Source organism: Syzygium oleosum, unplaced genomic scaffold (assembly GCF_021117445.2).
Source record: "Syzygium oleosum isolate NSW1041296 unplaced genomic scaffold, Sole_v2.1 Sole_v2.05, whole genome shotgun sequence".
Classification (NCBI taxonomy): domain Eukaryota; kingdom Viridiplantae; phylum Streptophyta; class Magnoliopsida; order Myrtales; family Myrtaceae; genus Syzygium; species Syzygium oleosum.
In genome coordinates this window covers 12,634,759-12,739,118 of record NW_026607489.1, presented here as the reverse complement: position 1 = coordinate 12,739,118, position 104,360 = coordinate 12,634,759, and the positions used below count along the sequence as shown (strand labels likewise).

At 41.4% G+C, this 104,360-nt stretch overlaps 17 protein-coding genes and 1 long non-coding RNA gene across 37 annotated transcripts; 8 read left to right on the top strand and 10 right to left on the bottom strand.

Moving 5' to 3' along the window:
• Positions 1 to 1,550: 1,550 nt before the first annotated feature.
• LOC115665969 (ubiquitin carboxyl-terminal hydrolase 7-like) lies at positions 1,551 to 10,355 on the bottom strand. Its single transcript, XM_056311460.1, has 18 exons — positions 10,220 to 10,355; positions 8,972 to 9,117; positions 8,824 to 8,859; positions 7,856 to 7,963; positions 7,199 to 7,299; positions 6,962 to 7,088; positions 6,267 to 6,326; positions 6,114 to 6,181; positions 4,867 to 4,917; positions 4,427 to 4,535; positions 3,528 to 3,616; positions 3,339 to 3,408; positions 3,109 to 3,189; positions 2,925 to 3,020; positions 2,791 to 2,839; positions 2,219 to 2,335; positions 2,037 to 2,111; positions 1,551 to 1,837 (listed from the first exon to the last, which is right to left on the bottom strand). The coding sequence occupies exons 1-18, from the start codon at positions 10,227 to 10,229 to the stop codon at positions 1,782 to 1,784; spliced, it is 1,449 nt and encodes a 482-aa protein (XP_056167435.1). The 5' UTR covers positions 10,230 to 10,355; the 3' UTR covers positions 1,551 to 1,781.
• Positions 10,356 to 11,945: 1,590 nt separating this feature from the next.
• Positions 11,946 to 18,755, bottom strand: LOC115678321 (uncharacterized). Its single transcript, XM_030601678.2, has 11 exons — positions 18,606 to 18,755; positions 17,832 to 17,897; positions 17,661 to 17,728; positions 17,111 to 17,144; positions 16,909 to 16,978; positions 15,619 to 15,676; positions 14,867 to 14,992; positions 14,118 to 14,209; positions 13,132 to 13,210; positions 12,464 to 12,542; positions 11,946 to 12,359 (listed from the first exon to the last, which is right to left on the bottom strand). The coding sequence occupies exons 1-11, from the start codon at positions 18,610 to 18,612 to the stop codon at positions 12,280 to 12,282; spliced, it is 759 nt and encodes a 252-aa protein (XP_030457538.1). The 5' UTR covers positions 18,613 to 18,755; the 3' UTR covers positions 11,946 to 12,279.
• A 1,636-nt stretch (positions 18,756 to 20,391) lies between these two features.
• On the top strand, positions 20,392 to 26,178 carry LOC115678316 (uncharacterized protein At1g51745). Of its 3 annotated transcripts, none has more exons than XM_056311447.1 (4): positions 20,392 to 20,787; positions 20,978 to 21,345; positions 22,570 to 23,606; positions 24,685 to 26,178. In XM_056311447.1, exons 2-4 carry the CDS (start codon positions 21,152 to 21,154, stop codon positions 25,782 to 25,784), a joined length of 2,331 nt encoding a protein of 776 aa, XP_056167422.1. In that variant the 5' UTR covers positions 20,392 to 20,787; positions 20,978 to 21,151; the 3' UTR covers positions 25,785 to 26,178. The 3 variants fall into 3 exon arrangements, with proteins under 3 accessions (XP_056167422.1, XP_056167423.1, XP_030457529.1); XM_056311448.1 differs by having other exon boundaries at positions 20,392 to 20,815; XM_030601669.2 differs by having other exon boundaries at positions 20,396 to 20,787; positions 24,697 to 26,178.
• Positions 26,179 to 27,145: 967 nt separating this feature from the next.
• On the top strand, positions 27,146 to 29,111 carry LOC115678320 (60S ribosomal protein L28-2-like). 2 transcript variants are annotated; one of them, XM_030601677.2, is made up of 4 exons: positions 27,146 to 27,289; positions 27,420 to 27,584; positions 28,162 to 28,325; positions 28,749 to 29,111. In XM_030601677.2, the coding sequence occupies exons 2-4, from the start codon at positions 27,437 to 27,439 to the stop codon at positions 28,887 to 28,889; spliced, it is 453 nt and encodes a 150-aa protein (XP_030457537.1). In that variant the 5' UTR covers positions 27,146 to 27,289; positions 27,420 to 27,436; the 3' UTR covers positions 28,890 to 29,111. The 2 variants fall into 2 exon arrangements, with proteins under 2 accessions (XP_030457537.1, XP_056167437.1); XM_056311462.1 differs by having other exon boundaries at positions 27,152 to 27,289; positions 27,415 to 27,584.
• Positions 29,112 to 29,539: 428 nt separating this feature from the next.
• Positions 29,540 to 35,519, bottom strand: LOC115678318 (anoctamin-like protein At1g73020). Of its 7 annotated transcripts, none has more exons than XM_056311453.1 (18): positions 35,224 to 35,518; positions 34,880 to 35,155; positions 34,601 to 34,777; positions 33,988 to 34,057; positions 33,786 to 33,901; positions 33,261 to 33,387; positions 33,088 to 33,188; positions 32,912 to 33,003; positions 32,707 to 32,811; positions 32,293 to 32,631; positions 31,336 to 31,468; positions 31,127 to 31,240; positions 30,979 to 31,046; positions 30,744 to 30,874; positions 30,330 to 30,412; positions 30,139 to 30,246; positions 29,879 to 30,037; positions 29,540 to 29,791 (listed from the first exon to the last, which is right to left on the bottom strand). In XM_056311453.1, exons 3-18 carry the CDS (start codon positions 34,772 to 34,774, stop codon positions 29,663 to 29,665), a joined length of 2,049 nt encoding a protein of 682 aa, XP_056167428.1. In that variant the 5' UTR covers positions 34,775 to 34,777; positions 34,880 to 35,155; positions 35,224 to 35,518; the 3' UTR covers positions 29,540 to 29,662. The 7 variants fall into 7 exon arrangements, with proteins under 7 accessions (XP_056167428.1, XP_056167427.1, XP_056167429.1 ...); XM_056311452.1 differs by having other exon boundaries at positions 35,254 to 35,518; XM_056311454.1 differs by having other exon boundaries at positions 35,274 to 35,518.
• Positions 35,520 to 36,264: 745 nt separating this feature from the next.
• LOC115678323 (ESCRT-related protein CHMP1B-like) lies at positions 36,265 to 37,863 on the top strand. Its single transcript, XM_030601679.2, has 2 exons — positions 36,265 to 36,648; positions 37,348 to 37,863. Exons 1-2 carry the CDS (start codon positions 36,324 to 36,326, stop codon positions 37,632 to 37,634), a joined length of 612 nt encoding a protein of 203 aa, XP_030457539.1. The 5' UTR covers positions 36,265 to 36,323; the 3' UTR covers positions 37,635 to 37,863.
• Positions 37,864 to 38,427: 564 nt separating this feature from the next.
• Positions 38,428 to 40,114, bottom strand: LOC115678319 (jacalin-related lectin 19). Its single transcript, XM_030601676.2, has 3 exons — positions 39,726 to 40,114; positions 38,960 to 39,187; positions 38,428 to 38,862 (listed from the first exon to the last, which is right to left on the bottom strand). The coding sequence occupies exons 1-3, from the start codon at positions 39,834 to 39,836 to the stop codon at positions 38,521 to 38,523; spliced, it is 681 nt and encodes a 226-aa protein (XP_030457536.2). The 5' UTR covers positions 39,837 to 40,114; the 3' UTR covers positions 38,428 to 38,520.
• Positions 40,115 to 40,259: 145 nt separating this feature from the next.
• On the bottom strand, positions 40,260 to 43,698 carry LOC115678317 (uncharacterized). 3 transcript variants are annotated; one of them, XM_030601670.2, is made up of 4 exons: positions 43,484 to 43,698; positions 41,304 to 42,883; positions 41,012 to 41,185; positions 40,260 to 40,756 (listed from the first exon to the last, which is right to left on the bottom strand). In XM_030601670.2, exons 2-4 carry the CDS (start codon positions 42,873 to 42,875, stop codon positions 40,493 to 40,495), a joined length of 2,010 nt encoding a protein of 669 aa, XP_030457530.1. In that variant the 5' UTR covers positions 42,876 to 42,883; positions 43,484 to 43,698; the 3' UTR covers positions 40,260 to 40,492. The 3 variants fall into 3 exon arrangements, with proteins under 3 accessions (XP_030457530.1, XP_030457532.1, XP_056167433.1); XM_030601672.2 differs by having other exon boundaries at positions 41,304 to 42,859; positions 43,484 to 43,697; XM_056311458.1 differs by lacking the exon at positions 43,484 to 43,698 and adding an exon at positions 43,267 to 43,472 and having other exon boundaries at positions 41,304 to 42,859.
• Positions 43,699 to 45,742: 2,044 nt separating this feature from the next.
• LOC115678284 (IAA-amino acid hydrolase ILR1-like 4) lies at positions 45,743 to 48,488 on the top strand. Its single transcript, XM_030601630.2, has 5 exons — positions 45,743 to 46,215; positions 46,598 to 46,723; positions 47,214 to 47,528; positions 47,724 to 47,852; positions 48,031 to 48,488. The coding sequence occupies exons 1-5, from the start codon at positions 45,856 to 45,858 to the stop codon at positions 48,436 to 48,438; spliced, it is 1,338 nt and encodes a 445-aa protein (XP_030457490.1). The 5' UTR covers positions 45,743 to 45,855; the 3' UTR covers positions 48,439 to 48,488.
• A 358-nt stretch (positions 48,489 to 48,846) lies between these two features.
• On the bottom strand, positions 48,847 to 52,905 carry LOC115678285 (glycosyltransferase BC10-like). 2 transcript variants are annotated; one of them, XM_056311461.1, is made up of 3 exons: positions 52,666 to 52,905; positions 51,764 to 52,421; positions 48,847 to 49,736 (listed from the first exon to the last, which is right to left on the bottom strand). In XM_056311461.1, the coding sequence occupies exons 2-3, from the start codon at positions 52,292 to 52,294 to the stop codon at positions 49,095 to 49,097; spliced, it is 1,173 nt and encodes a 390-aa protein (XP_056167436.1). In that variant the 5' UTR covers positions 52,295 to 52,421; positions 52,666 to 52,905; the 3' UTR covers positions 48,847 to 49,094. The 2 variants fall into 2 exon arrangements, with proteins under 2 accessions (XP_056167436.1, XP_030457491.1); XM_030601631.2 differs by lacking the exon at positions 52,666 to 52,905 and having other exon boundaries at positions 51,764 to 52,633.
• Positions 52,906 to 54,347: 1,442 nt separating this feature from the next.
• Positions 54,348 to 59,383, bottom strand: LOC115678283 (protein HEADING DATE 3B-like). 3 transcript variants are annotated; one of them, XM_030601629.2, is made up of 4 exons: positions 57,931 to 59,383; positions 56,792 to 57,699; positions 55,692 to 55,743; positions 54,348 to 55,571 (listed from the first exon to the last, which is right to left on the bottom strand). In XM_030601629.2, the coding sequence occupies exons 1-4, from the start codon at positions 58,114 to 58,116 to the stop codon at positions 54,582 to 54,584; spliced, it is 2,136 nt and encodes a 711-aa protein (XP_030457489.1). In that variant the 5' UTR covers positions 58,117 to 59,383; the 3' UTR covers positions 54,348 to 54,581. The 3 variants fall into 3 exon arrangements, with proteins under 3 accessions (XP_030457489.1, XP_056167425.1, XP_056167424.1); XM_056311450.1 differs by having other exon boundaries at positions 56,792 to 57,653; positions 57,931 to 59,381; XM_056311449.1 differs by having other exon boundaries at positions 56,792 to 57,739; positions 57,931 to 59,380.
• Positions 59,384 to 67,353: 7,970 nt separating this feature from the next.
• LOC115678273 (transcription factor bHLH87) lies at positions 67,354 to 69,782 on the top strand. The gene is made up of 3 exons (XM_030601620.2): positions 67,354 to 67,464; positions 67,654 to 67,816; positions 67,932 to 69,782. The coding sequence occupies exon 3, from the start codon at positions 68,016 to 68,018 to the stop codon at positions 69,330 to 69,332; it is 1,317 nt and encodes a 438-aa protein (XP_030457480.1). The 5' UTR covers positions 67,354 to 67,464; positions 67,654 to 67,816; positions 67,932 to 68,015; the 3' UTR covers positions 69,333 to 69,782.
• A 7,015-nt stretch (positions 69,783 to 76,797) lies between these two features.
• LOC115678312 (inositol oxygenase 1-like) lies at positions 76,798 to 80,094 on the top strand. Its single transcript, XM_030601667.2, has 11 exons — positions 76,798 to 77,011; positions 77,272 to 77,374; positions 78,096 to 78,177; positions 78,302 to 78,506; positions 78,708 to 78,767; positions 78,877 to 78,929; positions 79,031 to 79,153; positions 79,281 to 79,350; positions 79,462 to 79,540; positions 79,690 to 79,771; positions 79,870 to 80,094. Exons 1-11 carry the CDS (start codon positions 76,981 to 76,983, stop codon positions 79,894 to 79,896), a joined length of 915 nt encoding a protein of 304 aa, XP_030457527.1. The 5' UTR covers positions 76,798 to 76,980; the 3' UTR covers positions 79,897 to 80,094.
• A 349-nt stretch (positions 80,095 to 80,443) lies between these two features.
• On the top strand, positions 80,444 to 81,134 carry LOC115678314 (uncharacterized). Its single transcript, XR_004005369.2, has 2 exons — positions 80,444 to 80,687; positions 80,804 to 81,134. It is a non-coding gene; the product is annotated as an uncharacterized LOC115678314 (long non-coding RNA).
• A 1,814-nt stretch (positions 81,135 to 82,948) lies between these two features.
• On the top strand, positions 82,949 to 84,598 carry LOC115678311 (GDSL esterase/lipase APG). The gene is made up of 5 exons (XM_030601666.2): positions 82,949 to 83,260; positions 83,393 to 83,523; positions 83,612 to 83,845; positions 83,945 to 84,200; positions 84,299 to 84,598. Exons 1-5 carry the CDS (start codon positions 83,005 to 83,007, stop codon positions 84,490 to 84,492), a joined length of 1,071 nt encoding a protein of 356 aa, XP_030457526.1. The 5' UTR covers positions 82,949 to 83,004; the 3' UTR covers positions 84,493 to 84,598.
• A 127-nt stretch (positions 84,599 to 84,725) lies between these two features.
• LOC115678310 (polyadenylate-binding protein 6-like) lies at positions 84,726 to 88,984 on the bottom strand. Of its 2 annotated transcripts, none has more exons than XM_030601665.2 (8): positions 88,536 to 88,984; positions 87,220 to 87,529; positions 86,498 to 86,757; positions 86,133 to 86,426; positions 85,779 to 86,059; positions 85,592 to 85,657; positions 85,206 to 85,421; positions 84,726 to 85,014 (listed from the first exon to the last, which is right to left on the bottom strand). In XM_030601665.2, the coding sequence occupies exons 1-8, from the start codon at positions 88,783 to 88,785 to the stop codon at positions 84,916 to 84,918; spliced, it is 1,776 nt and encodes a 591-aa protein (XP_030457525.1). In that variant the 5' UTR covers positions 88,786 to 88,984; the 3' UTR covers positions 84,726 to 84,915. The 2 variants fall into 2 exon arrangements, with proteins under 2 accessions (XP_030457525.1, XP_030457524.1); XM_030601664.2 differs by having other exon boundaries at positions 84,726 to 85,110; positions 88,536 to 88,979.
• A 723-nt stretch (positions 88,985 to 89,707) lies between these two features.
• On the bottom strand, positions 89,708 to 93,416 carry LOC115678309 (protein CHUP1, chloroplastic). Of its 4 annotated transcripts, none has more exons than XM_056311614.1 (5): positions 93,226 to 93,416; positions 92,363 to 92,614; positions 92,152 to 92,267; positions 90,970 to 91,749; positions 89,708 to 90,887 (listed from the first exon to the last, which is right to left on the bottom strand). In XM_056311614.1, the coding sequence occupies exons 2-5, from the start codon at positions 92,505 to 92,507 to the stop codon at positions 89,991 to 89,993; spliced, it is 1,938 nt and encodes a 645-aa protein (XP_056167589.1). In that variant the 5' UTR covers positions 92,508 to 92,614; positions 93,226 to 93,416; the 3' UTR covers positions 89,708 to 89,990. The 4 variants fall into 4 exon arrangements, with proteins under 4 accessions (XP_056167589.1, XP_030457523.1, XP_030457521.1 ...); XM_030601663.2 differs by lacking the exon at positions 93,226 to 93,416 and adding an exon at positions 93,000 to 93,156 and having other exon boundaries at positions 92,375 to 92,614; XM_030601661.2 differs by lacking the exon at positions 93,226 to 93,416 and adding an exon at positions 93,000 to 93,155.
• Positions 93,417 to 96,548: 3,132 nt separating this feature from the next.
• LOC115678264 (ATP-dependent 6-phosphofructokinase 3-like) lies at positions 96,549 to 101,167 on the bottom strand. Of its 2 annotated transcripts, XR_008816717.1 has the most exons (14): positions 100,811 to 101,167; positions 100,262 to 100,308; positions 100,111 to 100,150; positions 99,931 to 99,993; positions 99,712 to 99,849; positions 99,445 to 99,603; positions 99,275 to 99,328; positions 99,018 to 99,086; positions 98,804 to 98,933; positions 98,201 to 98,466; positions 97,834 to 97,882; positions 97,566 to 97,720; positions 96,758 to 96,994; positions 96,549 to 96,695 (listed from the first exon to the last, which is right to left on the bottom strand). XR_008816717.1 is itself a non-coding variant. In XM_030601609.2 (13 exons), exons 1-13 carry the CDS (start codon positions 101,102 to 101,104, stop codon positions 96,809 to 96,811), a joined length of 1,650 nt encoding a protein of 549 aa, XP_030457469.1. In that variant the 5' UTR covers positions 101,105 to 101,167; the 3' UTR covers positions 96,549 to 96,808. The 2 variants fall into 2 exon arrangements, 1 of the variants encoding a protein (XP_030457469.1); XM_030601609.2 differs by having other exon boundaries at positions 96,549 to 96,994.
• Between the last annotated feature and the right edge of the window lie 3,193 nt (positions 101,168 to 104,360).

The following is a 104,360-nucleotide window of genomic DNA, read 5'->3' as shown; positions in this document are numbered from 1 at the left end:
TAGGAAAATAAACTTTCTATGAACTTACACCGGATGATTTTTTTTTGTGAAATATTACAAACCATAATAATCACAGAATTACGACAGCAAAAGAGAAATTATGACCCGTAAAAGAAAATTACGAAAGCGATATGTAACCGATAAATCACTATAGCAAACGTCAAAGGAGAGTTGGGATCAATTTGGTGGGATTTGGTCCCGTTTTTCCTCTTGCGGGGCTGTAGAAGGGCCATTTTTTCTTTTATCTTGTCAATTTTTTGCATCTCGTGTGGGGTCGATTGGAATCGCCTCTTGGTTATGATACTTGTTTTGGTATCTCTTATATGCATCAACTTGGAAATTTGAATAATGGGCATGCCATTTCAGTTAACTATCAAATCAATGCTCGATGAGAGGCAGAAAATAGTTTGGACCGAACGATTTTTTCTTCACCTAGAACTAGAGGGCGGTTCAATCGGTCGGTCGTGCATTGCATTGGACCTGCACGTTCGGTCTTCATCGATGTGCTAGTTTTCAGCTAGAGGGGACGAACTTGATCCCCCCTCTCTCTCTCAATAGTTTGTGAATTGGACCACTTCAAAAGTCTCGTCATCAACTGCCAAACTGACAAGTTTGGGGGATTTGTCTATGTAGAACGAGGGAACGACAGATTTGGAGGGGCTAAGAAGTTGAATGGCTGACCGTGACCGGCGATGTTGAAGATTTGCTCCGTTCGTTTTTAAAGCGCGAGGATGCCCACCGATGTTGGAAGATCGAGTCAAGTCAGCAGGCTCCTGGCAATAGAATATAACGAGGGCGAAAACTTGTTTCCATGGATAATCTACTGAAGATTGGGGCAGGAAATAGGGTTGGACTTTGATCTCGATTTGATTCCTGACTAAGTTATTACCATATCGGGTTATGTGTTGGTCTACAGTGAGGCTTAAATGCGTCTGAAAGTGAGAATCATGTCTATAGTTCTTTAAATCAAAGCCCCACTGCTCTTCCACGGAGGGATTGTTGACTTTCGACTCTGCTGCAGCACACCCATTTGTGCTCTTCTTGAAGGAAGGTACTCGGAAACTGGAAGGCGAACAACCACACCAGACTTGCTTCCTCCAATAATTGAGGCCTACTAGTACTAGTGGAACAAGACCACTTGCATACATGTGATGTTTGAGTACGTTTTACCTCGCTAGCAATGAGAACATGCCATTTCATCTTAACCTCTGCTTGGACTTATGGACAAACAAGTAACCAGACCATTGCAGGTGTCGGCAGATTGTAGTAGTAGCATGAGAGATTCTCAATTGCTGGAGCTTATCTAGTTTGGTGGTAATTTTGTGAATCAAGTTGCGTGGGAGTGAGACTTGTTCTTCGATCGTCTTTCCATTGTCTTGCAAGAGTAAGCAGCCCTCCCTCGTTTTTCTATGGTTCTGCTAAGCGAGGAAAAGCAAAGTGGCAGCCTGACTGCTCTATTGCGTTTGACAAGCATTGCTGAAGTCCCTATCATAGTTCCGATATTCAATGTCAGAACCATCCAAACACATTCAAGATTTGAAACATCTGGATGAGTTTGGAGTCCGATATTTCCAACATTCCCCTCTCTGAGAAGTGTGAAATGCTACATGGCCAAACAGAGCCACACTTCGCAAGGTACAAACAGACAGAGACTGTCAAAGACTTTTTACAGCTATTTTCACAGTTCTCAACAGCTGCCACAAAAGTTTTTCTAGACAATAATTTATGAATCCAAAGATGCTCAGTATCAAGCATTAGACGGCAGAAAATAAATGAAAGAATCACATGGGAACAACTCGAGCCTTGTACATGCATATGTACGCCATATGCCAGTCACCTGAAAAGGAAGAAAAAAACACCAATGAAAAGAACATTTCTTTGCGTGAGACAACAGAGGAAAATAACTTGGAAAAGAGAATAAGAGCACAAGCACCCCGGTTCTCTTTGCAGTTGCGCACACACGGCATACAAATTTGATAACCATGGATCAGGTCCTTAGTAAGATGGAAATTCATAACAAATCTGGATGACCTTACCTCCTCCAGACAGTTTTGTAATGTCCTCTTCCCGCTGAGGAATAGGATTGTCATCATCAAACAAAATCCATTTACCTACAACCGACATCAACTCTTAATTCAAAATTACATCGAACAGAACGAATAGCAGAATGTAACAGCAGATTTTTCCTGGCTGGAAAGTAGATTAGCAGATAACTAACCACTTTCTTGCTTGACCCAAGCAACATAATGTCCTGAATCAGCACTCCGGCCCTTGTGGGTCAATACAGCAACCAAATCATAAATTCCAGTCAACTGTTTCTCCTCAACTGGGGCACCTAAAGGTAAGAATGAGAATTGAGAGGGTCATCACCAACCAGAACTAGTACCATGGACACACAGAGAGCACGCGTATGCACTTTACATGGATGATCACATATTTTCTTAGTATTATGAGGCAATTTCCTCTTACAAAAGTTTTTTGGCTCAACAAATTATAACCACAACAGTCTTTACTAGGGGAAAACCACCGTCTTGTACCATTACAAACAGATTGAGGAAAGCCTAATATCAACATATTGCAAAATACACTCAGAACTAAGAGCTACCACCATCACTTTTAAGGAACAAAATTCCCTTAAGAAGCACAGAAGTATCTAGGCAATCAGCATTAGCATAATTTCATCCCAAAAATACAAACAGCGATTGCATGTACTAAACGAGGAGACCAGTATCAAGACTGGCTTAGGTACTAACAGCTCAAACAGATATTTGATGTGTTGGCAAGACTTACCATCCTGGGAAGTAGTTAAAGACAATCCCCCAGCTACCTTTGACGAACCCTGTCCAGCAGTTGATACATCAGACATCCAAAAGTAAACCCCCATTTATATCCATTCATTTGCATGAGTATCATCATTCACTCACCTCGGCATCAGACATCTTCACGTCATTGTCTTTTGAAGTAGAGCTCTTCTCTGCTGCTTTCAGACCAAGCTTTTTTCCTTCTTCATCCCTAAGGCGCTGGTGCTCAAGTAACAAATGAACAATCAGCATAAGAAAGAATAGAACACATACAGGGATTATAGCTGAGACCAGTAACATAAAAAACCTGGCGAGGAGCTTCCAACTTTTTCCGTAAATCATCTGAACAAAAATCATAAACATCCAACTCCAACGGATAATCTACTTTCTGAGAGCAGGTAAACTTTAGTTAGTTGCCTTGCGTAAGAGATCTGATACACCCATCAATAAAGGGAAAGGTTCCGACAGTAATGAATCTCTGATGACACAGAAGAAAATAAGCGAATCCTCTAAAAGCAAGTCTGCAGAACATCCTACCCGCAATATCTTGGCCTTCTGATTCGACTCCCTTTTCCAGAAAAAACGAACAAATTGAATGGTCAAGTATCTGAAAGAATGACGTTCTATTAGACTGTAGATATCTCAAAGGGCAAGTTACAGCATAATACATAGTTAAAAACCAGAAATCCATTCCAATCATTATATAAGAAAATCATGCCAAGCTACCTTGGTAAGCCATTGATACGAGACTCTTTCAAATAAATTGCACTCCGCCCCAGGGATGGGGAAGCCTTCTCCAATTCTGATTTCAACCCCTACGTGAATTAAAATGATTGTTAAAAGATGGTCGGTATCTACTGTCTCACTTCTGGTAAAGAGAGCACGGTTACTCATTTAACATGTTAAAGAAACCACAGGCAACAATTCATCATGAGCATTTAACAGAATATCAAGGTCAGTCTCTAATTTGGTTAGAACTGCAAACTGTAGCTACTCCATACAAGCTCAGGCCATTTAATTAGAACTGTAAACTGTAGCTACTCCGTACAAACTCAGGCCATCAACCAAATTCTCTTTATCTTTCAAAACATTTCAATGGAGGTATTCAAAAGATAGAGAAAGAAACTGAAGTTCTTCTGAACAATTACGTAGAATTTCCAGCTAAATTTCTTTAAAACATCGTTCTCACAGAGTAGGCAACTAACTCCCTAATCTATTTGTTTTCGCTTGGATGGAGTAATACCTAGGTTGGTATAACCAACATTACAACGCATAAGAAGTCAAAGCATTAAAAGAAACTACGAATTTTTATCCTAGCTGAGTTACAAAAACGATGGGTGCAGTTATTCTCGAATGAAGCCAACTGTGGATAGTAACATGAAGGGAGGAACAAGAGACCCACGCCCAGGAACATGCCTAATAACAGACTGGGCCAGCCTTGGTGTCAATGCCATACAATAATTGGAAGTGTCTACTAATAACCAATTAACAACAATTGCAAAAGAATATTCTATACATACAGTAAACTTACAGTAAATAAACAAAATCGTCGAAAGAGTCGCATCTAGGGATCTACAAGAACAATTCCGTCTCGTACTCCAGAAAGGAGGGGGGAGACCACTTACATGTCTTAGCCCTTCATGCAAATGGTTCACATCATGTGATATATGGCATTTAAGTGAATAAACTGTCTCCGATTCTGAACTTTCTTCACCACTTTCTTGGCAATGCGTCCTAGATATCCAACAATATAGATACATATTTATGTTCACAATTTAGGCTTCAAAAAGTGTAACAGAGGAAGAGTTGCCAAGCACTAAACAATAGCCATTTGGAATAGAGTATTAAATATGCGAATAACATGATCCGTGCAGGGGATTTCCTGAATCAAATTCAAATAAAGGCACAAGCTAAAGCGAAATGTGAAAAGTCCATAAATAGAATATTGCTCGCAATGGCATACTCAATGAATATGCTAATCAGGGAGCAACTCCGCAAAAAATGGGGGAGCCAAAAATTTTAAGCACAAAATATGCACTTAGCTTTAAGAAAGTTCATTGCATACCTGCTAACAAGTTCAACTCCAAAAAGTTCCTTCATGGTATCTGGATTCTCACTGCAATCGACAGTTTAACTTATCATAACTACCACGAGGTGGAACTAAAAGAATTATTAATAAACAGCTAAACCAGCATATGCTGGTCAACAAGAAATAGTGAGAGTGATAAATCATCTGAGTACACATGCTCGTAAGAAGCAACCTAGAAGTTGTCAATGATGGGTTTAAGAAAGCAACTGCCGTATTTTTCCTTTGCATGTTCCAACACTACTGATATATAATATTTTTTAGATAGTATTGAAACATTAATACTGGGCTCTCTAGAGTGACTCCTAGTTTTTACTTTTTTTACACTTTCTTTGTTCAAATCTTACAGCTCTCATAATTTGACTTTAATCTAACACAAAACATTTGAAACCTTATGAAATATACAAATATCGACATGCGTGAATTTTTCCCATATATTTCAAAAACTCGATCACATTTTTTTTTCTTTTCTCAAACTGTTGGAGGGCAAGTAGAATGTAGGAAAAATTACAAGCATAGATGAACAGTAATGTCAACGATTCAGTAGCTCTACTTCCAAATGACATTGACATGAATTGAATAGACTGTTATTGTCAGTTAAGTGATCACGATTTGACTGAACAATATCTTTCCAATGCTTTCTTTATATCATCATTTCTCTCTAAGAATATCATATGATCAAACTCCGTCAACTCAAAAGCCAAAAGAAACCTCACACCTCAAAGCCTACAATAATAAATTTCAGTAATGCGAATCAGAAGCTAGAATCTTCAGATAGAGAAGGAGAATTCTCGAAAGAAGCTAATAGGTTTACTTCAAAACGTTCTAAAAAGTGTATTTAATTTTTTGGGAAAAAAAGAGTCGGTGGGTTTATAAAGGAAGATGCCTTCGTAATCACCATCAGAATGGTGTACTGTAATTTTAACTTTCGTATTCAAGAAACGTGCAAATACGAGTAAAATTAAACTTTTGATTCAGCATATTAATTAAAGTTAGAAATGTGCAAAAGTAAAATTATTTTGCCTTTGTACAATTTAAATTCACAGTCAATCAAATGTAGATCCTATGATAGAAAACAACTTCAAGTTGTTTTTTTTTTCAATCTCAATAACAGGTAATAAGAACAAATTATCAGGAAATACTTCTAATAACCACTAAAAAGAACAAGTTTTTTTTTTTTCAATCTTATGGCCATGTAAGATTACAAACCGAAACAAGCTACCTACTTGGCACCTGGTGATCTAAGGGACTGAGAAAGGGTGTATAGTAGTTGAGTCCAGCATTCTTCAGCATCCTGTTAGGTAGAATAAAACACGATTTAATAATCAATTATAGATTTCCACAATGAGACATATACCAAATTCTTGTTGCAAGAAAACCTGCTGCATGAAGACACCATTATGTAGCTGGCCAAATTGAGGATACTTTTTCCGCAACAACTGCAAATATTGACAAAGAGAAGAAGATGATGCCTGTTTTCTTATCTTAAGCACTGTGAAGATGTACCAGCTAAGTAGCAGCAACAGAATTTGCAACCTTCATACAAAATTAACTTTGTCTATCCAACAGCATACCGAAAAGGTACAACAAATTTGTGATAATCTATTATAAGAATGCAATCTCCATTCAACCCTATAAGTTTTTGGCTGTAGTTAGATCAAAACAGAGATCCCAAGAAACCTCTACCAGCATTAGAATCACTTGTTCCAGCTCTTTTCAACTCATGAAGAATAGCATGCTTTATGGGATAAACTCAACCTTGTCGATAAAACCACAAACTCAAAAAAGTAAGAACACTTTGTCATGGTATTATACAAAAGTCTATCACAGACGGTGTATGCTTCTTTCAGTTCCCTACACTTGCCTACAACCTACAAAACATCACGAAGCAATTTCTTTCCTGAAGAAACAGATCAACTTATAGCTCACCATACATTGCTGTTTCGTTTTTCTAAAAGTATGGCCACCTATTGCAAACACGACAGACGGCGATACTCAACAGAATCAGTCAAGAAAAAGGGCCAGAGAAGGATGAAATGAAAATAAACCACAGTTAAAGGATCGAAGCCCAAACCATCCAAAATTGCATCGGTGCAACTGGTTTGGCAGTTTTATCAAGCTCACTGAACAGATCACGGGTTGCAACAGTCAACATGTGAGAAGGTTGATCCAAATCATTCCTTCTTCCAGATTGGGTATACCTAGTCAAGATTTACACCATGAAGAACAAAATATCAGTCATGCTCTGCTGTGAAAACGCCAACACAAAAATGAAGACAAGAACGAAAAGTCAGAAGAGTCGATGGCTAACTGAAGCAAAGCAGACTTCAATTCTGGAACTGAATGCAGGCATTGAACGGTAGAGTTCATGTAGCAGGTGTTTCCTAAGTTGAATAAACCTGCACTATGACCCTAAAGAAAAAGTATCGGGCAACCACGGAATAAGGCAAAAAAGTCCATGCTTATACCAGAGAGCATAAAAAGCACGCACTAATATCACTATATTTACCACAGAAACAGCAACATGCAAATTCTAGCTTAAAAAAGGAGCAAGCAGAATGATGCAAGTCCAATTCGAACTTTTCGTATGTGATAACCAATGAGAAAAGGTTGATATTCATCGACTGCCAACTCCATGATGGGAAGATTTAACCATTCCCCCCAAAAAAAATAAAAAATAAAAAGGAAGAACAAACAAAACAAAACCAAAAAACACCAAGAAGAAGAAGAAGAAGAAAAGGAAGGAGAGATAGACTGTGAAGGAGGATATAAATGTAAACGAGGAGAATTACACAACCATGACACACTTTTAATCCAGAAAAAAATAGTAACAGTTCCTCAAGGTCACAATGGATGCATTATAACTTACAAGCACATGGGATGTCACTTAAAAAATTTGAAAGTACACTAATGATTATCATTTTGCTTAAATGCAACTAGAAGTATGCCACCGAGCTAAAAAAATTACCACTGCAATAGCTTGTTCTTCCTCTGGAAGATCTTCCATGAATACAGGACCCTTTTCTGGGGCCTTCACTATCTCATCTGCAGTTCCCATCATCATCAATTTTTGGCCCTATACAAGTTTACTCTGATGAATCAATATCCAGAAAACTAATTACACAACACAGGATATTGTAAAGTTCCTTGACATGAGCTTGGGTCTTCAAACAAAGAAATTGAAACTTACATGCGAAGACAAAATAGCAGAAGATGTTGACAGTTTAAGACAAAATAAGAGAGGTGCTAAATACATATTCAAAGGAAAGAACTTGCAAACTTCAGTACACCAGCTATATCTCAAAGGATTCATTCATACAAACGTGACCATAATGCAGCCTTTTTTTCCTGTTGAAATGATGTTGACAGTTTATTTTTCAATTTCACATCTTATTTTGGCTCATCCGCTCCATGTCTAAACTTCTTCCCACCAAATTCATAAACAAACCAATAACAAGAAAAAGTATACTCGGTTAAATTAAGCTATTCTACCCAAATTGATAGACCTGGAAAATAAGTTTCCATCTCCGAAACAGTAAAACGACATTGACAAGGTACGATTGCTTACTTCTACTAAAATTAAAGTAGGTAAACAGTCGATCTAGATCAAAAGCTATATATCACAACAGAGTATATAATGCGCCTTAAAGTAGAGAGAGTAATATGCCTCGTATCCCCATATGAGGAAACCTAATGCTTTCACCTAGATGTATGACGATTGACGAAAGATAGTTGTATATTCTAGAACTTTTCATGAGTGAAAAACGGAGTCCTCTTTCACCTTTTGATCATGTTTTCACCAATTCCTTCCATCTAAACAAGCAAAGCAACTGGGCAGCGCGAGTTATCCACCAAACACGAAGAATAAACTAACATTTATTCGACTCCCTCGTTTGAAAAACAAACCCAGAAGGAAATCGCAATTAAGCTTATTACCTGCTTGACTCCTAATGTACTCCAGTCGGCATCATCCTGCGTAGCAGAGTATTTTACTTTTAACCATATGTTGTACAGGGAAGAAAAGGACAATGTGCACGAATAAAGAGCGGATCTACTAAAATTGTATGCAAGAAAACCTAAATACCTTTAACAAACCACCCTTAACCATGATCTTCTGCCTCTCAGGTGGGACTCCCGTTAGATCATATAACTGGACCTTGAAAAGATAAGGTGGCTGGCTGGTGTCGATTTCGACATCTGGGAAGACCTCCTTTTGCCATTTAACGCTCACTAGAGATGACAGAAAATTGCAATTGTCAGAACAGCAAGATGCATTATTTAGATTGAAAACATGGTAAAGGAGCTATTTAGGCGCCGACAATTATTAGCAGATAGGTGACAAAGAAGAGAACCGTTAACAGGAAAGCTTCTCGAATAAAGACAAATCGGAAACCGTGATCATCTGAAAACAATCCACCCAATCCGGCTTGATACAATTAGTTAGCTTGTTCTTCTCATAGATACTAGACAAAGGTTATTACTTAAACACAGAGCCCAAGCATACACCTGCTTATGACGAACTGCTTCGCTAATGAGACATTTCAGCTTCTTCTAGAATCGTACCCGAACCATATTCCTCTTAAATCTTGAACCGAAGGATGGAGAATGCGCTTAACACAACTAGAAGTTCTAACGAAAATCATTTCTGCGCCTTATTTGATTTACCAGAGCCTCTCAACAATTTTACTCGATGATGTTGAAACGAAGTTATCGCATTGACTCGTTATGTAAAAGTACAGTAGGCGGCAGCCGTATCGCCGTTCCAAGAGGTATCAAACGGCCACAATCAACTGAGATGCACTATATACATTGAAAGGAGAACCTATGAAGCGAATCGAAGCCCAGATTCTCCCTAAGAATATATATATATATATATAACATCTCGCAGGTTCAGACAAGCATTTGAGGAACATCACCAAAGCAGAAAGATTCATCCGCCCGCCCGCAATTTTAGCAACTACAAATCCTACGGGAAGCGCATAGCTCCAGGATTTTCCGCGCACTCAAAACCACAGCACAAGGATCCGCGACACACGCCGAGGGAGGAACCAAAAAAGAAGGAAAGAAAAAAAAAGGAACGAACGAACCGCGCGAATCCGCCGCTCGGGACAAACACAACAACGAGCTCGCCCCTAGCTCCGATCGCGGAGCAACTGAGGATTGCCCAAAGTCGGTCAGCGAAGAGACAAGACACATCGAGGTCGGCGGTCGGCGGCGGTCGCGTCAAAGCGTCTCGACGAACGAGGCCGCCTCGTAATCGCGCACGGCAAATCAGGCAGAAGGAGGAGGAGGAGGAGATTCGTACGAGAAGGAGCGATGAGAGTTAGCTGACCTTTAAGCATGGTCGAAGATGAAGCAGCCGATGATGAAGAGGAGGAGGAGGAGCTCCGAGCTACGGTCGATTGATCGAAGAAAGCGCAGCGAGGGGTAAAAGAGAGATCGAAGGGGAAATGAAATGGGAAGGGGCGCGGACGGTTGTTGCTTGGCGATATAAGGAGCTTCGGCGGGGGGGGGTTTTGGCTTGAAGAGAGGGCAAAGCTCTTCTTCCTTCGGGCTTGGTCCTCCGTGCCAGCCCAATGTCGCTTTCGGAAGAAAAGAAAAATCTTACTTCCGATTCTCTTTCCACATGTCCTTTTTTTTCCGTGGAAACAAAAAAGTGGGAGGTGCCAAAAAAAAAAAAATTTGCGATTCGGCTTTTAAAAACTTCCCACAAAAAAATCCGTACAATCAAGTTTCGAAACTCATTAAATTGATATAATCGAGTCTTTAGTTAATCCTGTCAAATTTGACTAATCGAAACTACTAGTTTCTCTCTCTTGCGTAGGATGGACATTTCTAAAGCGTGAAGCATAAGACCAAAACGACGTCGTTTTGGTCTTATGCCTAATTGTTTAGCTTAAATCTTGATTAAGCTAGATTAACAAAATAAAAGAGAGTAAAAGTAAAAATTACAAAAAAAAAAAAACCCAGTCCCTTGGCTTGTGGGCTGACGCCCGATTCTTTGTTGGAGAGGGCTGGCAGGGTGTCGGCGATGGCTGGTGCCTTGGCTAGATCTCGTGAACACGTCGGATTTTCTCTAGCCAATGGGGTTCCTTTTTTTCTTTTCTTTTTAGATAAAAACCTTAGCCTTTTTTTATTTTTTAATCTGATTTCACTAAGCGACCAAAAAAAAATCTAATTTAACTAAAATTTAGTTAAAAAATCAAAATTTGAACCAAACGACATCGTTTTAATCTTATGTTTTATACTCTAAAAATGTTAATGCCACATAGGAGAGAAAATAATAAAAAGAGCCACGTCAACATTTTCCTTTAGTTAAATTTGACAGAGTTAACAAAATGACTCGATTGCATAAATTTGATAAATTTATTGCACTTTTTAAGATGTTTAGCACTTAATCCCACTTCTCTTGATAAGTTTTAGGATTTTTATTGCGCTTATCCCAAAAAAATCAAGCATTAGGAATGCATATTTCGCCCCAAACCATCTTTTCGTTTTTTTTCCGGTACCTATCGTTGTTGAAGAACTAGAACAACATAGAAATTTTCCATGTTTGAATGTCCTTTCGATTCGCTCGGCAGAAAAGTGTGGTTTTTAAGTCGTCCTGACTTTTGCAGACCGGCTCGATCTTTCTTCACGCTGATAATGAATAACAACTTCGGTGAAAAATCACGAGAAACGGAAGTTGAGAGTCAAAGTTCTCCAATAGGGCCGCTTCCACTTTGGAAAGACAGATGCGTCTTCGGTTCAATATCAAAAGTAGCGGCAGACCTCATGAAAATTTAAAGTGCATTCGAATCTAGAGAACAGAGGAAGAGGGTTGGTGAAAGGAGCTTAATATCAATCTATCTCATGCAATGACATGCCTATGAACAACAACCATGTAACCTAGAGATATCGCGACAGATATCACGATTTTTTTACTCTACAAAAGTCTGCCGCGCAGTTTAAATTGTAGTCCCCGTCATGACTCACATTACCAACCGATTCCGGCGCGAATTCGCCTTGAAGAAACTTTTAAGTGAAGAATGACCATCGACCCACTACACTTCGCACAATTCCAAGGAATAATCTCGAGGCCGGATGCAACAAGCTTCCATTTACCAATCTCCCCGGGTACAATGAAAAGGTTAACGGTTCCCCGCCACAACACAAAATGCTCTGGCCACGTAATTCTTACCAGTTTGCAGACGAAAAATGAAAAGGGAACCCATCATCTGCCTAATCTCGCCCTATCTGCTACCAGATTTCTTCTCATGTCATAACCTAATGCCGAGCAGCGAAATTGTGGGGCTAGCCTCAAGAAATAACTAGTGTTGAATGAGCAAGTACAAGGCCGTGCAAAAAGGTACTTCTGTTCAGATAATTCATGACTCCCCAGCAACTTTAGGTTTAGCTCATTCTCCTAGACGAATGAGCGGATGAATCTGATTTCTCGGCCAGATAGTGCTCCAGCATGTCGTCTTCATCATCTGGCATTATAATTGAGAGAGAATCACAACCATGACCATCCAAATAATATTCCATCCACAGCAACAAAATAGCTGGCCCAGGAAAAAAGACAAATACAGATTACCTTCAAAATCATCGTCATCAAAGTCAATATCTTCCTCATCCTCCTCATCAGATTCCTCGGCAGCCGCGGCTGCACCTTTCTGTTAAAAGCGGAGATTAACTGTACTTTTAAGCCTTTTTTTCAAACAGAAATGGAATTTATGCAAGATGACGGCCAACATCTTATTTAAACGCGATTTTACCGTTCTCGGCAGATAAGCACATTAACACTAGCAAACTAAATGTATCACGGGCTAATCCACAAGTTCTATCTTTTCAAATTTTAGTAATGGCATGCAGCGAGATTCAAGAGTGACTGATGCTGTTTGCAGTTTTTCTTCCCGTGACCCCACTGGTCCACTGTGGACTGCCCACTGGTCAGTCCAGTACCTCTTTTCTCTCAGAGAACAGGAAGCTCCAATTTTATACTTTCTTTCCTCCCTCTTTCACATAAATATCTCTGATAAGGAAAAACTTTATGAGTATTTGAAGAAACATCACTCCATCCTCAGAATTTACTACCTCATAGGCTATTTTTGTTGGACTACATGAACCGACTCCAGGAATCATTTTAGGCAGCCTATGCATTTTTCACACCATCTGTGGGCCATTATTACAGTTTCAATAATAAAGATGAAAATCAGGCACAAAATAGAGCTATATATGAAAACCATGAAGAAGTCAAGTTACCGCTCTTCCACTTTCAAACCACTGTCTTCCAGAGAGCCTTTTTTCCTTGGTTGCCGTGAGTGCAGACTCAGGCATTAGCCTGAAATACATGTTGCCATTATCTGTCAAGAAAACTAGGACAAGGGAATGAACAGAAAAGCATGGGCTCATAACTGCGAGAAATGATGACCCAGAAACTACTTCAGGTTCTATGTGAATACATTGCTTTCATTCTAGCTAACAGGTCCATCGTGACAATATACAGAGGTATTGAGAAATTAACCTTTGATAACAAGTAAGAGAGTCTTTCCCAGGATGGAATAGATTTCTCTCTGATAACCAAGGCAATGCAGCCATTGCCATCATTAATTGAACATAAAACATTTGCCCCCACAGGGAACCTCCGTATCAATAGGCTTGGAAGTTCCCACTTTTTACAGATCCTCCATTACCATGTCCTCATATCATCACACAAAATTGGTTTCACTAGCGGGTGAAACAAATATCTAAAATTGTTCTAATGATTTGCTTGCTCACAACTAGAAAATCCTATAATAGCAAATCAGTCACAAATAGGAAAACTATTTTAAGATAATGGACAGCACTGGAGTAGAATGGAATCTTATTCTTCTCTTCAGGAAACCCAAGAGAAAATGAAGGCACCGATAATAGAGAGAACTTTCTATTGGCCCCTCAATCCACCCAAAATACCAACAAGCTCCTAAGCCCTATAACCCAAACTTTCCATTGGGCTCCTCCATTGGCAGCTGAAGGACGTCATAGTCAGTTTACTTCCAAATTTTCCCTTTAATCAATTTCCATATTCTCCCAAACAAAAGTAAACGAAACGCGATTAAGAGCAGCTCAAATCAGCTCTTTCTGCACAACAGTAATTCATCACCTACGACTACAATTCACAAAAGAATATGATACAAGATACAATCTGTCCCCAGATAATGCAAAGCTGACAGTAGGACAAGCAGAGGAAATATTTTATTGAGGCTTACTTTGCTCGCTCTAGTGCCAACTCTGCTTCAAACCTTTCTCTCCATGCAAGAAACGTATCCACAGTGACTGGTTCTCCATGGGGCACAACTATCTAAGAGGTAACAAAAAGTAAGAAAAACTCTGCCACCATCTACTGAATGACAATTTCAAATATTTGATGGAGATGTCCATTCACTTAGCCAAAACCGAAAATATCAGCAGTATAAAAACTGCAGTGTCTTTAACTTTCGAGGTTTTGTGATGCATGGATTGAATAAGACGAGACAAGAATGTGATCCTCTCACAAACTCCTGAAGAAGTTTTTGCTATCATCTTTCGATACATTCTCAAGCTAGACAGTTTGCAAACAATGGGTCCACGTTCCCTCTGAACTGTTGACAAAATTAAGGCTCTTTCTCAGAAGTTACGACAGAAAGATTTTATATACACAATAAGCAGTCAATGCTTTCTTCATCAATATATAATAATATAACGTGGGAAACAGAAGTCAAATATCTAATCTGATGCAAGATTCAGCAAGCCCATTTTCCAGCTTTAATGCCAATACCAATGGTCTATATCTACAGCCACGCTTTTCTCTGCACAAGCATGATTCACACAATAGCTGCAGCAATCCAGAGAGACTCGATTTCCAAGACAAGGGAAGGTTCAAAATAACAGTTGAGCTTTCACTTATTTCCCACACATATGGTCCAACTGTAGCATATTAGCAAATAGCTGTGGATTCTGAAAGCTGGAATATAGTTACCTCATCCTTTGCTGCCTCTTCTTTGAGGTCCTCAGTGCTGTCCTTTTGACCAAATCTTTCCGACAACCACTCTTTTGCAGATGTAACAAGAGTGTATACCATAGCCATTCCAAGGTTTTCAGCTGCCTGAACAAACAAAAGCATTTTGATCGAATCATACAAAGTCATGTTGACACTGGTCATTGAGTTACACCGAAGCAAGTTGATTAACAGTTCTAACCAAATAAATGAGATAAACTATAATTTCCAAATTCCAAAAGAAAGGTAAATTTTACTCTTTATAGGGCTTTATAGCAATTAGGTAAAACGTAATGCATACTTTGCTCCTATCTTGCAAGGTATAACACACACGGTATTTGCCCAAAAGTGTTACCGTTTGCATTTAAGCTACATTGTCTAAATTAAGACCTTATTTATTCAGCCATTGCACACCTATTTGACATGTTCATGGAAATAGATCTCTTGGAAACAGACTGATTCAGAGGAAAAAGGTGCAGAACTGCAGAAAATCTCAAACATGTGGATAAATCCCCAAGCAGGCAAGCATCAAAAGATTTGAGAAAGATACATAATATGATTACAGTTTCTTGAAGCAATAAGATGGGCTTAAGAGGACGGGTATTAGGTCCTATCACGGATGGATTCATAGTGCTCTCCTTATCACACTCTCTCATAAAGTAGTGACATGACCAAAGCTGATTACACGTATCAATGTCCAAGCAATGTAGCCATACATAAGGAAAATTCTTTACCTCTTGTTGGAGCATTTCTTTCAATGTCCTAAGATCTTCACTTGGTATTCCACGTAAACTGCAGGATTCAAATAATGCTTCTAATTGTAAAATGAATTATTGGGCAATAATGTCACAGGCGATAGTGCTGTTACTTATGATGATCTACCAAAATAAGAATGGAGCAGCATAAAAATATTGACCAAGTAAATCAATGTCATTTCAATGTCAGAGATATCCAAGAAAGAACCTACATTAGCAAGGAACATTTTTAACAATCAAACTCAGTTTTGCTATATCAAATGAACAGCGATGAAAAGCAAAGTTATATTATCAGCAGATATGACATAATAAAATAGAATTCTCGATGAATTTCATGAACCTATGACAACATCCATCATAGTCTCCTGCACAATATAAAGGCTAAAAAGCTCTTTACATGTAGGCTCGATACTACAAGTAAGCAGACAAATGAGCTACATCACATCAACCATTTGCAAGACAGAACCAATAAGCCAAACAGAAGCTGATACTGAGGTTGTTTGAAATTTTGCAAAGTAACCATTCAAACTAAACAACAGAAACTTCATGGAAACGCATGCGAAATTAGAATAATATACTGGATCAAACAGTATTTCAGCTTATACTCTTCAATTTTGACACAAGTATTAAGCCAAGAATTTCTAAAAGTGAAAAACTCATAGAACTAGTGAATAAAAGGCAAAACGTGGGATAATTCAATTGTTGTAAATGATCAACGAGTAAACTACTCAAAAGTCTATTTTCCAACACTGATTCACTTTCACAAGATATAAGTATCTAGTTTGCATCAGAATCTGAGATTTTGTCTACATCCAACTGCAATGACAGGTAAAGCATTATGCAAACTCTGCAAAAAATTAAAATAATTAGAGGAAAAACCAAACAGAGAACTGCTATGAAACAGACCACACAAGTAGAACATATGACACTTGATAGAAGATTAAGCTTGGAAGCAATTTCCAATTCGAAGTTGACTAAGAAGTTGCACAGCACGGGACAGGAGTATTACTCAGAAAGGTCCACATTTAATGCCATCCAGCAAACCAAAAACAAGGGGGAAAAAAGAATCACCATTGAGGACTTAATATCACTGTTCCCTACTATTGCAACCGCCCAAATTAAAGAAGCATTCTTTTAAGTACAGTGAAAAATTACAAGTCAAGGACAAAGCTAGCTGCACTAAAAAAAATGTGAGAACATTTTTATCAACAGTATATGGATAAACAAGAAAAGGAAAGCAACTCTTCTTTCCATGGAAGTATCATTAACCTTTTGGTACTTAGCAGTGGAGGTTCATCTGGATATCTTTCTGTGTGGCAGAATATCAAGGCCAGCTGAACTGCATATGATGTCAGAGAAACATATTAGCTCCACGCGAACTAGACTCTAAGCTCAAAGAAAGCTCATCACCTCAGCTTCAAACATCAAATCAACCAAACTGGAAACGAAAATTCTATGGAAGATCAATAACCTGGTGTAGTTGTTGGCTCGTCTAAATCGTCTTCCTGCCAAATAAAATATTATAAACAAGTTAGCGATATAATGATGAAAAAGAAGGGCAAAAAGGAAAGTGCCTGTAAAAGACAAATAGTATGTAGCTGCAAAATGAGATGTCACAGCAAAGTCTTCTTATGACAAAAGCAAAATCTGAAAATCCCTTCCTTTTTGCCACAGGATTGCAAAAGGCTTAAAACTAAGAGGAGACAAATTGGGATTATATTGTTGTATGATTTTTCACAGTAACTGATAGAACCTCAGCTTCTTTTTAGCTAATGCACATATCCTCGCTAGTCTTGCATTCACCTAAAACCCTGAAAATCAAGCATCATTGTATAGCTATCTGGACCCCCCATAAAACCATGTCTTAGCTATTAAATGCCATGGCTCTCTGAGCATATCAAATCTGGAAAATAAGACAAGGTTTAACACCAAATGTAAACCATTTATAACTTCGTAAGAATTCTCTAGCTGATAATCACAACATATGGTACGAGATGTATGATGGGGAGAACAGCGGATACCTGTGGAGATATACTGATTTGAAAGCATTTATTGGATGTATTTAACCCACTTTCGCTGGGATGAATCTCTGGAATTAAAAAGAAAACAGCAAATAGCATCCCTCACAGGTCGAAACGAGGAAAAAATAAAATTAATGAATTATAATGGAAATGAATGTCGTAAATATATACCTTTAAACTCATCCATAAGTATAGCTTCCAATGCTTCAATTTCCATCGACTGCTCCAGCTCATAGTCTACATCCACAATTCAAGATTGCCATAAATACAAAAGGTGGCTTCGGATAAACAAAAGGCCAAAATCCATCCATATGCCAGCCGATGGCCCTTCACATTACATCATGTAATCTTCTTTGGTTAGTTTTTTCATCTCTGGATTCGATTTCCACGAAAGCATAAGCTTTGTTACGTGACCCATCCATCATAGGAATGAGAAAGAAAAAAAATCAGAACTTTCACATAGCACCGGCATTGAATTGTCAGAAATTGAATACTATTAGCAATCCGCATTCAGTATACTTCCTAATTGACATGAATTCAAAAAAAGAGCATAATTTTTGCGGCTTCCACGCCCAGCAATTTCCTCTCGCTTCGAGCTTTAACCGTGCACGGCGTGCGGTGATCATAATACTACGCATCTAGATTCTTTGACACACTTCATAACCGGTACAAACTATTCAAGAAAAAAGTACCCATGATTCTAAATTCCCGTGATCTTCACACGAGCCAAACCCGTATCAAATCGCGATGAAAGGAGGCAAATACTTCTACCCATGAAATCGGAGAAGATGAACGGACAGCAGCCGAAATCAAGTGGAAGCAACAGCAACAGCAACGACAACAACCAACGGAAAACAGCGGATGATCATGCAATCGCGATTGTGAAGTAACTTTCTAACACCCAATGAGGAAAAGAAAAAAGGGCTTTCCAAGTCGACGGATTACCGGTCATTGTCGCGGTTTGCCGGCTCGATTTCTTCGGTTCTCGCCGCAGCGGAGACGCCGGTGAGGGAGCACGAATCGAGCTCGAGCTGCGCAAACGCCTAACACTGTGAGACACATAGAGAGACCTGCGACAGATAAAAGGACCCTCGAGCGACGTCGTATCCGGGAAACATGATATTTTCTCTTTGAGTATTTGCATCATTTACATGATTTGCATTTCCTTTTAGTAAGCATGATTCGAGAGGAATTTAATATCGTAACTATATAAATTATGCCAGTAATTTTATAGGTATGATTTACCGAGCCGACTCGGGCCACGTGGCTTAAAGGGTTCTTTTGGGCAAACTTGTTCAACAAATTAGGTCTAACTTATCGTCGAACCAATTGATCTATTTCTAATTATAAAAAAGAACGACAGCTTCAATTACGATGGATAGGGATTATGATTTGGAAATTGTTACCAAAGCGAAATTTGTATAATTAAAAAACCGCATGCAACTGGGAAGCATGTTTAAATTTCTATAAATTTATCATCCTATATTTTAGTTACTTTAAACAGGTATTTTTTAAATGAATTCTCTATGAGAAAAATAACAGCGTCCTTGTATGCCCCATCGCCGCGTCTACGGTTGGCAATGCCTCCGGCCCATGACAAGTAATGGCTATGATTTTAGCGCTTTGTGCTCGGTCGGTTCGCACCCTGCGAAAATTGCCATAAATGCTCCTTGACTAGGGTCGGTATTCACGAGATATAGAGAGTATACAAGTCTCGTACTCATCCTTATTCGATACGTGACGTATGACGTTCGTCGAATATCACTCTCTTCCATTGAAACATAAGTATATGTAAAAATATTTAGGATGGAAAAACAAGTTTCAATGCGATTGCATTTATGAGGGAGTGCTTATCATATTCACTTGGTGAATATTAGTTAAAGTGGGGTGGTTAGGCTACTTCCAGTGCTACTCAAATTCCAATTTAAATGATATTTTAAAAGATGGTTGAAAATTTTCCGAGGACCAACGACTATGTTTAATGTCAATCTGTTTATTTTCAAACTAGAAAAAGCAAAATAAGAAATTTCTTTTTGTTTTTTTGGAAAGAAAAAATCATTATCCACATTTTCACTTCGTACTAAGTGACCAAATAACAAAATGTTTATCGTGGACTTCACATTCACATGTTTTTTTGTTTTGGTATGTCATATTCTAACTCTCAACTCATTTTCAGACTTTTGCTCAGTCTCTTTACAGAGCACGAGAGTCAAAATCCACATCTAAAATTAAATGTCTTCGCCTCTAACATCCGAGAAGGTAGAGAGCTCACCTCAAACCCCGGTGCTCACATTCACACGTTGAAATCACCAAAAAGAAAAAACAGGAAAGAAAAAGGCAAGATGGTAATTATGGAGGACAGAACGCGACTTTAGAAAAGAAGAAAATACAAGGAGTTAAATTGTCAACAAAATATATGGACGTGCGAATGCCGCTATTCTTTTGTTTTTTTGGAGGGGGGGGGGGGGGGAAATGGAAATTGGAATCCACGACCGCATCAGATGGACTGTCCGAACCGCATAAATTACATGTAATGATTCTTTTTTCGGGGTCGTAATTTACATGTAATAATTTTAGATGCTCGTTTATTTATTTATTTATTCATATACATCTCTTGCTAAATAGAAGAAACTTTATTTTACTTTACTTTACTTTATTTTATTTTATTTTATTTATTCAGGAAACGTACGTCCGATCGAAGAAACAAACGTAACAAACCTATTTTTCCACTTTTCTCCGACTGACTTCACCACCATCTCTCTCTCTCTCTCTCTCTCTCTCTCTCTTCCTTCCTTCTTCCTTCCTCCTCTTCCTCTACCTCACACTGCGAGCTACGCACGCACGCACGCAGGGTTCTCCAAACCTCCCTCCCTCCCTGCCTCCCTCGCCAACGCATTCCGCAGGAGAACGAGAAAACAGCGAGGGAAGAAGACGACCCACGTGACGTCGCGCCCCTGAATCTGCAGAAAGGAGCAAGAACAGAGAAACCGGAGGCTCCGACAGCCGTTTCCGAAGCGACGCCGGGTAGGAAAAAAACAAAGAAAAGCGGGAGAGAAAGCGGAGGGCTTTCCCGGCGGGCCGTTTCCCCGCGGTCTTCCCGATCCTTCCGCGAGGCTCTCCAATCTAGGTTTCTTGGTCTTTCTGCAGTTCCCCTGGTTTTTTTTCCCCCCCTGATTTTTGATGTTTTCTTGGCGATTTTTAATCTGCGCGCTTCGAGTTTTTTTTCTTTACGCGCCAGATTGTGGTTTTGTTCATCTGGGTTTTTTATTTTGGTCGAATCTTGATTCTTTATTTTTTCCCTCCGGATTTTTGGGCAGGTCTTGGGGGATTTCGCGGTTTTGGCGTGAAGCGCATGTGCGTTGCGCCCGCTCAGAATTGCTTGGGCTGATTGTTTTCGGAGCTTGGGAGGTTCGGTGATGAATGGTTGAGACGGATTTGGATCGGAACCTCGTTGTTGTTGTTGTCGGCGGCGGCGGTGGAGATTTGGTGGCATGAGCAGCTCTACTGGCGAGCCCTGCAACAAGGGCATTGATGGGAGTGTAGGAGGGTTGGTTTGGGTTAGGCGGCGGAACGGTTCTTGGTGGCCTGGTCGGATTATGGGCCACGACGAGCTGCCCGAGAGCTGCCTGGTCTCGCCGAGATCGGGTACTCCAGTGAAGCTCCTTGGTCGCAAGGATGCTAGCATGTGAGTCCCTTAGCTTGCCCTGATTATGTGCAGTCTATGTGTTGTTTTTCCTTCTCATCAGTTGGCGATTTGTTTTAACTCTTATTTAACCGAAACACTTCTGTTTCCATAATCGCATCAAGATGAAAACCTGTGGAGATGCTGTTGGTTTTTTGTCGCGGTTGATGGATAGATGTACTTGGGATAGCTTGATTAACTTTCACTCCCTTAGGCTTCTTCAAACTGTTGCTCGACCACCTCTGTTTATCAACAGCAGTAAAGATGAGTTTTGATGTTGATGTTATTTAATGTGTGAAACATGATTGTTGGAGCATTTGACATGGTGAAACACTTCACTAAACTTGAAAGCCCTATCCATTAGTCAAACACTTGCATTTCTGTTTTTCAGCGATGACCTGATTCTGCCTGTCACAACATCTGCCTGCTTCTGCTTGGTTGTAGTGTTTGATTATGTCTCATTACTTCTTGGCTGTAAAATGTGACTTCTACTTCATGGCTGTAGAATGCGACTTCAGAATACTGGGCCTTATCTTGCATTTTGTAATTCATGCAAAACTGGAGAGGTTTGATCCAGTCCATGTTTTTTCAAAATATCCTGACTGAATGTGCACTCCGAAATTGTTTACATTTTTCTCATAGACATAAATCAGAACTTAGCTTGCTGTTTGCAGCTGCTTTTGAGCTGATTTTGTCGTTTATGTTCTACATGATTAAGGAAAAGAGCTAACATCATCTTTTACTTCGGGTATGTGGATCAGAAATCATGTTGCATTTTAACCAAGAGATTCTTGAGAGCAGTTTACTTCTTGTGAAATTATCTTAAACTGGTCTATTCTGCCTTATGTTGCTGCAGAATACAGTATCATATTGATTGTATCTGTTCATGCAATCTGCATGGCATGTTTTTATGAAATTTGCATAAGAATTACCTAACCATAGTTATCTGATTGTGATATTTATGGGCGACCCGATAAATCCTGATTTGTGATTCGTGGAAGGAAGACGTGCCAAAGTCTTGTTTGTAATTGCTCCTGTTTGCATGTAATGACTGACTCTTTTGCTCCTTGAGATTCTTTATTGTCTGATAGCTTGCTCAGAACGCAACTTGCTTCGGAATATTTTCCTTGACAATATTGCAAGAATGAAAGGACCATGCAGCTGATGTTTAAAACATTCTCTCTCTTATCAAGTATATTCTCATTTTCTTGACCAAATGTGATGCAGAGACTGGTATAACCTCGAAAAATCCAAGAGAGTGAAGGCGTTTCGTTGTGGGGAGTACGACGATTGCATTGAAAAGGCAAAGGCAGCTGCAGCCACTTTAAGTAAGAAAGTGGTGAAATATGCAAGGAGAGAGGATGCAATCTTGCATGCTCTTGAGCTTGAGAGTTCTCGATTGGGGAAGGACCATCCAGATTTTTATTGTAGAAATTATTCATCGGTGAGAGATGGTGCTTTGGCTACGGAGTCTCCTACAATCTCAGATTCTGGTAGAGGAAGTGATGAAGTTTCTGGAGATCAGAGTGACGGTGATACCGATTCACATTCTGGGCTTGAGTTATCTCGGTCTGGCATATCTTTTGAAGAACCAAATCATGTCTGTTCTTCTAAGCTGCAATCTGCCCAGGGAAGGAGGAAAACCCCGAATGATTCGGAAGATGATGGAACCGAAGGAACCAAGCGCATGAGAGGGCTTGAGGATCTAGGCATGGGTGTGGTGTCTAACAAGACAGTTCAGGTTGTTGCCGTTGTTGAGTCGGTTCACCAAGATATATCTCCTGGCACAAGTACTGTCAATTTTGTGCCAAATGGAATTCCTGTTAATGGTTGCAAAAACTATTCTTCATCTCTGAAGAGAAAGAGATCTCAAGTGGCAATAGTGCATGACTTCCTAAAAAAGAAAAATAGACGTCGTCCTTTGACCAAAGTTTTGGAGAGTACGGCGATGGTGTCCGTTCCTGTTACTTGTGACCAGTTAGCCTCTTCAAGTGGTAATTGTCTTGGCACTGCATCCGACTGCAAGGCATCTGGATTGGAACAACTTGATTCAAAGAAAACATCTCCCATTGTCCCGACGAACTCAGAAAGCCCTGCAGTTTCACATGACAATGAGCCAACAGTAAACGATTGCAAGCATGCTCAGAAAACCAACGATTGCTCGAAGACAAAGGAAACTTCCCGCTTATCGGGGCTACATGAGAATGAATTATCTGATGTGTTATTTGATGTGCCATTTGTTGGAGTTGATAGAGACTCTACAGGTAAGCTCTGTTATGAAGTTGGTGTCTGTATGTGTCCTTCTTATCTAGTGTATTTATCCTTTATTGTTTCAATATTGCTATGCTAAAGGTTTTTTTACTCTAGGAATATCTTTGGATCTGTTGGCTTTCTATCGTAAGCTGGGAAGTAGTTTTAGTTTTAATATCGCTGGTGCAATGGGCATTTCCACCAAAGATACTTGGCACTTATCTGTGCTTCATGATAGATTAAGGAGTTAACGTGACTAATCCTTGCTGGGGAAGCATGCATCGTGTGACATGTAAGGATAAGATTCTGGACAGCGAATCAATGTGGTCTTGCCGTGAGCTGTTTGATTAGACCAAGAAAGTCTCAGGGCTTTTCTGGGCAAACTTAATTTTAATCAATAAGTACTTAAGGAGTTATCCCAACAAAATCTATGAAAAGCTTCTCCATGATTGCAAACGACTCCAAATCTCAATATATCGTAGGATTGTAAAGATTTGAGTGGTCAACATCTCAAACTCCAAAAGGCAAAAAGTCCTACGCTTAGTATCTACGGGGGGCCATTTGCTCCAGATGTTTGCTTTGGCCCTTGGCGTTTGATTTTCAATTGGTCTTTGGAATCAAAATGCAGCTAGATTTCTACTTGTGAATTTTACAGGTATGAATTCCTCTTATACAAGTCGGAGATTGACAAAACTACATAATATGCATTTTTTCGAAAAGTACTTCTATAAAGGGTTGCATGTCATTTTTCAACCAAAGTGGAAGTTCATCTAGTCCTTTGGGGTTCAGCATTTTCCTTTCGTGGCATTTTAATTTTTCAATACAATGCTTCTCTCATGCTGTATATTGTCTGGTCTGGTGGTAGAAGGAAAGATATAAAAAGGGGGAATGAAAATAGGAAGTCCTTTACTTTATATATGTCTGCATAGAAGTAATTTTTCAGGTTTGCAACACGAGTTTGGTGATGTAGAGATTAGTTTTTAAAAAGATCCTCCATTGTCTATGTCAATCTCATCTACCTAGTATTTCTGTTGTCTTATCATTATCTTGTATCATACCATTAATAAAAGGGGCTGAGTAATGATGTTTTAGATGACTTCCCAGGTTTTCCTCCAATGCTAGCCAGGGCTCAACTCAGCAGCTTAGGAAGGCATTCGAGTCAAAGCAGTCAAATAGAAGCTGCATCTTTGCCATGCAACCACGTTAATGAATCTGGTCCCAACAGTTTGGCTGCTGTTCATGTAGATCAAGTCGGCCAAAGGATAGACAAGGGTACTTCCAAATGGCAGTCGAAAGGAAAGAGGAATTCCAGGCAGCTAAGTAAAAACAGAAAACGACATCCGGGAAGGTATCTGGAAATGGACGAGGATACCAATACTTATCTGGCAGGTCTACATAACCCTGATGGTTGCTTGCTGGGTTCTGATCGGAAACCTGGCATCACTTGTATTGATGGATCCTCTACTTTGCATGCTAAACTGAAATCAGGTAGCGAAGGTCAGGTGGATGGGGTACCCGATTGGGGCTTGCGAGTGTTCCCAGGAGAATCTCACATGAAAAGGCAAGCTGAGTTGAAGCCACCGCCCAATGGCTCTCCGACTTCTCAAAGATCGCTCCCTCATCGTCAGTCTCGCTTTACGGTGCACTCTAGGCATAAGACAGATGAGTATCCTATTGGGGACTTGTACTCCAATTCGCCCTTGTACGATGTTGAGCTGGAAGTGAAGGCTAGCTATCGTCCAACTCATGTTCCTTTGGTTTCGCTCATGAGTAAATTAAACGGGAAAGCCATTGTTGGACACCCTCTCTCAGTTGAGGTCCTAGATGGTGGGTATTGTGATAATCTGGTAAATACGGGCAGCTGTGATGCAAATAATCTCTCTGTTTGGGGTGGTTCTGATATGGGTCATCTAGTTAATAGAAGCTCGGGGCATGTCCGACGAACTGCGAAGTCTCATTCACGAAAGAAGCCGTCCAAGGCGAGGAAATCGGGTCAGTTATCTAAAAAGATGCGGAAGTTGTCCTCATTGACCGGACATAAGCGAGGCGAGGACATGGGGAAATTTGCGGTAGAGAAGCCTGCTGGTCCTGTTATAGCTTGCATTCCATTGAAAGTAGTGTTTAGTCGAATAAATGAAGCAGTGAACGGTTCAGTGAGACCAACGCATCGGGCTTTGACATCCAACAATTAGTGAACTTTTTCTTGCTCTGGAAGTTGATGCACGGCTCGAACTTGTTGCTGTATGTAGTGCATTTATAGTTGCGGATTTTGTTTCAGTTTTACTCTTAGCCTTAGACTCTCTGCTTTGTATATCAGCGAGCTCCTTTCTGTATAATTTGATTCCAGAACGCAACCTCGTACGGAAGCTACTACCAGATACCGTACATATTTAACATTAGTTGAGGTGTAAAGTGGAAGTCTCTGGTAATAGGCAAAATTGCTCACATGGTAGTGGTAGTAGACCTTCATTAGTTCAAATATATCGGGTTGGTTCTGTGAGCTAATAACTCTTCTGTATCTGTTGTTGGTCATGGAACATGTTTATTAATTTTATCAATTGAAGGATCTTGTAGTTTTTGCGTGGAGTGAGATTCCCCTATTAAAACGAACTCCATATTCGCTGATGAGTGTATTATTTCCGCATTGGTGATATCACGTTCTAACATCAGCATCGTGCATCAATTATGATTCGCCATGATGGAAACGGTGGATCGAAACGTGCTTATATACTGGTCCATCGACCTCTGTTCTTTGTTTATCGGTAATCAACTTTAAACGGTCTTTGTAATGCTGGGGAATGCTCCTAAGCTGCTGTACTTTATTGGTTGTATAATACTTACATTTTACCATAAAAAAAAAACTTTAAATGGTCTTTGTTCATCGGGAATCAACTTTAAATGGTCTTCTATCTCTCTCCATTTTCTGTTTTTAAGAAGTTGTTCTCTGTTTATCGGAAATCAACTGATTTAAGCATTGAAGGTCTGTTCGAGAACGAATTCTAGTTTAGACTAAGGAAAAATGAGAGGAGGGCTCTCATATTTATACAAGAGCTTATCTAATTTCAATCACTGATCTCCTATGTGATTTGATGATAAACGATGTCAATTCTTGTCTAATTGATCTGGCAATAGAGATCTACTTGATCTAGCAGGTGAATATTGACTTTCGTCACATTAATATAATGGGGGAGTCTAAATCTATCCAACAGGTAAGGTAATCAATTCCCGTCAAACAAATCCGACGGTAGAAATCAGATCCCTTTGTCAATCTAACCGTTCTAAGGAGCCCTTTCGGATCGATGGTTTTGAATCGATTGACACGGCGAGCTCTCGTCCGCGACACGAAGACCAATGTTGATGATGGAGATCGTGGGGATCGAACATTGGCATTTGCTATCCCCTCGGAGACGAGAGAAAAGGAAAGAGAGAGAGAAAGAACAGCGAATTGTTGCAGAAAGAACAGGGGCAGGGCAGGGCAGAGGCTGGGCCAAATGAATGGGCCTACCAGTAAAACACCACACCAAAATCAAGGGCATGCTCGTAAATACGATAATGAAGCGCGGCCTTTGTCGTCTCCAAATTGGTCGAAGCTCCTCCCGCTAGCCGCTAGGGTATTTTTCGGTGCTCATCATAATAGCTCTCGGCCCCCCCTCCGTCGTCTCCCGCCGCGCGCTGCTGCTGCTGAAAACCCTAACTGGTACGATCGCCTCCGTCTCCGAGCACGCATCTTGATGTCGAGCTCAAGCTTCGATTTGATCTGCGGCCGGTTCAATGAGACGTGGTTTCTTTCTTGCTCTTTCTTTTTTTTTTTTTTGTGTGAAGTGCAGGTGGAGGAAAGGAGGAGATGGCGACGGTGCCGGGGCAGCTGATATGGGAGATGGTGAAGAAGAACAACTGTTACCTCGTGAAGGAGTTCGGGAGGGGGAGCGCGAGCGTTCAGTTCAGCAAGGAGCCCAACAACCTCTTCAACCTCAACTCCTACAAGCACTCCGGTACGTACGTGTCCCCTCTTTTTCGTTCGTTCTGCTTCGACGGCGTCTGCGAAATCTGCGGTCCTGTTGGTTTCCCGCGTGTTGGTCTGGAAATGTGCGTGGAAGTTATGGTGGAATGTGGAAATCGTAGATTCTCCGATCGTTGCATCTGGTGTGACTAGTGAGGGTTTAGGCGAACCGATACAGGCTCTTCGTCTGTGAACTAATGTTTAAAGGGAAGCTATGTTTAGCTGAGGATTGGATTCATTCTTCAGTTATGTTTGGCTTTAGATGTTACTGAATCGCCTTTTTTGGGTATTCGTAAATTGTAACCTGTCGCGTTATTCGATAGGAAAGATGTGGATGAGTTCTACGAGGAGAATGCCGATGAACGGTTTGAGAATCTTTTTTGAAAAGTTGTAGCTTTTTTAACCTGGGAAATGATTGAGATTGCTTGAAAGTGTGTAATTTGGTTTCTCGGATGCAGTTCGATTGATCACTGTCTCCTTGTTGTCTCTCTCTTTCTGAAATTTCGATCGTTTAAAGCAATAGAGGCTTGTTTGAGCTAAAAGTTGACATCTTTGTTGGTGCATGATAGGTATCGCAAATCAGAAGACAGTCACCATTCAACCTATGGGTAAGGAGCAATCCGTGTTGCTTGCCACGACTAAGACCAAGAAACAGAACAAACCTGCTGCATTGCTCCACAAATCTGTGATGAAGAAGGAGTTCAATAGGATGGCCAAGGCGGTGACAAACCAGGTAGCCTTCATTAAATGGTCTTTGCAAAGTGGTTTGATGCCTAGTAGATATCTGATGTCTTTTCCCACCTCGTTTAATTTATCGGGTTCCCAATTCTGAATAATGAGTGTCTCACGGCTATCTGATATCATTGCTTGTATGTGTTTCCCACGCCATTAATCAGCATCTTCGTGATAGCTGCATGGACTGTTGAACTTACTTTCTAGAGATACTATTTCATCATCCGGTCTTGCGGCTTGTAAATTGATCGCGTTGTACTCTTGATGGTATTGTTATGTTTCTTAAATTGCCTTTGACAACATGGACATTCAAAGTATGCAGCAGCTGTATATTGAGATATTCACTATGTCTATCCTTTTCCTTTCCCTCCCCTTTTTATGGATATGCATGTATAATTTGCTGATTATGGCATTTTTACTGCAGGTTGCAGATAATTATTACAGGCCTGATTTGAAGAATGCTGCCCTAGCAAGGTTGAGTGCTGTGCACAGGAGTCTCAAGGTAGCCAAGTCTGGTGTTAAGAAAAGGAACAGGCAGGCTGTCAAAGTCCGTGGCACGAAATGAAATTGAAGAACTTTGATAGAAATCCAGCCTGCTTTTTGCCCTTTCCTCCTTGTGCTATGCAAATACTAGATTTGAGTTTTTCCTTTTTATCTTCTCTTTCCTATTACGAACATGGTAAGTAATGTTTCGTCGAGACAAGATCTTGCAGAGGGTGCTTAGGGTTTGGTTTGCTTCCATTTTTTTTGGTTTTAATATATATCAGCTCTCTCGGGAACTTGCTTCTTTCGATTAGCCAATACAATTAATCGTATCTCCGCATGTTCTCCAAATCTGCTTTGAAAGAAATCCAAGTGGTAGCCGGATTCCTTACAGAGTTTGGCTGGGACATTAAAAACCAGAGAGACATTTAGCTGGAACGCTTCATTTCCGAATTCGGAATCCACATTTGTTTACCAAACGCTCGTTTCATTGAGAACAATCCTCTGGCTTTTGAGGGAGAGATTCCTCGCTGGCTTTCGGTTCACTAAACCCAAAGCAAAAAAGCACCTTAACAAACGGCTTGCCAAGCTAAAGGTGATGCAACTATGAGAGGAAACTTGTTTACCAAACGCTCATTTCATTGAGAACAATCCTCTGGCTTTTGAGGGAGAGATTCCTCGCTGGCTTTCGGTTCGCTAAACCCAAAGCAAAAAAGCACCTTAACAAACGGCTTGCCAAGCTAAAGGTGATGCAACTATGAGAGGAAACTTGTTGTATACACAATGTGGGAAGTGGGTGGAGTCTGAAAACGAGGCGAGCACCAACAAAATCTCGAACAGACGAAACAGCGTCCCTCAATCGTCCTTGGTAGCTTCGTGGGACAGCTTCCCTCCAGCCGATATCTTTCTCAACAACTGTCTGGAGCACACGTCCTGCGCCTGCGTTGCATTCTTCACACGGTTCGCCCTCACCCATGCAGGTTCCTATAGCAAGGAAAAGCATCAAAAGCTACCCACATGACATTCCGTGTGAACTGTATATAAAAGCAACGAAGGGAAAAAAGGGATCACCTCAGGAACAAAGTGAGAAACTCCGAACTTGATGAGCAGGAGCACATGTTCCATGACTAGGATTGCCGCGAGTCCAGGTTCAATTTTCCATTTTCCTTCCTGATCGTATAAACATACCAGGAGAGCGGAATTTGTGCATATGGACATCACTATTAGAAACTGAAACCACAAACAGATTTTCCAATATCAATACCATCATTCGCTTGTACCGGATTCCGATGAACTAAGATAGTGAGATGTTACATGAGGTCTGGGAGTACCTGAAATATATTCAACCAAGCTCCAATGGTCACAGCGGCACGAGGATCGGGTCTCTTCATCATAACTAACAGCTTCAGTGCATCTGTCCTAATCTCGGTGATGTTGTTCTGCACAGGTCAGACCTTGAACATCAGTTTCTTAATATAGTAGTGACCACTCGTAGATGAAGAACCAGAAAAAGCATCATCACCAAGGCAGCGAAGGCAAATGCAAGAGGGAATGCACAAGCGAACATCATGATCATTCCAAATTGTAATGCCAACTCCAAGAAGTCTGTGAATTCAAGGATAAGCAATCAGATCAACTGTTAGAAGGGTAACTCAAGGTATAGAAGAATCGGAAGTTTCTCCATCATCAACATGGTATCAACAAAACGAAAAAATGTAAATACCACCAACTGCGATGTCTATTTTAGGATGAGAATGTCAAATAATGTTATTGACAATATTTTTCACATTATAACAAGAGAGCTTGCAGTAACTTGCTGAGTTATATTGTGTTAAAATCGATTGCAAGTTGGGAGAACCATTAAGAGTGAAATACTGGAGACACAGCTCTACACGCTTATTACTTAATGTAATGCACATTGCACATTACTTAATACCATCAAACAGCCCATCCTCGAGCTCCTCCCCAATGCTTGCAGAGTAGGACGGTTTCAGATACTCCTTTTCTACCCTCGATGCAAATTGAATCCTGCCCTTTGTTGATCCTTTTTCACCCCTTTTCTTCTTTCTAAGTGAATAAAAAGGATCTGCTGGTTGGTCATTCAAATTTCACTAAATAAAATACACTAACGAAGAGATCAAGAGACCAATAAGTATATAAAGGTGGCATACCTAACTTTGTGTTTCTTATAACTGTACTTTAGATAGGGTAAAGAGTTCTCCCAAAGGTTTTCCAACACCTGAGATAAGGCAGGCGGAAGAAGATTAGCTTAACTGTGTAAAACACATAAAATATATAATTGTGATTGTGATACTCCACCTCTGAGATGATGAGGCGCTGAATCAAGACTTGACGGAGAGTCATGAAGTTCCGGTGCAGAAGGGCATGGTAGAAAAGTCCAATATACGATTGCATAAAATAGAGACCGAAAACCTGCAAGACAAAGTTGATAGAAAAAGCTTACTCATAAGGCCAGAAAAAAATAAAGGCTTCTTCAAAAGAAAACAATAATAAAACATGACAACCACCTTATAGACCAAACTATCAGCCCGGTATTCTCTGCTAACATTCTTCTCATGGTTAATCAGCTGAACCGATACTTTACCCCCAATCCTTGTGAAGTGCTGAATGAGGAAGAGATAGATGGCTGTCAGCCCAAACCTGATGAAAGTCAAATTAGTATTGTGTCGTCGAACTCTCAAGTGGAACCTTGAAAAACCATGAAAACTGACTATAACAAGGGATACATTTCTTCAAGCTCGAACTGTTTACAGAGCCAGTTCAAGAATTGGTAGCTTAAAATTCATCTGTCATGATGTTTGAGCAATGATTTGATTTTGTACAACATACTTTATTATGTGTAGGTGTTAATTAGCTTCTGCCCCATAAATTTTGAGTGGGTGGAATGTGTGACAAAGTAAGATGATAACCTAAAAACCACTTCTTATGGGAAATATTTACTTCAGTAGAAAATGGCTGGCTCTGAAGCCATCACATGATATACAAGAAAGAAGAGCCATCAATTAGCAAGGAATTTCCTATATGGGCTTTCATATGCGACAGAGGCTACATAACATTTCGCACACGAGCATCTTTATTTAAATAGTTACTTACTTGCTAACAATATTACTACCTATATCAATGGTGATGGAGGTGGCGTGTGTCAGAATAAAAAGGTTACATGGCTTTTTACTGAAGACAGATCCTTCATGTATCAAGCTTACAGAATAAATATGTTTTGGTATCTGAGGGAAAGAACCAAAAATAACCGACAAACTGCTACATAACGTGAACATGTTTTGCATGGAAATAGAGTGGTTCAATTTTGCTGTTAAGCATGAGATATATACGAGTGTTGAACAAAAAGTCGAGACAACAGGAGAAGGGAAGGTGACCACACAACAGAATGAACAAACAATGGAAATTAGTATAATTCTAGCAAAGAGTAAACACCCCGGAAACTTCAGTGATCCGATTATTCTTACTTTATAACATCAGATCCAACAACCTCGTAAAGATGTGCATAGGCCAATTCAAATGGCAACTGGAGGCATATGATACTCAAGATAACTATAGCATCGTTCCTGACCCTCAGAAAAGCTCCGAACCATTCTTCTCTTTGAAACTTTTCCTCATCCTTCCTTCTATCTTGCCCTTCTTTAACAGCCAGTTCCACAGGTGACTGTACCGAGCTCCATTCTTTGCCAGAGAGCTGATAGCCCAGGTCATAACCAGGGTCAGCTCCAACTGAATAACTGATCTGCCAACTACACCACCAGGTCCAGAGAAGGTGGAGAAGTTTCCAACAGTGGGAAGTCCTTATACTATTAAACAATGTCCAATAATGATAAATCAATCTAACATCGCCACCGAAACATTTTTAAACTACACCAACATACCTGGTTAGAAGGGCGGAGTTTTTACGCTTCCAGAACTGGAAAAACACTACAGCCCATAATGTGATGCTTACAAAGAAAATTGGGAGGACTAGCAGTTGGAAGGGCCTAAAGAAAGATAAAAAAAAGTCAAAGCCAAAAATATCAGTGCCAAATTGCACAAAGTAAAGCAAAACTGCACTCAATGGAAGGGGCAGGTAGAACTCACCCAAAATCAATTAACTGTGAAATGAGCCCAAGCCCTGCAGGAAACAGCATCCACCGAGTATACATTCCAAGAAAAGCGAAATAGACTGCAATCTGGAAACGACAATCTATTGATAATGACAGAATGTGAATTATCTATTTTTTGCTAACTGCACTGGTTGATGTCACTGCAGTTACCTTTGTGCCAAAGTAAGAGTAAATATCATCAATTGGCTGTTTTGTGAAGTCCAACCAATTCAACGCCCAGCTTCTCAGAAGCTCTTTCCTCTTTGTTTCAACTGCAAATCAGAGGTCATATAACTGCAGAAATAACGAGCGAATTGACTTGCTGGTGATCTCAAACAGCTTACCATGTATAGGAAACACTTGTTTGACGATGTTCTCTGATTCCAATCTTTGTAGTAAAGGTTCACCAGGCTCCCAGTGGATTTCTTCAGCATCCCACTTTAGAATAACATCTGACTGACTCTTATTCACCTATATATATGCAAGTCTAAGTTAGAGGCATGACGTTAATGTTGCAATCATGTTCCTGATGATCTATTTCTATAGGACTTGATTGACTTCTCAGTGCTCTTAAGGTCACAGACAACAATTGACTGCACTATTCATACACATCCAAATTTTCAAAAGGACGAAAGATAGAGGTACAGAAACAAGTGCAATACAGAACAATAGCTATCTTTATAAAATTTGATTGTTCCTTCATTATATGTCTCGCGAGAGTGATTACGACTTGGCAAAATGATAAAAAATGGCAGTCATATGAGACATGTTACTTACTCCCAAAGCAGCATGAAGCATATCACAGACGAGAGCCTGATGACTAATTAAAAAAGTGCAGTTCATAGGGACGATAAAGCAGAATAACTTACTATCCCGTATATCAAGTGGCGGTAGAAATGAAAACGCTCACACCAGCTGAACAATGAACCATCCGGCTGTCGCACAAAAGCATTGACATCGTCCCACTCAAATTGCAAGTCCATCCCTGACATCAACACCAGAGTCTCACATTTAATGCCGACCCATATGACAATCACGCAAAGGCAGAAGCGGTAGGGGCCATGTACTAACCAATATGTGTTGGTTTCCTCATACGTAACTCAGCGGCTGTCCTTCCTAAAATTTCCAAAGGAGCTGCCAGCTAAGGGAAAGTAGCTGCAGTTTAGAGAAAATCCAAGAGGGAAGCATAAAAAATTACTAAAGACTTATAGTGAGCATGGTCCAGAAGTCAGCTAGTATACAAAGGATCTGCATGCCGGGTCCACCATACTAATTTCTGCTGCCGATGCAAGGGTTTTTAACTTCAGAAAATGCACCAGCATTGTACACAAGGATACTCTTCAACACAGCCTCGCATGTAAACAAAATCTCATGCGTGTAATATGCGGACATAAGTACACTTAGCAGGGCTAGCAACACCAAACAGCAAGAATGGGTATAACAAACCAATCGACATGAGACTAGAAATAGAGCTAGCATTGCAACAGAACCCCCCCAATAGGAATTCACATTCAGAATACACGCATCCCAAGTTACTCCATGAATCTTCCGAGAGACACATACCAGTAACAAATAGCTAATCAGACCTAGAAGCAGATAATGCAGTTTCCTGAACATATGATGCACTACTACGGCGATGGAGCGACACATAACAAAAAAGTTCAAATCAATCGATAGACCACACCTTGATGAACTCATCTGCAATGCCAACAACTCTCTCAGTTATCAACCCCACTTTCCTGAATTCATCCACGAGAACCTCCACACAGTCCTCGCTCTCATCTCCTTCTTTCCCTCTCCTCTTTGGCACTGCCACCGCAATCTCATAAACAGGCTCTTCCTCTCTATGCCCAGCCATTTTCTGTTTTGGAAACGTCGCAAAGACAAGAATTCAGCAAAAGCCCTCATATTTGAAGGAACAAAAGGAAATCGTCATTTTACTATGGAAAAGATGTTTCTCTACCTCACATTATCCAGCTGACTCGCTCACCAGACACTGGATCCACTTCAGCAGATCAACAGCGAAAGGCTTGTGCCTTGTTACTGATCTGACCGAGCATGTCTCGGGAAAATGCCGGGTCCATTTCCTGAAACGGGTCTTTCAAGGCCAAAGCTGAGAACTTTTCGCAAGATGGTTTCCAAAATGCACATGGGGGTTTGAGCAAAAAAAGGATCTCTCTTCGGGTTCAAAACTGGCCCAGGAACCTCAGCTGAGGCAAGATGGAGATGGGGATTTCGCCTGGAGATCTTAAAAAAGGCAAGATCAAGAAAACAAAAAAGTTTGAAACTGAAAAACCCAAGATTTACTTTTGGAAGCTAACGAGGGAGATGACAAACCGCTTCTCGACAAAGATAACCTGGGAAGGACGAGATTATCATCGGAACGGAGAACGAGCAAGAAGAAGAGGAAAGAAGAAAAACGTCCGGACGAACGAACGGGCGGTCGGGTCAGCGAGTGAGGAGGAGCCGTTGCGTTCCAGGTGGACGCATGAAACGAGGAACAAAGGAGGAAGGGGACCCGACACGTGGCGCCGGAGCGCGCGCCTGCAACTTTCTGTGTTTTTCAAAAACGGTCGAGCCTCTTCGAGTCACCGTCATCATCGCTCGTTCATGTTCAATTCCTTCGGGTGCGACCACGGGTTTATCGTCAGGTGTAGGACGGAGCCCGGAATCAGATCGACTGAATTCGGAGCTGTTTCCCGATGATAGGTTTGGTTTCCGGTTCAAGTGCAGACCGAATCATGAGGATCGGATTGACAATTTTTTTTTTATAAAAATGATTTGGAGGTGGTTGCGTAAGTTTCCATACGCTTTGAGTCGTAAAGATTAAACTTCTTCTGCTCCATGTTTCAGGGTGCGATCAAATTGCTGATGGCAATCTATAAGAAGGAATTTAGAGCATACGGAGGATATTTGACAGTGAAAATAGGAAAGAAGAAAGAAAGAAAGAAAGAAAGAAATCTCGATCGGTTCATAGATCCACTTGAGAACTGGATCGCATCGATCCGGTTCGATTCCATGACTAAATTGGTAGATTCCCGATTCTACAATCTGGGAACGGTCTTTGTTCTCTATTTACAGAGCGAAAATCATCCCACTTTAAAACCGGTTATCGCTAGTAAGTCGGGCCTCGTAAGAAAAGAGCACGCTCGCTGATGTTCTCGTCCTCCTCCTCTTGGCGTGTCTCGCGGGCGGAAGCTTCGTGCACAGGCACTGATGTGAACCACCAACGGTCGGTCAAATCCACGTTCCGAAGTACTTAAAAAAAAAATGTAATTAAAAATCCCCAGCTTCCCTTCAAATACGAGGGAAAACGCGTCCCACGGCGCCCCGTCAAATCCCGCACCTTCATCCGTCGACAAATCCTCCCGTCCCGAACTCTCGAACCGAACCGATCCGATCCGATCATGGGGAGCACGGAGAAGCTGCTGAACCAGATCATGGACCTCAAGTTCACCGCCAAGTCGCTGCAGCGGCAGGCCCGCAAGTGCGACAAGGAGGAGAAGGCCGAGAAGCTCAAGGTGAAGAAGGCCATCGAGAAGGGCAACATGGACGGCGCCCGCATCTACGCCGAGAACGCCATCCGCAAGCGCACCGAGCAGCTCAACTACCTCCGCCTCGCCTCCCGCCTCGACGCCGTCGTCGCCAGGCTCGACACCCAGGCCAAGATGACCTCCATCAACAAGTCCATGGCCTCCATCGTCAAGTCCCTCGAGTCCACCCTCGCCACCGGTATGTTCTAGGGTTCCGATCGCCCTGTAAATTTGCCCCCCCCCCCCCTTTCTTTTTACCTTTTTCCCGCGTTGTCGGTGTCGAACGTGTCGGTGCCGCTTGTGATGCTCGGCTTTCACCTCGACGGTGGATTTTGCCCTACGGTTCAGGACGTTCGGCTATTGTAGGCACCGCGTAGATTGCAGAGTGCTCCTTAACACGCTAAGCGCCCTTCTCCGGGATCGAAAGTTATAGCATTAGCGAGATGGAAGTGCCGCCATGCTTCGAGAGAAATCAGAGGTGCTGTGGTGGATCGAGTAGCCTATAGAGTTCCTTGATTTCTTTGTCGCTGTCCGTGTACGGTCGGGCGAAAGTGAAATTACCATGCGTTGCATTACTTGTTCAGGATACTTGAGGTCAAATTGACATTACTGCGTCTATGAATGTGAAGTTACGAGTCTCAGAATGTTCGCAAAGCCTGTCTTTGTCCTGCTTTAAGTCAAATTTGCGTCGCGTGCAAGAGCTCTCCGAGTGCAATGTATCCCATTCGTAAGTTTGCACTTGCGAGTGTCGTTAGATATTTCTATCATTGGTGTTGGTATCCGCGGCTGGTTTGAGCTGAGCTTGTATGTTTGAAGAGTGTTAATGTCCAGCAAGTGGAAAAAGTGGGATTTCAGTCTTGTCCTAATGTCAATCTCGTTGGATGTTCTCCTGCTCCAGGTAATTTGCAGAAGATGTCCGAGACGATGGACCAGTTCGAGAAGCAGTTTGTAAACATGGAGGTCCAGGCAGAGTTCATGGAAAGTTCAATGGCGGGATCGACCTCGCTCTCCACTCCGGAAGGAGAGGTGAACAGCTTGATGCAACAGGTGGCGGACGATTACGGGTTAGAGGTGTCGGTTGGTTTGCCCCAGCCGGGCGCACACGCCGTGCCAACCAAAGCATCTGAAAAGGTCGAAGAGGATGACCTCTCCAGGCGTCTTGCCGAGCTTAAAGCTCGAGGGTGAGAATATTTTTTTAGGAAGTGATGTGAGGTATACTGTATTTGGGCTTTGTTATAATCTAATTAAAGACTTCTTGCCATGTAAATTCATCCGAATGGGAACATAGATGCGACTTCTTTGCTCTTGGCCATAGGTAACATACCTTCGAGTGTTTGCTTCGATCCACCTTTGTTTGTAGAGCATGGAAATTCGTAATTCGGTCTATTGGTTGAGCATGTTGATGTTTGTTTAACTCGATTAGCTGCTTTGGGTCTCTGTCTTCTGGTGTCTTCTTTCAGCTAAGCTGAAAATCCAGACAGCTCTTTAGCGGTCGTCCACGGGCACGTTGAGGAAATAAAACTGCTGAGCCAGGTAGTGACCTAATGTTCTCCGACATGAAATGCTCTCTGAGTATAAATTTTTTTCACAGAATGGCGTTTGAGTACCTCTTACTGCAACATCTAGTAGCATCTTCGTCCCCTAGCAATCCTCCTCTTGCTAAATGAGCGCGCCCACATCTTCGTTAATCAAGAAATATTGCTTATGTAAAGTGAAAGAGAGCTCTACTTTTGGGCGGAAAAGAGTAAGCTGAAGTGTAAGTTTGTCTTCGGAGGGAGGGAGCCACTTCTGTTGGTCGGAGGGAGCTCCGCGGTGCATAGAAAAAGAAACGAGGCTGGTTAAATATCGATAGATATGTGGGATGTATACCTTATGTTTCCTAGTCATATATAGTCCGATAGATCTCTCTCGAACTGGAACACAAGAACGGCGAGTCAGGATAGATCTCTCTCAAACTGGAACATGATGAACGGATGACTTGAAAAAGTTACTATTCTTTACTACAATTAGAGGACAAAAGGGACAGTCTGAATAGCACAGCTTATTGATCGCATCTATGCATAGGCATACTTTAAGGGCCTCTACCTTCTCCGTCCTCGGACGTCATCTTCGAAACAGTAGCAAGTCTCCGAAATGTCTTGCGAACTCTCTGAAGTAGCTTCGGTGGCTGAGCTCGGGACACATGGAACCCAATAGAGTCGAGGTACCAGCCGCTTCGGCCCTTGAATCCAACTATCCGGCCACCGTCCAAAGGGAAAGAAAACGGCGTGCCGTGTTCCATCCCGAACGGCCCGAACGTTCTCTTGTTGCTCTTGAAGGTGAGCGATCGAATGACCGGACTGCCTCCGTGAACCACGGGACAGTAGTAGCCGCTTACGCTGACCAAATACTCGTCCGGGAACTGCAGTTTAATCTGCCATCCCAGATAATTCATGTCATGTTCTCTTCTACAGCTGATGCTTAAAAAACTGTTGTTGGCGGTGGTTTAGTTCTTGAATATAGATACTAACCTCAGCTGCTTGATTGCCTCCAACACCTCCATGCTTCTCCGCCGCCACAGGCTTTCCGTTCTTATCGTACACCGCGCAGATCGAGTCGATGCAATGGCCAAAAACAAGAGTGATCTCCCTCACGCCATGGTAACTCCCATCGTCCCAGCTAGTTCCACCATTTCCTCCCCATGGCCCGACTTCTATGCTCTTCTTCTTCTTCTCGCTTCCAGTCTCTTTCCTATCCTCCTGCAACATTAGTCATCGGCTTTCATGCCTCTCTGTTGAGGATATCGAATATCTTATCTTCTGGTCAAAAGTTTATTCTTAGTAATTCGATTGACGAGTTCGTGACATAGCACAAGAAAAACTATGCGGACGGTAGGTTGTTCTTATATTGTTCTATTAATGTTCAATCATACTAGTTTTCAGAGTCTGATCGTATACTTCGAAGGTTATCCGCAAAACGCCTGATCAAGTATCTATATTATCATCGATCGAGTTTGGCGAAATCTGCTCAATTTTGAGCCAAAGTAGGCATCTTGAAGGATGATCCTCGTCAAGTCACAACACCTACTTATAAGAATGTAAACTGTTTATCCAACTGGAGGTGTTTAATTATATTAAAAAGATATTAGCTGTTGTGTCTTGGTTAGAAGGGAAGAGAGGATTAATGAAAAAATGCTTTGTGAGAACTTGTGGAAAACAAGGACATGCGGAAATCAAACCAGAAAAGAAAATTGGAGAAGACACCTGCTGAAATGCAAATGACGTTGGTCTTTCTTACCATGAAGAAGACTGCTAACTTGAAGCAGTGAAGCTGGAAATAAAAGAACAAGATGCAAAGCTCAGAGGTGAAAAATATTGTTGCTTGTGGGTGGAAAGTGATGATGCACATACAACAACCTATATAGGCATCGAGTGTGGACGGCTTAGTGCAGCATCAGATTCCACCTTGGAAACCAAGAATCCGAACTTTTTGCCTTTGAGCATAAGAATTGGACCTCTCAAATTTTAACGGTGAGCAAAGATGACACTTGTAAAACAAAAAAGGTATACCAAACAAATTTGCTTGAATCACCACCATGGGCAGTACCCCGATGTCTCTGGCGGGCAACTATGTCCCAAGCCCAGATGCTGTCGTTCGACAATTCATCTTTCCTTTTCTCTTCTTACCCCGCTTTTCATCCACTAAAGCAAGGACTAAGCCACAGATATGGATGCATGCGCAAGTAGCATGGTAACAGATAAATCTGTTTTCACTCTCACCCGTCTGGAAAAAGAAAGCATAAAGCTTCAATGAAGATTCTAGACATTAGTCTAACAAATAGTGGACGAGCTAAATTTTTCTTTCTTTTCTGCTTTTTGCACATATGCGCTTAGCATGAACCATAATCAGCAGCAACCTCTAACTTTATCAGTAAGTCAACTATGAACAACCGGCATTCACATAATGGCCTAATGCAATCCATCTATGCACGATAAAAAAATGTCCTTGTCAATCGTGCACGTTTCCACAAAAAGAAAAAAGGAAAAAACTATGAAATAAGCAAATCACTGATCAGATTCACTCGGGGGATTCGCTTTGTGGGTACGTGTTCTGGGCTTCCAATCCAATGTAAAGCCAGTTGATTTCTGCAGTACCGTTGGAGATGACTTGAACAAGGACATCCAGCTACTAGTCCTTTCATCTCCAGCCAATCCGATGTCTAAAGTCTTGACATTTTCTAGAAAGTGCCTCCAACATTTGTTCTCATACGAGACAAATCCGCAGCAACTCAGACGATTATCTCGTTCCATCAACAAACCATGTGCTAGCTGCATCAGATGTTTAGAGAATTTCGTAAATATAAATAGAGGTAGAAAGATAATAAGAGCATGCCTAGAAAGAGAACCCGTGTGCAATGTCTGCATAATCTATTGAAAGAATCAGCTGCAGATGCCATGGCAAAAGCCAGAGGAGCAAGTCAGAGTTACTCACCATAGATACAGATAAACACAGAGAGAAATTCAATTCAAACATCATACCAGTTCCGACGGTCATATCTATGCTGACAAGGTAAGAAACCAAACCTTTGGTAATGTGTTATTAGGAGATGATACGACAATGACAGCCTTGGGATGCCAAGTCCGTAACAAACTCTCTAGTATGTTTTTGAACCCTCTGGAAGAGTCAACAATCTCGAGATCAAGATTCTTTATTGGAGGAGGCGAGAAGTCTCTGAGGTCTTCGTGAATGATGACATTCTAATCAAAACAACAGAGTTGAATTAAGGAAGACCCAGAAATAGGAATACACAATGGTCAGACTGTTATTCCTGCACATTAGAACATTAGGCAAAGACAAAAGTTACTGAGACTATACCTCCTTCCAGCGGAGGACCAATTTCATTCCTCTTGAATGATTGATCTTTCCTAGAAATAAACGCCAGTTATCATACCAGAGGTCCTCGTTACTACCAAGTAGCAGGTTCCACGCCACTTTTTTTAAAGTAATTTTTACCTCCTTCAGATCAGAGGGTAACAATGACAAGGAAGGCATTTTATTTCCCTCAAACTTTAAGAACCAAAGGTTTGGGGCATTAATCTCAGCATCAAGTAATATTCTGCACTGTCTCAAGACTAAACGTCTCAGTACCTTACTTAATATCGTGACACTTTTCAAGGAATTGCAATTGCTTAGTTCCAAGGTTTCCAGTAAAGGACAATTGTTGAGAAATGATTGGAACATTTCATCTGTCAACGCCGCATTCTTTAGGGCTATCGACTTTAAAGATCTACAAGTGGCCAAAGACAAATTAAAGGGCCAGGACCCGGGGTTATGCTGCTCAATACAATACCGGAATGTCTGAAGATTCGGTGCGTCAACTTGGATACTCTTCAATTTAGGGCAGCAATGCACCTCAAGCTTATCAAGTTGAGCAAGGCCAGAGACCAGTAGTTCCTCCAACCCGGTGCAGTGTATGAGCCTCAAGTCCTCGATCAAAGGGCAACAGCGGATCAGATCCCGAACACGACAGTCACTAATATAGAGCTTGCCAAGGCAAAGTCCCTTCAAATTTGGTAGCTTTATCTCCACATGCGTTCCTAGGTTGCAATTGAACAACTTTAATCTAGTTATTGCTGAGGAAGAGAAGAGACTCTGAGGCAAATTATAAGGTCCATTTTCCATGTGTGGAAAGTGGAGATCCAGCTGTCGGACATTGCTTTTGGCCACGAGACTTAACCAATTAGCGATCCTATACCAAAAATCCGCATCACAGTATGTCATATGGAACTGAATTTTCTCCATATGATATCCACCCTGAAGACGACTTTGCACGGAGCGAGAGGCGAAATTCATGAACACTTCTGTTTTCTCCCTAAACTCCTGCTGCTTACTACTTCCAGTATGTTTCTCTGCTTTTGTGAACTTCCGTTGGTCGAACATCAGAATGGAGAAAGAGGAGCAGATTTCTCTCCATTTCTTGGACAAGGTGGTAGCTCGCGCAACTTCTTTCGGACTACGCAACAGTGACAGAATTTGATGAATTATATGTTCTGGCAACGTTGAGATCCAATCATTGGAATTGACTGTCTCATTACTAGTGCATGTATCCATCTTCAATCTCTTCCCATTATGACCAAAAGTCTCTCTGTCATCAATGTCGCCTTCCCTCTTTTGCTTTAATTGACCTCGTGATGCTTGTGAACTTTCGTCCTTGGAATAACCGATATTGTCAGTTATCTCCATGCTTGTCCCACTTTGGGTCCCAAATTCATCATTACCCGCAGTCTCCAAACATTCTAAATCTTCCTCTCCACGAAGTAAGGCCACTTCCGATATCTCATCTTCAGGGTCATCGATCAACTGACCGACATTCGATCGAACTTTTCTCTCTTTACCACAGCGGGCTTTTCGCCGCAAAAGTTGTTGGGCATCTACAGTTGAGGACATGTATATTACTATACGGAAAAAAGCAACCAATACCCACGATCAGATTGGATTATATGACAATTTGCGGAAACTTTGCAAACTAACGTGATAATATAAGCACGTCAAAATTTAGAATCAATAGTATCTGTTGACAACACAAATAAACGAAGTTCGACGAGTATCAGCCTATCAGGTAAACAAAAAGGCGAAAACACAACCGACACCTAACTGAACTAGGGTTCGAACAATAACCCAGAAGCTGACATTGAGGTGCATCCAAGAGAAGCCACACTACCACAGGGTTCATTATATAAACACAAGGAGGAGAACAAATCAAGAAGCAAAGCCCAACAAAGTTTCAATTCGGTAACACAGCTTTTCATGAGATGAGGTGCGCAACTAACAAGTGTACCACGGTCAAGTCCACCAAACCGGCACAACCCTCACATGACCCGAGATGCTTAACCAACGGAAAACACCAACAAAGTCTCCATCTTTATACAACCCCCTCGTGAGACGAGATGCCTAACCAACATGCCCAACATTGATCCGGTAAAGAAGAACGGAGGAATCTACAGAGTCCCGACGACAATGCCCGAAAGAAGGAAGAAAAGGAATGTCTTGCGTACCTGGGACTCTCTGTCCATGCACGAGGCAGTAGTGTCAGAAAGCAATGGCAGAAAAAAAGGGTTGCCTTCCAGTTTTGTGCGTGTGCAGCGCTCGGGGGTTCCCATGATTTCTGAATTCTTCTCACATAAGCTGCAGCTCTGATCACCCAAAAACAAGGGCAAAAACAGAAAAAACAGAGAGAAAACCAGCCGTGGGCCTCGTGGGCCTGAAAGCCCAATGGGCCTGTACCCGCCAGCTACATAGTGCCAATAGGTAAAAGCCATGAAGAAATAATTTTTCTTTCTAGGCTAGATCATTTGCTTGTTACGTTTTGACTTTTTAGAAGAGCAACAAACAACTATTTCTACGAGCTAAAATATTGCTCGGAATCTTAAAAATCATTCAAAAGTTTCACGTGAATCCGCGCGTCAATCTCTGTGTATCATAAAAATCTCGATCAATGAACCGTTTTCATGATTACTCCATCCAGATCCCTACCGCGGTATTGAATGATCACACCTATTTCTTCAACTCTATGTTTTTGAAATATCGTACTAAAAAGTCAAACACTCGCGCTGCAAAAAATATAAAAAAAAAAATACGAATCATGCAAAAGTTGAAGCCACTTGTTGTAGGATTGATATCGGTTTTGTTTCGCACGTTTTTTTTTTTCCTATATATTATATTTTCCAAACAAAAGCCAATTTGCATACTTCAATGATTCCATCCCGATATTAAAATAACAAGCGTCAACTAAGGTCTGCTGCTTTTGAAAAAATCTTACATCTTATTATGCGCATGTTCCATCATATGTTTTATCAAATAATCTGTGGCTCAAACAGAAACAAATGCAAAACGACAACTCATCGTGGAATCAACAGTCACAGCTCACGTAAAGGCGAAGGGATTCTCCAAACCAAACATGACGCATGGCTTGGTGCAATTTGCGACGAAAGAAATGATGAATAATATTATACGGCGCTGAGAAGATTGGCTTCAACAGGTGGCGACAGCGATGTATCGATTCTTGATCTGATGAAACGCGAGAGCAGTAATGATGTACCCAAACACCAAGCTTTTGACAGTTGACAGTTGACATGGGAATGGAAGTATCGCTGCTTCTTGGTTTCCACCCACTTTCCCGACAGGGCCGTGTTTGGTTTTGTTTTGTACTTTGCAATGTAATAATACCTCGAGATCTTTTCAACAACCACGTGCTGAAATGAAATCCAGCACGCTGCGAAGACTTTTTGTAAGTCCTCCAACGACAGAATATCTTGGATTTGAATGTCATCGTGGGTATGAAGAAGATGATGCTCTGTCATTGCTCTGTTTTTTATAAGGGCTAGTGGCGGTTTTGAGGGCGTTCGATTGATTTTTCAAGAGCGCAATATTCCTTTAATTTCATATATATCAAGTAATTAACGAAGCATACATGTGCTTTTAGGTGGGTAACTTGTCATGAGTCCTCGATTGCACATCTAATGAAAAGAAAAATCAAACAGTCGAAGATTTAGATGACTCGCGAATATGGAGGATATACATCATATCACACTTCCTTTTACATATAGCAATCAACTAACGAAAAGTTATTTTTCATCATATGAAAGTCCATTTTAGGTAGATCAATTGGAGTTCACGAAATAATTTCATTGACTTTTATGGATTAAATTAGACATGCGTCAAAATCCGAGCGAGTGACTCGAATATATAAAGTGCTTGCATTTAATAGTATGTGAAAAAAAAAAACCTAGCGTTGCACGCCTAATCGAGGCATGCTAATCAGTTCCTTATCAAGAGATTCATTCTGCAATGCAATACATCCAAAATATATCGCTGATCTTCAAGTGCTCTTGATCATTGGTTTCTCTACTTTTGGCGATGATCGTGCACATTTCTTTGTACATCACGCATTAGAAAACTTTTTCTCCTTCGGGTTCGTGTTCTATTTTTTCAGGGAAAATGTCAAATAAGGATCCAAAGTGCCGGCCGGCGAGCTGGGTCCTTATTTGAGACTAGTTTGGGTACTTTGAGTCCTTAATTGAAATATTATCCACTTGAAATTCTTATTTGAGAAAAGAGACCCACTTTGAATCCTTATTTGACATTTTCCCATTTTTTCACGTCTCATGCACAATTGGCTCTCTCTCTCTCTCTCTTCAATTGCTTCGATATCACTGATCCAAAACGCCCAAAAGAGTGACAAGAATTAAAAAGAAAAGAATAAAAAAATTAAAATTAAAAACAAAAATCTTTAAATACGGGGCTGGTCTGCTTGTCCCAGTCCTTCATCAAAAGCTCGACTCTCTTCCCATCTGATTCCTCCACCTCCTTCCTGCTCTCGCCTCTCTGGAAAGGGGGAGAAAAAAGACTCTTCTTTTGGAGAAAAACCATGGATATTCCCAGGTGGGTCTTCTTCGTTTTTCTTCTCGACCTGTTGTGCACGCCTTGCCTCTCATCCGATTCTTCCTTGAGCTCAAATGGGTCGCCGGGATTACCCCAAAAGTTGCTCGATTTCGCCAAAAGCCGAGATTTTTCCGAGTGGATGATTGGCATTAGGAGGAAGATACACGAGAACCCTGAATTGGGCTACGAAGAGTTTGAGACCAGCAAGCTCATAAGATCAGAATTAGACAAAATGGGGATTCGATACACGCACCCGCTTGCCGTAACTGGAGTTCTTGGCTTCATTGGGACTGGCAAGCCTCCTTTTGTCGCTTTAAGGGCCGACATGGACGCTCTTCTCTTGCAGGTTTAGTTTATCGTTTTTCCTTACTGCTTCTTCCGCTACGTTGTGCTCTTCTTTTTCTTGTTCGGCTATTGGTATTCTGGTGGATTTACACTTGGTCATTAGAAAGGCTAGAGCTTGAGATTTTTTATTTTTTGTAGAAATGGTTTCAGGGTGAGAAAGAAAACTTTATGAAAGTTGGTCCTACATTGGGTCTCTGTCAAGCACATTTTCTTTTCAATGAGCAGCTAAATTTTATTTTATTTTTTGGTCGAAAGAGTAGCTGAAGTTTGAGGACATAAAATTTAGTGCATAGAGCGCGTGAATTCTATTCGCTTAGAGCCATGATTGGATGGTTATGATGGTCATTCATTAAATTTGCACTGAGCCTTTTGTCCTTGAATAGGAAATGGTGGAGTGGGAGCACAAGAGCAAAGTTCCTGGGAAAATGCATGCTTGTGGACATGATGCTCACGTTGCAATGCTTCTTGGTGCTGCAAAGATCCTTCGAGAGCATCAGGAAGAGATACGAGTAAGTTTTACACACTTCTTTTATGATAGACACCCTGGCTTCGTTGCTTAAAACATCGGTGTTCAATGAGTAAGGATGATACTGAATTGACCTGACTCGTAAGTTGGCCCATAATCTATGTTGGATGGTTTCGATGAAAAACAGCGAACGAAATGGTTGTCTGGGGGCTGCCGCGGTGAGAGATTTCTTGCTGTGTCAACCCGTTAAACGTATCTGAGTCGTCTCTTTTCACATTTGCAACAACAACAGGAACAGGAACAAATTTAGCCTTATTGCACTAAATGGGGTCGACTGTATGAATTCTTTTAACACCATTGGGCTGGACTTTGTATCAAGTATTCTATAAGCTCCAAGGGCTCCATACTTCAACTTTTACATCTTTTTAGGCCTTCATTTTGTTTACCTGTATCATTACAGTTGAAACATGTAAATCGGATCCTCTGTCTTAGTTAATCTTACCCTATATCATGCGTACATTTTACGTCACCAGGGCACAGTGGTACTTGTCTTTCAGCCGGCGGAAGAGGGTGGTGGAGGAGCTAAAAAGATGATCGATGCCGGGGCACTTGAGAATGTAGATGCTATTTTTGGGCTACATGTTGCACCTCATTTGCCTGTTAGTGTAGTGGCTTCAAGGCCTGGCCCTCTTTTGGCTGGGAGCGGTTTCTTCGAAGCGGTCATAAGCGGAAAAGGTGGTCATGCTGCAATTCCTCAGCACTCAATAGATCCTATACTTGCAGCATCTAGTGTGGTTGTTAGCTTACAACATCTCATTTCACGGGAAGCTGATCCTCTGGACTCTCAGGTACTTCGACGAATTTATTTGTGAAGATATTGTCCTGTTTAATGTTGATGCCTAACTTTCAAGTAACTTCTGTCTAATTAAAAAAGTAGAAGGAAATTCTGGAGATTTTTTTTGGAATTAACGGAAAGGATGGTTGATCCCGTTCTCAGTTCTTGATATTCAAACTTTCGTCTGATGCTATCGGTGCATTTCCAGGTTGTGACGGTCGCAAAATTCCAAGGAGGTGGAGCATATAATGTTATTCCGGATTCTGTTACTATTGGCGGCACCTTTCGAGCCTTTTCAAAAGAGAGCTTTATGCATCTAAAGCAGCGAATTGAGGAGGTTCAGCACTTCACACCCTACTTAGCAATGAAACTGACACTTTTGAGTCTTCTAAAGTACAGAAATATGTTGCTCCTATTTTTTCAACAAAGGCGTTAATGACTGTTTTTTTGCCATATTTACTCCAATTCACGCACCGATCATACTGCGACGAAATTGATCTGTTCGGCCTTTCCAGGTTGTAACCAAGCAAGCTGCTGTTCAGAGGTGCCATGCCACCGTTCATTTCTTTTCAGAGGAAAAGCCCTTCTTCCCACCGACCATAAACGACGACTACTTGCATGAGCACTTCAAGAAAGTCGCTGGCGAATTGCTCGGCCCTAGTAATATCAATGATATGCAGCCAATGATGGGATCAGAGGACTTCTCGTTTTACCAGGAACTGATACCTGGCTACTTCTTCTTCCTCGGAATAGGGTTTGATACAGGCGAACACTACGAGTCGGGGCACTCGCCCTATTTCAAGATAAACGAAGACGGACTTCCTTATGGTTCTGCGCTTCATGCATCTCTGGCTATTAGATATCTTCTTGATCAACAGCAAAAGTTCCTGTCTGTCGAGGGAGGGCGCCGAGATGAATTATAAGGATGATCATTGGTTTAAATAAACAAGTGATGAAGAATAGTATTCCCAAATTTTCATGTCCGCATTTTCTCCATGGACAGCCATGTATAGATGGAAATTTTCACTTGCTGATCTTCCGGAAGTTCGTTCTGGATTTCCGAAGATAATCATAACAGTAAGAAAATTTCCATCAACATTATACAACAATTGTCAAAGAGCCTTCTAGCTAATTCAATCTGAATGAAATGAAAATCAAATACAGATTCCAAAATGCACTCCCCCTCAACCCCTGATTGTTCCAGGAGCCTCTTGGCTAATCCAATTGTCCTGTAAGATTAAGGAACAACATTGCCACACCCAGAAGATGCAAACAATCCGATTCCGTATCATCAAATCTCATTGCACATTGTGTTTCCTCCAACATAAAAGTTCTCAATATAAATCTTATAGAAGCATTATATAAAATTTTCTACGAACTCGAACCCAAATCCAAGGTAAGCCAAAATGGTACCTTCTTCTGACCTATGTACATCAAGAATACTCGCAACATACAAAAATACCCTCTCAATTTTGATACTAATACAATGAATTTAGCTATCAATGACTCAGCTTATAAAGAATATAACTTCTACTGCTAGAAAAATATTGATATCCGTCTCGTTAGTCGAGAGCATCCATCAAAAGCCAAAAACTTTTGATGCGAGATCTAGAAGGGGTTCTAAAGCACTGGGAGCAAACTTTCTAGCGAAGAGAAAACACAGTGAAGAAGGTTGGTTATTGTAAAAGCAAGTGCCACGCTCATTAATTTTCTTCTTGAAGAATTCTTCGGTTATATCGGCCTTCCCGAATGTAGCAGGGTGAGCGCCGCCCCTCGACCAGTCCACCCAAGTGAGGCTCCGATTTGCCAAAAGATGAGCGGACTGAATTGCCAACATCGTGGGAAAGTAATGTTCATCCACATAACAAGCCGGTCTACAGAAATCTTTGAACTTGGGGTAGTACTTGGTGTCTACAACTATGTCCAAAGCAAGTTTCCTGTTTACTTCGAACCACTGAGCACCTTTACGCCACTGAGTGAGGTTGACCTCAGGGGCCATATTTTCGTTATAGCGACCTCTTCCATAAGGCCCAGGTTCATCGAACGAGCCCACGAAGCTGTACCTGGACCTCAATAGGTAAAGATAGATGATGCTGAAGTTTTGTAGAGGAATGCAAGATTCAGACAGCAGGACAAACCATTCATTGGATATATCAAGAAGCGCATTAGCCAAGAGTCTCTTCTCAGCATCGCACATACTCATCATCCCCCACTCCGCCACCTGCACAGTAAATATTTAAGGTGATAAGAATATGAGAGTTCCCCATCAAAAGCTTGAGAATTTCATCCTACATGTGGTTATTGTCTGGCAGGCACAAATTAAAAACAAACAGGACAGTGAGTTTCTTGAGAATGGCTTGGGCAAATAGCACCATATTCATTTTGTTAGGATAATCATATATCATGGAGCAACCTCTCAACGAAGCTTTAAAAGTCTTATTCTTGAATGATGAAGATAATTACACTTAACAGTAAGAGAAACTTAACACAAAAAGTGAATAACTCCAGGAGATAACTTGATTATTTACATATATATTGACATGTTTGGTTTTACAGTGAGGAGGTAGCTCAAGATAAGGGAAAGAATCATCTTCTTGTATTTGCTATTGCCATAAGCAGCAAGTGAAGCAACCTATCATCACACATGAGCCATCTTAAACCCAAGTATATGGGGTAAAAGACAGATCATTCTTCTTTTTTATTAAATAATATCATCAAGAATCATTTATAAACCAAAGACTTGGCGCATTCCTCGCCAGGATTTATGCTACTATACTGCCAGTATCAATAAAAATAATCTGTCTTAGTCCTACCCTCGATTTCTCTATAAATCCATATGCAGAGTCATTTTAGGGGTTCAAACAAAAATGAGATAAATACGGCAGTCCATCAACCTTTCTCATGATGAAAAAAGGTATGATCAATCCTGATTATTGTGAATTCTTTGCCTATCGCAAGACTCCATAAAAGTAATCTCAACACTGTTAAGCAGGAAGCAATTCTAATTTAACCGAGCAACTTAAGTTACAAGAGGAGGTCATGCACCAAGTGCAAGTGCTTTTCGACATTTCCCTGTGATAGTAGAACTAAACTTTCTTTTCCCTATTCAAAAGTACATCCATCCATCTGTACATGCGATAGCCAAAATGGTTGCCCTCAATATTATGTGAACTACAATTCAAATATGAACGATGCAATCCTTCTTGATATAATGAAGAGCTATTTTTGGAAAGCTTCTCTTCTCCACTCCTACCTTCTGACAAAGAAACTGCTTTTACTTTCTTACCAAGTGTTAGCAAGAATGAATCTACAAGCAAATCAAGGATAAACCTTTTTAACAGCTAAAATTATAAGGGACGCTTGACTTGTGCCTTTGGTCGTGAGCATAAATAAGGCAGGAAACGCGAATTATCTCCCAAAGTGGGAAATAACCCAACCATATTCCTGTTCAGCTTTTCCCTTTTTCTCCTTATTCAAAAATTTATTTAAGAGAATTCTACTGAGAGCAGCAGCATAGCAAAAGACCAGCAATTTTTTTTTTTTCTATTTAGAAAAATGGTAACTTGTAGTAAACAACGAATCAAAAGTTAGGCTCTGCATTTTTACATGCATGAATTCTTCAGATAAAGATCTAACAGGACCAGGGAAAAAAGTCAAGCATTAGCTAATGATTGAAATAGTCCGCAATCAGATGATCCAAATTGCAGATTAGTAATTGTTTAACTGAAATAACTTAATAGCACGAACACAATGGAGGTCCCAAGAAGCAGATTAGCCCCGGTAACACGGACTACTGACTACATCTCCAACTAAATAAGCCACAGTTCCCATGAATACATAATGCAGATTAGTAATTGCGTAACTAAAATAACTTAATAGCACGAATACAAGGGAGGTCCTAGGAAGCAGACTAGCCCCGGTAACATGGACTACTGACTGCATCTCCAACTAGAATAACCACAATTCCCATGAATCCCCAAGAAAGGCTAGAATTGAAACACCCTTAAGGAACAATAGGAACATAACCAGCAATTTGCAATAGTCATAGTGTCAACACATTGTTAGAACTTATGCAACCAAATACACAGAAAAAGGCTTCAACAGCCTTTGTATCGTCATATGAAAGAGGGAGAATTCATATTCTTTCTCGTGGTGGACAGGAGTAAAAATTCTCACTGTGCTTGTCGATGAGAAAGAAACTAAACTCAACAGAGAAACATGAACTTTGATGTCAAAGCTTGCTGATACCTGGCTTGGGATCTGTCTCTGGTAGAAGACCGATGTTGGCGGAAAATCGGCGTGGTAAGATGGAAGCGAGTGGACGTAGATGGAATATTTGTCCTCGTTCCCCTTGAAGAACCTCTCCCAGAGAGGTGCCAGTGGCAGCGGACCCTTTGTCAAGAACATAAACGCGATCTTGGGTTTCCTCTTGAATGGGTAAGTTTTTATCCGTGGCATGAAAGACGCCCGCCAAAACAGCTCAGAATCGTTCATGGTATGCAACAAATTCGACGGTGGCCTAATCCAACTCCACAACCTACTGGACTCTTCAAAGCAAGGTCTTATGTTGGACTCCGCCACCGGAGCAACGAGAATTCGACCTTGAACATTAAAATATTTCACAGCATACAAGCTAACAACAAAAAATCCGAGACCGACGAATAGAAACAACACGAAGAACTGGAGAACCCGCAATGGAAAAACCCTAGAGTTAGATTGGGTTGCTCGAACGGCAATGGCTTCCTTCCCTTCCTCCATCACCACCGCCCTTGATTGCATGTCTGTTCGCCCAGCAAATGCTCATTACATGGACCAACGTCTCCTATGGACAGATCCCAGAAGAACCCACATCTCTCTAGACATGTCCTTAATTTCCTCAAGCAAGAAAGGCGATATTGCGTTGTGCCTGAACAAAATCAGGAGGACCCAATCTTCTTTTTCAAATGGGCAACAAAAAGATCAGCTCTTTCGCTAGATGGGCATTAGCTGAAGAGCAAGTTTCCCCAAACAATGAGTGATGTTCTAACGCAGACAGCCCTCGCTGAGATTCCTGGACTAAGCACCAATCAAGACATTAGAAATGAACACTACACGCACGCGCACTCAGAGAGAGAGAGAGAGAGAGAGAGAGAAAGACAGATCATGGTTACCATGTGGGCTGCTTTTTTGTAATGGGGCGCACAGATTCCAAGACGTCACGCGATTGCATACCCAACAAATTTTGAAATGGTGCGATCAACGAATTGCGCACTGTTCAACACATTATTAAATTTCCGGCAGTTTCGTGAATGGCCAGCCACTTGCGAATCCGAATGTCTGCGGCTGCATTTCTCACGAGAGAGAGGGAGAGAGAGAGAGAGAGAGAGGGGTTTAAGGAGGAATTCTGTTTGTCCCTCTCAATACGTGGCGCTGCTTTGAAACTTCTTAATGTTGTACTTGTCTTGGGTTTGAACCTGGACCACGTGACTTTGAGTTTTGACAGCAAGCAGGGTGAGGGTCGGTTGGGCCAAAGACGAAGAAACCTAGAATGGAATGGGACACGTTTCATGGGCAGTTTCTTGATGGCTTTGGTGCCTTGTCTGCTGACTTGACTCTGCTTTTGGGCTTCAAAGTTTTCTTTTTCCCCATTTCTTGAGATCTTATATGGGAACTCTCCACGGTTCACGGTTTAGCCGTTAATACCCAATTAAGTAAAGCTCGAGTTCACAAGGTAACGCGAGAATTGTATGCTTTGCGTACCACGAGATGCCGGATTTGATTCTAGTTCTGTGTATGTAACCTCTCGAGATTTAACAAAGAGAAAGTCAGTAAGACTTTATTCTTATTCCGACGCTGGAAGAGATGAATTTTATTTTATTTTTTGGTCGAAAAGAGATGAATTTAATATCATGCATAAAGCTAATGTAGATACTGCTGACAATAACAAAAGGGGAAGAAAAAGGGGAGCAATATCTGCGTCTTTCTTTTACTTCAGTTCATCCAAAACCGCGCATTGATTCTTTCATTAATTTTTCAAAACTTTCGGATATAGCAGTTCATAAATACTCTCCTAAATCGTATTCCAACTTAAGCCCCATTTGGTTCAGCATTTCTCCAAGGGGCTTTCGATTGAGGAAATTCTCAACCGTTTGGCAGGCATTCCCAATAGGCTTTCGGCCGAAAGCCAGTATTGAAAATGCTCAAAGCTAAAACCTGATCTTGATCAGTTTTGGGCTTTTAGCATTTGCCAATGTTGAAATCAACTTTTTTGCTCCCAAACTACCCTCACTTATTCTAGTTTATTCCAGTTTTGCCCCTCTTATTACTGTTCATCTTTTGCGCGAGGGTGGCCGACAAGGGCAGCCGACACCGGATCGGGTCGACGAGAGGCCGGCGAGGTCGCACAACCCAGGTGATGGCCGCTTGAGATCGCGTGACCGCTCAGGCGCCGCCGCAGGCAGATCTGGCTCACCGGCGGCCGTAGGCCTTCGCCGGCTCCGGCGAAGGGTAAAGTAAGTTTTTTTTTAATAAAAAAGAAAATTCCCAAAGCCCTTTGCAAAAAAAATTTGCTAAATACTATTTGAGCCAAAATAGCTTCACAAAGGATTTTTTACCAAACATTATTTGCATTTCTCCAAGGGGCTTTAACCTAAAGGTATTTACATTCCCCAAGTCTCATTTGCAAAGTTGAACCAAACGGGCTCTTAAATTGGCCCAACTCCATATTCTCTGTAATTTCATTTCTTTCCTTTTTTCACTACTGTTCAGCTAAACAACACTCCATTGTTTTCAATGCTCCAGCAACTGCCAAACTGTTCCACATAGCTCCTACTTCTCGGCCACTCAAATCAAGAGCTAAATGCTAAGAGCCTGTGCTCATACAACACGCTTGTCATTGTAAGATAAGACTCGAAGAAATTTCATTGTCAACCACTCAGAAGCATATATGCATTTGAAGAATAAGTCAGGTAGCACGGACCCAAAAAAAAATCCATATGTTCGACTGAGGCGCTAGGCCCTCTGGTCACTTTCTGCTTAGCAGGTATTAGTTAATACAGTAATTATCTGGGACATGAAAATGGGCTACTCATGCCGTTTCTTTCCTTTCTTCTTGTATTGATTGGAAGATACGAGCTGCCGATTCCGCGGCCGACCTCGGGTTATGAGGTACAACCTTGATCACCTTTTCTTGCTGGTTGCTGCAATGCACCTGCGCTTTATGATCTGACTTTGTTGGATCTGTAGGAAAGAGAGGAAGCGCAGCTCCTCCTAACCTATCGGGGGGACTACTTCCAGTACTTCCCTGAAGCTTATTTTCCTTCACAGTTTGACTTTTGCTGCCACGACACGAGATTACTCGACTTACCTGAATCGACACGTTGCAGGAACTCTGGTGCGGTTGACTGAAGTTGACGTTCCCAGTCGACCACTGGTTGACCTGCGGATTTAATTGAGAGCCCAAAATAAACGGATTGCTCATCTGTTCGACGGCTGAGCTAGCAACGGGTGGATTCATCAACGGTATTCCCCAAGGCAGAAAGAAGGTTTGGCCCACTGGAGGAACCCTGGGAAGGATTCCCATGGCTTGTTGGTGGGAAGCCGGGATACCAAATGTCGTGCTTACATCGTTGCCCCTGGAATCGAAGCTTATAGGCGCGCAACCGCCATAAAGGGGTCCAACAGCGCCTCCTCCTGGAGGGCACACCGCAGAATAGGACTTATAAATGAGCCCTTCCGGGGGGCTCATCACAGGAACTAGCCACCGGTTTCCAATGGGTGGGAAGCACCACGGGGCCGGTTTGCAAGCTGCTTGATTTGAAGTTTCTGAATTATGGCTTTGTTCTGGTCGCTCACCGAGCTTCTTGCTGAAGTCACTATTTTTTGAAGGAAGAGGAAGTTTTACCGTTGAGGTTGCGTTCCTCTCTTGGGTGCTTAGCGAATTGCTATTCAGCAGTGTTGTTGCTTCTATGAGACGTTCGGATGGAACTGACTTTACTGCATGGAGTTCTACTAAAGGCTTCCCAAAACAGAGACTACTTTCGAGCAGATGAGGAGATCTTGAAAGAAGTTTCTGCACCTGGATCACACAAACAAAAGGGTACCACAGGTTCGCTTATTAAAACCATGTCCAAGAAGATAGAGATAGATCCATTGGATAAGAGGCAGAGCAACTTTGAGTCAGCAAGAGAAGGTATACCTTTATTAGCCTATGCAACTCAAACACTTGCCCCGCAAAGATCCTCTGCTGACTGCAGATTGGACAGGAGAAATGAGTTAATTATGAAATGAACAACATTTTCCCAAACAAGAAAGGATTACGGTTGGAAAGATGCAGTTTTCTGCAAAATAAGCAAAACATAATGCATTTAGTGAACCCATCTACACGTAAAAATAAAAACGTCAAAGAAAGTAGAGCTAAATATTATTCATTCAACTGCAACAACATATAGTAAGCAATTTGAGCAATGTCAATGTACTTCTGTTCCTACAAAGGCAAAACGTGTACTCTGCACGTTTTTTTATCACTTATACTCGCACGAAAAACTAATTGTATGTTGTCTCTACAAGTACACTAGATCTAGAGGTGAAGTGGAAAATCTCAATGGTTTTCCAAGGAATGCGCATATTTATATTTCCGTTACTCATTGTAGTACTTCCATAGATGCACTTTGCACAGGAGAATTTCCGTTTACCCATCATCCCAGACATTGAAAGTTTATCGTGTTGGCCCCCACATCATATTGACGATGTATTTTTTTTTTTTTTGTCCAAGTTGATTTTTTTTTTGCTAGAATTGTCCAAGTTGATTGATGATAGTAATAATGATAGTATCCCACTCATCAATAATTAGCATGACCTCTTTTGCCATTTTTTTTATAGCCTGCCCCTGACTATCAACCACAAGTTCCAGCCAAAATGATGACAGTACACTCTTCAACCATAACCAGATGATGCTTATCACATTGTCTCACATGGACCGTCGGCTTGAAATGAATTCTTCCCGTGTACAAATGCATACTAAGAGTTTGAATTGCTCTGCAACAGCCAATCTGCTAACCTTAGGCTTCACCAAAAATTTCCTAATATGGTGGCAAAGATTAACAAATGTGGCCTTAGGATCAGACACTGCTTTTCTTCAACAGGAGAGAGAGAGAGAGAGATTATAAGGGATATTAGGGCTAATACTAGCTAGCAAGGAAAATCATCTGCAAGAGTCAGAGAAAGAACTAATTGGAAAATGATTTTCCACCAAAGAAGAAAAAATGGAATTTCTAGATAAGATAAAAGGCAACTTACTTGACAATGGCTTTTCTCGCATTCCAGAATTGTTTTTCACCTATTACTCCAACAACGTCATCCGGCAACATAAACAAAGCAGATGGAGACTCTTCCGAACGGTCCAAGACACTACATCCATTTCCTTCTGATGCTCGGATGGGATGTTCACCGTCTTCATGATCATTATTGTCACACTCGGGCCCGTTTGCACTATTTTTCTCATTCTCAATCAATGGCTTTGAACGCAATCTACTCCTCATGCTTGAAGCATTGCCCTTACTTAATTCCTCTAAAACTTCACCTCTAACCATTGATATTTCTTGCTGGACAGGACACCCCTCACCCATTGAAATCTTCGAACATGCTAACCCATTCAACCCATCAACCAAACTGCTTCTACATTCTCCAATTATAGATGGATGAGATCCTTCTGAAGTTTCAGATTTTTTGTCTTTGCTTAATGGGGGGAAAGATGCATCTGTTTTCTCCCTACTTAATGTGACTGGCCTCTCATGACTTGCCAAAGACACTTCTTGATTGTCCAGTAATGGATTTCTTGTGCATTGTTTTGACTTCATGCTGGTGAATCTTGTAGGGTCAATCTGCTTTTCTCGAGAACTCCTACTTTGGCTTGAATCGCCCATGTGTAAGTCAGGATTAAGCTTGAGATTTTTGTTGTGCTTACAGTCACCATCGGGAATTAATACTCTCTTGGCAAGAGCTGCAACAGTAAAATCATCAGCATTTCTGCGTTTCCTCAGAGCAACTCTCTCGAAATGTGATGAACCACGTGATTGCATCAAGTTGATCTCTCTATTTTCCATCAAAGAGTCGCCGGCGGAAGCATGCAGTTCAGGTTTCCTTGTAAGATGAGTGACCTCTGAGCCACAAAAAGGTGTCAACGCATTGCTTTGGTTTCCACCACCCTACAGTCACCATATGACCTACCGATTAATCACAGTACACCTAAATGTCCAAATCAATGTATATGCATGATCACATATCAGAAATATTCAATTCCACTACTATTCTACAATTAAGAAACAGAAAGGAAGTAAACAGAGAATGCTCTCAAGATAATTGGACTTATAGCTACAGAGCAAGCTCATGACCAAGAACAAAAAATTAACGAAGGAAAGAAATTGCTAAGAACTTACAAAAAGCCATGGCGCCGAAGAAGCTAAAGAGCCGCCCTGGTTGAGTGGAAGGGGCAATAACGATGTCGTTTGAGAGTTGAACCTTTGTGAAGGAATGCTGAGCAGCTCATAGAGAGCCATTTTGTTCCTGGGAGGTGCTCTCAGCCCCCCTTTTTCCGCATCATTCACATGAAATCTCGGAAACATCGGACTCGTATTAATCTACTTCTCATCGTCTTTCACTTCTCTCATTTTCCCTGATTCCCTCCTCGTCACAAGCTCCACATACTTCATCTTTGCCTTTTCTTTCCCAACCAAAAATTGCTCAGGTACACCCCATTTCAACCCATTTCAAGAACCCTCCACAAAAGCACAAAAAAGTCCCTCATCACTCGTCTCAGACCATCCAGCTCATAAAATTCAAGTTTTCCCTCAAGAACACCCAATCAGATGCAACAGTCCTCTCCTTTTTCACACAAAATCAACAACCAACATTACGACAACACAGCAGAATTGTCCATCTTCATCTATACATAATCCACAACGGCTTGGAGGCGAGTTCATAAGGACCCAAGAACCTCAATGCGCGAAAGGCAATGGCTCCAGTTCATAAAACGAGACCAAGAACATCAGCAAGCTGCCTGAAAAGGGACAAATCCACAGATTCCAAGGCCGACCCACCTCACAAGATCACATGTACACCCCAAAATGGAACAAAAGAGGCACGCATCCGAACTCATCCACGAGCATCCAAACAAACAAAATCACCTCGAGGGAGTGTTTTTAAGCAGGGACTTCCTCATTGGAGAGAAAAGGGCACCCAACAGAACAAACTGCCCAAAAATAAACACGAGAAACGGAGGCAACCCGAGAAAGAAAAGGAAAAGAAAAAAGGGAAACTCAAAGGAGAGTGTGGATAGATATGCACGAGGAAGATCCGGAGACTCGGCTTGAGAAGAGGGCTCGCACTGACAGCATTTCCACACAAATTCTGAGAATATCACTCCGAAAATAAATGAATAAATCCACCAATCCAAAAGGAGAGAGAGAGAGAGAAAAAGAGCGAAGCAGACGATGGCCACCCGGAAAAGGTATGGGCGTGGCGGGTCCCAAGTGGATAGCACTCAAAGCAAAATCATCTCTTTACACTTTCTATCAAAGCCTACTTCATCCCAGCCATCAAATTCATGGCCGACGCACATAATGGTCGAGACGCAATGAGTTCACAATTCGACCATGCGTGACAAGAGTTTCTCTTCCTACAAATATCCTCTCCGTCCACGAAGAGTTACTGCATATAGCCATCAGCGTCGCGCCACGCCAGGCGGGCCGAACCCCACGTTCTCGGGGAGGACAAGATCCCTTGGCCCTTGATGATCTTCACGTTCTCCATCCATGCCATGCAATAGCTAATCACGTTTTCTCTTGTGGGTGTGAGCACGGCGTTTTCGTAGAAGTAGAAAAACCAAACTCCAAGCCCGAAGAATTCGTTTGGCCTTCTGCGTCGGTGAGTCAGGCAAAGCGCTGCAGCAGAGGCCGTGTAATCTCGCGGTTCATCGTTCTTCTGTGGCTGCAAGGAGATGAATAAGCACCGATCGATAAGTACTTTGAATGTCCTGAAATGTATCATCAGGTTGTCAGGTACTCACAACCCGCCGTGTTACTATCATAGTAAACATGTACCGCCCATTAGACATGGACACAGTTCGAAACCGGTCGGTTCCGGTTCGTGGCCATGTAATGAACCGAACCGGCGGTTCCGCGGTCCGGCCCGCTACCAGTTAAACCCGCCGGTAAAATTAAAAAATAAATTATGAAATAAAAAAATAAAAATTATCAAATTATGAAATAATGAATTATTCAATATAAAATGTAATCAAAACGTACATTGTAATCAAATTTGGGAAAAAAAAGAGTTTCTCCACTTATTTGCAGTTTTTCTTTTTTTGGAACCGGGCCCGTAGGTCACGGGCCGGTTCCGGTTCCGAACCGCGGTCCCGGTCAATGGGCTGGTCCCGGGTTTGACCCGGGCCGGTTTCGGGCCGGTTCCTGACCGAAACCGGCCTGTGGCCATGTCTACCTCCCATTAAGCACGCAATAAATCGCGTTAAGTTCTATCAAATAATTATCTACTCAAAACTCGTGACATTCTAAATCTCAACTAGAAAACCTGCGGAATATGGAAAATACGAGAGTGAAAAAAATAATTGAAGATCAACGATCGTAAAAACTTAAAATGTAACGATCCTAAAATGAGAAATCAATCGTTAATGATATGTTGAAATAATGATCGACTTTCTCTAGAGGTCAACAAGATTGTATAAGTAAACCTCAAGTATTCCGGCAGAGTAAGAGCAGTTGGGTAAATGAGTTATAAAGTTTAGATCTCGAGTTTAGCCATTAAGTAAATTTAAAAAAAACGCCCCAAACTCGAGTAGGGCGAAAACAATGTTGGAGTTGGTGAATACTTCGAGAACCCTTGTTTCTCACACCGGATACGCCCACGTGAGCTTAGGGAAACTGAAGTGTTATCCGACGACATGTGACCCCTGCGTGCGGAATGCGGGGGTTCGGGGGCAGCGCCCCCGACACGGGTGTCCCGCTGCCCGGTTAGCGGGCGGGGGTTCGGGGGCAGTGCCCCCAATGGGGGTTCCGCTACCCGATCAGCGAACGGCTGCCCCACTGACCGGGCAGCGGGTTTGGGCTTTTATTTAAGCTGGCCCGTATGGTGCGAGATTAAGAGATTTCGTATAGGTTTAGGTTTTGGGCCCGTTTGGCGCACATATATATTTTGCTTGTTTTTCTGATCATTGTAACGAGTTGAGTGGCTGAAAACCGAAAATATAGTGAAATCTCTTTGCAGGACGTAGCCCTATTCGAGGGTGAACCTGGGTAAATTCGTGCATCGTCTATTTTCTCTGATTTCTGCGTGATCGTTCTGTTTTGATTCTCGATACATCCCTTCAAACAATTACGCACATTTGCTAGATAATCGAACCTAGAGACAATAAAAGATATGACATCATTCTAGCAATTAAAACATACCGAGTACCGGGCATCGAGTTTCCCTGCCTATAAAAAATCACACCCGGCCCAATACCTAAAGGGTTTTCGACGGTCGACTCGAAACCCATCCCGCTGCTCAAAACCCGTTTAGCTCTCATTAGGCTGCGTTTGGTCGTCCGGATTTCTAAACAGGATAGGACTGGATAGGATATGATAAGAAATCCTGAGATTTCTTTATATCCTATCCACTGTTTGGTGGACTACGGATTTAAAGTCGGATAGGATAATTTTTTTTTTTTTTTTGCTATTCACGGGTCCGGAGGAGTCGGTGAAGGAAAAAAAGCCGAGAAATTTTTTTGGTGAAAGCACACAAGGTGTGGGGATGAAGATGACGGCGAGTGGAGCGTAGGGTTTCTGGAAAATAGTCATTAAAAATCCTATCCAGGACTATCCCACCTCCCCCCCTCGGATTTTTTTATCCGGGCTATATCCGGTCTATATCCGACCTTATCTTATCCTGGACCACCACCAAACACAGAATAGGATAAAACATATTCTATCCTGGCTTTTATCCGATCAACCAAACGTAGCCTTAGAGTTTATACGAGTCGGGTGCCCGCCCACCATCATCCCTAGAGCCATCTTCTCATTTTCAGAAACCGATCCGAAGAGAGTCGGCATTACAGAGAGTTCACGTTTAGAAATGCGAATGGGCCGAAGTTGGGCTTGGTGGGCCCATACAGGCGAGGGTCGCCATCTCGTTCGTGGCCCGCGAAAACCCAGACTTTTGTGGGGGCCCAATGGGCTTTCGGAAGGGAGGCCAGTCACGTCGTTTCGGAGGGGGTGGAGACAAAGATCGGGAACAGCGCACGTACACGACAAAAACCTCGCAGCCACGAACCGGGTTCGGACAAATCGGAATTCTCGAGAGTCGACGACATGTCACTGTCCCCGTCGCGGTTTTTGTATTCCCGATACGAGCGCCTCCCCAACAGCCTGTCCCCTTGTGTTTTTTGCCTTGCTCGAAAATGGATACATCGGTATTTAATTCCTTTTAAAATTTTTTGAAAAATACATTTATTCAAAAACAATGCGTAAATTACATAAACTTTGTTAAAAAAAAAAAGAAGAAAGCTGTAAAAGTAATAATGCGCATGGTGTACAAAAAGAAGGACGTTTACAACCAAAATGATTAATTAGTTAATCCACGCAAGATGCCCACTCTTGCTCTCATACCACTTTTTTTTTTTGTCATACTCTCGTACCACTTGAAAAGGTCTCGCATTAAAGGTGGAATAAGACAGGACAATCCTCTAAGGGTGAGCGGTTCCAGATTCCGTACAGGTTCCAGATAGATACTGAAACCTACCAATTGGAGTAGGTTCCTTATTTTTTTGAACCTGAAACATACCGTGCATACCTTGAAACCTGAAACCTAGCATGTTACAGGTTCCAGGGTTAGTTCCAAAGTCTACCTAGGTTCCAAGGTCTACCCAGATTCCACCTGTATTATTAATTGAATTATTGCAGTTAAACGTCATCTTTTATGACCACCACTTGTTGCTACAATCCACTAACCATAACTTATATTTAGATTCACGAAAAATATGAAATATTAACAAAATAAAATTCTCAGTCATAAAATGGAAGCTTGGACTAATGGTTCCAGATTATTCATTCATCATTGAACGCTATGGAATACCGCAAGATCGCGCTAAGACATAGATCGCGCTAAAACCTACCCATTGAAATAAGTTTCCCAATTTTTCGAACTTAAAACCTACCCATACCTTGGAATTTGGAACCGAATAGGTTCCCACCGGTCCGGTTCTCGGGTTCAACCACGCTCACACCTACAATCCCCATAAAAAAAAAAGGGTGATTAGTAGAATATACTAAAAGCTTAAGCCACTAGGCGGAGGCAGATCGCGCGTACATAAAAAAACATATAAGACTCGTTGTTAGTCGACGTGGGACATTTCAACACCCCTCTTACGTGCAAATCAGATCAAGAGTGATATGTGGAATTTGATTAATATGGAGTAAACACGCGCGCGAAATGGATAGCACTAGCACATAACTCTCGCACCATGTTAAACTATTCTATTTCATAACCAATGAGAATGCTATTACAATTAACTTAATCCTAAATAGTATCCGAATATGATGCTAAAATCGACTACAGTTCCTCTGGCCGGGGGGGTAAAGGATGAAAGAAGAAATCATAATCAGAAGATGATGCCAAAATAAGGAAAGATTCTCCAGCCCTACGATCAGACGGATGGTCCCGTGTATGTAATTTAAAGCTCCCCGCCCAAGCCCAAGTCCACCGTTGCGATCTCCCACGTGGGGACGATACCAAACGACGGGGGTTACCGCCAATACCCGCCGGCCACGTGTGCAGATGGAGCCCCTGTTCACGTGTGAGCTGTCATGATAGAAGGGCGAAGAATTCTTCGGGGGGCCCACCCACACAAGTGGGGACCACCATCGGATTCATAACCAATCCAAGCCGACGGGCGACAGCTCAGCTTTTGTTACGGAGGCAAAATGGAATGCGAGGGAGCGAGAGCGAAAGCGAATGGGCATTAATTTCGATTTTGACATTATAGATCGAGATAGTTTATTTGTTTTTATCCTATATAATGAAAATGAAAAATATTCATCCATTTGTCGAGGTACCTCTTTTCTTTAACACAAGTTGACACATATCGAGATTTAGCAAAAAAAAGTTGACACGTATCGAGAAAGTAAGACCGATAGTGCGTTTTATTTCGGAGAAAATTTCACGATAAAAAAAAATAATTTTTTGGAAATAATTTTTCGGGAAAATGTTTCCCCCCGTTTAGAGTAGAAAATTTAGTTTTTTAACTTTAAACGTGCATGTTTTCTTTGATCATAAATAGTTTTTCGTTTACTGATCATTTTCACGTGTGAAAGTCCAAAAACTAATTCGTGGAATTCTCTAACTCAAACAAATCCTAAGTGAAAATGGAAGCATGAAAAATTTAGAATAAAAAAAATTCAGAAATTTAAGAAAACTCTTTTGAGTATTGTTGCGTGAAGCAGAAGAAGAATTTAAATGCGGGGGCACTTTTCCTCTCCTCCTTTTCCACCACTCACTCTCCCAAACCACTTTGAATCGCGCCTGAAAATTCGTTAACATTGTGGAGATTAAATGAATGTTATAGCTTTGAGATAGTAGCTCCCCCCCTCAAGGTAGCAAATATACAAAACAAAAAAATAAAAAAAAAGGCTCCACCCCCTCAAGGTTAATGACACCAGAAAATTCGAAAAATTCGGCACTTGTCTACTCGGAAACCCGTCGATATGAAACGGGCACGCCATAGTTTATGATGGGGAATCGGCACGATATTAGCGATGCAGCTACCCTTGCTCGGTTTTGGGTTAGACATCGATGTTGTCACTTAGGCATTTTGTGGTGCAAGCAAGCTCTTTTAGTTAGGTTGCCTTTGACTATTGTTCTCAAAAGATAGGTCATTCGAGTCGGCTCTTGAGCGGGCAAATTAGATGAACCGAACCGAACCGAGCCAGGGCCGTGGAGGAAGTAAATTTTGTATAAGAAAAAAAAATGCTGGATGTACTAAGAATGTATGTGTCTTGTCTTTTATACAAAATACTTCTTCGACATAAATAAAAGAGGAAAAAAGAAGAAGCAGCAGAAAACAAACGTGACTTCCCACCATATCGAAACAGTGCACGACCTCCAGCTTGTTGGAAGGTCAACTCACGGGCTACACCTACCCCGTTTTCCGTATTTACTTGTCCATTTTGTTACGTATCGAATGCGTAGTTTTGTTTACACAAAATGATCTAAATTACACCGAATTCATCACCGGAGAAAAAACAAATAAAAGTGGCGATTTTTCGTTCTTAAACCGATAATATCCACTGAAACTCGAGAATCTTTTCTCATATAATTTGAGAATCCACGTAAGGCCAATGACGGCTTGAAAATACTATTTAGGTAAGTAGTCGTGAAATGAAAACTACCGCCCGCTAATAGAATGATGTCGACGTCCGAACCCTCTTTGTATAACGAATTTTCACACCACCGGTGTTCCGAACCAACGTCGGTCCAAACGCAATGTGTCACTCCTGGCTCTTGCACCGTACAAGAGACATTTTGTTTGGTTTTGTTCCTCGTCACTTTCCGAGAAATCTCAAATGGGGAGGGGAAAAGCTTTAAACAAATGGGGCGAGGAGGTGAAGAAAAGCATGAGAGTTGACAAGCATGAGGGACGAGATAACGAAAGGTGTCCTTTATAAGGGCCTGTGGGAACCCATTCACTTAGCTGGAAAATCATGGGGTGCATGTGGGGTGTGCTCAGAGATACAATCTCTCTCTCTCTCTCTCTCTCTCTCTCTCTCTCTCTCTCTCTCTCTAGATGTAGAGCACACAGACATGGAGTGACATCAAAGTCTGCATGAGAAAACCAGGTGTGTTCTACATCTATGGAGACTTTGATATCAGTCCATGTCTGGGTGCCTGTGAAGAGACAAATTTTCATGAGCACCAACTTGGTGTTTGATTGTACTTAGGACTTTGCCCCCCCAAAACTCACCATTGCTCAGCAGATCTCACTTCACTGAGCTTGCCAATTGCCATAAGAAAAGCAATCCTAGGAGACTGTCTGCAAGTCTTCTTTCCAAGGAGAAAGAATATCGCTTGAACTATAAAAGGGCCGGACAGGAACTTGAAGATGAGGTCATGGCTTTACTATTTAGATGTTGCAGCACTTTCGGGTTATGTAGAGATTCAAAATTGGCTCCGAGATTGAGAAAACAATTTCTTATGTCATAAAAACCGTTTGGACGGTTGAGCAGGGCAATCTCATTCTAATCTCGGTTAGTAATATATGCGGATTGAAATGCCGACATGTCTATATCATCATTTTTCTTAAAATTATGCCAAAAAAGTTCGCATTGCCATAAATAGTATCGTAAATGATGTTATCATGATGTCAAATCAATTGCATATTATGAACAAGTTTTGCTTGTATTTTGTAATAAAGTACAAGATTTTATAGAAATGCCATAGCTAATAATAGAATTGAATTACTTTATGTTTCTAATGCAAAATCACAAGATTTCAGTAAATATGAAATAAAGTAGAAACATTTTAACCAGATAAATTGTTCTTGACACGTCACAAATACTTGTTCCATTCTATTTGTATATAATTGAGTTTACTCCAAAAAAATGAACATTTTTGCGTGAGTTCAACAAACGTGCTTGAGATGGAAATTGTATCCATAATCATGTAGGTACATGTCTTTTTATATGAAAGTGCGAGCATTTTACTAAGAAGGTATGTCTTTATCAGTCTCAGATCAATCAAAAGCTTATTCAAGCATTATACACTAGTAGATACATGCATAGTCCAACATTTCGAAAAAAATATCCAAAAATTTGGAAAGTGAGCGGCAAAACCTTTATATCCTATCCACTTGTTTATCTTGAAAGTTTCATTAAATCTTTTTTCGCTCGCATCACAAGTTTAAATTTGAGAACAATCAATCAATATTAAAAATTTATTAACTAGTAGTAACCATGGTAATCATCGATGACATACGATTACACGATGATAATAGGCATACAACGACTCAATTATAAAATCAATTTAGAAAGTTTTACGATGCCGTAACTATTGTAAATCTAAATATTCATAATTTTTCATTTGTCGCAATAGTGAGTCTATTTTGTAAACTAAAAGTTTCATTATGAACATAACTTGTCATTGTAATTCCGAGGACACCTTTTCAAAGTGCGGAACGGGGTAAGAGAAATTCGCAAAGGCAGATGAAACAACACACCTTTTGAGGGATAAAAAAGCAAAGCTAAGCTAGGCTCCACACTTAGAATTATCTCAGTTGCAAGAACTTGTTGGCCGCATAAAAAGCACAACTTAGAAAGCGAACATAAAGCGTTATGATTAATCCATGATTAATAGTTCAAAAGAGAGAATCACTGTTATGAAAAGATGCTTACTTGAACCCTGCAAGCTCGCAGAAACTTTACAGAGCGCATGGAATAGCATGAGCAAATGGACCCAAAAGTAGGTCAGATCTTTCCCCACTATACACAATAAATTAATAAGAAATTAAAGAGCACGGCATAGGATAATTCATTATTTTTTTCCAGATTTTCAAAAAAATATTTCCTCTCTCTGAAATCTCATGCTCTCCCTCTGCAAACATGCACTTCTCTACTCTCTTACACACCCACCGAAAACTGACCAAACACCCAAAAACCCTTATCATTTCCAATGCCATTACTCTCATAAAAATATAGTTATTGTCATGTTGAGCTTATAAATTTTTCTCATTTTGAACATGCTCAAGTACTATGCATTAATATTGTTAAGAAATTTGGAATCATGTCTCCATCTTCTCTACCTTATCTCTATTTATATAAACCTAGTCTTCCGAAAGGAACACACTTGGGCACTAGATCAAGAGGCGCTGTCATCAACCTCGGCTGATCAACTTCTCATGCATAAGCTAGCTCTTCGACTTCTTCTCTCATGTAAGTTCAACAATCACATATTTTTCTTATTTTTCCTTTTGGTTTGCTTTTTCACTCTATTTATTTTTATTTATTTTCTGGGTCTTCAACCTGAAACTGCAAGGATTTGATTTGCTTTCACATATTGGAAGACAACTTTCAGTTGCCAAACTGACGTTAGCAATTGTGTTTTATTTTCTTTTTCCTCAGAGTAATCCTCAATGATTTGATGGACATATATACACGACAGATGGAGTCATCAATGTCATAACCTTTTATCACAAGTCAAAAAAAGTTTCTTCCTCCTCCATTCATCACTAAACATTCCTTTTCTTGGAGATCCATAAGTTGCAGAGACATGAAACTGGATCAGGTAATAACTATACTCCTAATTATGATTCGAAGCTCCTCTATTATAGCTTTCTATTTCTTTCGTTTCTGAAGGAAAGAAGCTCTGAAACTTTTACGCCTGTGCCCGAAAATTGCAGGAATAAACCATCACATGGATATCTTTCTGGGTCATTTTTCAAGAGTTGGCACAGATCAGTGCTATCAATATTGATACATCAACAATGGAAGATTTTGGGTGGCCAAGAGGCGTGCAAGTCGTGGACAACCTGACGTCGCTTTGGAGCATTAATCAGCAACAGAACAATAATGGGAGCTTCAACACCAAGTCCAAATCAAACAGCTGTGGATTTAGTGGTGGTGGTAACACAGATCATCATCATCATCTTCTTGTGGAGTTAGCTGGCACGTTCAGGAATAATTCAGATCATATTGAGATTCAAAAGGTGAAACAAATTACCAACTCTAGCCCTGAAATAATGCCTCATCCAGTCGTTCCTCCTATCATGGAGGAGGCCATGGGTGTCTTTTCGGACTCAGCAGTCGAGCTTTCACCATGTTTGGTCAGCAACTTTTGCTCCATGAACACATTTACGGCAGCTTTTCCGATTGCCAAGAATGTCGGCGTTCCCAGCGAGCTCAACTGCTTCCTCTCTGGAACCAATCGCAACACTATCAACACGAACACGTCCATCGAAGAGGACGGTGTCGTGTCCAACGTTATTTTCTCCGAATCTGGAAGCTTTTGGAGCAACTTCGCCAACACTCCTTCCGCAAGCACAGCAGTTTCATCTGGAGAGTCCGATCCCATGCATCATCATCCCAGCCATGAGGCCAATACGGCCTCACGTCGTACCTCCACAGACAAAGTGGCTAGCACAACGACGTCGTTTTTCTCCAAGAGAAAGAACGTTGACTTCAGCAACATGAATAACCTATTTGACTCGGATTCTCATGCCGGAGAAGGATTCAAGCTTGTATCTGAGGTCCCATCGAGGCCTAACAAGAGGCCCCGATCGCAGAAGCAAATCTTCACCACGGCAACAACCTCTTCGTCGTCCAAGAACATCAACTTCCAGCAACAGCCGTCATCGTCCGGCTCTTATTCCTCCATCGACCAAGAGCCAGACCCGGAAGTCATTGCCCAGATGAAGGAGATGATCTACCAGGCTGCGGCCTTCAGGCCCGTGAACTTGGGGTTCGAGGTGGTGGAGAAGCCAAGGAGGAAAAATGTGAGGATATCGAGTGACCCGCAGACGGTTGCGGCGAGGCAAAGGAGGGAGAGAATCAGCGAGCGGATAAGGGTTTTGCAGAGGCTGGTCCCAGGCGGGAGCAAGATGGACACGGCGTCGATGCTCGACGAGGCTGCTAGCTACCTCAAGTTCCTTCAGTCCCAAGTGAAGGCGCTTGAGAGCTTTGCCAAGGATGACAACAACAGTTTTGTGTTCTCTTCTTTGCCTTTTGGTCAGTCTTTTGTTCCCATGCAAAGCCATCATCATGACCTCCAAAACCCTTTTGTCAACCTCCTTCATCCTCAGTGAGGATAGTTAGGTTTGTCCTCTCCTTTTTTGCACGGCTTTCGAGCGGTTATTGCATGGACAGCGTCTGTGCGGATTTGCTTCAGGTCGGAATCAATGGACCACGCAATTGTCGAAGAATGGATGATTGTGATGGATCATCCAATCCTACCGTTGACAGAATTTGTGACGAGTATTTTTGTTCAAGCGTACAATAGATCTGTCCAAAAAGATCTAATCAATCTGCCAATCATGTCTCTGAATTCTTTGTAATGATTGCTTCCTCTCAAGATGCTTTTCACATTTGTAAGTCCAGTTATATAGCTCACTAGTTTTGATTAGTTAAGGTTTGTAACGATGGCCTTCACCATAACATTTATATGTGACATGGAGTTGAAAGCCTGACCAAATGATACTTGTTGTCCCCGTTCATCATCACATTTTTGAGGGAGTAAGCTTTTTCGCCATTTGAAACCTTGCAGCTTCCACTATGAACACGTTTTGCTGTCAAATGGGAATGAGGATAATAAGCTTTTTACTGTCAAAAAGCAAGTCAAATATAGTAAAATGCATCTCTCTCAGCTTTGCAAGGCCTTTTTCCGGGTGAAAAGGGGCTCAGCAATTATGGCTGCTATGATTATGATCAACTTCAGATCAAGGGTTAAAAAGCAATCGTCACTTTTCGTTCAACTTTTTCGGTTTGAATTGGTGGGACTGTTCACTCTGTCCCATGCATGTACTTAAAGCTCTCTCTTTTCTTGGAGATCTTTATATGCTCTCTTATTAATAACTAAACTGGATTCTTTTGCGCTAACCAATGCGAAAGACATTCTCTTATTAAGAAACGGGACTGGTCCTTTGTCTCCTTGATTCAATCCAAAGCGTGCTCTCGATAAAGCCACCACCCTTCATTCGTATTGCTCCGCACATGCCTTCACTCATTCTTCTTTTTTGGCCGGTGGCTTCGTGTTTGAGAGCTGGAAACTGAATAAAAAACTCGAAACCATTTAAGAAATCCTTGGAGTTATGCAATCTGTGGCTTTGTGGTCGTGCTTCGGAGGCCATTGATGGGTTTTGTCCCGACGCCTATTGTCATTAGGGTTTCGACAAATTTTTGGCGATCATGGTTCTCATCATCGTTTGGATTTTCCCGAGGCTAGCCGGATTTCGAACTTGACATATTTTTACTGCTTCTGCAAAAATTGTGAGAAACCACCGCGGCTAATAATCCGAAGGCTTGATTTGGCGATGGAATGTATGATTTATTATTTGAATATGCTCTCACACTGATTATAGCTCATAGATAGATTTCGATATGAGCTTGCTTTAGGAATGAGGTTTGTTATGATAATTAATTTAAACAAAGAGACAAATGAGGGGCATTGAGATTTATATACATGATTCCTCAAGTAGGACGATCGTCAACCCATCTTGAAACCTTAAGTTGATACATAAGTGAACATGCATCTCTTTCCCGTGATAGTAAATATTGTTTTCTGGTAGAAAAAAAAAGTGCCCTTATGAACCCCTATGGACAGGACTACGCTACACGTTAGGTCTATGTCGATTGCCCCGTGTTGAGGCACGAAGGGCGAAATGGACGAGCCTAAATCATATTCCCTTCTTGAGCTCGATCGACCTGCCTAGGCATGGACAGATTTTGTATAATTTTTTGTTCTTGGCCCATCCATTGGTTAGGTCTGTGTTTTTAAGGAAAAATGATACAAGAGGAATTGGGACTGTTGATGGTCAAAGAGATTGAAAGTAGTGTGGATGTATGTATTGGCAATTTGAAACTAGAACCTTCATTTACAGTGCTATTGAAACCCGAATTGGAGTGCTGGAAAGGGCGTTCGCATGCAATTTTTATCAGCCATTATAGGCTCCAGCAGATCCCGTGCCGGTTGTGAAGTTCTTCTGCAGGAACACAACCGATCTTACGATTTGGCGCTCTACGCAACTTGTCCTACATTCATCATACATTTGATATTGTCCATACATGTTCATATACATACATATTGTATAATGATCGTATACGGGTCCTTGCTTACGCATAGTTGACACAATATGGGTTGGTTGGGTCGATCCCACGTCTGAAAATATACCAATCTGTCCATTGGGGGCAGCAAAACGGTGAGGGTCGAATCAAGTGGGCGTGTTTGGTGGTCGGGATTGCTTGCTACATTTAGACAATTCTGTTCTGTTGCTGAAGATCTCTGGCTGCGCATTGCAATTGGTTGCTTGCGTGCGGCTGCTCCTTAGCACAAAGTTTGAAAACTTGACTTTGGATGAATGATGGATCGTGGATATTAGTTGTTTATAGTGCAATTTGTGCGTGTGCTGATATCAGCACAGACCAGCCTGAAGCAGATCTGTTCATCAACCCCCATGTCCTTTGCGTTGCCCCTCCTTCTCATTCCCCCTTTTCGTGAATACCGCTCGTGATTGCGTCTCGAGAGAGAAAAGATGAAAAAAGACAGAGAGGCGTGATTGTCATTATTGCTACTGTTTTTTTTTCTGGCTGACAGCATTTTCCAAATAGGAAATTGAGCTAGCTGATCTTATTCATTTTTCTTTGCCCTTAGATAGTGGGAAGCCTGAGGTTGTTTCGCCTGCGAGTTGTAATCACGTATCGAGGATTTTAGGGATGATCAGGTAGCGCATGATAACCATTCTGGTTCTGTCCAGAACTGGTTTTCTATTCCCAGAAATAGCTTTGGACCAGAAACCCGTTTGGTAACGCAATTCCATTTTTCTATTTTTGGAACAACTTTTTGTTCCAGAACCAATTCTGAACCAGAAATCAGAACAAAAAAAAGTAGGTTTTTGTATTTCTATGCCAAAAATGAGAATCATTTCTGAGAGAACTCTTTCTTCAAAACACATGTTCATCTAGAAGTTACGATCTTTGAGGTGGGAAAAAAAAGTAAAAAATCAAAAATTTCAAAACTTCACAGAATGGTTTAAATTTTGCTCAAAGTGGGTGGCCATAGGTATTTTAAGCCATTCTGTGAAATTTTGAAATTTTTTTTATTTTTTTTTTATTTTTTTCGGCACCTAAAAAAATTTAAAATTCGCTCAAAGTGGGTAGCCACATATATTCTAAACTATTCTGTGAAGTTTTGAAATTTTTGATTTTTTTATTTTTTTTTTGCACCTAAAAAGATTTAAATTTCACTAAAAGTGGGTGGCCACAGGTATTTTAAGCGATTCTATGAAGTTTTGAAAATTTTGATTTTTTGATTTTTTTTGAAAAAATTCAACAGATTTCCTATTTTCCCGAAATCTGAATTTTTTTTATTTTTTGGAAATTGTGATGAATTTTTCTAGAATTTTTCAATTTTTTTTGGATTTTTTGAATTTTTTTTTAGATTTTTAGGAATTTTTTGGATTTTCTAATTATTTTTATTCCATTTCTAAAAAAATGGATTTTTGTTCCTGGAAATAGAATTTTGTGTTGTTTATCAAACGGGTTTTTGTTTCAGAAAATAGAAATTTTGTGCTGTTATCAAACAGGTTTCTGTTCCAGAAATAGAAATTTTTTGTCGTTATCAAACGGGTTTCTTTTCTCAGAAACTCATCCTGGAACCAGAAATAGAAAAATCTATTTCTGTTTCAGGAACTCATTCTGGAACATAATGGTTATCATTCGCTACCTCAGTTTCCAACCCGAAACCTGTGAAACGGGAATCAACTCGGAACCGACCCTGTCCACCCTAAAACCAGCGATTTTTTAATTTTTTCTATTCAAGAGAACTATTTTGACCGTTCAACTAGGGAGTTGCAAATTCTGACAAAAAATAAACTGGGGAGTTGCAATTAAAGGAACTTTTCTTTTGATCGGCAAGTTCCAGGAGAAGACGGATGGATGGTGGCTATTTTTTCCCCTGTTTTATCGGTTGTCGGTTATTTTTTTCTCTCTGTTTTTGTTGGGTTGGGATTGTGCTTGTGTCAGCTTGGTGTTTATTATCTGCAGTTGAATTGGGCCCAATCCAGCCCATGCTAGTACAGACTCTGGGTTTGCAACAAATTGCAGTTTTCTAAGTATTAGGTGCGCCGGATGCATTCCGGGATCATGCTGATCTCGGGCGAGGCCCGCTCGACTCAAGGGTTGAGCCGCACTCATGCCCGGTCTGCCTTCGAAATTTCCAAATACTTGGGGGGTTGGTTTTCGTGCATACGACGGACTGGACAGTTCAGAATGAATCCGGTTAAGTTGGGCTCGTACTTGATCAGCACTCGACCCCTCGCGAGACACTGATGATGGGGTCGACGGACTTAACGAAATGTCGAACGGTCCTTTTTGATCGCGTATCAGAAGGTGCACTCACCCCTCAAAAGTTATTCATCCCCAATTTCTTTTTTCTGCACTGTGATATTTGATTCGGTATTCATCGGTCTTTAAAACATTTCTTGAATGGCGGGTGGACCTAGTAAATCAAGATCAGCGGCTTTGGGCCTGAAAGCCCGTGTGGTCGAATGGTGGGAAAAGTGTTAAACTTATTACATTGGTGTCAATCTAGTTCTAAACATTTTAATTGTGCCAAATTAGTTTTAAATCTTTTGACCTGGAACCGATCCAGTCATTCCGACTAAATTTTGTCGAGGACCGCAGTTGCAGAGAGGGCCCTTCTCGCCGGCCGAGAAAGTTGCCAAGCAGTTGCTTCCCGGCCGACCAAACAAACAAGGAAGGAAACAATCGCTCGCTCGCTCATGTTTGGAACGGATGTGTGCGCCGTTCGTGCGGCCATTTGCTTGTCAGCTGTTCTCGCATGATTGGGCCAAAAAGCTGTTCCGAACAGTTGTTATCGTAAAAACGGACCGACACCGACTTGCTCGCATCGTGCACCGCAAGTTCTCAGCTCCGTGACGCAGCTCGCGGCGACTTTGGCATCTAGTCAAAAACGACCCCGCTTCATGCACCAAACTGATAATGAATGAAGAACTGATATTCTCCTTCTCCATTTCGAAATTATATTCATCGCAAATTAACAAATTATAATTAAGGGAGATCTTTCTAGGATTCTTTCAAATGAACTTTTAATTATCATGATGCGACAGATTGTCCCAAAAAAGAAAAGAACAAGATGATTTGAAATTCAATTTGAAAGATTGGAGAGAGAGAGAGAGAGAGAGAGAGAGAGAGTATAGTATGTAATCAATGTTTGAGAAAGTGAAGATTTCCAAATCAAAATGTGTAAAAAAGCTCGATAATTTTTGGCGAGTGTCAATTGGAATTCTCATCCGGTTTTGACAGATGGATTAAGCTCAAAACTCCACTGTAATCCGTCCGATATTTCCTCTAATGCTCCGATCAAATTAATCAATTCTCGTCCGATTTGAAGACTAGTCAACGCATCGACCGTGTCGTGTATCTACATCAAAATCTCCAAACAACGAATCCTCCGCGAAATTTTCGTTTCGAATATCGTTGGAAAGTAATTTTCTAACTTCCTCGGTATTTTATATTTCTCAACATTTATATTGTTTATAAAAAATGAGTTGATGAAAAATATTTTCTTAATCGACAGTTATTAGCCGTGCCTGATTTCCTCATAGCTTGTGGCGAGGACCTCGACATCCAGACCCATTGTCTAGGGTTTAAACTCGAGACATATTCTCGGACGTGTGCTCGTGACTTTTCTTTAACAAACATCGGAAAATGACTTCCATAAGTACAGCTAAATATAGAAAAACGAAATGATTTTTCCTTTAAATTAAATTTTCTCGAGAATATTGTTTCGATAGAATTCATATTTTGTCGGAGTGCTTTTTCTCTCTCGTGGGTAACACCTGGTCGCTAATCCTGCGTGACGCTGACACCTACGTGGGCTCCACGGGGGACACGTGTCGCCGTCTGTCGCGCCTCGTGCGTGCCTGTTGCCTGTTGGTGCGGGTGGTGGACAGCTCATAGACCAATATGGACCGTCGATTCACGAGAATATCAAATATCTATAAAGTCACCATCAAAGGTCAATGCATCGGGGTCAGCAGGGTGTATGAAGTACAATTTATGTGTCAACGTATCATAATGGTACTTATAATTTGATTTTGTTAATATATGCCCTTGAGATATTTATTTAACCACGCCATTAAAAATAACTTATCATTTCGAAAACAATAAATTTTTATATCATATATGGTCGGTACATTGAAAATATAAATAATTTCTTTTTAGGTGTGATTAACGAGTATACAGAAAGCGCTTGTGAAGAAAACTCCCTATATATTTTTATCTTGTTGTGTTAGCATTGCACTATTTAAATAGCTATCTCCGTGTCAATCTCTATTAGTAATGTACGAGACAAAATTTATAGGGTAATCGAATACAAACGGATGTACAATCTTCTTAAAGAGAGAGAAAAAAGATTCGACCTTATTTTTACATTGATTAAAAGAACTCACATTTCTGCAATGATGTGATTATTCAAAAATATATGACTATACAAAATTATTCGGAAATTTGTTCAAAAAGTCATAAACATATTGCACTTTTGCCAATTCAGTCTTAAACCTTTAAATCGTGCGAATTGAGTCCTAAATCCACGCGTCGGTGGGCGCCCAGTGACGGCAAGGTCGGCTTCACATTGGCTAGACGAGGCTCGATCTCGTCGGGGGACTGTGGCGGCGAGCTTTGCCAAAGGTCGAGGAAGAAGGGCAGAAAAAAAAAAAGGAAAGAGAAAGAAAAGGAAAAAAGGAAAAAGAAAATAAAAAAATAGGAAAATATTATTAAAAATTGTCTACGTCGGTACCGGTAGCGCCCGGTGTCCACATCAGCGACTTCCGGCCAAAAATTGACCGGACGAACTCAATCGGTAAAACATAAAAAAGATTTAGGACTCAATTGACAGAATTAAAAGATTCGGGACCGAATTAGCAAAAGTATACTAGGTTTAGAACTTATTTGCCTTGAAATTATCTACCCAGAAAAATCGGGGAAGTGGCCTAACAAGACAACACACGTAACGTTGCAAATCGGCTGGATGCCACGTCAGGTGGGGCCCAGGAAACCAAATCCCACCAGCGACCGCGGCGCGAAGCTGACTCATTGGTGACATTTTTTCGGATATTTTTGTTTTTTCACTTTTGACTCTATCCCCCGCTAATCTAATCACCTCACCTTCTCCCACCAAAATAAGAAAATTACCCTCCAAACTTTATTTTCTTTTTTTTTTTTTACATTTTTAGCCTAAATCTCTATCTCTCTCTCTCTCTGGTAGCATGACCCTTTTTCCTGGGGCCTGATTTTCTGAATTTTTTTTATTACAATTATCTGGTTCTTGACACCTAGCATGAGCCTTTTCCATGGGGCCCTAGCTTTCTGAATTTTTTTTATCATAATTATTTATTTCCCGGGTTTTAAACTTTCTCGGGGGAGTTAAAAAAAAAAATCTAATCTTTTCGACGGATGGGGCTGAAACACGACAGTGGATAGGTGAGTGATAACGCATACACGGTAATAGAAAAAAATGGGCCAAGGAATGGAAAGGTGGGATTTTCAGGGAAGGACTCCAGGACCTCCGAATTCTCAGGGAAGGACTCCTCCTCCGGCCAACTATAAATAGCCCCCCGGTTTTTCCATGGTCCCGAATTGCAATGAATCTGCTCCAGCACCCACTGTTCTCCCCCCAACCGAATGTTTTGATTCTCTTCTTCTCGCTTTTGATTCGAGATGACCATCCTCATTGATCAGCCCGAGCTTGGTAGATCTCTCTGCCTGACCAAATTCACGTGTTCCTGTTGCACAATTTAGCTCGTAACATAATATACGGTTCCCTGTTGTAAATAATTTGTGATGAGCAGCAGTTGGAAGGAACTCTCAAAAGTGGAGCTTTTCTTCCCTTTGATTCTTGAAAGATGGAAATCCTTGCTTGATGTGTTTAATTTCCCTTTTCCCCATTATATGGTAAGAGGAATGCAGACTTGTGATTCTGTGGAAACCTCTTCTCTGTTTATATGGCAGTGGTGGGGGAAGAGGAAGAGAAGGTCCTTGTGGAAGAAAAGGAGTTGGTACTTGACGGTGGTTTTCTGGTGCCAGACACAAATTCATTTGGCCACACGTTTAGGTTGCTCTCTCTCACTCCCGATCTCGACGTACGAATTTGTTTTTCGATTTTCGCTTTATCAATTATTATGACTCCTATTATATGTCTCCAAAAAAAAAAAAAAACAGCAGGAGTATCTACTGTCTATCCCATGATGGTGTGTGCAGCTCTCATGATTTCAAAATTTCCCTTTATTATGTAAGTTATGAACCCATATGGGTACGTGAGTTACTAGAACACGGAGAAAAGTAGAGAGATCTGAAGACTTTCTTTTGCGCCCCTTTATTTGGTATGTAGAGACAAAAGTTACAATCTTGAGGTTCAGAGAGACGTGAAAGTTTTGTACGCTCTGTCCGATAGCGTACACGTATCCATTCATTTGTTTCATGATAACCATTAACTTTTTCTGGCCCATCAACTCCTTTTTGGACTAGAGCCGACAAGGAGTTTGGTGACCCCACTATGTGGCCCAATGGGCCCAAAATGCATGTTCAACCCCCATGAAGAGTTGTGAGTTTCTTCTTTTTTTGGTCGGCATGAAGAGTTGTGAATGACATCTGAAGTTTTCACACGTCCAAACTTATAATGCTAAGTCATTTTTACATGACCAAAGGTGGTTCTGGTGATACTAACTTTTATTACTGTCTATCTTCTGCTTAACACTATAATGTTACTAGAGTTTTGAGATCTTTCTTTTTGTCTTAACAAATTCTACATTGATTGGACCTGGAAATGTGAACAGGGCCTATGATGCAGAGAGTGAGAGGCAATCAGGAGTGGAGAATTTCTACAGGATTAATCACATCAGCCAGACATATGACTTTGTAAGCCAACCTTGCAACAATATCTTCTTGGCCCATAACATATTTTCTTTTTCAAAATAAATTTAAAAAAAACAATTTCAGGATCAATTGATCATTTTTTTCCTTCATTGTGGGACATGGACAGGTGCAGAGAATGAGGGAGGAGTATGGGAAATTGGACAAGGTGGAGATGAGCATATGGGACTGCTGTGAGCTGCTGAATGATGTGGTGGATGAGAGTGACCCAGACCTTGATGAACCCCAGATCGAGCACTTGCTCCAAACTGCTGAAGCCATCAGAAAAGACTACCCCAATGAGGATTGGCTTCACTTGACTGGCCTCATTCATGGTACTCCTCAAATAATTCCTAAAGTATTTCTCGAGATTTAGGATACTTGTCCATGACATTGTTTCAGATAACATTGTGATATCAGATTCTTTCACTTTGTCATGCCTTGTACGGTAATATTAGTATAGCCTTTAGTGTGATCTTTCAGCTTAGAATGAGCAGTCGAGCGGAATGTTGAGTCTTAACTTTTGATGGTCATAGATCTTGGGAAAGTGCTGCTTCATCCAAGCTTTGGGGAGCTTCCTCAGTGGGCTGTTGTGGGTCAGTCGATAGGTTTTCTCGATTCTCATCAATTTAGTCCAAATTCAAGATTATCATAAGTTATCATCTTGTCTAAACAATTTCCCATATTCGCCCGATCGAGTTGCAGGCGACACGTATCCTCTGGGCTGCACTTTCGACGAATCGATCGTTCATCACAAGGTAATTCCTCCCATCGAAATTGATTCCATGATAGGAACAAAACAAAAGTGGATTAATTGCGTAAATCATTAATCCTTATACCTCTTTTGATCTGGCAACAGTACTTCGAGGAGAATCCAGACTACCACAATCCAGCATACAACACTAAATATGGAGTATACTCAGAAGGATGTGGACTCAACAATGTTCTGATGTCATGGGGCCATGATGATTATATGTATCTGGTACATCCCTTTTGCCCTTGATTGTGGCAAAATATTTAAGTCAAGCATCAATCTAGATTTGGATTGCTTTGCTTCTTTTACAAGTAATATTTTGAGTTTCTGGATTTTGGGTTTTTTTTATATAAAGGTTGCCAAGAAGAACAAAACAACCCTGCCTTCAGCAGCACTCTTCATCATCAGATATCATTCCTTTTATTGTAAGCGGATTAATTAACCACCCATAATTAGTATGCACGCATATTAAAAGATTTCTTTTTATCTTTTCTAGTTAAAGAGGCTGAAGATAACAAAAGCAATTGCAATTGCAGCTTTGCATAAATCAGGAGCATACAAGCATTTAATGAATGAGGAGGATGCTGAGAATCTCAAGTGGCTTCAAATATTTAAGTAAGGCCCAGTTTGTTCTCTCTCTTTGGTACCAAAAGATATTTCAATCAAATGATATGATAATTGCCAGTCACCTTTATTTTGTATATAGTCTAACAAAGAAAAAGTCTAAATGAAAAAAAGTCTAATTTAGACTTTTCTGTGCACAGCAAATATGACCTTTATAGCAAGAGCAGCGTACGGATAGATGTGGAGAAGGTCAAGCCTTACTACCTCTCCCTTATTGAAAAAGTGAGCATCACTTAAACCCATGTTCCATTTTTCCAAAAAAAAAGTTACCATGTCTCTCTGTTCTCACCTTATTTAAACTGTCAATTGTACTTTTGCAGTATTTCCCAGCAAAACTGAGATGGTGAATTGGGGGAGAGACGATGAAGTCTATGAGAAATACAGAACTAGGGCAATGGATATGAATCAGCTGTGGGCTTGTTAATTAGAGATTTAGAGTTCAGATTACTGTTGGTGGTGGCTTGATGTATTAGTATCCTGTACATATGATGAATGCATGTAGCATTTCTATGGAATAATAAGATCAGCTTCTGTCCGCACCTTAATTCTTTCGTGTAATTTTCGTGGAAGTAATACCGTTTTTATTTAACCCATGTGAAAAATCGAGGGTGAATCATCAAATGATATGATGCAATGAAAAGAGATAATGTTATCTAATTGATCTCCAAAGTCTTCATTTACCTTTCAGCATTTGAAAATAATGATTCACGCGATGCATCCAAGTCTCGATTATGAAAAGATCAATCATTATCTTTAATTGTTTCTAGCGACCACCATTTTCTTGCAATATCTTCAATTCAAAACGAGTGAACAAGGGGTAAATCTCAAAGTGTGAACCCAAAATGAAGGCCATGACCATGACTAATGCATACACAGGAAAATCAAGCCCTACATTTCAAAGTTCAAACTCGGCTGCACAGAGAAAAAATTGTTTAAGTTACGTCCCATTGTCAACACATGTTACTCTATAAATTCTGTAAAACTCCTCTCATCTACTATACTACAGCAGAGACCACAAAATAAGCTAGAAAGATGGGGAGTTCAAAACCAGTCTCTGTCCTCTTCTTGAGTCTCATCTTCTTCGCCGTGGCTCTATCGCCACTGCAGCCTTGCGAGGCCATTCGAATAACCGAGCGAGGTAAGAACAAGTCTCTGACATTTGGTTGATATTAAAGTTCGAAAAACAAGTGATTTTCGGAGTATATAATATGATCCTGAACTGTCAAATTTGAATTGTGAATGAACATTGAACAGGTTTAGCAAGTGAGACGTCACCAATATGCCCTGCTTGTGTGTGCTGCGCACCTCCACCTCCGGGATCATGTTGTGCCTGCTGCGCTACTCCTGTTCCTACCGCCGGGTCTCCATGAGAGAGATCAACTGTTTACTTCAGACAGTTGCTAATAAATAGTATGAATAAAGAAGCTGCTCGGAAATCGGAATAAGGATGTTACTAATGTTGATTCAACACGTTGTCTTGTGTTGCTTGGAAATTGGAATAAGTGTAAGCATGATCACTAATCTCTTGTTGTTGAACCAGGGACATGTCCTTATAAAGTTGAAAAAATTCATGTTCCATCATCAATGTTCTCGTATTAACTCTCTCCCTATGACTCCAGAAGTAGTACTTTTCTCAGAACGCACCTGGGATTATCGGAACCTACACTGTAGCCCCCCAGCCACTTTCTGACAGTAAAGTGGTACACGTATTTCCATCATGATCTCATGAGTTCATCGGATCAATCATAGAACGAGTCAGCCTAATGACTTTTCAAGTTTAACTGGACAGTGATATTCAGCTCCGTTGATCCGAACGACTCGCCCAACTTACGGACGAAAGATAGTCATTCGAGCAACATAAATCTGTCAATGAGAAAAAAAAAGCCATATAAGGTCAAGTTGTCTTCAATATTTAAGTCGATCATCCTAGTCACCGTGTAAAATTTCTGATTGTTCACAATAACTATTCTCTCGTGCCTTACCGCATAGCCGCATCTTGTGAGGAGCCCCCATGAGTACTAAGGAATTGATGAATATCTTCAAGGGGCTATGGCTAATCTGGTAGAACAATGATCAAGATCATAAATCTGGCAAGGGACTATGGTCCAACAGCCTCGTTAGAGTAGGGTCCCAGATTGGCATCCAAACCACCGCAATTTAATGATATGTTGGAACTTAAAGACTTCTCGACCCCATTTTTGGTTTGAATGACGATAAATGCTCTGTAAGACATATTTTGCAGGTCTTCTACTTTCGTGCACTTGCAGCCAAACATGCTAAAGACTGTTCACCGACCCTTCATAACTTCACTGATTTGACTGAACTTTTCGTTCTGTCACCAAAAATAATACAACTGCTAGAATCACTGAGGAGGATAGATCAGAAAGCTGACGAAATGTCCATTCTTCTTGAGAAGCACCCTACAAATTTATTGGGAATGAATTCGTACCCGAGTGATGCTTGGGCGCTCCGTTAACGAGAGCTCGGTGGATCCGAGTTGTGATGAACGGGCCATTTTGAAAACTTTGGTTGTCAATCTAGCTTTCAAAAGGCGTTCCTAGTTTCCGACTTCAAGCAAGTCTTGAATCTCAATGCAGAATTAGAATGTTTCATGGCATACGCAAGTCAATTCCCATATCCTCCGGAATCAACGCCTAGTTGAAGCACCTGACGGAGGATGCTACCGTACAAAAACTGGTTAAGAAAATTGGTTTACAATCTAATGTGTCAAATACTAGCGAGATGAACGCAAACATCCATTCAGAGTCCATCACGTTACTTCACTATCAAAACTCTCGGTTTTTGTATCTCTGTGATTTGTCTAATGGACAGAGCAATGCTAGGAGGAACCAGAAGTTAATGGCTATAGAAGACTAAATATGTTAGTTTTACAGTTGAAATCTCATATTGCAACAATCATAATCAATAAAAGGTCACTATGACAGACAATAACTTTTGCATAGACCTCGCCTCTTTGTATTGATGGTGGTACTGGTATTGCCTAGATCTGCAATACACCACACATGCATTACGTCATAACTCAGTCTCATGCACGGTATCCCTTTTAATCTTCCCAACCACCATGCGCACTGCAGCCCCTACATTGGTTAGATATGCAAGGGACTCATAAATCTCAGACCTCTTAACCCTAAAGAAGCACTAAAACAAATAATTGCACGAAAAAGGAGAGAGAAAAAGATATCTGTTGCATACAGAATAAATGCGAACATTATCATGCAAGTTGGGGAGGTGTTACATCAGTGTGTGCCAAAGCAGGCCTTTAATGCTGAAACCAACCACTTCAATCTCCTCTCATTGAATTTTCACACACTCCCATCTTCCTTCTTTAAGATCTGTACTTGCTTCCAGGGGGTGGTGCCGCCATATAAGGGCTTTCCAAGTTACTCTCTACATATGCTAATTCAAGTGACTCAAAGGCTGTTTGCTCACTCAAGATGGGGATCAAATGGGCATTGTGCTTGACATTGGCAGTGCTTGGAATGGCAAGCAATGCTGGGAATGCACAGGACTCAGGTAGCACCACTCTGGTGCCAGCCATCATCACATTTGGGGATTCAGCTGTGGATGTGGGCAACAACAACTACCTCCCAACCATTTTCAAGGCCGATTACCCTCCCTATGGCAGGGACTTCACCAATCAACAGCCCACTGGCAGATTCTGCAATGGCAAACTAGCCACTGACATCACTGGTTAGTGCCCAAAAAAAGAAAGAAAGAGGCGGGAATTTTCCTTTCTTGTTTGCTAAGTTCTGTTTTGCATGTCCAAGTTATTAATGGGTCTTCGTGTTTCCCTCTCATTTTTTCCCTTTTTATCATGTGCAGCCGAATCTCTGGGATTTAAGAAATACCCTCCAGCATATCTAAGTCCAGAGGCATCAGGGAAGAATCTCCTGATAGGAGCTAACTTTGCTTCAGCTGCATCTGGTTATGATGAGAAAGCAGCCTACTTGAATGTAAGAATTTACCGCAAAGTAACTATTTTTTTTTTGAGAAAATTCTCTTGCTTATACTAGTAGAGGTGACTTGACCTCCTTGATGCAGCACGCGATCACACTACCTCAGCAACTTGAGTACTTCAAGGAGTACCAGGGGAAGCTAGCCAAGGTGGCCGGAAGCAAGCAAGCAGCATCCATCGTCAAGGATGCGCTGTACCTACTGAGCGCGGGAAGCGGCGACTTTCTTCAGAATTACTTTGTCAATCCTTTCGTCAACAAGGTCTACACTCCGGACGAGTACGCGTCCATCCTCGTCAGCTCATTCTCGAGCTTCATCAAGGTAACATACCTCGGTCCAAAATTGAAAAAACCCAAAATTGTAGTCTTGAAACCATAGCTATCAATTATACTGAGAGCATGCTTAAATTTATTTGAACAGGGGTTATATGGCTTGGGAGCCAGGAAGATTGGAGTGACCTCACTACCACCGCTGGGTTGTTTTCCTGTTGCAATCACCCTGTTTGGGTCCCATGAAAATGGGTGTGTTGCTAGGATCAATGCCGCTGCTCTGGGATTCAACAAGAAGATTAACTCGGCAGCGGCAAGTCTAGAGAAGCAACTACCAGGAATGAAGATCGTGGTGTTCGACATTTACAAGCCACTATATGACCTGATCAAATCTCCTTCTCAGAATGGTAGGGAACATCCTCCTACCACTGCAGCCACCAACAATACATACGATTTTAGGATTGTTACTGTTAAACATTAACCGTCTTCCTATTCTTTAATGTAGGTTTTACAGAAGTGAGGAGAGGTTGCTGCGGAACAGGGACGATTGAGACCACGGTATTCTTGTGCAATCCAAAGTCTCCAGGAACTTGTTCCAACGCCACCCAATACATTTTCTGGGACAGCGTTCATCCATCTCAAGCAGCCAATCAAGTTCTCGCCGATGCGTTGATCGTGCAAGGCCTTTCCCTGATATAAATATATTTGGTTTTCCTCACTGAATATGTTATTACACTTCGAACTACGTTCTGTTCAGAAGTCCGCGTGAGGAATAAAATTCCCCCAAAATCTATGTTCAATTTCAGCATGCTTCGTGGCAGTTACTGATTGCAAAATGTCTCAATAAGATTTGATTGCAAAGATCGATTTCGTAAAGTTGGACTAAAAAAGGGAAAGATAACAGAGCAAAATAAGGGAAAACAGAAAACACCTTAGTATCAAAATGGCAAAAAGACACAATACCTGTGGCAACGATGTGCCTACAATCTATTCGTCAGTAACACATACTAAATTCAAGAAAGGAAATGAAAGGAAGTAAGCTCAAGCAGCACTAGAAGCTGAAAGTTTTGCTAAACATAGGGCTAAGAACAAGCAAACGATCAAAAGCGTAATGTCTCTCATTCAGTAGTTTAAGCAGCGAGCCGATTTGGGCAAGGCCATGCCACCACTTGCAATGGTCCTAGTATTTGCCTCCCTGAGCACTTGATCTGCTTTGTTAACCTGAGTAGACAAGAAATTCGGAGAGCTGATCAGCTTCTGAACATCAGAATCATTCATTTCCGACAGCATCCCAGTTATCTTTGCAGCATGCTCAGGCTACAACGGAGAGAAAGACATGGAGATCAGAAGCAAAGAACAGTAAAGAAAAATAAAAGCCATTCATAAAAGACAACTTGTGGCATTTGACAGACCTGAATATTCCCAACGAGTGGATAAAGAAAGTTCCCAAGAGTAGTAGTACACGTCCCTTGGGATGACGGAGCAGGTAGACTTCTAGTCCTGTCGGTGGTGTTTTCTGCAGGAAGAAATTTCTTGTTGCCCCTCTTCCTGATGCCTAGTCCAGAAACCCTGGGCTTGCAAAATTTCTGATCTTGCCCGTGCAAGCCAGAGGTGGAATATTTCGTTGACTGAAACAAAGAATGTTAAGGTCGCGGCATCAAATTTCATTTTAGATGTCCAAGTACAAAGTGGCAGACAGAAAGTGGATAACTCACAAAACCTACAGCACTAGTCCTTTTCCTTAGAATGAAAGGGAGAAACAGTAAATGCATGGGTCCTTAGATAACCAAAGACCTACATGATGTCCATAGACCCAATTCTTGGAGTTACCCTCCTCCTTTGTTTGTTCATACCTCCCAGGAACCTGTCGAAGATGTACACAAGCAAACCAGTTAGTGACCAGAACTTCGATACTGGCAATGATGCTGATTGCTGAGTTTTTATGGAGAAACATTGTAGAATAAAGTTTGCATTGCAAGCATTACAGATGTGGAATGATATTCTCTGTAACTTTCTGTTGCATAAGGAAGGCCAGCATTGGCTCCAACATACTGACGGTGAATTGATTGGGACAGTAAAGTGTATGGAAGATGAAGAAGAGGGATGTTGTAAGGGGGTGCATAGTGTTGGCCTGGAAGGGCATTAGAGTAAGAATGATGCCAAGATTGAGGTTGAATCTGGGAGCGATACTCTTGTAAATTTCTGGAACGATCATCTTTCTGCTGAGCAATTGCCACATAGAGAGGTTTTCCTCTGAAGATGATCCCTGGAATGATATGTACAGAGATTAATTATCATCATGAACTACAAAAGACAGAAATACAGGGAATTGTAAATACCATTCAGTGTATTCAGTGCTCTTTTTGCTTCTTCACTGTTGGAGAAACAAACAAAACCAAATCCCTTGCTCAATCCATTGTCCTCATGCATCACTTTTGCAGAAGTTACTGTCCCAAAGCCACTAAAGTATTCCTGGAGTTTGCTGTCATCAATGGATAAATCAAGATTCTTCACATACAAATTGCAAGCATTCTTCTGAAGCCGACTGCTGCACACCACCTGGTGAGCATCTTTTAAAAACTGTTCCCGTTCAGCTTTCTTTTGAGCCCTTCCAACAAACATAATTTTCGACCCTGTTACAAAATTTTGCAATGTTAGAAGGAGAAACTTGTTATGTAAAGAAAATGATTTCATCTAATTTTACCCATTATTGAGCCGTTCACGACCTCCACAGCTTTCTTTGCTGCTTGTGGTGATTCAAAGTTGACAAAGCCAAATCCCCTTGATTTTCCATCAATGTCCTTCATTATTACAACATTGGAAACCTTCCCATATTCTGAGAACTTGTCTCGGAGATGATCCACGGTAATATCTTCCTCCAGATTTTTCACGTATAAATTCGTAAATTCAGGCTCTTCACTAAATGACGTTCTCTCACTTTTCTTGACAAATTTGGAAACATATCTACAAGCAATGCCATAAACAACGTATTTAATTGAGAATTCCCACATGTACGAAAACCGAGACATAAATATATAATGGGAAAAGGCGGGTGCATAACGATTGTTGACAGTAAATCCTGATTTAGCATCAGAGAAAGAAATCGGGAAAAAGTAAAGGTATAAGCTTATCAAAAGTACCATGTATATATCTGTCACCAATTTCCATTTTCAAACTGAGTAAAGGAAGACGTGACCAAGCAGGTTCTAAATACAGAGTAATTAAAAGGTTGAATACGCTAAAACCATATTATGCTAGGCAGGGCTTCGGTACAGCTATTTTTCAAGAAGTCCATAATCGGTATAGCTCCTCCTTTTTCTGACAATAATTTTGGCCAGTGACAAGAATTTCACGCAAAACAACTATAAAGCAATGTAACTGGCTATAGCATTTGTTAATTGGGAACCGAGACAACAGAGGGCATACATCTTCTTCCCCTCAAGCATGGTATCATGGAGGGCTCTAAGAGCATTCATGGCTGATTCCTCAGATTCAAACTGAACAAAACCAAATCCCTTGCTTAATCCATTGTCTTCAGCAACTTTGCAAGAGAGTATGCTACCATATTGGCAGAAAATGCTTTGCAAGCGTGCACTGCTAATTGAAGGGTTAAGGTTCTTGACAAAGAGATTTGCATTTCCAGCCTTCCTTCGAGAAGGGTCTCTTTGACACCACATTATTCTCATGGGCTTTCCTTTCAGCTTTGAGTAATTAAGACAAGCCAAGGCCTTAGATGCTGCAGAAAACGGAAGGACCAAAAGAGAACCATTACTTGCAAGACTAAACAGCACGAAAAAATCGCAGCACGCCTGCACAAGAACACATATATGAATCCATTGACCAAAGTAGCAGGAACATATAGTATTGCTCCTACAAAAGGTAACAATTAAGTGACTGACCAATTTAATCCTCAAGTTAACAAGTTCTGAGGAAAAAAAGGCGATTTTGGAAATTGGCAGGTAGTTGCTGCATTTCTTTTTTAAAGACAAGTTATGAAATCAAAATTTGCGTGCACTTCCATGATGGAAGAGACACAGCATATAAATAAATGCAGCTGATATATAGATAGATTGGACGAAATCAATAAGCGCAAATGACCAGCTCTGACTCATTCATTTCAAAATGGATATTGGAGAAAAACCCTTGTTTCACCTTACAAGCAGGGAAAAGGCAAGTACCAAGATAAGCTTCCGTGAGAAATCTGTCTCGATAACGAACGCACGATCCACAACAGCCAGTATGAATAAACTAACCTTGAGAGAAACTAGAGCAAACAAAGGAATTCAATCGGGAGTAAAAAGAAGAAAAGGAAAGAAAAACCAGCTACGCAAGCTACATAAGCACAGTCGCTTTTCAAAATCACACATCCCTCAACAGAACCGTAGTCATCGACCATTTTCTCAAACGAGTCGAGAAGAAGGACAGCACAGCGACGAACGACAGAAGCACCACGGATCAATTCGCAAGCCTAGTTAGAAAAGCCACAGAGGCCGAAAAGGAAATCACCAAGAACCATGGAAGCCATAATAAATAGCAACGAACATTTGCTCACGGTCCCGCTTGCATCATGCAGAAACGAGAACGACACACAACTCCAGACGCACGCACAGCACGAGCATTTTATTAAAACCAGAACCACAATCACGATGCATGAGACCTAAAACAGAGCGACCGAACGAACTGATCAACATTCCTACGCAGCCGAGAAGTAGAAACGAGAAACGAGAGAAGCAACATTATACCGAGGAAGCGAGAGAAGAAGTTGACGTAGCCATAACAGAGGGACCTGCCGGAGACCGCGTCCCGGCAGACGCGCACGGAGGCGACGTCCCCCATCTCCGAGAACGCCGCGACGAGGTCGGCCTCGCCGACCTCCGGGTGGAGGTCGCCGACGTACAGCGAGGCCAGTTGCGGCGGCGGACGTTCTCGTTTCGACGGCGATTGCGGTCGCTGCTTTTCCGGTGCTTGAGCTCGATCATCTTGTGTCGCCATTTTGTCTTCGCTCTCCGGTTCTGGAACGAGGGCACAACACTGAAACGTCGCCGTCGTCGTCGCCGTCGCCGTCGCCGTCGCAGTGGCGGTGCAGAGAGCGATTCCGCTTTCGAGAGGGGAGATTCTGTTTTTTGGGAGGGAAAAAGAGAGGTTCTTTGTCTGTTATAACGCCGAAGAGAAGCGCGTCCGTTTGGAGCGACTGTGGCACCGTACGGAGGGAGCTTTTCCCACCTGCGGAGACGCGTACGCTTCACTCGCGCTCTGCATTTGACGCGTGGCAGGTCGGTTTCGCGGGTTCATGGAACTGAAACGACGGCATTTTCGACTGTGAGCCCCCCCGTTTCATGAAATTAAATCATCGGATCATGAAATGACCTTTGTGATGCAATTTCAAAGAGCCATTATTGTTTTCGTGTAAAGTACAATAGCGTTATGCTGCTCGTCTTCGTGAATCAACCTATGCTTTTTTGGAAGCAATAAATAGAGGCACAAAAGTTCGGAATATCACTAAATGAATTAGCTACAATAAACCGCAGCTCAATAATAATGGTGCATCGATCGCCTATCCAACTGCGGATTGGGCGATTTCTTTCCCATTATACATTTACACAACCAGATTGATAACGATAATTTTCCTTTTTTGGCTAATAAACTCTGATCGATCAAACATGACCGAGAACAAGCTTCACTAGTGATGAGCTTGCTCATGCATGCCAATTCAGAAAGAACTTGAATGAAATCTTTCTATTTCCTCCATTCCTCCTTACGATGACAAGTCTTTGTGAAATAACTCCGTTGAGAAGAAAGACATTTATCTCGCTAAGAGAGACCGTGCTCATAAATGCAGAAGCTTTGCTAGGAATATCGAGCACTTACTTTTTCAGTTTACACAGGTGCTAGCGAGATCGACAAAGCAAATGCAGTCGAAATCAAACACAGAATTGAGAGAGATTACCATCATCTAATGTCTTATTTACACAATGGAACCGGGGCTAATAATGCGGTTCCAAAACATCTCTTCCTTACACACGAGGCCGAGGCCATCATCTATGATACAGTGATCGCTGCAAAAATGCCCCGTCTTATTCTGCAAAATTACCTTTTCTCCGATCGTATTCCATTGGTGAATCTATGTAAGGACCGGTGGATTTTCACCCATTGACTCAGTATATATGGACAAGTGTGAGAGAGAGATTTTCTAAATGTCAAAAAGAGCTAAAAGATGCTGATTTCCTATGGCTTTTAGGTGTCGTGCTGCGGGAGTCCTTGAGGACCTTTGCATATTTTGCCAGCTCGTACTTCCGAAATGAATCTTCTTCTTGATTTCCAGCCAAATCCACAGCACCTCCCGAGCTTACACTGGATTTCTTGGACAGGTAAGAAACCCCCACGTCGCTGTTTCGACGATGTTTTTCTACGTCCTTTGCATCATCCAACTTGAAACTTCTCAGTCTATGGATGTCCAAAGAATGTGTAGAGGAACTCAAGCATGGAGTGGTGATGCTGCTGCTCGGCCAAGTGGTTCCTGCATCTATGCCAGTCAAAACGCTTGAACTGCAATGGGGTGAATCAGAAGAGAACGAACCCGCGCCCACTTCCAGGGATTCGATTTTTTCTGATGATGAAGGGCGATTATCATCCTGACCATCTTTTCCCAGGACCAGTCTCCTAAGCTTGCCAAATAATTTGTGTTTCTTGGTGGTGTTTCCCTTGCTGGCTAAAGAATTATCAACAGATGAATCGTCGTTTTCGCCAGAATCTGTCAGAAACGAGGCTTGTGAGGATGACCATTGATCGTAGTCTAAGTCAATGGAACTGATTGCCTTATCTGTGATCCCTTCCGTGTTAGCATATTCAAGTATAAGCTGCTTGGCTTTCTCCTCAGACTGGGGACTCAGAGTTTTGCTAAGGTCCCTGGCGACTGTTTTACCAGCTGGTGGCTGATAATTCCGAAGCTCGTATCTTAAGCAGGCATTTATCCATCGAAGATAGACTAGTTCCTCAACATCACCACATCGATCTGCTTGGAGTTGCTCGATTTCTTTTGTCAAACTTTCATTTTCTCGTCTCAATCGCTCACTCTGTCTCTTCAATGCTTCTGCCTAACAAGCAAACAAAGATTATAGATTAAATTTGTCGTACTTTAAATGCAATGAGCGAACTTAGAACAGCTGCAAAGATTACCTCTGGATCTTCCAAAACAGAGGTTGCGAGAAGCTGGGTGGACTCCAGCCTCTGAAGCAAATCAGAATTATCCAGCTGCAACCTCAGATTAGACTTTTTCAACTCTTCTACCTCATGCTCCAGTTGTTCCAACTTCTGCAAGTTTGATTGCACGCTCATGTCATATTCTGCGGCCTTGAGCTCCTGGTCATGCAACGCAGCAACTCTCTTCTGAAGAGCCAATATCTGTTCCTTGTTTTGCTCGGCTTCAAACCTCAGTTTCTTTTTCAGCAACTTGATTTTCGATCTAGCATTGTCAAGTTCAGCCGCAATTTTTGCATGATCAGCCACTTGAGCCTCTAACCTACGGTTATCTGCTTGTAGAGATTCAATCTTAAGAGTGAATAGCTTAGCCTCCATATTGTTTATCTTCAAACGGTTTTGGAATTCCATTACAGCCGCTTCTTGCTCCTTGAGCCCATAATATTCTAAAAGTTGGACCTCGAGATTTCTTTCCCTCTCTCGAAGCATTCTGACAATGCTCCTCAGGTGCTTGATCTCTCCCTCATACACATCTCTTTCCGTACAAAAGAATGATTGAGGAGTTTCCACATCAGACGTGGGGGTCTCAATATCTTTCTTCGGAGAAATCCCAGCACCAGAATTACCAAAGTCAAGTTCCTTCACAAGATCATTAAACTCAGGCAAGAGATACCCGTCTTTATCTCCACTTTTCCCACTGCTTGGAGAGCGGCTGACCATGGAAGGATCGATATAGACTTTCGGTACGTGCGTCTCATCCTGATGGAAAAAAAGAAAATAAGGCAGAAGGATCAGCTCCTACAAGTCCAACTTGGAACACTGGGAACCAGTCTGCCTATTACAAGTTCAAAGCATCATGAGTACATCGTTCTGTCAAATAAATGACTAGCTCGCTCCTGCATATAAAAAAGAACCGGACATGTCCAAAATGGAAAAGGAAGAAGGGGAGTATCATCTTCAGGAATCAGCTCCTAACTAGTGGGTCAAATTGAACAAACACTAAAGTCACCATCAGAATGATCAAAACACACATTTACCCTGTACCACAGATTATTTAATCGGAAATTATAAGATCGTTTCGAAATTAACCTGGGAAAAACAAAAGCCCCGACTTCCAATACCAAGCTTCAATGGATAATAAGAAGGTTAAGTTTATCTTACATTTTTCTCCTCTGTTGTTGATGCGGTGATGCGAGAGACGTGAATCGCAGTGGCTGCATGGAGATCATTTTTTAGCCCAGTTCTCTGACCTTCAGAACGAGCCTCGCCGCCGCGATCTAACAGACCAACCAACAAGCTAGTTTCAGCAAAAAAAAAACCCGTAAACAAGACGGGCCGACAGAAATCTCTAAAAGGGCAGGTCATTCAAAACCTGAAGAGCTACCCGTCGAAGGAGGCAGCTTGGGCTTGCCTCGCCTGGTTCGGATGCGAGAGTAGAGGAATCCAGCAAAAGACAGAGCCAAAGCAACCCCAAATTTCAGCAGGATCGGCCTTATATCCCTCTTTTCTCTCACCATAATAAAATCGATCTTAGCCTAAGTTCCGAGCCCTGTGCACAGAACCGAACCCGCAAGTAGACGAATCGAGAGGAGAGTCATGAATCCTCCTCTTCATCTTCCTCCATCTGCATGCAAGCAAAACAACGCTGAATCAATGGAAACACAGCTTCAAATTTTCGAGGCAGGCGAAGAAATTTTCACTTGCTAATTTTAAATTTCACAAGTATCGACGCGCAGAAACGAATCCCCGCTCCTCCTCCCACCCAAATTCACGGGAGAACGAAAATGATCACAACAAAAGCCAAATCGACCGCACGACTCTTCGCATCATCCATACGAACACGATCAGCTCCCAGCGAAACAACACGACACGACGGCACCTAAAAAAAAACGAAAGATAAAACAGCTCGGCCCCGCCTCGTCGCAGATCATCGAGGACGTTACGGAAGCGCTTCCCGTGTAAATCAATCGAGCCACCGCTTGCACTTGCAGAGAGAGAGAGATACTCACTCCTGCGGAGGTTCCTCGGGAGACGCATTGGAAGCGTCGGGGACGCGCCGGAGCGCGCGCGCGCGCGGAACTGTATGGTTCAACGCCTCCGATCGTCTCTCCTCAACGCCGCCGCCGCCGCCGCCGCCGCCGCCTCTTCTTGCTCGCTCTTGCTCCGCGCTCCGGTTTGCGTGCGGGGGAAGGAGAAGAAGAAGTAGGAGGAGAAGAAGAAGAAGAAGAACCGTACCGTCCCGAATGCGCCAAAAGCCGCCTCCAATACAAAAAGCGAGAACGGACGAGAAGCGAAGGCGGCCCTCGGGGTTCTTGTCTCGTGTCACGTCGAAAGCGACGCGCATATATAAGGCCTAATGCCCTTTCCGCCCTGCAAAAATTCTAGAGATAGAGAGAGAAACTTGCTTTTCTGGAATGCCGGCGGCGGTGGTGGCGGTGGCGGTGCGAGAAAATGAGGTTGCAGAGAGAGAGAGGAGGGAGGAGGAGGGAATGAGATGCTTTGTTCAAAGCAAGGTTGACGACGACCGGGGGGGAGAAAAGAAAATGATAAAAAAAAAAAAGGGGGTCTGATAATTATAATAATGATTAAATAAAAGACTCGGGGAAAATTGATAATTCGGGTTTGGTTGGATTTTCTTTTTCCTCTTTTTTTTTTTTTTTAAATTGTGAATTTAGAAAAGATGGAGAAGCTTTGAGGGGAGATCGATAAACAGATATTCGGATATAATCGAATATCTAAAAATAGGAAATTTTGGTTCGAGAAAACAGCGGGCGTCCTGTTAAAACCCGCCAACTCATCATGTCTTTCCTTCCGATTTCGCGGTTCCGTCGTCTCTTTTTTCTTTTTCTCTTTTTTTAATTTCAATGTAAATAATTATTGTCACGACGAATCGAGACACCAAAATTAAGAAAAATCCAGTTTGACGCGCATGCAAATGCCCCACGAGACATCTTCCGTTGCTTGTTGTCGGGTGGAGCTCTCGAGAGAACGGGCAAGAAATGATTTACCATGACGGAAGTGAAAGAAGTCCCGCGTTGAGTGCGTACGTGAATTGTGTTTGCTCATGAATTGTGATCTCAATTTCATCGTTTTATATAAAGTTTTGCTCTTTTGAGATTTGATTAGCTGGAATTTTGCTGGGTACTTTGACCAATATTTGTCTTGCGTGTATGGATTTTCTGTCAATGAACCGTTCACATTCCTGTTGCTCTATTCTTCATTTCTTATCACGAAAAGAAATTAAAAGTAAAATGGTTTCGTAACACAGGACTTTTGGTCACGCGAGAGCGACGCTAGGGGACAATTGTCAACACGGCCGCCGTCCCTTTTTTTTTTTTTTTATAGGAAAGGACATCGACGGTCGATTAAATCATTAAACTTTTGTAGTTTTCCCTTAGCCTAACCGGTACAATTATAGCCCCCCCCCCCCCCCCCTTCCCCAAAAACGAAAAAAAGAGACATAAATTAAATGATTCTTTTAACTGTGCAGAAAAATCTTTTTTTACACTAACTGTGAATCTAATAATGATCACTCGTGAATGTACCATCCGAAAGATCTTAATTTATGATTACGAATTCATTTGCGCTAAACTAGATACACGGAAATTTAATCAGGGACACATTTAATTGGTACGTGTGTTATTCGCCGGTAGCAGGAAAAGATGAATTGACGTGAAGATTATGTTCAGGGTTCTGTTCGAGTGTCTCGGCGCACTTATTAATTATTATTTTTCGGAGTGATTTAATCATCAATATGTTGTTGAGGAGAGCCGGTACATTGAAAACCTGCGAAGATTTTTTAGCCGATTGCTTAACAATTCGAGGACATGGGTCGATAAAAGTCCTTATACGAAATATCCAGAGAAAATACAATTTTGTCTAAAAAAAAAAAGCGGGGGAAATTGTTTTTTTAATTCCGTTAAAATAAGACGGAGCTGGGTTTGTCATGCGCCGTAAATATGGTAGTTGGCCCCATGGGAAAAATCAAAGCTTAAGTTCAATGTATGAATCTCTTTGGTGGTGAGATTGAAATCGCATGCAATCCCGACCGCGTGGAATGCCTTTGATCACTAAACTAGATCGAAAGTCGTCCCCCTCGAAGTTCATTAATCACCCATTAATAAACCGAACACGAGAGATCCGCCCAACTTTAGATTTTGCTTTTGCAGAAGCCAAAAAAAAAAAATGGGGGCGACAAGCAAGCGTCGGGGATCGACCCTCAGAAGTCGCGACAGAAGCTTCGTGTCTGTCATGGAATGTCCAATTTGATGCGTAATTATAAACCTTTGAGCCCGTTAGAGATGATACTGTTTGACCCAAAAAATCTGTTTAAGTTATGAACGCGAGAGCGTACGGCATATTATCGTGCCTCCCAAAAAAAAAATTCCACTTCATTTCAAGCTTCCTTTCCAAAGTCGCATACTTTCAATTAAAGGCATAAAAATAAAAAAAAACAAGCACGCACACGCACGCACACAAGAGGAGGAGGTTGCAGAGAGCGATTTTCGCGACATAAATTGTTGAGACGGACAAACACGATGCCAATATAAGGTGGGCATGCTTGGCATCGCGAGCATCATGCGACATGAGCTGTCGTCAACGTTGTTGCATGGTCTTATTATATCCCATTTCACACGGTATCTTGAACGAGCATCTGATGCGCTCACCACACCTCACAAGCCAGGCGCTTTGCCCCCACCAATACCATTATTGATTGGCATAATGCTGTCCGTTTATATTAAAATAACAAGTGGGATTGTTTATAAGACAAACGTGGTCAAGGCACATTTGATTACGACACACACTATTTATCGCTTCTTATCTACGAGGGGGCAACGGGAGCATGGCGAACCCCGAGGTCGTTAAGAGAGGACAATAGCGCATCTTTAGGATTTACGAATTCACATTCATAAGTAGTTTTTAGAGCAGTGGCTCTATCGAGCTAGAAAGGGATCTCTTACGTTTGCCCCACTTCGCATGAGCTAATGGATCATTCGGTTTCCACGTGAACCGAAAATGCTTCATAATTTTCCGATCTTTACAGTATACTCAAACATGAATTTATTGGATTCAAAACTGTTTCGAGGAAAGAGTATTAAGGACGATCAATACAGGGTCTAATAAATGAGCCAGATTGCTTGTCGGAGCAACCTTTGAATGTTGGTGTGGCTCCTTCTGTGACACAGTTTTGCAAAGTGTACGTAGGGATCAAAGCCCCTCCACGTTACGGGGCTTGCATTCACCAGATTGCTTGGACTGATGATAGCTCTACCAGACACGCCTTCGTGCAAATTGAAGCATGCTGTTTCACCACGGATCTCGCGTTACTGAAATGTTTAATCAACCACGAAAGCCCAAGGGACTCGAAGGTCAGCGAAGTCAAACTTGTCGACGACGCTAACAGCGTACCGGCTATTGCGGTGCTCAATCCTGCTTGAAGTGTTAACATAGGAGAAGGGCAAAATGGCAACAGAGGCGGCAATTGGTGTGAAAATTATTCCCCACAGAGGAACGAAAGGGGACGGGGTCAAGTTAGAACAAACAAACGAGACAGTTACTTTATATTTAAGCCGTAAAATTATTCTTCATATGGTGCTTATTTTATCATCATTTCCCTTCTTCTGTACAACATCCCTCGTGCGAACGTCGGCCACAACAATACATCTGCCGCCGAGCATCATTATCGAGCATTCGGTAATGGAACTCTACAAAATTACATCCATGAGCAAGGACTGTAGGAGGATAATATTTATCGAGATCTTCCTACCTCGAGGAACAATTTCGAATAGGTGGCCATTAAATTTCTGGCAGGTGCTCTCTACTCATTTTGCTTGGCCGTCGCTGCCTCCAGTTGATTATACGATGTCTCTGGCTGGTGTGTTTCTTCTGTCTTTTTCCTCGCGACCTCTTTTGGGTCCAAGAAGCTTGGCTGATTGGTGGAAGACAGAAGCCTTGCCCACATCCTGTCTGTTATAACGACCTTGTGCTGACTCTCATTAATTCGCTGCCAAAAGAAGGTAAAAGGCTTCACTTGACTGACAGAGCTGGATAATGCAGTATCATAGAAGAATATTACTTAAGGCTATTGTTCAACAAGCATAGCTCCTTCATCAACTGGGGAGATTTTCTATGAATGTGTTCTACACACAAAGAAGCAATCCTACATGCACGCATTTCTCGACATCCTTCATAGATACAGGGCATTGGACCCCACTCTCCAAGAAAATATAGGTAGATCCAGGTCTTCTGCACGAGATATGATTTTGCCGCCTAAGTTATATACATGAGTCTATTCTATTAACTGACATTGGAAATTGGAACTCCATGGAAGAGATAGACAATCATCGCGGAGGAGACGACCAATTCAATGTCGTGAAGAAAGGCTCAGTGCATGTGTGCGATATAGATTGTTGGAATGCCATCACAGAAGTCCCTTTATGCTATGAACTTTGGAACTAAATATGCCAACAGAATTCTGCAGTAAATATCTCACCTTCCCATGCAAGCAAGAAACCAAAAGCAAAGAGCAGGATAATAATAACAAGTGCTCAAGCTTAAGTAGTGGATTGACTCACATAAAACGGAATGTAAGCGTGTCTCCCATTGACAGGGCCAACGGTATATCCTGTATAGCCTGCCATTGCACCATGAACGGCACTATGAGCCAGGAGAGTGCAGTACACATTATCGGAGGCATTGCTGGGAATAGCACGAATCATGTACGTGGGATCTGCAAACGAAAATTTTAGGTCAAATTAGTCAGTTTAAGAAGGACGGATTCATGTGAGTCAATCCATTACCTAAGCTTAAGAATAGTGAAAGGAGTAACTTCAGCACACTAACCTATGTACTTGAGATTTATTGCCATCTTCCGCATCCTTGCAAAGTGATCCTGCTCAATTTTAACCAAACCCGTAAATCAAGTACGATAAACTTTCTTGTCTACGATCCAAGAAATGACACCACTTCACCACATAAAATGGAATGAAAAATATCCACGTATGGCTCGTCTTATCAATGCAACAGTATTTAACATTCCGTATAAAGAAATCAGAGCTGAAAACTAAAGTTGACTCTTTGTAACTGCATGCACTCAAGAAAGAAAGAAAATGTCATTTCTCTGTGCTAATAATTTTCCTATCTAAAGATCTAACATGGGTGAGTTCATTTAATAACGGGAGGTCATGTTGCGCAATAAGTGGCTTAATACCTTAATTTTCTGAGAAATCCAGAGGCCAACATCTTGAAGTGGCTTGTTTCCAGAAGCATCTGCCTGTTCCATGGTACGCATGCTTTCAGATAGGAGCTCTTGTCCTGCACCCTCAGCTATGACAATGACCATATGCCCATCCTCTTTAAGTCTTCTCTCAATGTATTCAAAAAGACCACCAGGGCCTTCAAGATAAAAAGGGGATTCTGGGATCAAGCAACAGTCCACATCTCGACTGGCAAGAGTAGCGTGCATCGCTATGAAGCCTGCAAGATGTTTCATCACAATCACATGAGTACACTGCCGTCCAGCAAAAGCAAATAGAGATGCTATAACTTCGTCAATCCGAGCAATTATTAATTTGAAATTCACTGTTCAACCAGACAAAAGGGAATATCAGTGAATTCAAGGCGCCCTAGTAGAAACTAGGCATATTGTTGATATATTAAATGCATTGAGACTAGTGGAGGCTGCTTCCGTAGAGTACCCCAAATACAAAAGGAGGCATTATTGCCAAATTGCAAAGTTAGCGAAACCACTAACTACCTGGCCTTTTCATCAGAAAAAGATATTTGAAGAATGTCATAGCAAAATGAGGCTTACCACTATAGCGACCCATTAATTTAACAACGCCAATTCCATTCTCGATGCTTATAGACTCGACATGAGCTGCATTTATAGCTCGCTGTGCTTCCTCCACAGCAGTATCAAAACCAAAAGACTTGTCTATAACCTAAAGGAGAAGTATGAGACAAAGATAAGATACTGTTAAGATAAAAATATCAGAGTCTAAGATTGTACTTTGCTAGAACAGTACCGGAATATCATTATCAATGGTCTTGGGAATACCAATAACTGCTACTTTCAGGCCACGCCTTCTAATTTCCTGCAGAGACAGATCGAGTTGATACGTCAGCACTGCTAGGCTAATTGCTAAAGTCGATCCAGTTTGTAGAAAGATCATATCAAGATCACAAACTCTACAGAATCTGTCTCTGATGAGTACAGACTTCACAACTGTGCACAATGACTATCATTATCTCAAATGTATATTCATTGGCCAAACAGCATTACCTCAAAGATAACTGAAGCACCTTTCTGAGTTCCATCTCCTCCAATTATGTAAACCTGAGAGATGCACAACAATAATACAAAGCCAGAGTTCCTCGTTATATAGAAGCTACTGTAGAAAGCAACGGTTGATATTCCTCAATAAAATGTTCATAAGCACAAGAAATGCATACCTGATTGATGCCCCTGTCCTCTATGCTGTCAACAATCTTTGAGGTGCTATGGCCCCCTCTTGAGGTCCCAAGGATAGTTCCACCACGTTTGTGTATGTCATCAACGACCTTGGGCGTCAAAGTAATTGTGTTCCGTGCATAAAAGCCTCTGTAACCTCCCTAAACATTGAATAGCAGATAAGTAAAAGTACCATCGAATTTCGGCAGATTTTCGAATTTTAGATTTCAGGCAAGTTCGCACGATCAATAGCATTATGTAAATCTAACCTCTATACCAAGAACTTCGCTGACTCCATACATGTGGTATAGACCGCAGACTATTTCTCTAATGACAGTATTCAGGCCAGGGCACAGGCCCCCACATGTTACAATACAGGCGTGCACTTCATCTGATTCAAAATACACCTGAGAATGCAATGGCACAGGTCAACTTAAAATTTCAGGATGGCCAAAAACGTAGACAACAAAGTAGAAACGATCCCACACCTTCTGCCGAGGTCCAGCTCGCCGAAAATGGGTCCCTCTCGGGCTATTCTTGTGAACAACAATCTACAGAACAGCGAGCGGAATGCTTGTCATCAAGCCTAACCGTGTACATGCAGAAACTAATGGAAATTGAAAGTCACAGAAAAGAGAATAAATTTCTAATAAAAAAGAGTAATTCACCTTTTGGGCCACCGTAATGTCCACATTGACGAAATGCTGCCTGTTTCATCGATCAACGAATATGTTCAATTTTTTTACGCAGCACACTCATCCGGAAATAAATTAATCGATAAACCAGCAGCTCAACAGCAGAGTCGTATTGCGAACTCACTTGACTACCGAATAGGAGGGATTGTCTTGCAACGGATTAGGATACGTCTGCACGAGAAGTGGGACCAGAGATCAATGGAACTGCAGCAAACTTCACAGTGAATTCGTGCACGTATGATACCCTAACAGCATGACATGTATAAGCCCTTTGACGCCGCAATCCTACGTTTTTTTTCCTCGTTTACTTCGCTGTTTCGGTTTTGAAAACAGACAAAAACATGGCGCCCATCATTGAAGAACGATGAAGCTATTGAATGATGGCGCCATCAGCAAGGATTTCGATTTTCGCTTGCTTCCCACTTACCAGATAAGGAATATTAGCATAAATCCAAAATAAAATTAAGCAATTAAAGAAATGAATCGCACGTCCAATTCAGCGGGAAGAAACAAACAAAAAACAGCTCTCGCTGAACAAGTAGAGCGCGCGATCAACTCCAAATAACTTCTTCTCTTCTCTTCGCTAACTTCTCTCTCAAGTCAAGTCATCCGAAATCGGCATCATCGAACTACTTCTTCTAGAGAGAGAGAGAGAGAGAGAGAGAGTATTTACAGGGAGGTCAGGTAAGTAATCGGTCAAGTGAGGGACGTCTTCGAGGACGTAGCCGGCCTCTCCGGCGACGATCTTCCGGTCGGCGATCGGCGGCGGCGAGCCCGTCGCCGTGGCGCCGCCGTTCGAGGCGCGCGTCGCAACCGGGGAGCAGTTGCCGTGGCTCATGGAGCGGCGCCGGTGGTGATTGAAGGACGCGGGACTGGAGCTCGCGGGGTCGAAGCACCGAACCTTCGGGATGGAGATTGAAGCGGAGCTCGAGATGGTGGAGGAGGAGGTGGTGGAAACGGTGGGCATGGGTGGGTTTTGCTTCTTTGTTCCGCTGGGGATGGGAGCACACCAGCGGCGGACAGCGCGCGATTTGTAGCCGTCGATGGCGGGTTCATCAGAGGGCGGTTAGAGGCGCTTTGACTAATAAAATATTTTTATTTTTCCTTTTTATTTCTTTTGACTATTCTATTTTTTGGGAAGAAGAGGACGGTAGAACTCCAGACTGGACTAGACTAGGAAAGGGAGTGGAAAATATTCCACGGAGCTCGTGGCCGTCGGACACGTGGGAGGGGCAAAACGGTCCTTTAGGGGCGTTTAGCATGCCTGCTTCGTTGACTCTTGACTGACGTTAGTTCCCACGCTTCGTGCGGGATTCGTTTTATTTTGACTCCTCCCGTAATAATTTTTTTTTCTTTTTGTGAAGAAAATTGATATGCCTGGTCCCACTGGAATTATTGCGCTGCTTGCTTTCAATAAAATATTTAATCATTAAGGTGTTGCTTTTGATGACGGGGAGTTTGCTCCATTTTTTTTTATTCATTTTCATTCCGTTTTTGTTTTTTTTTTTGCACTTAAAAAATAAAATCTTAAGGTCATAATATTTCTGTTCCCGAAAATAATTTCTTTCCATAAATAGCTTTTTTTTCCTATTTCTATTTTTCGAACGAATTTCTGAGCAGAAGAAAATGTTTGATAATCGCATAAAATTTATATTCTTAGTATAGAAAAAGAACAGAAAATCGTTTGGTACGACCCTAAAAAATTTTCATAACGTAGATTTTTTTTAGTTTTTTGATAATTTTCTCTGATTTTTCTAATTTTTTGAACTTTTTGAATTTTTTTTTCTCCCTTCTTCTTCCTCCAACAGCTCGACCTCGCGCCCATCTTCGAGGCCTAGCGACTGACTAGAGGAGGAAGAAGAAGAAAGGAAAAAAAAAAGAAAAAAATAAAATGACTTTTTAAAAAAAATTCAGGAATAAAGAAGTAGATTTTTTTTCCTTCTTGTTTGTATTTCAAATTTATTTCCTTGCCACTTTTCTACTCCGGGGAATAGAAAAATTAAATGACATTACCAAATGGATTTTTATTCTTTTTCTGTTTAGTTCGAAAAAACAAAAAAACAGAAAAATAGAGGAATAGGAGTATTGGGTTAGGGTGAAAGAGGGCATTCTCAAGATCTCCTGAGAAGGTAGACCGGCCAAAAGGGTCCGAAAGTTGATCCGAACACTACCCGAAAGTGCTCGACCAAAAGAAAGACAGGTAATTAGACTAAAGATCGGGAGATCCGTTGGTCCATTTTCTCCATAATAAGTAAAGTCGTAAATATGAGTGCTTTTGGAATTCAAATGAAGAGTGTCGGAAATGATTTGTGTATTTTCGATAGAGAATCCTAATTTGCGAGAAGACTCACATTTGTTTTACATGATCAATAATTCAAATCACAAAATGGCAACTAAGAAGGAGAAAATATTGGGTAGAGCTCAAATTCTAGTATGGCAAAATTTGAGTCCATTTATCGAGTGACACGTGTTGCCAGGGACCACTTGTGTCAGCTAACCAAATTTTAAAGGTTCGAGCGAGACTCTCTCTCTCCACTTCGACGATCTCTCTCTTCACTCTTTCTTCATGCTTTGCTCTCTCTCCCTCCCAACTCATGCTAATTAAGCGGTCGCCTCCGCCTTGTTCGTTGCCTTTGTTGTTTGATGAACCACTCTATCTCTCTCTTGACTCGCTCTATTCTCGCCGTCTCTCTCTCTCGTCTTGCTCTATTCGCGCCGTCTCTGCCGTCCGACAAACCATGCCCTAATCTGTACCATGCTACCGCCGCCTCCGCCTTGAAAGGTACAAATTTTCTTAGATTTACTCAAATTTTTGTGTAACTTTTGCATTTTTGGATATTTTAAAGAGTTTTTTCTTCTCTTTACAATTCTCTTTCTCGACTCGCTTTGTTCTCACCGTTTCCGCCGTTGCCTCCATTGGCTAGCCGTACATCTCAGGTTATGTCCGGCATCTGATCCCATTAGTTGAAAAATAATTTTTGGAATTTTTTTTTCCAAACTCGAATATCAAACGGTACTATGCAGTGACGTCAATAATACCATGCAAAACATCAGTAATGCTCGGTTATAGTTTTTAGAAAATAAAAGTTAAAGGACAGGAGAATTGAGCCAAGTAAGTATTTATTCAATTTTGCTTACGGATTGAATCGAATTGAACTATAAATTCAGTTTAGTTCCATTAGATTTCAAATTCTTGTTTAGTCTAGTTTCGATTTTTTTTTTCATCTGTCATATTCTAGCTCTCAACTCACTCTCCGACCTCATTCACAAATCCCTTTATTAGCAAGAGCGGCCTACCTGCCGGCTTTTTGTCACATTCACCTGTCTAATTTTTTCTTCTCTTACTTTTCGTGACAGAGTCATGCAATGGCTTCAAAAATTGCCAATCAGAAGCCGACAAACAGCTACATTTTTTGGATAAGGAAATGCCGTTATCTACTATCACTTGCTCAACGGGTTTAACTTAAAGACTGGTTTGTTAATGATTAAGTAAGAAAGTACTATATTTTTTTAATGATAATAAAATAAAAGATTATAAAAAGTTACGCGAAAGTGTTTTTATGTCCATCCCATCTTTAATTTTCCTTTTCTCTTTTGACTTTTGCTTTGCTCCGCCTCTTGCACCCCGCATGCGCAACATGCCCACGGGAGTTCTCATTTTAACAATTATATTTTATGAGAATTTCAGATATATAAAATTTGAAATGGTCAAGTTGTGCATGTTTCTATGTTTGATTTAAGTAAAAGTCAATCCGGACTTTAGAAAGCGAAAAACGACACATTGGCGTGGCTCGGACGTTGGGATTTCTTTCGCGGATCAATTATCTAGCGAATCGGATGAATCACAATAGTTGATTTCGTGGTTCTCACGGGATCAACGGATACAATCCAGTTGGTCCATTGAACCCGGATCCGTACAAGTATATTCTCTCGACGCCGGAGTAACCAAGGAGACATCACATCTTTGATTTCAGGGCAAGTTGGGCTTAATGGGCCTACTCAACCGGTCCATTAGGCCCATAACCACGGTCATGTAGAATCTTTTGGCCTCACTCCCCATGTCCTATGGCGGAAGACCTTTCTTTCCCGGCCAGAAGTTGCAAACGACTCGACTTATAGGCTTGTTCGCACAGTGGTATTATCAGATCTAACTATAGAGTCTCTTGCTATTATATCTCTATTAGCTCAATGCGATTCCCATTACTTTCGGAACCGTGACCCGT

Coding starts and splice junctions, on each gene's coding strand:
- LOC115665969 (XM_056311460.1), bottom strand. Junction 7,964..8,823: donor GTACATTAGGAGTCAAGCAG/GTAATAAGCTTA, acceptor AAACTTGTATAG/GGCCAAAAATTGATGATGAT. Junction 2,112..2,218: donor TTGGGTCAAGCAAGAAAGTG/GTTAGTTATCTG, acceptor TGTCGGTTGTAG/GTAAATGGATTTTGTTTGAT.
- LOC115678321 (XM_030601678.2), bottom strand. Junction 17,729..17,831: donor ACTTATGGATGAGTTTAAAG/GTATATATTTAC, acceptor TTTTAATTCCAG/AGATTCATCCCAGCGAAAGT. Junction 13,211..14,117: donor TTGGCACTAGAGCGAGCAAA/GTAAGCCTCAAT, acceptor CATGTATTTCAG/GCTAATGCCTGAGTCTGCAC.
- LOC115678316 (XM_056311447.1), top strand. CDS start 21,152: ATGAGCAGCTCTACTGGCGAGCCCTGCAACAAGGGCATTGATGGGAGT. Junction 21,346..22,569: donor GGTCGCAAGGATGCTAGCAT/GTGAGTCCCTTA, acceptor AATGTGATGCAG/AGACTGGTATAACCTCGAAA. Junction 23,607..24,684: donor AGTTGATAGAGACTCTACAG/GTAAGCTCTGTT, acceptor ATGATGTTTTAG/ATGACTTCCCAGGTTTTCCT.
- LOC115678320 (XM_030601677.2), top strand. CDS start 27,437: ATGGCGACGGTGCCGGGGCAGCTGATATGGGAGATGGTGAAGAAGAAC. Junction 27,585..28,161: donor CAACTCCTACAAGCACTCCG/GTACGTACGTGT, acceptor GGTGCATGATAG/GTATCGCAAATCAGAAGACA. Junction 28,326..28,748: donor CCAAGGCGGTGACAAACCAG/GTAGCCTTCATT, acceptor TTTTTACTGCAG/GTTGCAGATAATTATTACAG.
- LOC115678318 (XM_056311455.1), bottom strand. CDS start 34,774: ATGGCTGGGCATAGAGAGGAAGAGCCTGTTTATGAGATTGCGGTGGCA. Junction 31,241..31,335: donor CTGATAGTTTGGTCTATAAG/GTGGTTGTCATG, acceptor TTTGTCTTGCAG/GTTTTCGGTCTCTATTTTAT. Junction 29,792..29,878: donor TTTCTCACTTTGTTCCTGAG/GTGATCCCTTTT, acceptor TCCTTGCTATAG/GAACCTGCATGGGTGAGGGC.
- LOC115678323 (XM_030601679.2), top strand. CDS start 36,324: ATGGGGAGCACGGAGAAGCTGCTGAACCAGATCATGGACCTCAAGTTC. Junction 36,649..37,347: donor CGAGTCCACCCTCGCCACCG/GTATGTTCTAGG, acceptor CTCCTGCTCCAG/GTAATTTGCAGAAGATGTCC.
- LOC115678319 (XM_030601676.2), bottom strand. CDS start 39,836: ATGTGCATCATCACTTTCCACCCACAAGCAACAATATTTTTCACCTCT. Junction 39,188..39,725: donor AGTTAGCAGTCTTCTTCATG/GTAAGAAAGACC, acceptor CTAATGTTGCAG/GAGGATAGGAAAGAGACTGG. Junction 38,863..38,959: donor GAGGCAATCAAGCAGCTGAG/GTTAGTATCTAT, acceptor CTGGGATGGCAG/ATTAAACTGCAGTTCCCGGA.
- LOC115678317 (XM_030601670.2), bottom strand. CDS start 42,875: ATGTCCTCAACTGTAGATGCCCAACAACTTTTGCGGCGAAAAGCCCGC. Junction 41,186..41,303: donor TGGTCCTCCGCTGGAAGGAG/GTATAGTCTCAG, acceptor TGTTTTGATTAG/AATGTCATCATTCACGAAGA. Junction 40,757..41,011: donor CTAATAACACATTACCAAAG/GTTTGGTTTCTT, acceptor CATCTGATGCAG/CTAGCACATGGTTTGTTGAT.
- LOC115678284 (XM_030601630.2), top strand. CDS start 45,856: ATGGATATTCCCAGGTGGGTCTTCTTCGTTTTTCTTCTCGACCTGTTG. Junction 46,216..46,597: donor TGGACGCTCTTCTCTTGCAG/GTTTAGTTTATC, acceptor GTCCTTGAATAG/GAAATGGTGGAGTGGGAGCA. Junction 46,724..47,213: donor AGCATCAGGAAGAGATACGA/GTAAGTTTTACA, acceptor TTACGTCACCAG/GGCACAGTGGTACTTGTCTT.
- LOC115678285 (XM_056311461.1), bottom strand. CDS start 52,294: ATGCAATCAAGGGCGGTGGTGATGGAGGAAGGGAAGGAAGCCATTGCC. Junction 49,737..51,763: donor AGAGACAGATCCCAAGCCAG/GTATCAGCAAGC, acceptor TTTACTGTGCAG/GTGGCGGAGTGGGGGATGAT.
- LOC115678283 (XM_030601629.2), bottom strand. CDS start 58,116: ATGTTTCCGAGATTTCATGTGAATGATGCGGAAAAAGGGGGGCTGAGA. Junction 57,700..57,930: donor CTTCGGCGCCATGGCTTTTT/GTAAGTTCTTAG, acceptor TGGTGACTGTAG/GGTGGTGGAAACCAAAGCAA. Junction 55,744..56,791: donor GCGAGAAAAGCCATTGTCAA/GTAAGTTGCCTT, acceptor TCCAATCTGCAG/TCAGCAGAGGATCTTTGCGG.
- LOC115678273 (XM_030601620.2), top strand. CDS start 68,016: ATGGAAGATTTTGGGTGGCCAAGAGGCGTGCAAGTCGTGGACAACCTG.
- LOC115678312 (XM_030601667.2), top strand. CDS start 76,981: ATGACCATCCTCATTGATCAGCCCGAGCTTG. Junction 78,507..78,707: donor CTTGACTGGCCTCATTCATG/GTACTCCTCAAA, acceptor TGATGGTCATAG/ATCTTGGGAAAGTGCTGCTT. Junction 79,154..79,280: donor ATGATGATTATATGTATCTG/GTACATCCCTTT, acceptor TTTTATATAAAG/GTTGCCAAGAAGAACAAAAC.
- LOC115678311 (XM_030601666.2), top strand. CDS start 83,005: ATGGGGATCAAATGGGCATTGTGCTTGACATTGGCAGTGCTTGGAATG. Junction 83,261..83,392: donor ACTAGCCACTGACATCACTG/GTTAGTGCCCAA, acceptor TATCATGTGCAG/CCGAATCTCTGGGATTTAAG. Junction 83,524..83,611: donor AGAAAGCAGCCTACTTGAAT/GTAAGAATTTAC, acceptor TCCTTGATGCAG/CACGCGATCACACTACCTCA.
- LOC115678310 (XM_030601664.2), bottom strand. CDS start 88,785: ATGGCGACACAAGATGATCGAGCTCAAGCACCGGAAAAGCAGCGACCG. Junction 85,658..85,778: donor GAGAATATCATTCCACATCT/GTAATGCTTGCA, acceptor CATCTTCGACAG/GTTCCTGGGAGGTATGAACA. Junction 85,422..85,591: donor ATTGGGTCTATGGACATCAT/GTAGGTCTTTGG, acceptor TCTTTGTTTCAG/TCAACGAAATATTCCACCTC.
- LOC115678309 (XM_056311614.1), bottom strand. CDS start 92,507: ATGGTGAGAGAAAAGAGGGATATAAGGCCGATCCTGCTGAAATTTGGG. Junction 92,268..92,362: donor TTCGACGGGTAGCTCTTCAG/GTTTTGAATGAC, acceptor TTGGTCTGTTAG/ATCGCGGCGGCGAGGCTCGT. Junction 91,750..92,151: donor CAACAACAGAGGAGAAAAAT/GTAAGATAAACT, acceptor TTTTTCCATCAG/GATGAGACGCACGTACCGAA.
- LOC115678264 (XM_030601609.2), bottom strand. CDS start 101,104: ATGCCCACCGTTTCCACCACCTCCTCCTCCACCATCTCGAGCTCCGCT. Junction 100,151..100,261: donor CCCTCCTATTCGGTAGTCAA/GTGAGTTCGCAA, acceptor TCGATGAAACAG/GCAGCATTTCGTCAATGTGG. Junction 99,329..99,444: donor AGGACAGGGGCATCAATCAG/GTATGCATTTCT, acceptor TGCATCTCTCAG/GTTTACATAATTGGAGGAGA.